General features: G+C 40.0%; 4 protein-coding genes across 8 annotated transcripts; 1 reads left to right on the top strand and 3 right to left on the bottom strand.

The window, feature by feature from the left end:
- The first annotated feature begins 3618 nt into the window (after positions 1–3618).
- TRAPPC3L (trafficking protein particle complex subunit 3L) lies at positions 3619–35185 on the top strand. The gene is made up of 5 exons (XM_040979990.1): positions 3619–3660; positions 6777–6874; positions 8850–8949; positions 31516–31701; positions 34698–35185. Exons 1-5 carry the CDS (start codon positions 3619–3621, stop codon positions 34815–34817), a joined length of 546 nt encoding a protein of 181 aa, XP_040835924.1. The 3' UTR covers positions 34818–35185.
- CALHM5 (calcium homeostasis modulator family member 5) lies at positions 24068–29259 on the bottom strand. The gene is made up of 2 exons (XM_040979988.1): positions 28701–29259; positions 24068–25067 (listed from the first exon to the last, which is right to left on the bottom strand). The coding sequence occupies exons 1-2, from the start codon at positions 29238–29240 to the stop codon at positions 24678–24680; spliced, it is 930 nt and encodes a 309-aa protein (XP_040835922.1). The 5' UTR covers positions 29241–29259; the 3' UTR covers positions 24068–24677.
- A 17597-nt stretch (positions 35186–52782) lies between the features above and the next one.
- CALHM6 (calcium homeostasis modulator family member 6) lies at positions 52783–58385 on the bottom strand. Its single transcript, XM_040979981.1, has 2 exons — positions 57776–58385; positions 52783–53271 (listed from the first exon to the last, which is right to left on the bottom strand). The coding sequence occupies exons 1-2, from the start codon at positions 58292–58294 to the stop codon at positions 52849–52851; spliced, it is 942 nt and encodes a 313-aa protein (XP_040835915.1). The 5' UTR covers positions 58295–58385; the 3' UTR covers positions 52783–52848.
- Positions 58386–74948: 16563 nt separating this feature from the next.
- DSE (dermatan sulfate epimerase) lies at positions 74949–141983 on the bottom strand. 5 transcript variants are annotated; one of them, XM_040979979.1, is made up of 6 exons: positions 141678–141983; positions 118751–119219; positions 88520–88773; positions 82784–83023; positions 80576–80783; positions 74949–77642 (listed from the first exon to the last, which is right to left on the bottom strand). In XM_040979979.1, exons 2-6 carry the CDS (start codon positions 119164–119166, stop codon positions 75881–75883), a joined length of 2880 nt encoding a protein of 959 aa, XP_040835913.1. In that variant the 5' UTR covers positions 119167–119219; positions 141678–141983; the 3' UTR covers positions 74949–75880. The 5 variants fall into 5 exon arrangements, with proteins under 5 accessions (XP_040835913.1, XP_040835911.1, XP_040835912.1 ...); XM_040979977.1 differs by having other exon boundaries at positions 141665–141767; XM_040979978.1 differs by lacking the exon at positions 141678–141983 and adding an exon at positions 126198–129314.
- Positions 141984–144179: the final 2196 nt, after the last annotated feature.

Here is a 144179-nt window from a genome sequence, read left to right as displayed (position 1 = left end):
CACACAGCTGTGTGTGTCCTCCACTCCAACAAAGGATCAGCATAGGGAATAACCCAGTTCACCATTCCCTTGGCTTGGTGACTGCAGTGTAATATTGATGAGGTTTAAAAATGCTTCTTTCTCTCAACTCTGGTACAGTCCTAACCAGCCAAAAGAACTCTTGGTGGCAGAGCAAATCTTTTTCAGTGCCTTATTTTGAAATAATTCTCCTTCTTAGTTTGCTGCCAGGGTAGCCACTATAGATCGTTTGTCTATTTACAGCAAAACCCCTGTGCCTTTATTTTGAGAAGTTCTTTTAGCTAAAAAACAAGAGGCCTGAGAAACAGAGGCCTCCCTGAGACTCTAGGAGCTGCTGAAGGGATGAGCGTCTCAGTCTGAAACTTAGCCAAGCAGCATCCCCAGTGCTGGTTGCTACAGTGTTAGTATCCGGGTTTTGTTCTGTCGAGTCTCTCCTTTCCAGGCCTGTGTCCTAGACAGAGGTTCACTCAGAAGCAATGAAACACATGTCAGTTTGGAGGAAGAGCTGCCCTTTTGTGAATACATAAACCACACCCTGTACTCTCTCTGTCGTTCTAATTGTACTATGTACAACATAGCCTTTAGAGTGTAGTGAAATCATCAACTCTAGTCTTGCCATCCCTTCACACCCCACGCAGGACTCCTGTTTTTCCCAAGCATTGCTTTCCAGAGTCCAGAAGTACCCCCAAAATGGACCCAGCGATATGCTGTCACTGCAACTTAGAAGCTTTTGTGAGTCTACCTTATGAAATATTTTGTTCTAACATAATGAGCGTGTGTTGTCCGGAATTCTTCGCAGTTCAGCATGCTTAGGCTTAGGAATTAAGTACACCACGATAATGCCAGAGCTGGTGTGAGGCCTCTTCTTGTCTGCTCAAAATTAAACACTCTTTCTTCAGAGTTACCCTTGGCAACCTTAGTAGATATATGAGAACTCTCAAGCTCTGAATGCGCAGCAACCTAAGAAAGGTGGTGATAAACAAATGGAAGATAGGGGTTTTGACCTTTTGACCAGGATGTAAGGTAGCCTGGAGGTAGCAAGAAGGTTGACCACCTGCAACCTAACTGCCTGCCAGAACATTTAGGATGAACAAGATCTTATTAATTATGTTGCTGTGTTTCTGTGATCTTCACTTTTGTTTTCTTTTTATAAGATCCTCAGCTCTTCATAATGATGAATTGGAAGAAACCCAATAAAACCAGCGTTTGGGAGGGACTCATTCACTCACTCACCTGAGAAGCATGGCAAGTCCCTTGTCCCCATCATCAATCTTAAACCTTGTATTTCTAATTCTTTCAGCTCCTGTCCTTTTCAAGCTTGTTTCTTGTAGGATTCTTGTGTGCTGGCCCATGGCAGTGTGTGAAAGAAGTAGAAACTTTTATCTGAAGTCAGAAAATTTAGCCAAATCCCTCTTGGTTGCCTACTGTCTAAATAACTTCAACGCCTTCCTTTATCTCTCCCCTTTTAGATTCCTCTCATAATATGGCAATGACGAGTGTAGTGTTTCACTGATTGCAACTGCATTTAAATGAAATACATGGAATCAAAACCATAGTGTAACCATAAGTTTGTACAAACATGAGCCATTTTTAACCTGCTGCTGGACAGATCTGCACACTTTGTAACTTAACAAAATTGATTTTCCTCAAAGCTTGTGTCACAGAACATAGGCAATAACTGAAATATCTTTTTTTTAAAGATTTATTTTATTTTTATTGGAAAGGCAGATATACAGAGAGGAGAGACAGAGAGGAAGATCTTCTGTCCGATGTTTCACTCCCCAAGTGAGCACAATGGCAGATGCTATGCCAACCCGAAGCCAGGAGCCTCTTCTGGGTCTCCCACGCGGGTGCAGGGTCCCAAAGCTTTGGGCCATCCTCAACTGCTTTCCCAGGCCACAAGCAGGGAGCTGGATGGGAAGCAGGGCTGCTGGGATTAGAACTGGCGCCCATATGGGATCCCGGGCGTGCAAGGCGAGGACCTTAACCACTGCGCCACCGTGCTAGGCCCTGAAATATCTTAAATTTGATAGACTTCCATTCAACAAATTCACCTACAGAAATAACTTACAATAGTTTTCTTTTTAGATGTTTATTTACTTTCATGCACTTGAAAAGCAGAGTGGCAGTGGAAAAGCAAGAGAAAGAGAAGAGATCCTCCATCTTCTGGCTTACTCGTTGAATGCCCACAGCAGCCAAGGGTAGACCACACTGAAGCCAGGAGCTTAGGTAGGAGGTAAGGGCCCAAGAACTCGAGTTATCCTCTGGTGCCCCCCAGGACACTATCAGGATGCTGGATTAGAAGCAGTAGCCAGGACTCGAACCAGCATTCAGGATGCAGGATATGGGCGTCCCAAGCAGTGGCTTAACCCATTGTGCCACAATAAGCACCCCTAAATTAGTTTTTACATACTGTATTACAATGTGTTTTATAGTATACATTACCTCTTTGATACTCACAATTTTTCTGTGAGGTGAGTTTATTATTACTATCTCACAGATGTGGAAATTGAGCCACAGAACAATAAAATGGCTTGCCCAAGGCCACACAGCCACTAATTGGTGGCACTGCAATTTAGCTTGAACCTTCCCAGCTCTCTTTGATTTCTTTGATTCTCGAAACTATAGCACACTCTTTTTTTTTTTTTTTTTTTTTGTAGTATTTGTGCTGCCGAAGCGACTAATTCCCTCAGGAAACCACGATCTTGAACAGAATTTAGTGCTTCTATTTCTGGATTGATTTTAAGCTTCTGCAACTTGCACTTGTCCAGAAAGAGAGATCTGTTCTGGGAACTTTAAATATCTACATTTCTGCATAAATAGAATCTTCAATACCTAACATCTCAGCAGGCGCTATTTGAAAGGAAGCTAAGGGCTTGCTGTCTCTCCCAGAGGCATCATGCATTATTAAGGAGTACAACACCCATCTTGAGAAATTCCTACAAAATATCATTCATTCTGCCTCTCTTTAATATTGCTGACTGCTGGTTATGCAAAAAACAGAAACAAAAACAAACAACAACAACAAAAAAAAACCCAGAAATGTTTACTGGATAAACCTAAGTATTATAAACATATAAGACAGGGTTTTATGTTTTGGAAAATATCTGATACCCATTGAAGTTGATCAGGTCTGAACTCAGTATTTAACGCCAATGGATTGCTGAGCCCATCACTGATTCATATAACAATCAATACAAGACTGAATAATGCTAGCATTTAGATCCATCTTGGATTGCAAAGGTTTCTGTTTGTGATTTTACAACAATGCCCTGGCATGAGAACAAAACACCACTCTTGAACTCCCTTGGGCTAAAGAATTTTTAGTGTCTCAATACTTCTGGTCTGACTTCACGGCTTTGGGATATGGCTCTTTGCTCACAAGTGAAGCGCGTATCTGATTGGTGGCAAGTTCTAGGACCACAAGACAGCTCTATTCCCATTTTTCCCCCTCTTTATTTCTACCAAGTACAAAAGCAATAGAGTGCAGAAGCAGCTCTCCTGTCTCAGAGAAGGAACCTACAACAACAAAACAAAGACTGCTACATCTCTGAGGCACAGGCGAAAAAGCTTAAGGCCATACTCCATCTGTCAAGAATTATGTCTCGCCCTCCACAGAGAAGACCGGAATACCATAAAATAGTAAGATACCTTTATAGAGAAAAATGTTTTGAATTGCAAGGGTTTCTGACTTATTTCGAAGTGATATTATAAGTAGAATTTTTCGGCGGAGCAAAAGATGTGTTTCATGGAGTCAAGCAGCTGACACCTCAGGGAACAGTATCAATGATCTCTTACATACTGTTAATAGAAAATAAGCTCAAATTAAATTTGAGGTTGACTTTTTTGGACTAATGTTATTTATAAAAGCTTCAAACTTTTGTGTCTTACAGAAAATATGAAAAGATTAACCAGTTTTTTAAAATTTCGTATTTCATGAATTAAATGAGTATAATTGTATTATGTTGAAAACCACAGAAATAGATCACCTTACTAAATATTTATAACTGCCTTTAAAAATACATGCTTTAGTCTTAAATATAAATATTCATTGTTGTAATTTTGGTAAGTGCTCATACACTCCAAATCCAAATATATTTTTTTAAACCTAATTATTGCAGATTTGATTAGGATATTTTTCTTTAATCATCTCTTATTACAGTTCCAACCTTTGAGGCGTTTCAGATGTGAAAAGTCATGGTTAAGTGTAAAGCCATGTTAATTATTTTAGCTGATGGGCATTTGGTATAATTAAGTAATTTCAGGCTTGGGCACTTAGAACTACTGTGACTAACAGGCACACCCCAATTGCAAATGCCTACAGATGCACCCTCTGGCATGTTGCTTTATTTTTCTTTAAGGATTTTAAATGTAATATATGTATTAGTTAGGTCACATTGTCCCTGAATCAATTGATATGTCAAAACATTTTTATCTTCATCTATTCAGTGTCTTCTGAAATAACTGATAGTTTCATATTTTTCACACAAGAAAATTATGGTTGCTTACTGTTATGAAAACAATGAAGATTAAATTACATTGGCCTTTTCCGGCATCCAGGTTAGGAATCTGAGATTCAGATGGACGTATAGTTTCAGACACAGTTCATGGCCATGAAAAAGAATGTGAAAATGAGGATTAATGTGCCTTACAAGTCAATTGCAAATAAAAATGTTTAAAATGAAGTAGTACCTACCAGACAGAGTGAGAGAGAGAAGCTTTTGTTTTACTTTGCCCTTAATCACAAATTGGTAAGAGTGTCACGTGAGTGCTCTTCTTTTCTCTGTCTTATCAAATTCTTTTGTTTTATTTTCAGTGGTAATAAACACATCATTATTATTATTCTCTCCCCAACTTCTCTCTGTTTTCCTACATTTCCCTCCACCCCACCATATATTTTTGCTTATTTCCTGCCAGGGAATTGGCACATAGTAGTGCCAACCTTATGTGTCGGCAGATGATTCAGTTATAATCTGTAGGTATTTCTTATGAGTGGCTTGGTTCTCAAAAGATTTAGATAAGAAAATAATTAAAATTAAAACATGGTAACTCTCAACATTTTGTGCAACAGTATTTTTTTATTCACTTTAGTTGTGTCACATCCTGCTTTCTAATAAACATATTACTAAACTCATTATTTTCCTATGTTAAAATTATATGTACTTAGTGTACTTTATACAATATTAACTAATGCATATAATGCACATGCATTTATGGCATTTTAATTTAGATTTTTCCATATAAGATATTCCAAATATGCTACATATGTATTTAGATTTTTCTCTATTCAAAATGTATTTAGTGATAAAAAAATACTCTGGCACACTGAAGAAGCATATTTGTTATCATATAAACCTATACACAAGGACAGCTTATGAATCAAATTATATATTTTATGGGAACCCTTGTTTGATTTTTTTGTCATTTTGTTCTTTTTTTTCTTTTTAAATATGAGTACATACTATAAGGCTCTATCTTCCCTCTACAGGCTAGTCTATCCAAGACATCTGGACAATTCTAACTTCTAATCCACATCTGACCTTCTGTAAAAATACAAAATTATGCAGAAAATAGAACTGTTTTCAGCAGTGGTTCTCTGTCCTATGTTCTCCCTACACCCAGTCACCTCTCTTCCAGGCAGTGCTTTCCTGTAAATACCTCAGAAATAAAAGCCATGTCACTGTGGAGGTCCAGATTCTGAGACGCCCTTCTCTAACAGTGGCTGGGTCCCTGGACTCACAGCATCCTCCCAAGCCTCGTTCATGTGTATGGGACCAAGAACATTTATTCAAGATAAGACAGTATTGTCTAGCAGAAGTTAAAGCAACATTTTAGAAACAGATTGATTGAGCTTGTGTTTCCTCTTTCTCGTATTTACAACTCATCTGTGCTAAACTCACTATAAATTGTTGGGTTTTCAACCAACACTGGTGCTGGTTTTCATTTCTAATTCACACTAAAAATGGGACCCAGTTTGGGGATTTATAACGAAACTATGAATTCTTCTTCATTCTCTAAGTAATACGAAGGGGGAAATCTTGTAAATACAGCCAGGCTTGCCCTCTTTGGAAGATCAGAGATCTATTAGGGATTGTACAGGCTCATGACAAACTTCATCCAATTATGCCTTCCAGCTGAAAGTATAAGCAGCATGTGTCAAAAGTCTTTATAAGAAAATAGGAACTTATAAATAGTATTTTAAAATCCTTTCTGGCCAATGCAATGGCTCAATTAGCCAATCCTTAGCCTAAAAAATGCTGACATGTCCTGACGTTCCATTTCACATTCAGCTCCTAGTGTGAGTCCTGGGAAAGCAGGAGAGGATGGCCCAACCCTGGGGAACTTGCACTCGCATACAGGACTAGAAGAAGCTCCTGGCTCCTGGTTTCTAGCTCAGCTCAGCTCTGGTTATTGCATCATTTGGGGACTGAACTAGCAGACTGAGGATCTTTCTCTGTCTCTACTTCTCTCTGTAAATCTACCTTTCCACCGAAATTAAGTAAAGGAATCTTTTTTTAAAAAAATCCTTCCTTCATAAAAATGTCATAAATTATGTAAGCAAATGCATAGAAAGGGATGTTTTTGTACTTATATGATTTAAGTTTGTTCTCAAAAGTAAGAATTGTTGCAATAATAAAATGATGAATAAAATTAGGCATGTTGTCTAATGCTGCTGCCAAACATTTTATTTGAAAAGAAATATAGTAGTATGTTGTTGTAACTTTGCTTGTCACATAAAATTATCTGTTTTTCTGCAGAACAAAGATCTCTTTGTCCTCACCTATGGAGCTCTGGTTGCCCAACTGTGTAAGGATTATGAGAAAGATGAAGATGTGAACAAATATTTAGACAAAATGCAAGTAGGAGTCTTTCATCCTTGTACGGTGTCTGTTGTTTGTTAATGTCATTTGCATTTTCCCACCTCTGCTGGCTTCACTGGCTCTTCTTCCACTTCAGTGACTCACATCTCAAAGCTGAACGCAATTTCTTAGAACTGCCGTTTAGCTTGATAGCACAAAGTAATAGGAAGGAATTTCATGTGCCGTGAATATGAAGTGTGAAATGTTTGCCTTTTACTTGAAATCATTTCTTGGCCAGCCATTTTCAAGCAAAGGATGAAGAAAAACTGAAATTGTAAATTGTTCTTTCAGAATATGGTGAAATATCTAGTTTGACTCTTCAGGAGTTTTTTTATTCTAACATGACTCCCTTCTCACAGAAACATAGGATAAACACTACATGGGGAAATATGTGAAGAATTACTGAGGAGGAAGACTGAGAGCAGATTACACAGGCTAAAGGAAATTTCTTTTTTCCTATAGCACTGTGTTGTTTTTGAAATTTTTTTTACCATTACTGTGCTTGCCTTCTTAAAAAAATTAAATATAAAAGTCCACTCCTTCCTGTTTAAATAAAACCCGTCTCCTTATCTTTGCTAATGAAGAGCCCTCCTACACAAATTCAATCCTTTAATTTTCTCAAAATAATTATATGATCATCAGATTACTGCCCAACAAAAATAAAATACCTGTCAATATTTTTTGAACCTCTTAATTATGGATCCTGACTTTAACAATGACTGGAAAATATGTACGACTTTGGCAGTTTGAAGAGGAAATTTCGTCTGGTTTTTAAAAGCTTTTTAGAATAGTTCATTGTGTTTCCAGCTAGAATCCTGAAAAAAACCATGAAAATCTTTTTTATGTTTTCTCTCTTATTGACTATGTTTTCTTCCCTTTCTAGGAGCTTAGTCACCTTTTTCCTTTTAGGAAAGTATTTTTGCTATTTATGTATTTGCTAGTTTATTATGTTGCATTTCATCTAAAGCGGTGAGAAGCATAAACATAAACCTTCACACTCCTTCACTTACGGCGTGGGCAGCTACTTCGTCCCCTAACTTTCTTTAGCTATGGAAGCTATTAAAGTGTCTAACAGCGTTTCTAATATTTATCCCATCTTAGTTTACTGGTGTTAAATTTACATTGTTTGTAGAATAGTAGTGGAAAACAAAGAAAATTCATTTATTTGACTTAAAAAGCCATCACTGGTTAGCTAATTGAGTGTTAGCTAATTAATGTTTTAACAAACATTAATCGAAGAGTAAGATATTGGGGGGCTGCAGATAGGATTTCTTTAGTAGTTTCTATGGAGAAGTGAGAGTAAGGCGTTGTTACACTGTCTCAGAAAAACGTTTGCAGAACTGTGCGTCAGGTACAGCTTAAACTTTTCTAATTAGTGGAGTTACTGGGTGATGCGATTGTCTTCCCCCACCTCCTATAGTTTGCGTGTTTCTGTAATGACACAAATTGACTAGACCTGACTTTTTCCCCTGTAAACAACAAAGTCCTAGCTACCGAAACCTTTGCTGTCAACAGAACAATGACTTCTCTATTCCCTTCTTCCCCTCTCTCCAAAGCCCATCCTGACAATGCCTGCACTTCCTCTGTGATAACCGTGCTCAGAGGAGAATAAGCATCAAATACCACACCTAGGGCAGACAAGTTAGCTACACTGTCATTCGGGTTTGTCCATGGCAAATGATGAGAAAGCCTATTACCCACGGGAAACACTAGGCTATGGATACCTGTCTTCTTTATTTTTAATTAGCAAAATTAGACTTAATTCAATCTCTTTTCTAGCCAAATGACTATTACGTGGATCAGATACTATTTCTCCGCTTTGGCAGTCTGCCCACTTCCAAAGGTTGTCACTTTGGGTTTAGTTTGTTACTTGTTTGTGCAAATGCTGAACCTATGGAACAATTCTTCAGTTGAGAGACTTTACTAATTAGTGAGGCATTGTTTTCAGACAGCGCTCTTCTTGATGCACAGGGGTTACGGCATTGGAACAAGGCTGATAGAAGACTTCCTGGCTCGGTCCTGTGTGGGACGATGCCACAGTTATTCAGAAATTGCTGACATAATTGCCCAGGTAAGTGCATTTTTTTTTTACTCTGACAGAATGTTTTGAAAATCTTTGATTCTTTCTGAGCTTAAGAATTTTCTACTGTGATTGGACAGGTTCCATCTGTGCGTGGCATGGGGTGCTGAGAGAGGCGGTTGTGATTGAAAAGCATTTTATTTCTGCGCGTAAAGCATTGTGAGCTGAAAGGGAAATGCTTTCAAGCATTTGAGTATCCCTAGATTTTCCTGACCACATGATGTGTTTGGAGAATGCCTCACTGTGAGGAAAATATCCTGGGGAAAGTAAACAAAAGAAGAGTATAACAAAGTAACATGTTAATGTGTGTGTTCCAAATCAATCTCTTCCTGTAGCTGTTTCCTTTGGAACGAAGGCAATAGACTTTGGCACTGCCGGAGAAGGCTATGTGGTCATTCCCACGGGAGCATGTCCCCAGGGGAAAATACAGCTCCCCATAACTGCGTCCACTCGAAGATGTTTTGACTGCCCTGATAGAGGAGAAACAACTTGGAATCATCCAGGACTAGCTCAGATTTCTTAGATGCTCAATTGGGAAACAGATCCGTAGTCAGTATTTCTTTCATCTGAAAACAACTGGTTGTTTACTCAGTGTTTTTAATTTATGGAGGAAGCATGCTCGGGTTTGAGATATTTAGGAGAACTTGGTATGTTGCCTCCAGATTCACACAGCTAACCAATGAAGTCAGCTGTGTTCTTTGTCTCTGATCTGTCATATAAACATGGCCAAACCGACTCGCATGTGAATGGTAGGATATCACTCAGTAGTGTTTTCTGGTTTTAAACGTCTTTTATTCTTTTATTGTCACAGTAACCCTCTAAAGTAGATGGATAAGAAAATGGATAGCAAAATAAGGTTATGAAAATTAAATAATAGTGTGTATGGAAAAAGAATAATCCAAATGAAAGATTTTTCTACTCATTTATTTTACTGCTTTTATTGATTCACGCCTGGTGAGTTATAAGGTTGGAATTGGAGGCAGGTGTCCTCCAATCTTAGGCAATGACTTTTATCCTAGCTCTAAGCAGGTTAAAAAAAAAAGCAAAAAAATCCTTTTAATATTTACAGAAGTTGTTTGAAAAATAAATTTTTTTACCAAACCAATTTTTTAAAAAAGATTTATTTATTTATTTGAAAAGCTGAGTTAGAGCAGGAGAGGAGAATACAGAGATAGAAGTCTTCCAACCAGTAAGGCTCACCCTCCTGAGTGATCTCAACGGCCAGGGCTGGGTCAAGCTGAAACCATGAATTGGAAGCTTCACGCAGATCTTTCACATGGGTGCCGGGGTCCTAGCACCTGAATGATCTGCTGCTTTTACCAGGACGTTAGTAAGGAGCTGGATTGGAAGCGAAGCAGCAGGGACTTGAACTGTTGCCCATATGGGATGCCAATGTTGCAAGTGTCAGCTTAACCCACTGCAATACAATAATACCAACCGCTGAAACAATTCTATAGGTAGTAATGGAAAGTGAATAGTTGAAACACGTAAATGGAAATGATTGAGTTATGTTGATTTTTCTATTTTGCAGATCCCTTGGGCCTTTTGTTGATCAGGTCCCAGTCTTCCTGTAATATAAAATACATTTTAATCATAAAAATAAAAGGAAACTGGGGTTCTCCAGTAGAAACAAAGTCAGCACAAGCAATTACTTTCACACATATTATGAGCTTCAAAATACATACTAACAAATGGTCCCCAATCATTAACCCCAGAAGAGGCTAAGGCAATGGAAGTCTCCATCAAATGTTCTTGTTATCTGGGGTCTTCAACCAGAATATCCTTAATGACTTGTTAGCTACAGGGAGATACAAAGCTGAAAGCCAAAGTAAGTAGGCCAATGTGAAGAATATGTTTATTTGGGGCCCAACGTTGGACTTGTTACTTGATAATATTCAACAAAAATTTATTTTTAACAAAAAGGACAGAAAGGGAAAAAGAGGACAGGAAGAAATGAAAAAGAAGGGAAGAGGTGACAAGAATCTTTTGTGCAGATCCCTTGGAAAGACAGGTGTTCTTCAGCCCTGGCCTGGAGGCGCTGTACTGGCAACCCTGCTCAAATAAGGCTTCTTGAGTCCTTTCTTGGGGAAGATATGCACTTTACCTTGCAATGAAAAAGAGCAACACTGCTTCTATACTCTAGATTGAAAAGATTGAAGAAGAATCCAGTGTATGAGAGATAGGAAAGACTCATATCCCAAGTGACTACATCACTCTCAGTAATGGCATCCATAAAATGGGCTAATGACGGATGCATTTTTTGCTTCACAAAGTTCTTGTAGCAGAGACATAGATAATAGGTGGAAATTACTTTGAACTTTGATGAAGAGATTTCTGTATTAAGTTTTTCAATATCATACTAAAATGCTGCAAGCAATGTTAATAAATCTTATTTCACACATACTATTTAATATCTGTAGCTGCATTTTGAGCTAATTACCACAAAGCGTAAACTTGGATATGATAAAAGCATATTTTAAAAATTGATAGAGGTGCAGGCATTTGAGGAAGAGGCTAAGCACCACTTGGGACGCCCACATCCACTTGTTAGGATGTCTGGTTTCGAGTCCAACCTCTGCTTCCCACCCAGCTTCCTGGTAATCCACAACCCATGAGACAGCAGGTGAATGGGCAAGTACTTGAGTCCCTGCCGCCCACATAGAAAACCTGGATTGAGCTCTGGCCTTTAATCTGACCCACATCAGGCTGGTAGTGTCTACAAGAGTGAACCAACAAAATGAAGATCTCTGTCTTTGGAACAAATTGAAAATAAACAAGCCCTAAAAGCTGAAGGGTTTTAAATGTTGCAAGAAGTCAACTTTAGAATGAACGTGTTATCTCATTTTGTATGTAAAATGACAGGTAGTGACTGGCAATTACTTCCATCAATGTTTGGGCCTCTGTCGCTGGATTTCTTTCAGACCACTAGATGGCAGAATTTGCACTGTAAGGTCTGTTGAAAAAGGGTTTGTCAGGGTCCTTGTGATAGCTAACCTCTCCAATGGAAAACCCAAAGTACAGAAAGCAAGGAACTTCAGGATCATAAGCGAAGTCTGAAAAGCTCCTCTCCCAAAGCTCTGGAATGCAAAGTGAAGCGAAAGTCCAGAAGGCCTGTTCCTTCCTTTGGTCTTTGGATGACTTTTACTAACTTCTATGTGAACTTACCTTTTTCGTTGTTGTTCAGTCAGCTCTTTTCAAAGGCCCATCCTTTCTTTCTTCTATGCTTCCTTCCTTCAATTCACTCATTATTTTTCCTCCTTCGTTTACAAGAGAACAAATCTATTATTATTTATTAACTTTGCAATAGTTTAAATCCTTGAAGGGTACAGTGTCACACAGGAAGGTTGCATTGGGATTTGGAATGAGCTATGCCTCTGTTTACATGAGCACGTTACCCCTTCACACATTACTCAGCTGTTGCTGGGTTTATTGTTAGCAGTCACTGTGCTATTCTTTGGTCTGAACAGGTAAGTACATCTCTCAGCTAAACAGATTTCAGTTCTGGCTCAGGCATTAACACTTTTAGCTTTAGGAAGAGCTGTGTGTTCAGTTTAATTTGGGAGACTTCACTTTACCAACAAAAACAAATGTCCTGCACCACAGACTTCCAGCAGTACTTGCTTGTAGAAGTCTTGTCCCCAAGAGGCCTCCAAGATGGCAAAAAGAGCTCTGAGGCCTTCTCTTTCTCTCTTTCCATCTCTGGACCCAGGACAAAGATTAGGAGTTATGTGGAATTCATGGAGTACAGGTGCTCGGTACTTGAGAAGGATGATGGTGGTGGTCCAGTTAAGTCCACGGTCTTCTGAGACAGTGGCCAAACACAGTGGACAGCTTCTCCGCTCTGCTCCTCTGCTATGCTTGGAGGGCAGCGCAGGACAGCAGGAGCTTCCTGGGCCTTGGCCTTCATTCTCTGTAAAACTGATACTGTGACATTTGACACCTGCCTCTGTGTGAAGAATTTACAAGCGCTAATGAGATAATGCTGCCAAAGGCCAGACCTTTTAATGAAAGCTGCTAATTACAAGCATAACATCTGTGGGTGGGTACCTAACTAAAACCCTTAATCTGTGTCAGAATGCGTCTGAAATAGGTGACATCATGGCCACTTGTAAAAGCCATTTTTGCTGAAATGCGAATGATTCAGGGCTTTTGGAAGAAGAAGGTAGAACTAGGAGACAATAGCTCTGTATAGAGAAAACAAAGGCCAAAAGAGTGTCTTTTTCATAGACTAGAAGGTATCTAGCATAAAAGTGCACATGTATCTTTTTCTCAGCTCAATGATTTCAGGAAACACAACAGAGTTTTCCTGAGAAAAAAATTGTAGTTGCCATAGATGAAAGTTTGTAATTTGTAATAGAGTTTAGCACAGCTCATCTTAGTGGCAGTAATGAAAGCTAGAGAATTAGACTTATTTACAGATGTGTATGTCTTTCCATTTATTTTAGTCACATATGTATATATATACATATCCACAAACACTTAATGACAAAACATTTTTATTAAACATATATTTATATATATGATCCGTTTAGACTAGAATTGGCTCTACATAGAAGAATTCCAGCAAATCATACCAATCATGTCCTTTCAATCAAACCAATCCTATTTTTAAAAATTGTCTGTTCAGGATTTCTATGGCCAAATCTATTTGAGAAATTCAAACACCAAGAATCTAAATTCTAGAGTCATTTTGGAATGGAGACTGCACCATGGTCATAGAATTTCAGTCTTCGATATAGACCTTTATTTGGAAATATTGATTGGACATGTAAGTATGAACATACAAATCCAATGAGTTAGACATTTTCAAAAAGATGGCTATAGCTTGAACGGCAAACCTGTGAGTGTCCAATCAGGAGACAGATCACATACTTTAATTTCAGCAAAGAAGGTGATGAAAAAAAGGAGGTAAGTAGAGAAAAAGAAGGAGGGAGAGAAGGAAGGAAGGAAGGAAGGAAGGAAGGAAGGAAGGAAGGAAGGAAAGAAGGAAGGAAGGAAAGAAACAGAGGGAGAGAAAAAGAAAGAGAATAGAGGGGGAGAGAAAAAGGGAAGAAAGAAAAATAGAAGAAAAAGAAAAGGAAGAGAAAAAGTAAAAGGGATCAGTACCCTTGTGTAGTAGGCTATGCTTCTTTCTGCATCACTAGCAGAAATGGGCACAGGTTCGAGTCCTGGCTGCCCCATTACCAATCCAGCTTCCTGCTTAAAACCTGGGAAAGCATCAGAGGATGACTCAAATTCCCGAAGCTCCTGGCTTCAACTCATCTCCAGCCATTTAGTCCATTTGGTCAAGAGCTTGGAAGGATAAGAAGAATATAAATTCATAAACATGACAGAAACTAGAGGCCAGGTCAGAGGGCAGGCAGAGTTCACGTACTGAAGTACTAGAAAATGCTCCATTCTCACCACCTTCCTATGATTGCTGCTCTCTTTAATTCCTCAACAAAAATAGGAGGTAATCAGATGTTTAAGCCCAAATACGAAAATTTTTTTTTTGCTACAACTGTTTTTCAAAGGCTAACTTACAAACCAGTGGAAAGAGCCTATTGAATTTCTTTCCTTTTTGTCTTTTTTCCCAGCATATGATATTAAAATCAGTGGGAGTCCTGGGGAAAAGGAATTAAATTCCATGGAAGTCACAGACATAACATTGCAGAGTAGGCTGGCATCACATTTAGCTGAATGTCAGGCCACTTTCCTACTTAGTAACATTTTTAAGTAGGAAAAAAGGGTGTGGAAAATAACTAAAAGAAAGACTTCTATATGGTCATGTAATTCCTAATATTTTTAAGTGTTGAATACTAAAAAGCAAATGCAACTCAAAATGTTTTGAGAATTTTAACCATTTGCATAGAAATATAAGTGGATTATTAGAACCAGAAATTTATAATCACTTAAGCTTAATTCTTCCCCAACTGAGTAGAAAAGAAGTACCTTATTTAAACACCCGTGCACTTGATATGTTACATTTTGTGGATTTGAGACTGATGAAAGAGAAACAATAGGAAATTTGCATGTGGAAATGCATGTATGAGTAGGTACAAGTTCTATGGATTTGGGAAATTGCTTAGATCAGACCTGCAAGAGCACCTTGACCACGTTGAAGACAAGGCACCTGCAGGACAATCATCCTGAAACTAATCATTACAGTGTGTAGCACTGTCTTCCCTTCGTCACAGAGAATTCCATATCTCTTAAAGCTTGATTCTCAGTAAATTCTGCAAATCCCCAAACCAACTTATCCTGTATCTGTATGAATCTTCCTCCTCTGTTCATGATCAAGTCTTCCAGGAAGACAGGTTTCACCTAGGAATTGTCCTTCCTTGGCTTGCTTATCGAGGATACTCTAGAGCAAAGTTTTAAAGTTTTCAGATATATCAGCATTGTGAAAATCTTTACTACCCTGATTTTACATTGAGGCATTCTTGGTTTTATTTCTATTGCTTACCTCATTTGGATGAAATTCATGAGAAACTGAATTTAAAATTGTAGAAAGGCAAGCATTTACCTCTGCCCTCTTAGCTGTTTTTGTTGTTTTGGCTGTACCAGAAAATTAAATTACTATAAGAGAGATAAACAGGAAAAAATGTGAAAATTGAGGGAACATAAGCTTTATGTGGCACGTGAGCCTTCCTCAGGAAATGGAAGCTCAAAGAGCTAAACACTTTCATGTTGATTTGGACAAAATATATAGTCATGGGAAAACAACTAAGTTATGCCAACGTGGTAGAAGATGGAAGTTATTGTAATAGAATCTATGCATAAATCTCTCAGCCTCAGCTTCCTGTCTTGATAGTAACACTGTTGCTTTGTTTCCAGTAATGGAGTACATCTTTCACATGAAATCACTTCCTTTTTTAAGAAACAGCATGAAGGTCAGAGTGACCTTGTACCTGCTATTTTCAAGTGCTTTTAACTCTAAATAGACACTGCATCGGAGTGACATGCTTTGCTGTGGTATGTTTCAATTTAATTTATTATTACTATTATTAGTTTTTATGTTCTTTTAAAGGTAGAGACAGGGAGACAGAGAGAAAATTTCCATCAGAGGCTTCACTTCCTAAATGCCTTCAACAGCCAGGGCTGGGCTAGAAAAAAAACAGGAATCCAGAACTCAGTTCAGGTCTCCCACCTGGGTGGCAGGGACACAAGTACCTGAGCTTTAACTCACTGCCTCCTGGAGCGCATATCAACAGGAAGCTGAAATAACTCACTGCTTCCCACAACGCGGATCAACAGGATGCTGAATTGGAAGCAGGACTCGTAGGAAGCATTCCATTGTGGGACACAGGTTTCCTAACTGATGTCTTAACCTCTGAGCCAAATGCTCTTTGCTTCAAAATAAACCTAAGTGTGTGGGCTCAAAGTGACATTACTTTAGGGAGTATTTCATTGGTGGAACCATTTGTGATGAAATTCCATGTCAGAAGATTAAAGACCAGGGAGTCAGTACTGCAGGAAACACATCAAAACAACCAAACAAATTCTGGGCTGTCCCTGTTTGAAATGATTTTATGTCTTGTTAGAAGTAAGCCTTAGTGCAGACTTGCCCTGATCTCTCAGTGACACGCCAGGCAGTGATGATCAATCCTACTGGTTCTGCAGAGTCACTAATAACTTTCCATAAATAAATACATAATTAAATAGTTTTTAAAAAACCTGATGCTCAAGGCTTATTTTTGATCAATTAAATCATTACCTCCGAGAACGATGTGCAGGCATTAGGGCTTTTAGATTGCTCCCTGAGTGATTATCATGGGTGTTCCGTGATGGTGTGATAGCAGAGGAGTGAGGTGGCAGTTCAGGACTGCTGATTTTCCTGCCTCTCATCCAGATTCTGCCAGAGTCACTTCTTCTCATTTCTCCTCTTTTAAATGTTTCTAATAGACTTAACTTCACTTGAAAAAAGAGAGAGAGAGAAAGAGAGAAGGAAGGAAGAAAAGAGAAAGAAAGAAAGAAAGAAAGAAAATAAACAAAGGCCAGAGAAGTATGATAAAGGGTGGAGCGTTTTTTAAAGCTACGTCTGTCTGAGCAGTAGTTGGGATGACTTGCTGTCTCTAGGGAAAGCAGTAGGGAGAGAAGCTGGAGTGTTCTACTGGAGGTGGAAATTGCCCAAGCATCAGCTAGTTGGGCTTAAAAGGGTGTGTTTCTTTACTTCACTTTGTGCACAGGCTCAGTGAGACCCAGGCACAGTTAGCAGACCACTAGGAATAAGCTTTCATAAATTCCAGATTACTATACCTCATGTTTCCTCCCAGGACACAAATACCAACAAAGCCCCTGGGAGGAATAATCATGTTCTGTTAGAACCATCAGCAATCATTATTAATATAGAAACACTTCTCTTCATGTTGAAATATGGGAATGGACTGCTGTTATAATTCAACTAGTCACATTTTATGGATTATGTACTCTGACAAAGGATGCATAGATTTTGAAATGCTGTTTTTACTCAATATCTGACTTTTTGCTTCACTAATTTTATACTGTTCATTGAGCTAATCCAGTGAATGTGATTAGATAAATTAATTATTTCTCCATTCTAATCTCAGCTTTCATTAAAATTTAAAATGTGTAGTGATTTTTCTCTGGCATTACTATGCTTATACATTCAAGAAATCTGAAACTTTAAAAATATAGCTTGGGTCCAGCATGTTGGTTCAATTAGCTAATCCACCTCCTACAAGCACTGGATTCCCATATAGGTGACGGTTTGTGTCTCAATCCAGCTTCCTGCTTGTTGCCTAAGAAAGTAGCAGAGGATGGCCTAAACCTTTGGGACCCTAAACCCATGTGGGAGATCTGGAATTTGCTCCTGGTTCTTGGCTTCAATTCAGCTCATCTCTGGTCATTGCAACACATGGGGAGTGAATGAAAGGATAGAAGATCTTTCTCTCTGCTCTCCCTTGTGAATCTGCCTTTCCAATAAAAATAAATATTTTTTAAAAATATGTACCTTGCTAGATGTAAAGAAATATGGACTCTAAAACTATAATAATAGAAATTAGGAGTCTGTTCTAGATCTTTTATGAACTTTGGATTATTAGACATTCCTTTCTAATCAATTGTCATTTTCATCTAAGGAAATGAAAATAAATAAAACAGGAAGTTGAGGGTTATTGAAGTGCATCCTTTAAACATAACTATTTCAAGTATCCAACAATGCATAGTGAAAAAGACAGGATTGGAAAGAATCCAGGGCCTACACCAAGGCCAGGAAACTTGTATATAGGTATCCATTCTCAGGTGCACATTAAATAGCCAGAGTAAGATTTAAGCTGACAGAGTAGAAAGAAACTTTGAGATCACTAATTAGGAAACATGCTTTCAAAAGCATTTTTTTTTTTTAAATTTCGTTTTGCAGAGACAGAGAAACAGAGAGAGAGGGAGAAATCTTCTATCAGCTGATTCATCCCCAAATGCTCACAACAGTGGGGGGCTGGGCCAGGCTGAATCCAGAACCCCAAAGCCCACACCAGCTCCCTGATCCAGCTCCTATGTGTTTGGAAATACACTGGAAGATTGTCCAAGTCCTTGGGCTCCTGCACCCATGGGAGAGACCCAAATGAAGCTCCTGGACACTGACTTAGTTCTGGTGCAGCCCCAGCTGATGTGGCCATTTGGGGCGTGAATCTCAAATGGAAGATATTAAAAAAATAAGTGGAACCAGGACTCAATCTCAGGCATGTAGATTTAGGACACAGGCATCCCAAACAGTGTGTGAGCATTATGCTGAATGCCTTCCCCAGAAAACATGAGGGAGGAACATGAGTGTTGGGGTTAAGAGTCCAGACAAATTTGGATCCAACCTTAGGTTCCATATCAGTGAGCTTCCTATCTTTTATAAACTTAAAACATTAGTACTTCTTTCCCAGTATGCCTATGAAATTTAGGTGAAACCTTAATCAGCAGTGCATGATTAGCTTAGTTTTAATTAAATTAATGCAATTCCAATGGCAACATAGCAGTGATTTAGTTTGCAAACTAAAACAGTATATTTTCTTGAAAATCATATGAAGTACAAAGGAGCACAGAGGAAAACCACATTTTCTATTTTCTTGAATTAAAGGAAAAATAACTGTTCATAATGAAAAGATACATCTTATAACAAAAAACTTTTCCTAAAGATCTAAGTGAAAACATGTATAGGATGATTTAGAGACTGTAAAAAAGGAATCCCATGAGAATATACACCGAAAAATCATATTAGTAACAGATAAAAAGTAGGGACTAGGACAGTGCTACAACAACTCAAGCCACCATCTGCAGTGCCAACATCCCATATCGGTTCTGGTTTGAGTGTTGGCTGCTCCAGGTCCAATCCAGCTCCTTGCTGGTGTGTCTGGGCAAGCAGTGAGACATGCCAAGTACTTGGGTTCCTGAATCCATGTGGGAAACCAGGAATACGATCCTGACTCCTGGCTCTAGCCTGGTTCAACCCTGGCTATTGTGACCAATGACAGAGTAAATCAGTGCATGGAAGATTCTCTCTTTTTCTCCCTCTCTTTTTCTTATTCTCTGTCTCTCTCCCCCTCTCTTTCTCATCCTCTTTACATAATTCTGACTTTCAAATTAATAATTTTTTTAAATAGCTAAAACATAAAAAAGAGGACCTTAAATATAAAGTTGTGACCCCTGTTCAGCAACACGTAGGTACTAAAGAAAATTAAACGGTCTTTGACATATACTCAAGTAGAGAAAAATGTGAAGCAGTTTGAATATGTTAGAATTGAGGGAATTGTTCTCCTGTGGACCCTCTTGTGAATGAGATTAGAGTTAGTACCAGTCAGGAGGTGATGGATGAAATGTTAGCCAGAAAACCAAAGTGTGCCCATCATTAATTTTGCTGCATAACTATTATGAAAATTCTTGAGTATAAACAAATATGAAAGAGCAACCTCATAATTTGTTGCTGCCATCCAGCTTCCAAATGGTTAATAATTTGCCAATCTTGTTTCAGCTTCTAAAACCCTTCTATCTTTTGCTAAAGTCATTTAAAGAAGGTTTTAGAATCTAGCAATTTCTGGATAGATAATAAGATATACATCTGTAAATGATAAAAAAATCTATTTAAAAACATAAATTAACATGTCATTATAACATATCAAAATTACTAAATCTCTAAAATCAGCTAATACTCATTTATATTTCCCTATACATCTCAAGGACATGATGTTACAATTCATTGTTTAAATATAACCATCTACTTGTCATCTATCTATCCATCATCTGTCTAGTCCACATGTTGACTCTAGTTAAATCTCTTGCTTTTATTCCCTCTTTCTCTCTCTTTCTTTATGTCTCTCTTTCTTTTAATATGAGCTACAAAGTGATAGAAAGGAACAGACAGAGGACTCATAAGCTGTTCACTGCCCCTAATATCCATAACAGCTCAGGCTGGACCAGTCCAAAGCCAGAACCCAGGAACTACATCCAGATCTCCCATGTGAGTGGCAGTGGCCCAATACTTGAGCCATCACCTACACCTCCCTGGAGCTGCGTCGCAGAAAGCACTGTGAGCAGAACCAGAATTTAGACCCAAACACTGCAGATATGGAAAACAGGGGTCATCACTGGCATCTTAGCTGCTGGACCCACCTCCCTCATTTTTATTTTAATACCATTGGTCTATGTAAGATTGAGTCGCCTTTAGAAAGTCCTACAATCTAGATTTATCTGGTAGTTTCCTTATTTTTAATTATCTTACTTAATGTTACTTCATTGCCTGTAAACTGGTAGCTTCAGGTTTAATATTTTAGAAGGCAAACTATTATAGGTAATACTGTGTGGTTAGCTTTACCCTGCATGACATGGCATACTGCCTGGTTGCCGTTATTAGGGACACTAATATACATAGGTGGCAGCAACTTGCACAGGCCTGACCTTACCTTGCTTTTACATAATAAATGTCATAGGGATTGCAAAGTGATTATTTTTAAATGTTCTACAAACAATAGGAGATGCAGTAGAAAAGGATGAAATAACTGTTATTAAAACAATAGCTTTTCATATAATTAGAAATCACCAAAATATATGTAATGGAAAAGGAAATCAATTACAATAGCAACAAAAAATATCTAAAATAAACTTTACAAAAAAAAAACCGCACATAAGGTAAACTTTAAAACACTATTTTCCTAAAGGCAAAAAAAAAAAGGCTCCTTTGAGAAGGTAGAAAAGTACCCTGTGTTATTGAACAGGTTGACACAACAAAACACATGTGCTTGGTTCAGTGGATTTGGGGCAGATAGCCCAAGAATCTGAACTTGCCCAGCCTGCCTTCATCACAATGGCCTGCTCTGGACTTTACAGCAGTTGTTCTCAAACTGCGATCCCTCCAACCCACAGCATCAGTATCACCAGAGAACCTGCAAGAAATACAGGTTTCTTGCCCCATCCCAGACCCACTAACACAGACACTCTGGAAGTATGGTTCAGACATCTACATTTTACCATTCCCCTGTACATACTTTGAGAACCAAAGCTCCAGTGCTTCTCAAGTTTAGTCACATAGGAATCAGCTAAGGACTCATTAAACTGCAATCTTGAGTTGACAAGTATGGGATGGGGCCACATTTCTAACAAACTCCCTTATGATGTTGATAGTCTAAAGACAACACATAGAACAAGACCGGCAGACCAATTTCCAGCTTACTCAAGACAAACCTATCCTACAACCCCCAGGACTAACTTGATCTGTGCCATCTAACATGATCTTTGCAGGCTATAGTCACAGGTGTGACCTCAGCCACGTCTGTCCAGTTCAGTGAGGGACTTGAAAAAAAGACAATGTCACAGATTTTTAGCAAAGAGAACTGTCATAGGATAACAAGTTGCTAAGTAACAGGCAAGTAAATGACTATTATGGGCTGCAAGTGTTGGGCGAAGGAGGGAACCTAGCTAGATCTAGTCCTCATTCTTTTCTCTACATGAGAAAGAAGTTAAGGATGAACAGAGAAGCAAAATTTATTAAAGACAGAGGGAAAGGGCACACTCGCAAGAGAGTTCAGACAACCTGAGGAAGAACCGCTGAACTTCACAAGTTTGGGCGCTGCTGTTTCATGCTCTCAGATGCAATAGAAAGTGATGGCTGAGCTTGATTGGATGGTCAAAAGGAGCTGGGAGGCAGGGTTTGAATGCTGCTCATTTTCGTACCCAATCTGGACATCTCAGAAGTGCCATGGCATCAGAAGCGTGAAGTGTTGCGTGTAGGGCTGCAGCACACAAGAGGAAATCTTGGAAACACCGTGCATCGGGTACATGACAGGAGTGGGTGTGCCATCCATGGTAATTGCATTATCATGAGATTATAATGACCTAAAAGTCATCATGAGAGCACAGCCTGCAGCTATATTGGTTATTCCTAGCCAGCACTGGCTCTTAAATGGCAAAACATTGACAGCTGTGTAGTCAGCAAGGAAGGGGACAGAGTTTAGGTAAACTCAAAAACCGGGTGCTGTGCTGGCAATCCTCAGTTCTTTACTAGCCCCCGGCTCCCTGATTCACCTACCTCATTAGAATGTTAGGCAGCTAAGGAAAGCCTGTAGGTAAGCAATTTAAGCATTTAAGCAATTTAAGCAATTTAAGCATTGCAAGTTTAATCAGGCACCGATTGTGTAGATTTTGTCCCACACGGACGATTTCTCCCACATCTTCAGCTGTCTTATAATTCTGATCACTTCAAGCACTAACTGAAGTGCAGACCCCAAAAAGGCTAAGGGTTCAGTCCCACAAGACTGCTCTGACTTGAGATGCAAGATCAAGTAGTAAGTTCTCAGGTTACTTGCAATTTCTGTCTGACTTGACAACAAACCCGTGATTCTTCCGGGTCCCCTTCTCCTCACAGATATGCTGTTGTCCTGGATCTACAGTGTTCTTCACTCAGTTTGTCATCATGTCTCACGGAATTAAGAAGCCAGCATCTAGCTTTCTCAAGCCAGGAGCCACAGACTGCCAGTGATATAAACTATGAGTCATGGTGCAAACACAACCCTCTTCTCAAAATACAGTTCCACTCAGTGATTTAAGGAGAATTTACATATATGCACATAGACCATTATGAGCATATTATACAGTACAAATCAATTTTCCACTGGCTAATAAACATGACACCACAAAAGAATCTCATGCTAGTAATAATTTGGACAATGTCCCAGACCTGCAGTTAGGGTCCATTTACCTTTCTATGGGCTGAATGTTGGAAATTCTAACTTTCAAGGGACAGTATTGAGGGAAAGAACTTACTCCCGAGGGCAGAGCCTCCAGGAATGGCATTGGTGCGCTGATAAGAGATGTCCATGGAGACTGATTTGCCCTCATCACCGTGTGAGGACACAGTGGGAAATCAGCAGTCTGCAAAAGGGCCCTGGAAAAATGCCCTCACTAAAACCACCCTGATCTCAGTCAGACTCCCCAGCATCCAGGACTGTGAGAAACAGACTTCCACTAAATAAAAATCACCCAGTATATGGTGTTATTACAGTAGCACAAAGGACTAATATAAATTAAATATATATTTATGCTGACAGAAGAATGGGCATGATGCCTTAGTGTACACAAAAACTTTTACAATCTCTTAAACCTAGAGGAAACAGTTGAAACTTTGGGTTGAAGAAAGTGTGTCAGTGGCCCATGAAGTGCGTTAAGCTGCTGCCTATGGCACCAGCATTCCATATGGGCATGGATTCAAACCTGACTACCCCAATTCTGATCCAGTTCCTTGCTAGTGACCTGGAAAAACAGCAGAAGATGGCCCAAGTGCTTAGGCCTCTGTACCCACTTGGATGACCAGAAATAAGCTCCCAGCTTCTGGCTTGCACCTGGCCCAATCTTGGCAATTGTGGCCATTGGGGGAGTAAATTAGTGCATGGAAGCTTTCTCTCTCTCTCTGTTTCTCTCTCTCTCGCTCGCTCTTTTCTTTTTCTCTTCCTCTATCTCTCTCTACAGCTCTGCCTTTCGAATGAATAAAATTTCAATATAGAGTAATATCTTTTCATCAACACATCATATAAAGCCAGGTCTGTCTATATTTATCTGTATGTGTGTGTAACATCTTTAAATATCTATAGACATGTATACATCCTTTATTTATTTACTTATTTATTTATTTAACTATTGTTACTGTAGAAAGTGATGCATGAAGTCAGAAGTGGCCTGAACCCACCAAATTCATGATCTAGGCCTGTTTCCAGGAACAGTTTCAGGATAGAGCATGAACACATGGGAAAAACTCAGAATTTGAAGCATGATATACTTTCATTTGTTTGTTTTTGAGTACTCAGATTTTGGGGGAATGAATTCCAAACGTTACAAATGTACATATTCGTGAAAGACAATGAGATTCAGAGGACAAGAACTTCTGCTCTCTGTGACAGGAGTCTCTGGCTCACTCACAAGCCATTGCTTCTGTCCTCACACATCATGATGAATATTTATAGAGAGCAACAGAACCTCTTGCATGTCTTTTGTAGAGACATTTAGACCTACTGTGCCCACCCACCCCCAGTGAAGAACAACTTTTTGACACCTCTTGGCATCAGTTTGAACACATCCTACACTGCACTTGAGTGTATCAAAACAGTTTCTCCATGTATTATTTTCTTGTAAAGAAACTCTAAAGGTGGGGAACCCAAGAGAAAAGGCTGTTTTTGACACAGTAGGAGGATGATTAAGTGCACATAGCACTTAACACTACGAGTCGGAGATGAGGGATGAGGGATGAGTTACAGATTTTGGGCGCTGCCCACAAGAATCATGGTTGTCTCCTCATCCCCAGAGGTAGGTTCCAATCCATCTTCCACCACCTTGTGGAGAGTGCTGTAGTGTTGCTGACTTTGGTGGAATGAATGCAGCTGTGAGGCTGCCTCCCAGGCAGCAAAAGAAGGCATGGGGAAGATCTCAGGCCGCTTGTTTTCAAAAAAGCACTTCAGGTTCCTCTCACTCAACTTGGTGGCATATTCCAGAAACGTATTTTCCAACTGTTCCTTCTCCTTTTGTGCATACGTCTTCCAAAAACTCAGCTGAAGGTGGCTTACTTTAGATCGGCAGCGAGCATAACAAGTGGTGAGCAGTGAGAAGAAAGATGCGGAACAAATCAGGCACCATCCTAGAATCTTAAAGAAATATAAAGGGCAAATAAATGCAAAGTCACTCCTAAGACGCTGAGGTGATGTCATTTGGGAAGTGAATAACTAAATTCATTCCACAGTCACTGTCACACCTCATTTGAAGTCATTTATCTTAATTTAAAAAGCATTTTTCAAACTATTCTAGTATTTCTCAAAATACTGAGGTCTTTTCTCCTATCCAATATTTCTGATGTTCAAAGAAATAACCAGAAGACAGACCAGTGGAAAAGATATTGGAAAAGAGAGAGAAAAAAAGGAGGATACATTACCCCAAAACTAGGTAAAGCAGGTTCTCAAATAATATTGTACATCAATGGAAAGAATCTGTGTAAGTGTGATCATTTAAGTAAATGACCGATTTTTTAGCCAATGTTCTTTGGCAATGATAAAGACATAAACAAGGGAATTTCAAGAAGTTTGTGGAATTGATAGCATGAAAAGAAAATGTTCAGTGCAAAGTTTTGTACCAAAATTATCTTCTCATTCAAGTTTTCATAAATATTTTTGAGGTACCCTTGCACATGGCCAGTAGCTGAACTTCCTTGAATCATTTTGTTTGCCCAGAGCAGCACCATCATTACTCACTGCCCATTGTGGCAGAGAATACAACACACTGAAGATACAGGAATCCAAAGCTCGTGAGAAAACTGGAAACTAATAGAATTGTTTCGAATTAAGAGGATTGTTTGTTCAGAATTTTGGTTATTAGAAAAACAATCTCTTCTCTGAGTTTAAATGATTCCGCTATTTTTTTTTACCTTAAAAGATTTTTCATTGTTCTGATTCTGTATTTTTTTTTTACTGGAATTGTTTTTATATTTGGACAACTAATAGATCTCTCTGAAAATGTGTTGTAGCTTTTACTTTAAGTGGTCCTTTGTATTCCTCAGCAGATGGGCCTGTTTAAAAACAGAAACAATATTCTCCAAAATGAAACAGCTGCCAAATAAAGTGTAGGTCCATTGTTATCAATGTGACTCAGATGTGGGTGTCCTGGGAAAGATTTGCAGGTTGGCACTTCTTGGGTTAAATCCCAGCATTTCCTTACCGTGACAGTTCCCTGTGCCTCAGTTTTGAAAGAGGGGTTACATACCTCAGGAACAACTTTGAGGATCCAGTGAAATGAGGCAGAACATACATGTGCATTCTGTAAGCATTACCTATTTTCACATGTACATTTATATAATGTTTTGTTGACTGAACTCATTTTTTGTACTTAAGTTTGATTGAGGAATAAATACCTTCAGGCAGAAATTCCCATATTTACCTTGTGTCATTTGTGGGGTTGTGAGTAGTACCTAAGACTTGTTTTCTTCTTCATCTTCTACCATATTAATGCACAGCTAGGTCTCCTACAGACCATTTCAGCTGAGTATCTGAACCAAGTTTAGCTGAATTTTGAACTGGCTGGTCAACTTCAGATCCTCCATTCCCTCAAGCATGATTTTAGCTTGGCCTTTCTTCACCCTCCTCTCAGTTTACACCACCCACAGTCAAACTAGAGCATGGGGGATCCTCCCACTCTAGCTGTCAATAGTGTTCATTATGTGAAAGTCTACTCTCCCAAACATTGGTGATTTGTTCATCAACTTGAAATACCTGCTAAATACGAGAAGCTGTATGCCCATTTCTGTCCATTATACCTATGAATTTTCCAACAACTCTCCAAAGTAGGTGTTATTACATGAAGAGAAATCTCGTGCTCAGCGAGGTGGAACGCAATTAGCTCTAGGTGACATATTTGATGAGTAGTAGCATCAGGATTCATACCCAAGACCGGCTCCAAGCTTGAATTCCTTCCACTACTACTTTCTACCTTCCTTAAGAATAGAGAGTCATTCAGCTGGATTTCGTGTTCCTTTGCCTCACCCAGGGAAGAATGTACTTTTTCCATTCCAATCCACATGCTCAACTGTTGGTTGGACTCCGCTGCTCCTGATTGTGAATCTCTGTGGTCAGCACCTGCTGTTGCAACAGCTAACCTTGTCCACATTCCTTGGGCATGCTCCCATAGCAATCAGCCCCAGGTCCTTTTCATTCTGCTGAAAAGTCACCTGGTCAGTGTGCTCAATCTAAACTATGCAGGATGTGCATGATTCCTTATGCCTTTGTTTACAAAAGGAAAACTCATACTCATGCAGTTGAGTGTTGGAACTGACACTGATTAAATGGAGCTTAGTGCCTGAGGCCACACTGTAAATCATAAATTCTATCATATTGTAATCAATGCCTGCCTCCTAAAAAAAAAAAAGGCAAAACAGTAAGTATTTGGGAGCCTAATGCATTTTCTCTAAGATTTTATGTGAGCTCACTTTTATAGACCATATCACAATGCATTGTTATAAAGGTAAATCCTATTGAAAGAGCATTCACTATGCATTTATTATGAAACAAATAGCATTCCTAACAAATTGTGGATCACAGATTCCTACCAGTCACAAATAGGAAGCCAGTCCTTTTCTGAGGATGGGGCAGGTTCTCTATCTGGAATGTGTTCACGTACTAGGAAGGACAACATACTACTTCCCTATCTACAGCCATAAGGAAAATAGAATAATGGCCCAAATCCTGAGCTTCTTAAACGATATAAAGACTTTTTCAGGTGAAAATTTTTCTTTTTTTTGTTACCTTTAATATATTTTTATTTTGAATTTTGAATTATGTGGTACAATTTTGTATAGGCTTGGATTCTCCCCCAAACTCCCACCCCCCGTCAAATTTTTCCCATTTGGTTACAATAGTATAGTCCTTCATAAGGAGTCATAATTCTGTCTCTTATTTAAGTGTACCCCGACATTGTTGGTACAAACAATGTCAGAGAGTCCAGCATCCCATTGTCTGCACATGTCCAAGAGTTTCATTGGGAATCCATCTTTTGTCTGGCTGCAGGGATGCATGTTCCATTATACCCCACATCTGCATATGATAGACCCCAGAACTCCATCACTATACATTACTAAGACTTTGTTTTTAGCAATACAGGAAAAAAAAAAAAAGGACTTAATCTGCCTGGATCACTTTTGACCAAATTCTATTTAAATACTTCTGGTCCCACTTTGTATGGGAAATTCTTCCCAATTTTTATGTTTTTACACAGGAATATAGGTTTGAGGAAATCATATAAGGGAATCACTACACTAATCTAGTTAACTGCCACTTTGAAAAGTATTAGACCATTGGATTCAGCTATATTTTAACAGATCAATGTATGTGGTGTTTCTCTGAGAAATCCACCTGAAAATAAATACATAATAGAAAATAGTCATTCTAAATTACAGCTCTGCTATGAGTACTTAATGTACAACTTAGTATTATGCAATATTTACGAAATCAATCAAGAAAGCTTGCATGAAAATACTTCAGTTCTTCCATATACATAACTCAGAGAGAATATCTTTTTGAAAATACAAAATACATAATCCAATCAGCAAATTTGCTGTGCAATCCAGTTTCTTAAAAGCTTTCCCCAGGATTGTCTTAATAATTCATCAAGCTCCAATTTCTATTTAGGTTCAAAATATTCTCTCTGTTCTCCTGTCAGATGCAACCCTAACTGAAAGGATGATAAAATCATTGAAGTTCATACTGGGGGAGAAAGGAAGGGCTGGCCTTTCTTACCTGAGACTGGGCTTGAAGGGACAATTTCAGTTCTTCGGTGTCCATAGGTTGCATGCTTGTTTTGCCACAAGATACTCTGTAAAGTTCTTCCCAGCACTCTTTTGGTTTGCCATTGCAAATCATTTCCAGGAGTCTCGAACTTTTCGTCCCACTCATGGCACATTCATAAAAAGTTCCATTGAGCAAAGCCACAGAGAGCCACATCACAGGAGCCACCAATGAACTGAGAGTAATCTCACCAAGGACATAGAAGAAACGGCAACTGTCACCCCTTGGAAAGATTTTCCTGGGATTCACACAGCAGCCAGTGAAGAGTTTCCATGACTTGTTGTTCAGAAAGAATCCCAGGATCAGTAGCACCCAGGCTGGAGCCAAGAGGAAAACCAGCCCGTAGGCGGTGTTCTCGGCACTGCAGGGGCACTTAAAAGCCACAAGTGAAAAGAGACGCTCGCTTCCCACAGTCAGCAGGGCCATGAAGCTATAGCCAATAACAGTTTTCTGATTAAGGAAAAATTTTAAAATGCTCTGGAAAGCATCCATGTTGGTATACGCGGAGAGGGAGAATGCTTTGCCGTTGTTATTTACACAGCCGCTGTGGCAATGGCCGAGGGTGGAGCTCTTCCTTCATTAGAAACAACAGTCCTCCTTCTCAGACTGAATTCAGCCAGCTAAAGAAACAATGTCATTCCCTAGGAATGAGTATTTCTCAATAGCGTTCAGATAATGCCTCCTACTGGTGGATACAAGACCATGAGAATGAGAGGCAAATTAAAGTGCATAGACTGAATATTATTTCCATGTGGCTTGGTTTGAAAATCAGAAAAAAAAAAAAAAAAAGAAAGAAAGGAAGAAAAAAAACTCTCACTCATACACTCATACAAATGCTACTCTAGGAATTTTCCAGCAGGAGGAAGCAACAGTAGCAGCAGGGGTTTTAGCCAGTTGACTGGAGCCTCCCTCTGAACCAGGAGTTTTCCATGGTAGCTTTTTTTCCTCTTGCTATAACTTAAGATCTAGAAAATAGATACTCATTTCTTAAACTGCCTAGGGTCAGCCACTTGAACCATCGTCTAGGATTTATGACATTTGAAACAGAGCAGTCTAAAGAGGAAATGGGTTTTGGACGGAAAAATGGGAGGAGACAAATTATCATTTCTTTCCCAGGCTTTCATAGTAACCGCCTGACTAAATCTCTGACTTCAGTCGGCAAACCACTGCCCCGCTCCGCAGGCCTGACTCCTTCCATGCTGACTCCAGTGAGACCCCGCTCATTCTAAAGCTGATTCTGTGTAAGGCTTCCACACAGCTGGGGCTTACCGCTGCCTGTGTTGGGATGAGTTTAGACCTCTCCCGAACCTCATGATACGTTTAGTGCCATGACATGATGCTACTTCCTAGACTGTTTTGTCCCACCTCAAGCCCTCACCTTGTCTACCTCGCAGATGTTTATATTCATGTACTCTGGGTCTAAACGTGTTGTCAAACACAGAATGAATGTTCATCGATTTTTTTTTTTTCCAAGAGGCTATTGGCCTCCTGATTTGAACCAGCAAACTATGCTAGACAGCAAATATGACTGAATTAGTTCATGAACATTTTAGTTCTTAAAATTGTACATAACCTAAGCAAATTGTTTCTGTTTCTCCTCTACACAGCTCTTAATTTTTAAAATTATGTTAATTAAGGCATTTAAAAGATGACAACATACCAAGCTGGTGAATTTCATTAGTAAACGTCACAGTCCAACCTCACGTGTTTTGTGAAAAAAAGAAAAAAAATCTTTTTAAAGATTTATTTTTATTGGAAAGGCAGATATACAGAGAGGAGAGACAGAGAGGAAGATCCTCCGTCCGATGATTCACTCCCCAAGTGAGCGCAACGGGCCGATGCTATGCCGATCCGAAGCCAGGAGCCTCTTCAGGGTCTCCCACGCAGGTGCAGGGTCCCAAAGCTTTGGGCCGCCCTTGACTGCTTTCCCAGGCCACAGGCAGGGAGCTGGAAGGGAAGCAGGGCCACTCGGAATAGAACCGGCGCCCATATGGGATCCCAGGCATGCAAGGCGAGGACCTTTAACCACTGCGCCATCGTGCCGGGCCCAGAAAAAAAGAAAATTTTTAAAAATGCCTTAGACTAAGACTAAGAGCAAGGAGCCATAGTATGACTTGGTTGTGTTTACTTGCTTGAATACCAGTTTATTCATTAATGAAACCTGGCAAGTAGAAGAAAATCTGCTACTTTCTCTGATTCCACCTGATAAAATGCTTTAAACTCTGTAAAAAAACATTTTCTTTTGTTTTGAGAAGTTACCTTGTCACTAGTTTTTGTGCCTCACACCACCTCCTTTTGCTCCATCTCAGACTTTCTCCCCATTTACCAAAACACTTGCCTGAGTCTAATCTGTTTGTAGCGTTCTCTTCTCTAGTCACTATCTTTCTATTGTGGATATGAGTCCCTAGCTTTCTTCTAATTCCAGATCAATGTGACAAGTGTCATGCCAATATGTTTATAACTAATAGTATAAATATCTATCCAAAATGATACCCATCTTTTTAAAGGCCTTTAAAAATACCTTAAAGCATCTTTCATAAAGTAATGCTTCTGTTGAAAACTAGTCCTTTAGGATATTTTATAAAACTATAAAAAATATAGTCAGCACATTGCAAATCTAAGTGTGAACCAGATTTTCTGACTGCAGACCTCAGGTGCTTAACCATTGTGCTACAATGCCTGTAACTCAGTATTTGGTTGCCCTATTAATATATGTACATACATGTTCTAGGTTGAGTTTCAGGATAAAATTTCTTCTCATTATTAGGTTGCTTTCAAGATGTACTTGGGAATTACACCAACTGTGACCTGTAACAGTTCAAGCAGAAATGAATTTTCCCTGATTCTGGATAAGAATCCTCTGGCGGAGTTTGTGGAAGAGCTCCCTGCTGGGCGATCTTCTCTGTGCTACTGCAATTTACTCTGTGGGATTATCAGAGGTGCCCTGGAAATGGTAAAGAACATGCTTCATTTGTTTGGTGTATTAGTTATCTAATGTTGTGTATCAAATTGTGTATCCAAATGTGGTAGGTTAAAATTAACAGTTTCAGAGGATCAGAAATCTGGGAGCACCTTGGCTGGGTGGTTGTGGTTCAGAGTCTCCCATGGCTTCACACATAGTCAAATTGTTGGCCATGACAACAGCCTATGAAGATTTCACTGAGACTGAAGAATCTAACTTCCAAGATCACTCACCAAGTCTCTGTTCCTGACTGGTGGTTGGCTCAAGACTGAATGGGGTTCCTTGCCACATAGACCTCTTTTTAGCCCCAATCATAACACAGCAGCTTGTGCTGGCCATCCTGGTGTAATGTGGGAGGGCCCTTGCCCGAGGGAGTGAATGACAGGAAGTGAGGATCACTGAGGTTAGCTTCCACACTTGAATTATTCATTGATTTAACTAGACAATTAGCATCTGGTAAGTGTCAGGTGCTGAGCATGACACGGTGCTGTCAGATTCCTTTGTCTAATGGAAAAGTCAAATGTGTAAATAAATATAATGAAAGGCTTTGAGAGGATCAGGGATGGAAACATTTCCTACAGAAACTCTGAATTGACATTTGAAGGAAAAATAGGAGTTAGCTGAAGGTCTTGGGTAAGAGAAACAGGAGAAAAGTACATTCTAGATAGAAAAACCAGCATGTCCTAAGGCACAAAAGCAATATTTCATTCAATGAAACAAGAATTTGAATTGAAGAATTTGACTGACAGGCAGATAAAAAGAGGGGTTGTCCTGAGAAAGGAGGTTTAAATTCTCTACAGGAGCATGATTAGAAAAAAGGGAAAAAAAGGCCTGTTTGAACAATAGTTTGAAGGTAGACAGACAAGATGAGGTTGTAATTTGACTAAAAGGAAAAAGATTGAGACAAAGATTCAGGCATGACTTTTAGATGTCTAAACAACGTGTAGGGAGTGTTGTATTATTAAACAAGAAAGAAAAGTGAGAAGTGCAAGAAAATTGGAAGATATAGAGTGAAAGAATTTTGATTCTGTTGTGTTTGGAATGTCTAATACATGCAAAAATAAGGCTATCCAGTAAGTATTTGTTTATTATATTTCTGAACCCAGAGATATGTGGGCTGAATAGACACTCAACCCAGCCCAAAAAATTTTTTTAAAAAGCTCTGGGAAAGTTTGCAAAACAAGAAGAAAAGAGAACCACAGAATCCTATGAAACAACAAAATATCATGAGTAGGTTAAATCAGGAATACAAGGGCAGTAAAAGTGAGTAAGTGGGAATAACTATAAGTAGGAAAGAATAAAGTGACAGAAACAGGTAGAACAGTGTGTTAAGAGAAATGGTTGGCACATCAAGAACAGTAGAGAGCTTATAACAACAACAACGATTATTATTATTTAGAGACCAAAAGCTCGGGGAAGGTTTTGATTGAAGCTAGATAAGAAAAGTGGAGAGAGAAGACAATCTCAGGTAAACTAATGAACCAGTCACAGTTTAGGAAAAGCAAATGGTAAACAAAGTCTGCTTTTCCAGAAGCTTAGCTGTTAAGATAGTTACTGCCAGATAGCAACCAAGCTCTAAGCATTTACTAACTTAGCCCAATAATGGTTCGAACACATAGTTTTTAACAATTTGTAATAATTATGAGGTATTTGAGTACCAGGTAACATAAACTATAACACAACAAAAATAATGTGTTCACGTAGATCCTCTACTCCACCATTTATTTAGTCTTATCCTGTGGTCTCCTGGGCAAGGAAGGAGAAAGGAAGAATTCTAGGAGCTAATGGACAAAGAGAGAAGCCATAAGACCAAGTCAAAGATAGGATAAAGAGATTTCGAATGTTCTTGGATAACAGTTGATTGTATATAATGACTGGCAGATTTCAGACTTCATGTACACCCAAATACTCAGGTAACTTCAACATAGTAACGTAGTGTCAATATTATTCTAGTTGATTTTCTGGTAAGGTTTGATGAAGACATAGAAAAATTTCATGGAAGGAAAAGTTGAAGATGAATTTAGCATCTGTATTTCCAGGTGAAATCCACATGTATAGGGTGATAGGCATCGGATGGTGTTTTGCACCTTGTATGTGCCAGATAATTTGGCACACTGGGAGCTGTGGTTTCAGAAATCCAGTCTGGGTTGTCAGAAATCCTTACTGAAAAAAGGGTGGGTTTGAGGGTGAAATAAAAGATTCAAATTTATTAATTATTTGTCTACTGAATTCAGTCATTTTTCACATACTCGGTTTTACTAGGCACTCTTATTTATTTATATTATTAATCCTAGTTATCTTAAATGATTCAGAATAAATCCCCTGTTGAAGGTAAGGCAGCAAAATCATGCTGCTGCTATGTGGACACATGTTAATGAATAGAGAAGAAGCCCCAAGGGTTTATTTTGGTGTCTGGGAAATGGGGAAATGCTTTTCTGAGGTGAAGTAGACCGGGGTTTTAAATATGCATGTCCATAACTTCAATCTTTACTTTTGTATTTATAATTTATTTAGTTGGATGCATCCTCAAAGCTCTCAAAGCCATAAGTGATTGCTGAATGCTTTTAGGAGAAGCGATTATATTATTGAGCCAAAGACATAATAATGATTTATGTGCATTTCAAGAGGAATCTTTCCTTGGATGTTGTGTTGGACCAAGCACATCAAGTACAGGCTAATGTTTTGGGTGGGGAATTCGTGTTCTTGAGTGGTTCAGTTCTGCACTGTGAGCAAACCTTGGTACAAGCTCCCACGTCTGGGTATCCCAACCAGTGGGGCTGCACCTTGCCTGGATCACTCTGTAGATTTGTACCACAGCACTAAGGCATGGCCAGACCATCTGTGGAGAACATGGAGGCAAGCGCTCTCCATCCACAGGACAGTACATACAGTTGTAAAAAGAGACAGAAAAATTTGAGAGTTCTCTTTAAAAAAACAAGAAGAAACTGAGTAACACAGGCCCCTTTTTAATATTTTTTCTTTCCTAGGTTCACTTGGCTGCTGATGTCACATTCTTGCAAGACAAACTGAAAGGTGACAGTGTGACAGAAATAGGAATAACATTTCTAAAAAAGTTGGATGAGAAAAAATACAGACGGAAAAAATGAAAGCAGCATGTAAAATGCCACAGGGCGACTGGCTCAGAAGTGAACATTAGCTAAATATGTTTAACCATAAAACTTTTTCATTGCTTGATAGCCTTGAAAAGCTTGTAAATCAACCAGAAGTTTCAAAGGCAAAGCATGAAGATTTAAATGTGTGTGTTTTCATTTTGCTTGTAAATTATACCTATTTAATCACATATCTGCAAGATATCATATACAAAATACTCATTGCAAGATAGCAAATATGAGTTCTACATATTACACAATTAATCCAAACAATCTATTCATTCCTTTTGCTTATGGTAAGAGAGACAAGGCAACAATTATGCTAACCGTTGGTGTATTTATCTCTTTAAGCTGGATAAAGAATTAAATGATACAGTAGCGGTCTCAATGCAGAGTTTTTAGATACTACATATTGCATTCTTTACAGAAGCACACCCACATGTAATAATTTCCATGTTTTAAAAAATTGTGGATGTGAGTTCTCTTATAACTTAGCTTAGCTTATAACATCAGTCACCTGATGCTAAACCTGATTTGTAATCACCAGTCAAGCTATTTATTTGAAGCTAATTATAAAATAATTAAAATGTATAATATAAAATAATTTTAAATGTAATTTGATTTAAATTAATTTAATTTTAGCTATATAAACAAATTCCTTTTCTCACAAAATATTGCTGATTGTCAGACCAGGATATATCTAAAAACAGAGGTAAGCCATGTACTTTTTGTAAAATTCTTAGTTATTTTTATTTTTAATGATATTTACATAATTGATTAGGGTGATTAGGGTCAAGGGCTACAGGAAGGTGGGGTGAGATCATTGTTTCCATATGCTCTTTATTCTTTCCTGTATCTGGGGGAAGGGGAAGACAAGGAGAGAAGCCACACCCAGCCTCCCAAATGCCTCTGCACCCTGGGATGGAGGACAGCCACCCAACCCCACCCCAGGGTCCCCAATGTGGGGCATGCTCTGAGGTTCCTGCTCAAGAGGTTTTGATAGTTCAGCAGTTCCAAATTACTGCCGATCTCACCACTCCAAGCACGATGAAATCTCTTCAGAATCCACTAGTTGACATAATCCACCTTAGTGTCTCCATTTGCCCAGATTTTCAGTGCCAACACACGGCTGGAGCACTTGATTGATTAGTTCTGTCCTCCATCTACTATTGTGGTACCAGGTGTCCTCTATAGGTTCCAATGGACTGTCATTTCCTCCAAGTGCACCTGGGTGTGCTGCCCACTATTCCGTCTAAGCCATCGAGGAGGCCCAGCTCTGACACAGGCACTGCTCTGTCAGACAACAGAACCTGTAATTTTCTCTATGATTGGGGCTCTGAGTCCAGCAACTCAGTTGGGGGGAATCTCCATAAAAACTTCATCTGAGGTGATCCCAGACCTTATTCTTGTGTGTGCTTGCCAATACAGGGTCTGGCACAGTCCATTGCCCCAATCAGATTATGCATATGCTGTTGGTTGCAATTGCTGGGTCACTTCTACCTCCAGTCCTCTCTTCTACACAAACCAATGGGTGTTGCAGTCCAGCCTGATCCTGCCCAGCACACACTCGACCCTCATGCAAACCAGTGGGAGCTGCAGCCTAGTTGGAGCGACCTGCAATAACCCCCACCAGGCCCGCCCCTGCCCCAGTTCCCATGCTTGCCAGTATGTACAACAGGCTGGTCCATTCTTTCCTATATCCCATTCAGCTCTCATACATGTCAATGGGCATTAACTTGTATGAGAGTGCAATATTTATTCATTTAGAATTTTTGTTCTCATTTATATCCATAAAAGTCTTCCCCCAAAATTCTTTGTGACCAGAACACTTAAATTTGAAGTGTACTTGACTGAATAAATAATCTCAACCATGTCATCAAAACACAAAAGTACTCTACAGTACAATCAAGAATTTCATGAACTCTGCAGAGAACTAGTTAGAAGTGACAGTTACAATTAATGTCACCATATCAATTAAAGTTGGTATGAGTGATATGGTAACGATGGATGTCATCTAGCACTCAAAAATCTGAGGACACAGCTTTGTTTCCAGTGGCTTCAGTTGATCTGGTTTCATGACTGATGCTGGGAAAGGCATGTTCTCTCTCTCCGTTTCTCTCCCTCTCCCACTCCCTTTCTCCCTCACTCCATTTGATCTTTCATGTAATTGGAAGTGATATGTCTCTAAAACTATTTAATGTGTTTACGGAGCATAAAGGAATACTATACTCCAAATTTGAGGACTCCAGAAGACCGTGGGAGAAATTGTTTCTTACCTACTCAACTCTGGGTCATGGAGGCAGCTGCAGCATCTATGCAAGACCCTTAAAACAACCCATGGATCAGGAGTAGAATCTGGATAAACAAGATACTTGGTATCTGTCTGCACGTTCCTCTCTCTTTTCTCTTGGGCCCGTAACAACACACTAGTTCAAAGTTACATGTTCCTCTTAAGGAGCATAATTCGATATTTTCAGAGATGCTGTGTGCTGCAACTGGTGATGGTTTAGACATGATGTTTGTTTTCTATTCCTGTTTTTCTCAACCTGGAAGAAGTCACCTGACATTCAATTGTGTAATGCTAGGTGACCTGTTTATCTTGAGATTTTGGCTTGTTGTTTCAGTATGCACTCCATTCTGAAGGATAAAAAAAAGTGAAGGATATAGAAAATGCTATTCATTAGATTATAAGGTCCAACTACATAATTTTTAAGTTTTCTGTTAGCCACACTATATAACCAAATGTAACTATTAATTTTAATAACGCATTTACATATATTACTTTTAAAATAGTATTATTTCAAAAATTTATCCATATTAAAATGACTGATGAGACCTTTAATGTTCGTTTTTATACTCAATCGTTGAACTCAGGTGTGTATTTTGTAGTTTGGGGCACAAAGATAATGTATTCAAATGACACCACTAGATCATTACTCAAATTATTTACTAAGAAGACCTGGAGAATACCTATTCATTATTTACAATCTCCAACAATCAGAAATACTTTCTCAGCATCCTGTATGCTTATTTATTGTCCTCTCAAATCTCTTTTTAATACATAACTATTAGAAATCTGAGTCTCTTTAGCAATTGGAGTGAACTTTTGTGATTAAGTGGAAAGTTTCCTCCTATCCCTGTTAACAGATGATAAAAATACAATTTTGGAAAACCAGATGTTTGAAGTAAGAGAATAATATTACAACATTTGTGATCAAAGAGACTACTTTAATCAAGATTGTCTACTGTTTTAACAAAAACCTGCTAAATGTTAACTACAACAGCAAATGGCTAGCAGATAAAATCTTTTCCATTATTAAGTCTCCTCCAAATGGGATTGTAGACTATGACTGCCAACCAAAGGAGTTCACAGCATCCTGGGAAGTAGATAGGACATAACAGCCAGTATCTTTTTACTTTAAAAGAAGGACCAAATTGCATTTAATCTGCTTAAGTGCATATTCCTTGAAAACTCTTCCTAGTTATTGCACTTCCTCATTCTGGCAAATCTTTCAGAACTAAACTAGACATGACTAGTGTTAATAATAGTGTCTATTGCAATACATTAGTAGACAGAAAAGAGATATGTCAGACATGAAAGTATTTCAAAAGACTGTGAAATATAGAATTAAAACATAAATTTGCTCTGGCATTAAATCTTTTGATATCCATGCATAAGATATTTTTCATAATATCAATTTCCTAGGAAATTTTTGAAGACCCATCGTAACTCACTGGTCAAAAATCTATGAAGGAACACCAAGTTCTCCTATCAGCCAGCTTCACCTTTAGATTGAAAACAATCTTAGCAAAATTTTATTTTTCAAGTGCTTCATTAGGAGATAAATCCAAATTGGAAAGCCTTCACGAAAAACAAAAATCAAGAAATCAGTATCTTGGGTTAATTCTGTATTCTTTCTTATACTTGAACTCCATCTTTTCCAATTATGTATTTTTTTTCCTTCTGTTTCTTTGTTTTCTGTGTTTTTTTTCTTTCAGAGGTAATGTTATCACAATACTCCTCTTTTCCTCCAAGAAATCTTTCTTTAATTCTGTACTTTCCCCTATCTTCCATTTTATGTCTTTTAACTACATTTTATGTAATGGACACTTGGTTGTTTCCTATATATTTTCCCCCTCCTCATAAAATGACATTGTTGTGCTTAGCTGCCATCTGTGTAGTTAGGTACCCCATCTACTTTAGGGAAAATCAGCTTCATTCCCAAATCTACTGCTATCACCTATATGCAGTGGCTCATTCCCAGTTTAAAACCAATTTCTTTTCAGCCATATCTAACACATTTGCCAGAAGAAAACCATTTGTTCTATCATGATCCAATCACTGCCATTTTCATTCTGTGCTTATGAAATGAGTCTTCCCCATGCCCAGCCCCCACGTATGTCTCTGTCTCAGGAAATATGCTGCTTTGATTGTTGATTGTTGTTGACAAATAGATGAATACTTGGAAGAGAAGAAAATCCTTTCGCATTGTAGAGTTGGGCTTCTGTTATTTGCATAAGCATTATAAAAATCAATGCCTTTCCTAAAACTCCCATTCCTATTAATGACAGCATAATCAAATTGGTTTCATAACAAATATGTGATGATCAGACAGTTTGCAACATTTTGGAAAATGTCAAAGAGAATAAATTATTTAATATTACATTTTCTGCATGATGTAGAAAAGACATAAACTTGAATTTAAAGATCTCTTCTCACAGAAAAGATTACAGTAGGGAGAGAATAGAGACTTGCCCATGGTGAGCAGCCATTCAGTACGTAAGACCCAAAAGGGGGAGAATCCAGAGAGAAATGACATCATTTTAAATCAGTGAAAGCTCCTAAGAGAAAAAATTACATATTTCAAGTCCTTTATTCAACTATTTCCACTGGAAATTTAAATCATGTCAGCAATCACTTGAGGATTCCAAAGCCAGAACAGTCCTTTGATTTCAGGAAATACTCAGTGAAATAAATCTCTCAGGCAAGCAGACTACATAGTCAGTGACTTGCTATTTCACCACATTTTGGGAATTACATGGATTTTGATGATTTACAAAAGGAAATTCTAATTACCAATGGCATGTTTATACCAAGCAATATAATCACCTGGAAATGCTGTTTGCTAGGATTGGTATCAATGAACACTTTCTCAAGTGCCATGCATATTTGGAATGCCATTAAATTTTCACAACAGTCTGTGGGGCATTAAGTTTATATTTGAATGACAAAGTTGGAGAGAAAAGGGAATGATTAAAAATATTTGTCAGTTCTTTAAGTGCTTTAAAATGTGGGGATGATGAGATGGCTTCCACGGATCTAATATCTGGAACTGAGTGAGTGAAGGGGTCACAGAAGTAAAGCCACTGAAGAAAAGAAGCTAATAATCTTTGGATAGTCTGAATTTGACAAGGGACAACAATGGAAGAAGAGCACAAGGAAGGCTGAAATTGTAAGTCAGAGATGTAATCACGAGAAACTGGAAGAACCAAAGCCAAATCTCAGGAGGAGTAGAGCAGTTGGAACATCAAATGCCACAGAAAAGCCAAGAAAATTTGGCCAGAACAGAATTTAAAATTAGGTTAAGAAATTACATAGAAACCTTTCCAAAGAAAATGTATACATAGCCAAGAAGTACCAGAAATAATGAGTAAAATAGCTAATAACTAAGGAAATGTAGCTAAAGGCACAACGAGAAATCACCTCACAGAGAAGTGGCTATGATCAACAAACCAGAAAGTAAGTAAGAATCATTGATGAGGATGTGGAGAAATCCAATTCTTGTAACCTGTGGGTGGAATGTAAATTGATGTATGTTTTATAATAGGCATTATAATAATTCCTCAGAAAAACTAAGCAGAGAACTATAATACAATCCAACAGTTTCACTTCTGATTATATAAATTGACAACAATGTACCTGTGTTTGTATTATTGACAATAACCAAAATGTGGAAGCAACTCATGTGTCCATGAGTGAATGAATATTCTAATAAGTCAAGTTTATACACACAGTGAAATATTATTTACCCTTAAAAGAAGGGAGAATCTGTTGTGTTCTTCAACATGGATAAATGTTAAAACACATTACAGTGTATGAAATAAGGCAGTCTCAAAAAGATAACATACTGTAGGATTCCATTAAATAAAGTGTCAGCAAATAATTGAATCCATGGAGATAGAAAGCAGAATGGAGATTGCCAGAGTTTGTGAAGGGGGATGAAAAAGGAGGAATGATTGTTCAATGAATTAAACATGGTGAACAATTCCATAGATGGATTTGATGATAGTTACTTAATAGTGTGAATGTATTGTTATTACTGAAATGTGTACTTTAAATTTGTTGAAATGAGAAGCTTCATTTTACATGCATTTTACCACAACTCAAACAATTGTAACTAATGAGTCAAGCGTCTACTATAGAAAATTGAATAAGCAAAGAAATAGGAATGATACCTAAGGGGCATTTCAATTTTGTATTATATACAGACTTTATAGAAATCCAATTGAAACACACAAAAGCATTATGAGAAATCCCAGGTCTTAATTCTGACAGGATATTTGATGATGTTAAGAAATCTTTATCATTTGCTAAACATCCTGATGTCACTGTAGGATTTTTTTTTTAAGTGTTCTTTCTTTTGAGATATGAACTTGCAGATTTACACATGAAATGGTGTGTAGTTGAGCTTGGTCATGCAGAACAGGGTGAATACAGATAAGCTGAGAGATCAGCTAATTGCTGTTGAAACTGACTCACTGGTACATTCTATTGTTTTCTTCACTTGGTTTATTCTTGGAACTTCCCTTAATAAACACTTCTTTCTAAATGTTGACAACTGTTAGATTTATGTGTATGGTGGTCCATTATAGTACTATTTCCGTGTTTGTATGATAGTCATAATATGGAGTAACAATAACAAATTCCTTCACCAGAATGATTCATCCAAATTTAAAGGTATCACCAATTTCTTTATTGTTTCTCCATTTCTTCAGTGCTCAGGATAAGTAATCTATGAAGACAAATGAAACTGTGTAACCTGCCCTCTGCCTTGCCTCGAGACCTTGCTCCTAGTGCCAGGCGATTGCTGAACTAGTTTGTCTCTTGGATAGACAATGTTATTCATATTTCTGCGTTTTACATTAACACCTGGTAAAAATCCATCTTCCAAAAATCTTTGCTGTATTCACGTTCTCCAAAAACCTTCCCTTGTCACTCTTTCCAACTCTTTAATCATCAGTTTGCATCATACCTCATCCCATCCCCATCTAATGGAACATTCAGGAAAATCAACGCCTGTATATTTCAGTAAAATTTACATACATAAATCTTTTCATAAACCCCATAACATGATAATTATTGAATGTAGTCTTTCCCTGCTCCCACTGTGCTGTGACAGTATAATACATGCCCAATAACTATTTATTAAGTCCAACTAACTTATGACAATGCAGATAAAAGAAAAGTAATAGTGAAGGACAGCTGTTCAATGATTACGATGATGTTTTACACTATAAATCAGAAAGCAGAGGAATCACCAGAATTGATTAATGTGGTCAGTACTGATTTTATTTCAACTCAAAGTGTTAAAAAATCATCAAAGAACTTACTAGTAACCCATCATAAGATTATTTTAGATCAGTTTGTAGAGCACCAAATTTTAAGTAAAGATTGATGCTATCATTGAGATTCTTTTTTTTAAGATGCTCATTTCTGGTGTTACCCTCTTGGTAACAGAGTCTCTAGATTTCTGTATCAACGCTGTCATTCTTTGCCACCAGTGAGCCATTCTGCCCAGTGCATAACTGTGAGGGCAAAATTAGTCTATCCTCCGAAGGAAAAAGTTCCAAAAAATTTGGGGACAAACTTTAAATCACCAAACACTATTTAAAATTTTTTTTTCAGAAGCATTCCTGTAAAACACTTTGGAATCATAGGATAATTTTGCTGCTTTGGCTATATTTTAACTTGCTCCCTTTCTAACCCTGCCATTAAGCACTAATTTTCTCAGGGAGGAGCAAACTTTACTGGAGGCATGCATACTCCAATAACTTCCAGATAAAAAGTGGGTAGCGAAAATGATTGCTTAACTGTGTAGAATCGGGACTGAAAACTAAGGACCAAGGATTTTACGCTTTTGATCAGTACTATGGGTGGGTGTTCATTTACTTTTTTTGAAAGGCAGAGTTAAAGAATCTTTCATGTACTGGTTCACTCCTCAAATGGATGAAGTAGGTGTGACTGGGCCAAGTAAAAGCCAGAGGCCCCAAAGTTCTTGTGAGATTCCCATGTGGAGTGTATAGGCCTTTGGCCTAGGGCCATTTTCCTGAGCTTATCCGGGTGCAATGACAGAGAACTGGATCAAAAGCAGAGCAGCAGATCTCCAACCATTGTCTATTTTGGATACCAGCATCAAAACTGTCAGCTTTGCCCGCTATGCCACAATGCCAGCCCCCAATTATGTTTTTTCTTAAGATTTATTTATTTTATTGTAAAGTCAGATATACAGAGAGGAGGAAAGGCACAGAGGAAGATCTTCCCTCTGTTGATTCACTCCCCAAGCAGCTGCAATGGCCAGAGCTGTGCCAATCCAAAGCCAGGAGCCTGGAGCCTCCTTCAGGTCTTCTATGCTGGTGCAGATTCCCAAGACTTTGTTAGGGTGTCCTCAATTGCTATCCCAGGCCACAAGCAGTGAGCCAGATAGGAAGCTGGGCTGTCGGGATACAAGCTGGTGCCCATATGGGATCCTGGAGCGTGCAAAACAAGAACTTTAGCTGCTAGGCTACTGTGCCAAGCCCCCAAACTGTGTTTTTAACTTTGCTCTAGCCCCATTCAGCAGCAACTAGTGCTGTTAATTCTGAGCATTTTGAAGATTTCATGTGCTAACACATTGCTTTTTTACACTTTCCCATTTTTGGCTTGGGTTTCAGAATCTCTGGTTTGTTAAACCAATCAGTTATCACTTTCACTGTTGCTTTTGAGCTTCTAAAAATTGTGTTGTTTCTTTCCTCCTCTCCTATTCTTCTCATTGCTTTATGCAAATAAAATAGTTTGTTTTGAGTGGACACCTGGTGCAGTGGTTAGGACACTGGTTGGCATGCCCACATGCTTTAGCAAAGTGCCTAGGTTTTAGTTCTGACTCTACTTCCCAGTTCAGTCTCCTACTAATAAGCTTCCATGGCTCCTGTAGTTGAATCCCCCTTATATGGAAGAGCCAGGTTAGTGCCTTATTCCTGGTTCCACTAGATACCAGATGTAGCTCTGGTTGCTACAGGTGTTTGGAGTGTAAAGCAATGGATGGGAAATGCCTCACTTGGTCTCAGAATTTCAGATAAAAGAAACAAATCATTGTGCTTTGAAAAGATCACTTTGGTTTATTTTATTGTGGAAGAATGTGTTCTTTCAAATCAATACTTTATTCTAAAGTAATTCTTTTTTTATTTCCAGTAATCACGTTTACTAGGCATAATTTTTAAAAAGATTTTTTGGGGCCCAGCGTGGTGTGGCCTAACAGCTAAAGTCCTCGCCTTGAACGCACCAGGATCCCATATGGGCACCGGTTCTAATCCCGGCAGCCCCACTTTCCATCTAGCTCCGTGCTTGTGGCCTGGGAAAGCAGTCAAGGAGGGCCCAAAGCTTTGGAACCCTGCACCCGTGTGGGATACATGGAAGAAGTTCCTGGATCCTGGCTTCGGATTGGCATAGCATCAGCCATTGCACTCACTTGGGGAGTGAATCACCGGATGGAAGATCTTCCTCTCTGTCTCTCCTCCTCTCTGTATATCTGACTTTCCAATAGATAAATAAATCTTTAAAAAAAAATTTTTTTAAAAAGATTTTTTAAAATTTGCATTTGTGTGTTTGCAAAGCAGAGTATTTTATTTACTGGTTCACTATGCAAATAGCCATAGTAGCTAACTTTGGGCCAGGCTGAAGCCAGAAGCCAGAGTTCCATCCGAGTTTCCCATGTGGGTGACAGGAGCATAGGCATTTGGACCATCTTCTGCTGCCTTCCCTGGCACATTAACAAGAAACGAATTATGAGGTAGAAGAGCTGTACCTGAAATCGATACTCTGATGTGGGATACCATTGTCACAAGTGGCAGCATAGCCTGATGTGTAATCCACAATACCCCAGACATTATTTTTAATAGGCAGAAATTGTTGCTATCCAAATTGGACTGAGCCTAGAGAGGAATAAATGGCTAGGTTTTGAGAAACTAAAATGACTAGCTTAAAGACACTAGCTTAAAGAGTAAGCTTGGGGGAAGCCATTGTACTGTAGAAGGTTAGGTCTCTGCCTGAAATGTTGGGATCCCATATGGGCACCAACTGGAGACCTGGTTGTCCCAGTTCTGCTCCTGGTCCCTATTAATGTACTTGGGGGAATAGCGAAGATGGACCATGTCTTTGGGCTCTTGTACCCACATGGGAGACCTAGGAGAAACTCCTGGCTCCTGGCTTTGGCCTGGCCCAGCCCTGGTGGTTGCAGACATTTAGAGAATGGGTGTGGGAGTAGGTGAATCTCTGTCTCTCTGTCTCTTTCTTTCTCTTTCTGTTTCCCCATCCCTTCTCTGCAACTCTTCTTTTAAAGCAAATTTCGGAATAAAATAAGAATAAATACAACCATACATCTGCATGGAGAATTAGGTGGCAATATCTGGAATAAATGTGCTTCTGAGCTTGGAAAGGTTGTGAAATTCTATTGGCAGGTACAGAGAACTAAATAGGAACAGTTCTGTCAGCAACAAATCTTGAGCAGTGCTGGAATTGGAGAATAAGTTTAGAGTTGTTTGGATTTTCAAGAGAAAAGACATCTGTTTTTCATTTTATGCACCATCTCTCTAAATTCTTTCAGTTTTCTCTAAATATGCCTAAACACATGATGCTTTAGTCTCCTGAAATAAACTGTGGTTTAATAAATCCCCAGTGCAATCATTCACTCACTTGGCCAATGAGACAGGTTGTCCCAAACTTGACAATGTTTCAGACCTGTGATTACTCAAATTTGTTTTTTAATTAGCATGTAACTGTTAAGAAAGATTTGTTTATTTGCTTATTTTTTATTTGAAGGGCAGAGTTACAGAGAGAGGAAGAGATACAGAGATGTTCCATCCACTGGTTCATTGTCCAAATGGTTGCACCACTGGGAGCTGGGCTGTATATAAACCAGGAGCCCAGAACGTCTTCTGGATTTCCTACATCAGTGCAAGAGCCCAAACACTTGTGCCATCCTCTACTGCCTTTAATAGGTACATGAGCAGAGAGCTGGGTCAGAAGTAGAGCACTGCTACAAGATGCAAGCAGTGCATACAGAGGTTTAAAACACCACAACACAGACCCAAACATGCGATTTAAGAAGACTGTGAGTAAGCCAAACAGTTGGTAGTCATCTGCCTATAATTATTTGTATTCTTTTGAAACTAAGCTGTGGGTGAATACTCTATGAAAAGAAAAATGAGATTATTTCTGTCATTTCCATTTTGATATTTTACCATCTACACAAAGGTATTAAATATGTAAGTGTAGTTTGTTCTTGTGCTAAATCCGATTGTAAGAAGTGGACTTCGGAAGGAAGCCATTTGGTCAAGAGGTTTTTCAGCCTAGGACTCATGATGGTATCTGGGTTTGAGTTCCAGCTCATCCTCCTGATTCCAGCTTCCTGTTGATGCACCCCCTGAAAGGTAGTGGTTGTGGCATAAGTGGTCGGGTTCCCACCTGCCTGGGAAGATCTGGGTGTTCTACCATCTTGTCCCTGTCATTGTGGTGTCTGCAGAGTAAACTGGTGGAAGAGAGCATCTCTCTCTATTTCTCACCGCAAATAATACTTAAAAAAATAAATGAGTACCATGCAAAAAATTTCAACATATAACATAATAAATCATCTGATTTATGAACACTTGGCATAAGGTTGGAATTCATATCTTTTTGAGTGCAGTGACTCAAAGACTTGGGTCATATTTCAATCCATTCCCAGTCCTAAGCATGGAGCTGGATCAGAAATGGAGCAGCCAGGACTAGAACTGGGCAGCATGTGAAATGCTGGCACTACATGAGGAGGATTAGCCTAATGAGCCATCGTACTAGCTCTTCATAATATATTCTCTGTAATATAGCATCTGGTGGCTGATTTTGCGGTTTGCACCTTGTGTCTTAAAATTTTGTGATACTTAACAGTTTTATTTTCAATAAAATAAGAATATTTTTACTTCTCTATTTTAGAGAAAAAACTGATTTTTAATTTAAAACCATTTTAATTAGTTTTTGGTTTTTGCTTGCAAGATGATTTGGGTATATTTGTTTTAATTGGTCAATTAATTATATTTGTTTTACAGAAGAAAAAGAGAACTTCTCTCCTTTGGCCTACTCTCCAAATGTCCACAGAGGCTGGAGCCGAGTCAGGAACTCTCCTCGGCTCTCCCACAGAAGTGGTAGTTACCACCCACCCAGACAATTGAGGTATCACTTCTGCATGCCAGGCTCTGTATTAATAGGAAGCTAGAGTCAGGAACTGGAGCAAGAACTCAGATTCAGGTACTCTGTTGGGATGCAGGTAAGGGGGAAAAAAATCCTCAAATCATGTTTTTAAAATTTTTCAGAAAAATCTTGCTCAAGACAGAAAAGATAGAGTTTCACTATGATGCAATAAGGTACCAAATCATATATAAAGTCATAGGAACTCAAGAAAGAACAGTTTTATACAGATGTACAGTACCATGCTGCTTAAAGATGAGACTATATTCTAGGAAATATCGTTAGAGAACTTAAAGGTTGTGTAAATACTAAAGACTATTATACAAACATAAATGGCAAAGCTTTCTACACACCTAAGGTATATGGCACACGTTCATGCTATAACTTATTGGTCCTGGGCCCATAATAATCAAAACAATATGAGATCAAAGTAAACATGAGACACATGAGGCTGATTCTGGTGTAACAGTTTACAGTAGAGTTTATTTCTTATAAATATAAGAAGTGCCCTTTAGTGATAAAGGCATAATATAGCAAATCTATAAGGCGGTAACAGTCATTTATCTTCATAATCAATTATTATGTACTGAACATAAACATACATGTTAAAGTCTTACTTTTAATTTACATATTTCAATCTTACATGATAAGCAGGAAGAGGCAGATTTTTTAAAAAAGTCTTCCCCCTGCTTGCTCACTCCTCAAGCTCACAGCAGCCAGGGAAGGCTGGGCCAAACAAGGGGTGTAGAACTCAGTGTGGGTCATCCCCAAATGTTGGGAAGAAGCCAAGTACTCAGCCATCCTGCTGTCTCCCACAAAGTGCATTTGGAGCAGGTTGGATAGGAAATGGAGAAACCAGGACTCAACTGGGCACTTGGACACGAGGTGCAGGCAACTCAACTGAGGACTTAGTCACTACACCAAACATGCAGCACTTTATTATATTTCTGTAACAACTGAAACTGCACTAAGTTTGCTTACATAAGCATCACCACAAATATGTAAGTAATGCAGTGTATTAACATTACAGCTACCATGTCACTAGATCAGCTCCAGTATAGTCTTACAGAATTACTCTTATGTATATGGTCCACTAGTGATGGAAAGGTCTCTATAAGGTGGAAAGATAGTAGCATATTTCGACACAAGCTTTAAGGAATGATCTTAGTTCCGAAACAAGGAGAATTCCCTTTAAGACCAGTGTCCAGTAACAGCTAAACTGAAGTCACTGTATTACTAACCACAAAATCATTTCAAAGTAGAACAACAACAAAAAGATTAAATAGCCATTTTCTTCAAAAGATTGTAGCTGAGGAAAGGGAGTAAGGTTTAACCTTTTAGGTCCTTACACTAACTAGCATGACAAAAATTTGACTCCATAGCCTGACAATGGGTTTTCAAGTTACACAAAAATGATGCAAATCCCATGCCAAAATTGAGAATTCCAGGGATTGCGTTGGATGTCCCAAGGTCTGACTTAGTTTGGAGTTAAGACAGTACTTTTAACATTCTTCAGATGATTTTCATAAGACTCAATGCTCCCAGTGTTTGCCTGTATTGATCTTTAGATTAAGGTTTGAGTGCTAAAGAAATTCTCAGTGTCCTGGTGACACTTCTTGCTGGAAACAGCATTCAAGTCCTGGGCCATGGGAGCATCATCATCACAGAACCCACTCTAAGGGGGAGTTCAAGTCCAGGACCATGAGAGCTTCGCGTCATGGAGCCCACAGGGAGGGAGGAGTTGGCAGGCAGAAATAGACACACTCACCTATGCTCAGCCACCATCACCCGTGTCCCTGGGATGCCTTGACCCCTGCTGAGGAGACTGAATTTCAGCATGGTGAAAATGTATAGAGAGCATTACTCATTTACTAGGCAAAAAGGATTAGCTCCGGTATCCTCAAAGTTTCCTTCAGTTTGTAACACATCAAAGATTGTTAAACTCAGGTTCAGCGCAGTAACCTAGCAGCTAAAGTCCTCACATGCCAGGATGTCATATGGGTGGTGGTTCTAGTCCTGGTGGCCCCTATTCCCATCCAGCTTGCTGCTTGTGGCCTGGGAAAGCAATCAAGGCTGGCCCAAAGCCCTGGGACCCTGCACTCACATGGGAGACCTAGAATAACCTCCAGGCTCCTGGCTACGGATCAGCACAGCCCCAGCCATTGCAGCCACTTGGGAAGTAAATCATCAGATGGAAGATCTTCCTCTCTGTCTCTCCTCCTGTCTGTTTGTCTGACTCTGCAATAAAAACAAAATAAATCTTAAAAAAAAGAGGTTGTTAAGCTCAAGTGTTAGGAATAATGATCTACAAGGAAGTTACTCATAAGAGCCCATAAAGAGGCAGAGTAAAGGGAGAAAGACCAGAGATCCTGCAAGGGGACAGTAACATTATACCTTGGGCCAGAGGCCAATGTTGGAAGTGTCTAGTCATGGAATTGTCAGTTAAACCAGGTCCAAGTTTGAAGACTCAGTTTTGAGGTATTTTGAGAAGTCACAGACTTTGTCATATGAATTAACCCACATTTATTTCACAGAGTTTGAGGTTATTAGGCTTAGATTATTTTGCCTAGAAACCCCTGGGCAAAATTACAAATGGGGGCAATGGTTGCCTGAAAAAATTCTCCTCCATCAGGAATTAAAAGACACAACAGTAGTCAAAAAGCAGTGGCTACGAAAGAACAAGTGAACTACATTTCTGGACAGTGAAACCCACAGACCCTGGGGCAAACATTCAAAAAGATTATTACTGCAACACAGAGCATGTGCAGGGAATTGGTGGCAAGAGGCCATGGAGGAAACAGAATTCTAAGATGAGCAGTCGGAGGAAGCAAGTGGTGGTAGAGAACATCTGGTAAAGGTCTGCCTGAGTCACTTTAGGGGGAAAAATCTCCAGGAGGATATTTGAGGGGAGCCCAGGAATTCAGAGAGGTCACTGTCACACAGTTGTTGAACTTCAGAATGAAAAGTGGAATATTGGAGGTCACTGAGGATGTCTGAATCTCTGATACCCACAAAGGTACACAAAGGGGCCTGTGTTACGGTGTAGCATGCTAAGCCTCCACCTGCAGCAAGGCATCCTATATTGATAATAGTTGGAGTCCTGGCTGTTCCACTTCTGATTTAACTCTGTGCTAGTGAACATGGGAAAGCAACAAAAGATGGCTCAAGAACTTGGGTCCTTGAAACTATGTAGGAGACCTGGAAGAAGTTCCTGGCTCCCTGGCTTGGGTTGGGCTGTTTCTGGCCACTATGGCCATTCAGGAATGAACCAACAGATGGAAGATGTTCTCTCTCTTTCCTCTTCTCTCTATAACTATGCCTTTCAAATGCATAGCTAAATCATCTTTAAAAAAAAAAAAAAGAATGCAAAGGGATAAGAAGGGGAAAAGCAGACCCAGAAATGAAAATAGTGAAGTAGCCACCTCAAACCACTTTGTCTAGAGAATCTCGGCTCCAGTTTCAGTTGTGCTTTTATTGGCTATCAGAGCTGGGACTAGCAATGTTCTGTTCCTGATTTGCAAGTGTGAATGATTTGTTTCAGGAACATTGGACAAACTTGCGAAAGTGGAATGGGGTAAAAGATGCAAAATCGTTTTGTTGAGTTCAAAGCCCTCTACCAAGTGAAGGCCCTTTCAAAACTTTTCTAACTACACAAGTAATTTCCTGATTCATTATCGAAAACTCCACAGATCAAAAGTACACACAGTTTCAGGAAAAAATCTTCTGTATCAATCTTACGCTTTAAAAATAATTTTAATGCAAAAAAATCTAATACAATAAACTGTTACATAAAAACATGGGGCAGCATTTAGTGAAAATTACAAAGCAGCATTTGCGATGTGATGATGTTTTGTAGACCCAGACTACATAGCCATATCTGGGAAGAATGCATTGCGAAGAAGTAAGTAGCATTGTTTTCACTTTACACAGGTCTCTACCATTGTCATTTTTCATCTTTAGCATATATATTTTTACAATATTATTAAAGACTGTGCAAAAGAAAGTGGAACCTAAATCAATAAGATAAAGATAAAAATGCTAAAGGTCTTAAGTTTAAATGGCAGACCAGAAAACAGTTCTAAAAGAGAAAAATACACAAAAGTAACCAGAAATTAAAATAAAAGAAGTGAAAATGAAAGTAGGAACAAAATGGTTCTCAAAATTTTCATTTAGAGAATAGGAAAAAAACTGATCCCGTGGTGTTTGCCATGAATTTTTTTGCTTTGTTTGACTGTCAACAATAGTCTACTCAGCAGCGCTGCTGACCAGTTCTCTCCCCTGGTCCTGTGCAAAGAAGGTGCAAGCGCAAGTTAACAGGGGAGTCTGCCATGGGAGAAAGAAAGGCTGCATGTGAGCAATGCTCAACTGTTTCATGGTTTAATGTTTTATATCCCTTTTTTCAGAATACAGAAAATAATCATAAATTTGAGAGATGGGCAGGAATGACAAATGAAAGTGTACCTGAAAAATACCAGCTTTATCAAGGGATGAAGCTTTTATCTGTAGATATCATGTCTCTCATCAAATCCTTATGTCCTTTCCATCAACAATTCTGTCATGCCCATGTACAAAATCTATCATGAACCTATTTACTGCTTCCAATTTTATCATCATTATTTCAAATTCATTCCTGCCTATTCCCTCCATGATGTCCACCTCCTTTTTCTCTGTATCATTCCTTTACCCCACGTGTGCAACATGAGCCTCCTTCAAATCATCAGATGAAGCCAAAATCTTTCACATAGCTTATAGATCCAACATGGTCTGGACCCTGCTCATTTTTCTGTTTGCCTTTTATGGCTTCAAACTCAGTTAAGATCTTTCCCACCTTAGAGTCTACATGCACAGTTCCTTTTGATTCAAATGTTCCTTAGTTCCTCAGCACATGCACAGCCGCGTACCCAGGTGGAAGCCACCTGGGGAGTAAACCAGTGCATAAAGGTCTATTTCTGTCACTACTCTTTTGTCACTCTGCCTTCCAAATGAATGATTTTAAAGTTGTTTTGGCTTTCGTGATTCAGTTTTATAATCACTGTAGAAACCCAGAATGCAATAATTACCACAGCAGGTTCAATTGGAAGTGCCATGTACCACAGTACTCACTAACACAGTATAATTGTTTAAGTTCCTCATAGTTGTTGAAAAGAAACTAAACTTGAAATTAATTAATAATCCAATTAATAAAAGCACCAATCAATTGTTCTTTCACTGTTTCATGTTGTTGTTGTTGTTGTTAAAAATCATTTCTGTTTTGTCTTTTTTTTGGGGGGGGAAGCTCTATTGAAAAAGATTATTTGCCAAGAACCCTACATAGAAACATAAGAGTTCTAGTTCCGTTTTTCTACTACGGGTAAATAATTTTTCCCCCAGGTTTCTGTTTGTTTTCGTGGTTGATTTTTTTTCCTTATTTGTTGAATAATTAATAAAATATATCAATCTCCACATTCTATTTCATATCTCTGTCTGAAAATGAAAGGGAAGAAGCAATCCCAACAATATCAAAATTTATTTTTTAGGAGGTGAGAGACAAATACAGAAGGTATTTTTCTAACACTATAAGTTGTTAGTGGTATGTATAGCTGATGCATCCACAAAGTCAAGGACAGGAATCATTGCATCACCTTCAGAAGGCGTGATGCTCTGACGCCCCTCTCCTCTATTAACAAATTTGTGCAATAAGCTATAGTACTGTTCTTTCGGATTGAACGTATATAATGATGAAATCTGCTGCCAGTCTTTAGTGCTGGGAGTGCTGCATTTCTTTGGGTGAGAACCCTCAAAAAAACATCTGACGTTCTCTTTGGCCAATGCTGTTGCATGCTCTGTGGCTTCACTTTTGAGGATCCGTTGTTCCTGCTCCAAATAGATTTTCCAAAATTTCAGCTGCAGAAAACTAACTGGAGATAGACATCGGCTGATTGATGTGAAAATCACAAAGACGCTGATGATGACTGCTATCATGATCCAGCCGAACACCTTAAGAAGACAACAAAGACAGTTTAGTCACTTTTCTTGTAAGAAATTTTTAAATCCTCAGATAAAATTTGAACTATTTATCAGTCACAAAAAGCAATGGTTCAGAGACGGTGTTGCAGCACAGCAGACTAAGCATCTATGTATCTCTCCCCCCTCTCTCTCAAAAACTCTGCCTTTACAATAAAAATTTTATTTAATTTCATTTTTTTAAGATTTATTTATTTTTATTGGAAACATAGATACATAGAGAGAGGAGGCAAGACAGAGAGGAAGATCTCCTGTCTGATGGTCATTGGTTGCAGTGGCTGGAGCTGAGGCAATCCGAAGCCAGGAGTCAGCAGCATCTTCTGGGCCTCCCACACGGGTGCAGGGTTCCAAGACTTTGGGCCATCCTTGGCTGCTTTCCCAGCCCACAAGCAGGGAGCTGGATGGGAAGCAGGACTTCCGGAATTAGAACCAGTGCCCATATGGGATCCTGGCACATTTAAGACGAGGACTTTAACTGCTGTGCTATTGTGCCAGGCCCTTTTAATTTCTTTTTTATTATATTTCTTTTTATTCATGTCATTATATGATAGAGTTTCATAGGCCCTGGGATTTTCCTTATCCCCTCCCCAATTCCCTCCTCCCTCACTGGGTTCCCTTCTATCATTACTATAGTACAGTTCTCAATACATGGTCATATGTCCATTATTGCAAGCAGAGTCCAGCATCCTATTATCAAGATATAGTAAAGAGTTTCATTGAGAGTCCATCTCAGGAAGCAGAGATACATACTGCATTGTATCCTCACATCTGGATATGATAGTCTCCATTACACATTTACTATACATCCCCTCTAATGAAAAGCCACACTACAAAATCAACAATAGAAAGAAAACCAGAAATTTACAATGCCGTGAAGTGGGATAACATGCTGCTAGATATGATAATCTCCATATCCTCATAAATGAAAAGCTTCAAAACATAATCAACAGCAGGAATGAAGAAAGAAAAGAAATTAACAACACCATGAAGTTAAATAACATGCTACTAAATGACTAATGTGTCGCTAAAAAAATGAAAATCAAGAACCTTCTTGAAGAAAATGATGTTGCTGTATGATCTATGAATCATTGAAGAATTTAATCAGAAGAAAGTGTTTTCAAGCGGTGAAACTAACAAAAAACATCAAAAGTCATGACATATAGTTTCTGCAGATCTTTGTTGATGAGATGTGTTTCCTGTAGGCAACAAATAGATGGGTTTTGTTTTTTAATCAAGTCTACTAATCTATGACATTTGATTGATCCATTTAACCTGTTTGCATTCAGGGTAATTACAAATAGTTGGTAATTTGATCTGTCATTTTTAGGGATGGGCTACTCATTGATTTAGTCTTCTGTTGTTATTTTACTGAGATGTTCCTTGCATTTACCTTTGATTTAGGTGGGTGCTAAATTTTTTCTCTGTCAAGAGAATATCTTTAACTATGATTGGTTGCCAGGTTTGTAAGAGGCATATTCTTTTAATTTTTCTTTACTGTGGAAGAATTTTATTTCATTTTCAAAAACAAAAGAAAGCTTGTCCTGGGATGACAATTTTTTGCTTTTATAACCTGGAATATGTCGTTCCATTCTCTTCTTGTCTGTAGCGTTTCCTGTGAGAGGTCTCATGTGAGTTTGGCATTTATTTTTATATTATCATTTGATTTTTTTCACATGCATTTTTAAGGGTCTTTTCCTTATGTTCAACTGAAGAGAGTTTGATGATCATGTGTCTTGGTTAAGATCGCTTTTGATGAGGCCTCTTGGGAGTTCTGTGTCCCTCCTGGATCTTGTTTCCCAGTTCTTTCTCTAGTTTAGGGAAATTTTCCCTTATTATTTCATTAAATATATTTGTAAACCCAGTTTCTCTTTCTGCACCTTCTGGGAATCCCATAACTCTTATATTTGGCCTTTTAACAGTGTCTTTCAATTCTTGAATACTTTTTTTTAAGGCTTGACCCATTTCTGCTTCCAGATTTTTGTTTCCTCTTGGTGACAGAAAATATCTTCCAATTCTGAGATTCTTTCTTCTGCCTTCTTCATTCTATTTTGGAGACTCTCCAGTATACTTTTAGTTTGCTCCACTGCATTCTTCATTTCCGATATATCAGCTTTCATTTGATTCATTTCCAGTGTGACACATTCCTTAAATTCCTCGAGTGACTGCTTTATGTGCTTCTCGTTGTTGGTAAGGAGTTTTATAACAGGTGTTTTGAATTCTGTATCCCCCATTTTCTCAATGTCTTCTTCAGTGAACTGTGAGGTTGGCAAAGGGTTTTTGCTCCTTTGCAGGGGAGTCATCAGTAACATTCATTGTGCTTCTGTCTCTTCTTTTGCTCTTGGTCATTGCACTTCTGGTTATCAGAGTCTTCTCCTTGGGGCAGGTTTCTAAGCTGTGTCATCCTCAGGTCTACAGTTTGATTTTATTTATTGTGGTTGATAGACAGCTCTTTGCTTGCAGTCACTTGTGCCACTCCCTTTAGCGAGTTCCAGGTCTGGGTTCTTATGTTAGATTTCTGCCAGGGTTTCCATAGCCCCAGCTCCTGGCTCACCAGTCTCCATCTCCTGTGATACCATGCTGAGGCTGCACCGTTGTCTGTACAATCTTTCTCCCACTTCCAGTCAGAGTAGGTCACAGAATTAGTGAAATACCTTGCAGGAACGTTTTGGCCATTAGCTCTGAGGGCCACATAAACCTATTTTGACCGTATGATGCCATAGTTGGTATTATTTTCCTGTGGGACCAGTGCAATCCGTTGAACTCAGCAAGTTCTTGCCGAGCTCCGAGCACATGTGCAGCTCTCTGCTGTACCCACCGTCTCAAAGCCCTTGCCGCACTATACAAAATGGAGCCTGATGCAACAATACTAGAGTTCTTGATCTGCTGGCAGTCAGGTCTAATGGCCACCCAGACCTGAATTGGGTGGAAACTGTAGGATGCCACATTGTTGCAGTTCACTGAGTCAGAAATGAGTTCACTTCTAGCTCAGTGCATGTGCAGTCCTGTCCATAGCCTTTGCCTCCTTAACAAAAATGGCACCCAATATAGCTCTAGGGGGAAGACTGGGTTGTAAAATTCACCCCATTCCCACACTGTTCATCTGGGACTTGCAGCTCTGTCTCTGCTCCTGGTCAAATCAAACAGACAGGCAAGACGGGCAGTTCTTTGTCTAAGTTTCACCTGAGCTCCCAATAAACATCCCTTCCCACCTTGCTGCTGGTGTAGTTCTGGCTTCCAGTGGAGTTCATATCACTGTTTGCTGAATGCTTCTGGGGTATCAGTTACTGCAATGCCACACAGTTGTTTTCACTGCTTTCCTGTGTTTATCAGTCTCCAGGTACCCCTCTGCTGGTTTTTTTTTTTTTTTTTTGTCCTCTCCTATTTCCTGGAATGTACCCTCTCTGCTTCATAGTGGCTGATATTTCTCATCTGTTTAAACATGTCCTCACCCTATTCCACCATCTTGATTCTCTTAATTTCTTTTTAAGACTTATTTTTTAATTTGCTTCAAAGCAGAGTGAAGGAGAGTGAAGAAGAGATATGCAGAAAGAATCTTTCATCTACCAGTTCACTCCCAAATGGTCACAACAGCCCAGCGTGGGACAAATCCAGGAGCTTAAACCTTCGGGGTCTCCAACATGGATGGCAGGGGATCCAAGCACTTGGGCCATTTACCCTCTCTTCCCCAGTTTATTGGCAGGCAGCTGAACTGGAAATGGAGCAGCTGGGACTGGAATAGTATTCATATGGGATGTCTGCTTGCTGGTAGAGGCTTAACCTGATATGCCACAATACAGGCTCCAAAAATAATTTTTAAAAGCTCAAACAAGAAAAGCCAACCAATCAACCAAACAAAAACACTTGGTATTTGTCTGAATCCATTAAGATTAAGATGAGTTGCAGTAAGCCCCTAACTTCATAGCACAGCCGCAATCTTAAGCAACTCTCAGGCTCAAAGAAAAACCCTTAGAACTCAGAACTTCTACAAACTCATTTGAAGGTGACTTCATTCTAAACAATGCTGAACTTTAAAAGCTCAGAAGCACTGGTATTGATGATTCCAAGGATAGGCAGACCTATATCAGTCTAACAATTTCCCCATTTCCTACTACCTGATCAAATACCTTCACTGAAACTCAGTGCATGCCCTACAAATCTAGGAAAACAATAGTTTAACACGGCAATTGTAATACCTAAGAGGACTCGGGAGCAGGTGGAGGGCCCAGCACAGACTTAGGCACAGAGTTAGGCTGTGATTCCTCGTGGCACCAAATACCACCAGGGTGCTGCTCTTCCTTTACATCTGTTTTATTTCAATGCCCACCTGTAGGCTTATGACGAGCAGGGAGTCTTTCAAATTTTTCTTAGAAACTCACTTGCAGAAAAGTCACCAATTTTCCTGTCACTGGTTCGACCACACACACATCCCTTGCTAATCCCCTCCACACCAACACTCCGCATAGTGCCCCCTACCAACCTGCGACTGAGCCTTGAGCACCTTCAGATAGCTCTGCATTTCGGAATCCTTGGTTTGGGAGCAAGGCACTTGCACAAGCTGTTCTTTGCACTCGGAGTCATTCTTGCACAGATAGAGCACCACGGCCGGGATCTCGCTGGCTGCACACTCGTAGAAGGAGCCCCCGATCAAAGCCATAGCAATCCAGGTGAGAGGAGCGACCGTGGCTCTGGCGCTGAGCTGCGTGCACAGTAAGGCACAGCTCAGCCCCGAAGTGCACCTCTTGTGGGAGAAGCAGCAGCCGGTCAGTAGTCGCCAGGTTCGGGTGCTTAATAAGTAGCCAAGGAGCAAGAGCACCAAAGCCGGCACCAGCAGGAAGACCAACCCATAGGCAAGATTCCAGTTGGCAATGCAGGGGCATTGGAACACCACAGCAGAGAAGAGGCGCTCCCCGCCGGCAGTCAGCAGCGTGATCAGGCCGTAGCCTAGTGTGCTGTGGTGCTTGGTGTACAAGTCCAGCACCGTCTTAAATTTCTCCATGGGCCTACTACCTCAGGAAGCTGTGCACAAGACTTGGTTGCTCGCCGTTCACTGTCTTATTTTTCAATGCTTTGGGTAGAGTAGGGTCTGGGACTTTCCACTCTGATAGGAAACACTTTTAGAAAAGGAAGAGAGCTCCTCCAGATATCTAAACTTTCACTTTCTCATTTCAACAAAACAAGCCACAATTACCAGTGAGACCCGAGTCTGCACCTTGAACCTTTGGCCTCTCCAGTACCCACCCTTTTTCAAAGGCACACAGTTGGTTACTTTTATCCCCAATCCCAGAATTCTGCCAGAATAGCAACCTCATTCTGATTGTAAGCCTTGTTTCCCCCATTCTGATAATGAACCAGGGAATTTAAGATTAAAAAAAAAAAAGCAGGGTCCTGAGCTTTGGCGTGGCAAACTAACCCTAGGCCTGCAGCACTAGCGTCTTGTATAGCATGCTCCACTTCCAATCCACCTCCCTGCTCATAGCTTGGGAAAGCAGCAGAGGATGGCCCCAGACCTTGAGACTCTGCATGCACACGGGGAACCCAAAAGAAGTTCCTAGCTTGCAGCTTCTGGTTCTTTTGGACAATTGGGGAGTGAATTATTGAGAGTCTTACCTCTATCCACCAGCCTGAATTTTCTCAGTACCTGCCATTGGGTCCAGCACCTTGCCATCCATAATACTACCTACATGTCAGTAGATGATTCTAGTGCTTGATTTAGTAAAAATATCTAAGCCCTCCAACTTCAGCTTTGACCTGAGAAGATGAGCGCATCACTCAGAAGTTCATCTATTAATGAATACTTTTGGGAGTCTATGATTCTTACCCCAATTTGCTTCACCTTTAAAGAAACGAGTGGAAGATTCTCATGTTAAACACTTCAGAAAGTTCAGGATTATTTACGTGTTCTGCCTGCTTGCTTTAACTGTGGCGCCTTTAACTGTGGTTTCTCAGCATTTGCTCTAGCAGCATCGTGATTGAGTTTCAGAAACCCAACTTATTTTTCAGAAAAAGCAGAAGAAATGTTGAAATGAAATGCTGAGTATGCATTGTGTATGTAAAGTTCCTTGTAATTGTCTTCCAGTCAGCTAGTTTGTAGACATGAGAACCGCGGCTATCGTGAGAACTCAGGATAATTGAATGAAGCTACTTGGAATAAAATTACTAGATTCCAGCAAAGATCAAGCCTATCTCATGAAAAAAGAGTAAAATAAAATGAGCACTTAAATATCTTGCATATCTCCCAAGTGCAAACATGTTGGATGCAAAATGAACAAATTTAGAAAACTGACACTTATAATCTACGTTTTTTTCTTACGTTTTTCTTCTATTAAAATAGATGTTAAAATGTATCTTTCATGTCAAACACTGGCTTTGAAAAAGTGGCGAGATTTTAAAAACAGCTTTATTTAGATAGATTCACAAATTATACAATTCTTCTATTTAAAGCATAAATCTAACAGTTTTTAGCATGTTCACAAAATTGTGTCATCAATTTTACAAACTTACCGTGACATAAAAAGAAACTCCATAACCATCAGCATTCATTTAGTGTTTATTTTCCTTCTCTCCTCAACCTCCCCTCCTCCACTCCCAACCAATGCAAGGCCCATCAACCACTTATCTTACTCCCTGTCTCCATACAGTCACTTATTTTGGGAATTTTTTTTTCAATTTCCTTTTTATCTAAGTGTAATTGCACATCCTTTAGCAAAACATCCTTTTCCTGTGGTCTATTGTCACAAACGCATAACAGCAGTTTAGAAAGGAAAGGGATGCTTTTAAAGTTTCACTATTGTCTTCCCACGGGAGGAGTAGCAATGTGAAGTTGATATCAGAAAGCACTGGCAGTGAGAGTCTAGGGAAAACTATGATGCCTTCCTTTCTGGAAACACAGCATCTTTGTGACTGCCAGAGAACCAGGCTGGAGGACCACCACTGCCCTATAGGACAAACTCACTCCCAGCACCTCTCAGCACTGCTTCAGGCTGGCTTTTGGCACTTCGTATGCTGCTCCTTCCAGAAGTCATTCCCTCCTCTTTAGGAAGTCTTTGCTGAGTTGACACAGATGGATCAGATCTTGCTCTGTACATTCTTCTCCCAGGCTACGTCTGCATCTTGGGAAGGCTTGTGAAACTGATAACATTTGTCCCTTCCTGTTTCTTATTCCTGTTTGTTATAGCAGTGGGTTTATGAGATCCAGCCTCTTGTCTTCATGCACTGTCCCCAGGCTAGCTACTCTGCGACTCACTCACTCCACTCTTGAGATGCCAGTTTTGTTTCACCTGCTCTAGAACAATGATCCTTCCTTGCTCCAACATCTCTGCACATAAATTTACCTCTGCCTATGATAATCTAAGAGTTTTTCTCACCCTTTAAATTTCAGCTCAGTGGTCACATCCTCAGACAGACCTTCCATATTAGGCAGGTTGAGCTTTCTTATACTGAAACAACCTCAAATCTAGGTGGTTTCATATTATACATTATTTCTTATTTACAAAATATGTTCCAGTGAACCTGTTGTCCATGCTATGTGGCTTCCTACTCTGGGATAGCAAAGTGTTTGTTGATTTTCAGGACTCCACCCTCTGGAGGTTCTTCCGGTATCTCCCTTGGCCACATAGTAATGGGCACATATCCTGTTTGGGGACTGAGTATTTTCCCAAGTTTATGACCTCCTCGGGTACTGCGGGAAGACCACAGGCCACTGGAGCTCAAGATTTCTTTAACTATGAATCTCTCCCCAAACACACTAAGACTGTTATCTATTTGATTCTGGGAAATTATGTCTGCCAATACCTGCTGCTCTTTTCAAGGGATATTCTCTCTTCCACTACATTTTTAAAAGGTTTATTTTGCTGGGCCTGGTGCAATGGTTCAGTAATTAAATCCTCACCTTGCATCCACCGGGATCACATATGGGTGCAGGTATATGTCCCAGCTGCTCCACTTCCCATCCAACTCCCTGCTTGTGGCCTAGGAAAGCAGTAGAAGTTGGCCTGCAGCCTTGGGACCTGCACCCATGTGGGAGACCCAGAGGAGGCTCTGGTCTCCCAGCTTGGATTGGCCAGGCTCTGGCTGTTGTGGCTGTTGCGGAGTAAATGAGCAGACAGATCTTTCTATCTCCCCCTCCCTCTGTAAACCTGCCTTTCCAACGAAAATAAATCAATAAATCTGAAAAACAGAGTTACACAGAAAGAGGTCTTCCACTCACTGGTTCACTCCCCAAATGGCTGTAAATGAGTGGGGCTGGGACAGGCCACAATCAAAAACCAGGGGCTTCTTTCACATCTCCCTCATGGGTTGAAGGGCCCAAGTACTTGGACCATCTTTTGCTGTTTTTGTGGCACATTAGCAGGGAGCTAGATTGGAAGTGGAACTGTCAGGTCTTGAACTAGAATCCATATGGGATATTGGCACTGCAGGCAGCAGTTTAACTTGCCACAACATCTCCACCATCCACTACACACTTTTGCTTCCTGGTCCTTTACCTGTCATCTACCTATCATGAGTCACCTCTGTCCCCACGGCCATATCTTTGAAGCTTTCTTGCATTTATAGTTTCTCTGAGTCTATAGGAGTCTATGATTTTCCTGTGTAAAAATCACACTTTTAAATTTATCTTTTCTCCAAGTGTTCATACAAATCAATACTTTAATTGCACCTGTCCTAATAGTCCTTGATCGTTAGAGAGGAATTATCAATACTTATAAGGGACATGCCTCCTTTTAAATATGTTTGTTTATTTAAATAGTAGTATGGCAGAAAGACAGGGAGAAACTTTCCATGCACTGATTCATCTTCCAAATGCCTCCAACAGCCAGAGCTAAACAAGGCCAGAGCCAGGAGCTAGGATTTCCATGCAGGTTTCCTACATGGGTGGCAGGACTCAAATATTTGAGCCATCATCCCCTTCTTCCCCAGGTATGTCAACCAGGAGCTGGATCAGAAGCAAAGTAGTTGAGATTGTAATATGGTATGTTGACATTGCAAGTGTTAGCCTAGCCCGCTGTGCCACAATACACTCTTGAGAATTAACTTTTTTTTTTAAAAAAAAGGTTTACTTATTTTTATTGGAACGCCAGATACACAGAGAGGAGGAGAGACAAAGAGGAAGATCTTCCATCCAATGGTTCATTCCCCAAGTGGCCGCAATGGCTGGAGCTGAACCAATCTGAAGCCAGGAGCGAGGAACTTCTTCCAGGTCTCTCACACAGGTGCAGGGTCCCAAAGCTTTGGGCCGTCCTCGACTGCTTTCCCGGGCCACAGACAGGGAGCTGGATGAGAAGTGGTGCTGCTGGGATTAGAACCAGCAACCACATAGGATCCTGGTACGTTGAAGGTGAGGACCTTAACCGTTACACTATTGTGCCGGGCCTGAGAATTAACTTTTAATTTGATCTTTCTATAGGTTTATTTTAATGGACCGTGTCTTTTGGATCTTTCTCTCCTACTCTCTACATGTTTGGAGTCTAGGATCTGTCAGGACTTCCAATTTTGCAAGATCCCAATTTTCAAAATTGATTTCTTTTCATTTTTTTTTATGAAGAACCAATTAGTTGTTTTCTCAATGTTGCAGGGTGCGAGCGAGATCACACCACACATGTCTAAGGTTTTATTAATGAATCTTTATTAACCAAGTTTGGCGATAACAGAACATACTAAGATAGCAGATCACAAGTCCAATCAAAGCAGTATGCAGGGACCAGGCTAACAGAACATACCAAATTAACAGATCACAAATCCAATCAAAGCAATATACAGGGACCATGCTCAGGGGATTACCTGTCCTGGATCAACCAAAAGTCAAGGTGCCAGAGTAACAGAAACACCTGACCAGAAAGAGCAAGCGTGAACCCTCCCCCCCACCCCACCCGCTTCATGGGCCTTTTAAAGGGGCTTGTAAGGGGCGTGGTTACACAACAATGCAAAACCATCCCCTCTCAATTGATAGGTATTGGCTCCTGCCCACCTGTGATTCACCCAAGTTTTGTGGGTTAAGGAGTTAATTGGCACTCATTGGGATGGGCAGGAACAGGAACTGGGTTTGTAGCTAAAAAGACTAACTGGACTCATCTGCATTCAACATCCCAGCCGAATTAGGACTGGGACCGGGGTGGGGGGGTGGGGTAGGAAGAGTATACAAGGAGCGGTGAAGGAGCAATCACTGGCTGCACTCCGTAACATTCCCCACTTCTCCTGACACCTGAGTCAAATCATTGACTCAGTCATGTGTAACAGTCAAAACCACTCCATAGCAAGCAGCATACACCAGAAACATTGTTTTCTCCTAGCTTTACTTTTTAGTAAATAATCTTTTTGAGTTCATGAAGAAGCAAATTTTACTAACCATCACACAATAAGAATTGTCATCCTTGGTCACCACGTACCAGTTTCCATGCTGTCCATCAGTGGACTTGGCTAAGCCTGTTCTACATACCTTAGATATTTATTGAAGAGGCACCCTGCTTCAAAATGCTTCAACTACTACTTCCTGGGCAGAACTAGCCACAAGATTCCACCTAACTGAAACAGAAATTGAACTCAGTGATCTCCTGTCCCTAAAAACAAAGAAAAGGGGGCAGAAAATCTTCACCACCTCTGCCCTGATCAGTTTTTCAAAGCAGAAACGACTCTTTCATTTTTTTTCATCTTTTACAATTTTATTTCCTTATTACATATAGCAGTTTTGCACTCTTTTACTAAGCATTCCATATATGTTTTTTTCAACTCTCCAGCTAGACTGGAATATCCATGAATCCCAGCATTGTGGCTGATTTGACTGAACTGCTTTTTGGGTGACATGGGTTTTAGCACAGTGCCTGAGACATTGTAGGTGTTCAGGACATATTTGTGGAAATAACAAGAGGGTTGATGAATGGATGAGTGAAAGACAGATTTTCTTGTTGGTTACTGCAAGATCTGCATCCTCCCTATTTCATTCTGCTCAGAACATGAACACTTCACTTAAGATGGTGCTGTCTGAGCACACTACACAGTTCAGAACATCTGGAATTGCCAGCCTTGCAACAGCAGACAATAGCCTGTTTCAAGAGCAGGACAATCCAAGAAGACAGCTCCAGGGGCAGGATCCAGGTGCAAAGGGCCACCCCATCACCCACTCCACCCACTTTCATCCACCTCACCAGGCTCCAGGGCAGGGGGCGTGCACCTGCAGGGCCAGACAGAGCAAGGGCTCTCCCACAACTTCCTTCTCACAGTGCAGCTGCTTCTGTTGTTAACTATGCCCTCCCCACACCTCCCCTTCCTCCTCAGATCTCACCATGCCCACAAATATAACTGAATTACTGAAAGGGAGGGCGTTTTCTTTGCTTCAGCTGTAGAAGGTAACCAAGTGTTTTGATCTTTTAGTTTCCTTGAAGAGGTTTCCCTTCCTTTCTTGTAAGCAACGAACCAAGCCTGAAAGATGTTATCCACAGCTAGACCCATGTGACTTTGCTGTGGCACTTTATCTGACCGGCTCTGGAAGAGTCAGACACCTACAGAATTTATCTGTTGAGCTAGTTCAAGTTTGGATACTGATGAAACTCTCCTGGCTCTTCTATCTCTGTGACTACTCATAAAAGCCTCCTTCTCACTCTGCCCATCCGAACCATTCATGCAGATACTCATAACAGTTCAGGTTTCTCCTCATGCCTGAATAACCTCTTGGTTCTACCATGATGAGTTCTGCCACTAGAGCAATCTAGTTGATCTGTCTGGACCTCAGTTCGTTCATGTGTAACATCAAAATAATAATAATAATATTATTACTTTCCCCGTGGGGTTGTTGTGAAAATTCAGTGAATTGACACTTGTAACACTTTATAGTGCCTGGCACATCGTAAAAGCCTAAGCAGTAGTGGCAGTTGTATCACCCTGCCCTGTGATTTGGACAATAAGCTGGATGCTAATATATCTAAATCTTTGTCTTCAGTCCCTCTCTTTCCAAGTAATATAGGGGCATTTCTGATTGCCTGAACCCAAAACAAAATTGATTTTCCATGAAAACTTATTTCTCCCCCAGGATTTTTTTTAATGCCACCTAAGGTTATTAGTCATTCAGTTTAGAAAACTCAGTGTCACTGGTTGGTGAAACTGCAGCTTTTTTTGCGCAGCTTCAGTCTGCTGCAGACTGGCCTTCAGTTTGGATCTCTTCTTTCCATTCCCTCTGGACATGAACTTGGCCTTTATTACCTCTTCCCACTGCTAGGATGCAGACATTGCTCTGAATTTTGTTATGGTACTGAATTGTTATGAACCTGAAATGTCTTGATAAAAATTCCTTTAGAGAAATTAGTCCCAAATTATCCAGACGCTTTTATAACACGTAAACAGTCTTGGTAGTATTCTTCATAATAGCTGGTTAAAAACAGTAGTAGCAAAACATAATAAACATGAGACATGGTAAAACTAACATAAGAACAGGTAAGCAAAAAAAGCAAAGAAATATCTGAGTAGGGGGAAGATAAAACGGGATATTCAAACAAAAAGAAATATAAAATTAAAAATATTGCCACAGTCACAAACATCAGAGAGTTTCTTTTAATTCTTTTTCTGATGTAAGCTCAAGTCAGAGTAGTAGGTCTCCTTCTTTGCTTTCTTGCCATTTAAAAATAAATAACAATGCAATAGTTTTTAATGTGCCTATTGCAACATTCTTTTCCAAGGTTCTGTCTCTTGTAAAAATAAAGGGAAAGTATGGTGACAACATTGGAACAGCTTTTCAAAAGGGGTTTGGCATTTGGAGTAGCAGTTAGGATGCCACTTGGGACACCTGTAACTTATATCAAGCGGCTGGGTTTCAGACCTGGCTCTGTTTCCACTCTCAGCCTCGGGTCAGTGTTCACTCTGAAAGCAGCAGGTAGTGACTCAAATACTTGGCTCTCTACCACATGCAGAGAAAATTCGGATTGAGTTTTGGGTTCTTGGCTTCAACCTAACCCAGCCTGGGCTGTTTTGCACATTTGGGGAGTGAATAGAACCTCACTCTTTTCTCTGGTCTTAAACAAAAAGAGAGAAAGAAAAATCGTTTTATGCAGGGACATTTGGAAAACTCTCAATAGAGATGACTTAAGCATGACTCCAGCTGTTGCCCAGGAATGTGACCTGTGGTTCCCAATTGAGCACAGGCATCTAGGACAGATGATTGTGTTCAGAGACTCAAGAGGATATTAATAGGTGTTGTTTCATGGACACTTTCTGGTAAGTATATACATTCTTCTCTTTGTCTTCTGAGTCACAAAGCCCCTGCAATATAGCACCTGTTCTTTCTCAGTCTCAATAGAAGTTCCTTACAAAGGAGCTTTCACTACTTTGTATTGCTCACCCATTTGAGCTCCCACATTCCCTTCCTTCTTTGGGAATATTAATTCAGACCTATTTGAACTTGACTCTCTAGAATTGCAATTCCTAGTGTCCCAAATAAAGATCCTTTTACTTCTGTGGTTTTGGAGCTTGGGTTGACTGACAGTCTTCCACTAAGCTGGGGGCTCCCAGAGACCCATTTCTCTTTGATTATCGTGCCTCTTAGTAATCAGTTACTCTCTTGCATAAGGTAACACTGCATGTTAATCTACTTACACAGATGTCTTGAGCAGTTTTATACAAACTTTATGAGAACTAAAATGGGATAGTATAAAGAGTCCAAAAAACAGTATTGGGTATTTCATACCTAAATTTTATGAAAGATTTGTTTTTAAAAAGTGATGACTAGAGGGCGCTAACTCACTGTTTTATAATAGACAATTCATATTGTAATAATACGGAAGAAAACCGTAGCTGGGGGGAGAGGGAAAAGGAGTGTGTGTGGGGGGGGCAATCCCTGTGCCTATGGAACCATATAATGAAAAATAATAATAAATAATACTAAGCTACTCATCATTTAGGATGATAACAAAGATTTGCTTATCTAAAAAGAAACCAAAAAGTCAGATATTAGGAAATCAGACAATTTAAATAATTCATGAGCCAGAATGATGTCTGATAGTCTTCAATCAGTTATTTTAGTCCCTGTTCATATATATTCTCCAAAAATAGGGTTGCTGGAATAAGCAGGGGGAAAAATATAAGTAAGCAGTGCTGGTTTTGGTGACTTCCTAACTTGTCCTAAGCTAAAGAAAGGCCAACAGTGTGTTTTCTCAACTGTAAAATGGCAAACATATTCAGGGCTCTTTGTAACTTTAAGATTCTATAACACATAATCCTACTTTATTAAAGAAAAGAAACACAGAATCTTTAAAATAGACCAAGAAGGGCCCGGCGCGGTGGCGCAAGTGGTTAAAGGTCCTCGCCTTGCACGCCCGGGATCCCATATGGGCGCCGGTTCTAATCCCGGCAGCCCCGCTTCCCTTCCAGCTCCCTGCCTGTGGCCTGGGAAAGCAGTCGAGGACGGCCCAAAGGCTTTGGAAACCTGCACCCACGTGGGAGACCCGGAAGAGGCTCCTGGCTTCGGATCGGCATAGTATCGGCCCGTTGCGCTCACTTGGGGAGTGAATCATCGGATGGAAGATCTTCCTCTCTGTCTCTCCTCTCTGTATATCCGCCTTTCCAATGAAAAAATAATAAAAATAAATCTTTAAAAAAAAAAATAAAAAAAAAAATAAAATAGACCAAGAAGTAATGAGATAAAATCAAAGGCTTTTAAAAAAAAAGTTAAAAAATAAAGCAGAAAAATTGAGGCAATATCAAACAGAACTACAGTTCACTTTTGCCTCCCATATAATGTTTAGTTTTAAAAAGAAATTTGGGATTGGTACAATGGTATAGTGGGTTAAGCCTCTGCCAATTGTGCTAGTATCCCACATTGGTGCCAATTCAAGTCCTGGATGCTCCACTTCTGACCCAGCTCTCTGTTGATGGCCGGAGGAAACAGCAGAAGATGGCCCAACTGCCCAGGCTCTTCGAAAGGGAGACCTAGAAGAAGCTCCTGGCTTTGTACTGGCACACATTGTGGCCATTTAGGGTGTGAACCAGTCCAGTGGATGGAAGGTCTCTCTCTTCTTTATAACTCTGCCATTTAAATAAATAAAACAATGTGAGTGATAGTAACTAACAGTCTGAAAAACGACTGGATTGTGAAATATTTTCTCATTTTTCTGTGTTACCACATTGTACCTTAATACATATGCCATCAAATCTTATTCTTCTGACAGGAATAGTGGTTAAAGGAATTTGTATTCTCTAAAGTGTAAGTCAGCCAATCAGAAGCACTGTAGTTTTACAACAACCTCATTCATTTCAACCACCAAAAAAAAAAAAACCCATAAACATTTATAACTGATGGGAAAGTTCAGGGAGCAATACTAAATTAAGAAATAGAGAGGAATCAATTAGTAAATAATTTGTTTTTTAGTTTATGATGTTCAAAGTGACTCACAGTTTTGGTGTAAGATGGAGTCAAAATAAAAAGCAGAAGTCTGATTTTGCACTAATGGTATAGTTGATATTCCCTGTTAGCTATGCCGTAGAATCCTAAATTATGACAAGCAGTTGCGATCATTTCTAAGTGGATACATGTCCTTTGTCCTATCTTTAACAAAATAACTTAATTTACCAAAATAAAAATGTTTGCTTGTTCTTTTGAGCTTCACAAAACCAAAGGTAAAACTTACATTGAGCATTTGATAATTTTGATACAACTATGCTCATAATAATTTAAATAATGATGAAGTATTGTAAGCCCTATAAATAACTAAAATCCAACTATTACAACAATTTCATTTTTCAGCTTTATGAAACAGTCTTACTTGAGCTGTTTGTCTTTTCTTTCTTTTAGATTTATTTATTTTTATCGTAAAGGCAGATTTACAGAGAGGAGATACAGACAGAAAGATCTTCTGTCCTCTGGTTCACTCCCCAATTAGCTGAACAGCCAAAGCTGAGCCAATCCAAAGCCAGGAGCCAGGAGCTTTTTCCAGGTGCAGGTTCCAAGGCCTTGGGCCATCCTCTGCTGTTTTCCCGGGCCACAAGCAGGGAGCTGGATACAAGTGGAGCAACTGGGACATGAACTGGGGGCACTATGGAGTCCTGGCACATACAAGGTGAGGATTTAGCCACTAGGCTATTGTGCCAGGCCCTGGGCTGTTTATCTTAGATCATACTTGTCAATCTCTTTAAGCCAGCTTCCTAAATTCTAAGATGGAACTGTGGTTGATATCTTCCTTACAGTGTATAGATGTGCACAAAGTTGCTTAGACCCTACTGGGTTTCAGCAAGTTGGTTATTATTTTCATTGCTATCCAATCTGCATCAACATAGTAATGACATAAACATGGACTGGGTAGTGTTGTTTTTTTTTTTTTTTTTTTTTTTTTTTTTTACTAATTCTACCACATTTTATCAGGCAAGCATACCATATGTGTGGGTTCTATATATAGCATTTAAAAAAAAACAAACTTACTTAATAAAATTTTCAAATATTGCTTTAATTCCCTACTTATTCCTTTGGAATCCAAACTCTTTAAAAAAAAAAAACCCACATCTTTTCAGTAGTGAATTCACAAAGGTCTCCTCATAACCTATAAGGCTCTTAAAATTCACCAGGCTACACAGAAACTCCATTTAAAAGTAGAGAAAACATGCAGTACATATTTGAGATACTCCCCTTGCCAGAGTTGTTTTCAGGAAGTCCGGTGTGCTTCGAGGTGCTATGGTATGATTTCACGTGTGCAGGTGTGGTCAAGAAACCAGCTGAATAACCAATACTTCCAACCACATTGCCCGCCCACACCCCCCACACCCACACCACATTGTCCCGTGTTCTCTAGGGAGCCTGTTATGCTGCTGTGGTTATGCTTTTCGGATTGCACATCATGAACTCAAAGACATTCTCACGAGCAACTGCTGAAGCTTAGCAACAGTCTGTTGATTGCTGCTGGTTTACAACATCCCACACAAATGGTGTGTTATTTTAAGTTGTGCTTTGGCATCTCAGCTCTCTATCCCACTTGGGACCACCCGTGATATACAGCAGCTGCTCACGTTCCTGGTTAACATCTGTCTTTCACACACACCCTGTCTTAGAGACTGAATTTGAGAGCCTCACATACTTTCAAGATGACAAAATTAAACCATCTCCAGGATCTACCTGAGGCACCCCTCAGTGCCAAGGTTCACGGCTCTGTGGGAGGCAAGTGATGTTAAACCCTTATGAGAGATAGAGCTCTTACTTCACTTAGGTTGGTATATCAAAGTATCATAATATAGGTGATGTAAATAAACAACCAAGATTTCTTTTTTACAGCTGAGAAGGAAAGCATATGCAAGATTGAGGCATCAGCAAGTCCAATGTCTGGCAGGACCAATTTTCTAATTCAATGATGGGGACATCTGTTCACTGTAACTTCACATGGCAGAAAGGTCAAGAGACCTCTCTGGCATCTATTTTATTAGGGCACTGATCTTATTCATGAGGACTCTATCATCGTGTTCAAACCACCTTCCAAGTGCCCGTCTCCTAGCAGCACCACATCAGGGATTAGGTTTCAACATACAGACTGCTTTTCATTGGAAAGGCGGATATACAGAGAGGAGAGACAGAGAGGAAGATCTTCCGTCCGATGATTCACTCCCCAAGTGAGCGCAACGGGCCGATACTATGCCGATCCGAAGCCAGGAGCCTCTTCCGGGTCTCCCACGTGGGTGCAGGTTCCCAAAGCTTTGGGCCGTCCTCGACTGCCTTCCCAGGCCACAGGCAGGGAGCTGGAAGGGAAGCGGGGCTGCCGGGATTAGAACCGGCGCCCATATGGGATCCCGGGCGTGCAAGGGGAGGACCTTTAACCACTTGCGCCACCGTGCCGGGCCCCAGACTGCTTTTCAAGTTGAAGGGCAGAAGAGGAAGAGAAGAGAGAGAAACCTTCTGCCTACTGCTACTCCACCAATGATATTTCATCTTTGATAATCTTTTAAAATAGTCTTATCTTCCCTTCTTTAGTCTTCTTCATATAAGAAATACAGGTCTTTAAATACCTACAACTCCTTGAAGAATTCTCCTTAGAATTTTATAATAAATAGCATGGATCCAGTCTACCATAAGAAAAACAAAATTCTCAGCAGGATGGAATGAATATGAGCTAGGAAATCAAGATTATCTGCATGAGAAGGTCATTAATGCAAAATTTTTGAATTAGAGGTCCCTGATATCAGACACAAATAATGATAAGTAGTAAATACGGAGTAATAAGAACTAATTAAAATTGATGTTTTCTTTACACACACAAAAAAAAATCTTCTAGTATCCTGTTATTTCCATCTCTTTGGAAAAGTGCCTAAACCATTAAAAAAGCTTTTTGTTCAGAAAATAATTCCTCAATAATTGCTCAAAACACTTCTTATTGCTTAATCTGGAATGATGGGTTTACTGGAATGTTTTTAGAAGCTCTTAACTCAAGAAATTCTACCTTAAACCAAAACCTCAGGAATCCATTCCAAAGCATCGGCACTTGCACTGGGACTCACCAAGGAAATCATATTGAGTCCATCCATGACAAAGACTTCCCAGTAATTAGTTTGCAGATATATGCAAAAAAGAGCACTATCCTGATTTGGAAGTTATTAAAACTGAGTTAATCAAAATGTTCTTACAGCCAGTACTACTTCTTTAGAAAATTCAACGGAGATGAAGACAGAATTCCACCTTCTTGACAGGTCTAGCTTCCCAGTCTCTTTCCACCGTTTTCCTCACACAGCTACACCACAGGTACCCAGATCTAGGTGGAGTCCCTAAACCAGACAAGCTGAAAATAGAAATGACAGGGAATTCTGAAAAATGTGAAGTTTAAGGGACAGCTGGGATGACTAAGAGCGAGCCATGGCAGGAGACCACCCTTCTATAATACATAAATTATTATGATCTTTTTGTTTAGTATATATAATGTATACAAAATATACATTTGTTTGGCTGCATATTTTGCTTGTTTGATGGACCTAATATATTTTCTCTTCAGACTTAAAAAGCTAATTATCTTCTACTTAGATTACAGGAATAGCTTCCTGATCTCTTCCCATGGTCCGCAGTGGATGACGACTTCAGAAAAAAGTCTTTCAGAGGCTCTCCATTGTGTGTGGTGATTTCCACTCAGAGTGAACCCGCCCTACAGTGTGTGTGGAGCATGAGGACCTATCAGAGCCACTTTAAGGAACTTTACAAACGCTCACATATACATGGAGGTATGTGACATCATTTCTTTCTCATCCTATGAATGTTGGTCAGTGATCAGTGTATACTGTATCACCCATTTATGCTGAGGAATATTTACATACAAAATTTTAGTCATATATAAAGTAATAAATAAGTTATGAATTCATATAAATTTGTTTCATTAATAGAAATAAATATTTTAAATATTTATGTTATATATGAGGAGTTCTCACTGCAGACCAAAGTCCATATTTCCAATATGCCCTGTACAGTCCAGGGAGCAGAAAATCCTGCCTGCTATCCTACCTAGTCTATTATCTTAAGCCACTCCTGAGCACACGCCTTGTGGGCCAACCTGAGTGAATTCCTGAACCAGACTTCCTTTACATATGTCTATTTCTTCATATGATGCTGCTTCCTCTGAGTGCATTTTTCCACTTGGATGTGGAAGTGTGTGAAATATTTTGCTAAAGCACATTTTCTGGAAGCCTTAGAACATGTGGTCTCTGGGGGTTAAGCCACTGTTTGGCACACTTAGTATCCCATGCCAGATGACATATTAGTTGAAGTCCCAGCTGTTCTGCTTCCACTCCAGCTTCTTGATAATGCATCTGGGAAACTAGTAGAAGATGGTCCACTACTTGGGTCCCTGGCAGCCCAGTGGCATGGATCTCAGATTTGCCTGACCGAGCCTAGTTTTTACAAACATTTGAGAGGTGAACCTGCAGACGGAACATCTCTCTGCCTCTTTCTGTGTTACTCGGCCTTTCAAATAGACAAACGGATTTATCTGAAAAGCCCAGTAAGACAGAGGAAGAGAGAGTGAGGATGAGAGTGAGACAGAGCTACCTTCCATCCACTGATTCACTCTTAAAACATCAGCAACAGCCAAGGCTGGGCCAAGCCAAAGCCATCAGCTTCTTCCAGGTCTTCCACTGGGCACAAGGTCCAAGGACTTGGGAACATCTCTGCAACTTTCTCAGGTGCATTAACAGGGGGCTTAATTGGAAGTGTAGCAGCTGAGATTAGGCACCCATGTGGGATGCTGTCATCTCAGGCAGCAGCTAATCCTGTTTGCCACAACGTGGACCCCATATAACAATGATCCTCAAAGAGGTTCTCTCATCCACCCCTACCGCTCCCTAACCACAAACAAGGGAGTATGACACTTCCACTGTACACAGAAGGCCTATTTATTGATGAGTCTCAAATGCTCATTAGGGCTACGACCAAAATTCTGCCAACCATCCAATCATGTCATTCAATAAGCTGGAATCAGATCTTTCATAGTAAGCATTATTGAAACAGATTCTGTAATCAATTATTTAACTCCAAGGAAGATTTTTACATCGCTTGGCTTTCTTGAAGACAGAGTTCCTTAGTTTTTCCTAGGTTCATTATTAGAAAGGTGGTAAACACACAGTCTTAAGTAACTGTCTAAAAGATATACAATTACCATATACTTTAAAATTACCTTAAAAACAAGCTAATGTGTTAGAATGGATCTCATCATGGTGACAAATGCATCACTAGCCACAACCTAAAGAAAACAAAAAAGATTTAGTACTTGCTTGAACTTTTCATCTCTTAGAAAGAAATGCCTGAATTTTATATCTGTGATCAGGTTTGTTGGATGGCCTCAGAGAGTAATTTTTTCTTCTTTAAAATTTTCCTTTAAAATTTGCTTTTGATCATTTCAGACAATTCATCCTATTGAATGAGAAACAGGAGAAGAGAGGAATGTCGAATGGGGTTAAGTAAACGGAGAATCTGTCACATAAAGCAAGCCTAAATCCCAGTAAGAGCATCCATGCAGGACAAACGGAAGCATTATTCTTCTGAAAACATTATTCTTTTAAACAGTGTGTAATGACATCCTCCCAAGAGACTTCCCATGACAGAGAAAAAAATGCAACCTCAGAAGTCATGTTCTAGATCCAAAGTAAAACGAGTGAAGCACAGCTAAATGTCAAGCTGGTGCTTTTCTTCTGTGAAAATGTTCCAAATTATAACTGCAGAGGTGCTCATTAATGTTTTCCGAGCTGTTTATGTATTGTGTATCTTTATGAACAAAAAGACAAAATGAAAGGTTACTATTCTTACTTTAGCTCTACAAATCAATGAATGTATCCTTAGTGCAAAATTCAAACAAAACGTATTTTCTATTTTCAAGGGAGAAATATATCAGACCCCAATGCTGAATGTAAGATAAACTATTCTTAATTTCTTTTTATCACTTTATTATTCTCAATTATAAACCGTGGATTATGTTTCTGAAGCTCTACATTTTAAAAAAACTTCGTTACTGCTTAAACACCAGGAATAGGCTTTTGTTTTGAATGCATAAAATATGCTTAAACGGCAAACAGGAAAATAAACTGAGAAATTACTTTTTCGAGTCAAATACTATTTTATACTTTTAGTGGATACATGGTCAATAAAAGCTCTCAAGAGAGTTCAGAAAATTTTAATATATATTGACTACAATAACAGACAGAAGAAAGACACTAGAGAGAAGTCTCAGTTACGATGTTTATTTAGCAAAATAAACTTGAAAATTTTCTATTAAAAAACGTAAGGATTATATTCAAATTTCAGATTCCCCATTTTCTTTGGTATTACAGTCAACGTTCAGCATATAAAATATTCCGTTTCAAAAAGTTTAGTCATGACGTCTACAACAGTTTTTCATATAAGGAAATTACTATAAAATATTAAGTTATCTGAAATTCTCTTATTTATTAAAAAGTCAATGAATGAATGTATAAAAGAAATCAATTATATGCTTACAAAGACCAACACCATCAAGGAAATATTCATTCAGAGTAATATGTTTTCTACTGAAAATCTACCTCAAGTCTTTAACAAACTGTTGCATCATTTTGACTATGTTATCTGAACTGTCTTCCAGATCCTGTAATAACTGACTCTGTCATTCGACCAAGGATCTGCTTTTCCAAGGAAGTGGACATCAGGACTTAACAACTTCCTTTTCAAGCTGACTACACCATTTTTAAAAGTCTGTATTCTTTACATGTTCATGTTCTACAATCTTCTCCCTAACTCAGTATCTGGAAACTGCTGATAGCATTAAATTATTATTAATAGACTCCAATCATATTTCTCTTTTTTCTCCAAAGGAAAAATTTACTATGAAAAGTACTTTTTGTTTCTTCTAAGAGTAATATTTTATGGACTATGGTATCAGTGTAGTCAAACACTTCTAGAACCAGCATGGAACAACCCAGCTACTCTCCTGATTCTCTGATATAAAGTCTCCAACTCCGATTATTCCACTTCCCTGCTTTCTTGTGCAAAAATATTTTCCCTTAATTTGTTAAAGTGAAAATGAAAAAAAATCAATAACAAGCTAAGGGGATGTTTTTTTTTCTTTTCTTTTGTATGGTCTCCCCTAATCACAAAATGATCTAACCATTCAGCATTTCAGTGCTAACACTGTGACTGGGAACAGGATGAGTACAACCACAATAAAATACAGCTATCTAGTAGAAGGACTGCATAAAGACATCTTTGGCCATGTAGGCTCTGAGCCCTCTGGAAATAAGTCAGTTGCATTGCCAACATGACAAAGAAAATAGCAATGTTCAGAATCAGAAAGAGTCTGGTATAGGAAGCTGATAGGGATGGGGCTCTGCTGTGAGCGGTTGTTCCCATCCGTGCCTGTACAAAGCCACCTTTCATCAAATCCCCATTTTTATGTTTCTCGTAAGTTACATCTGCAAAATCTAAAAGGTCTTTCATTTCTTCATCTTCATCTATGGGTAGCTCTTTCTGTGCCAAAATCTGAGCCTTCTGTCGTATCTTCTTCTCATTCACTTCGATCTGTGCAAAAATGTCAGGGACAGCATCCACAAACTTATAGCGTTTGCCTGCCCTTCGGTTTTTCCTTGACTTGCTTTGCCTCTGCTGCTGTTGCTGAGATATGGCAAAAATCCTGTCAATGGCCTCTTCAGTCTGTCTCTTGTCTGAAAATCTCAGCAGGCGCTCCGCGGTCTTTCTAAAGCTGGCTGTATTTCGGACGCGGGACAGGATCTGCTTCTCCAGCAGCTGGAACACTGGCTTAAAATGCTGTAGGTTCTGTTCCACAATAGCAGCGTAGTCCTTCACCTCAGGGACACTGGTGCTCTTGATGGCTGAACTGCGGTCAAACAGAATTTTCTGGTGATCTGCAATGACTTGTGCGAAGGCAGACTGTCCTGAGGGCTCACCCATCCACAGGTAGGTTGTGTAGGCATGTTCGCTGGTGGCTATGAACACATCCAGCTGCTGGGAGCTGCTGTGGATGCTGAAGCTCTGAACATCTACAGAGGGTCCTATGAAGAGGTATGCTGCCCTGGTGACAGGACTTCGGAGGTGCATGGTGACATTCACATAGTTTGTCCCATTGTAAGGATAGCCCCGGGGGTACGTCACCGAGGCAAATGTGGCCTTCTCACTGTAGCCAGTGTCATCCATCCAGTACATTTTGTAAAGACCATCTCGCTGTCTGATGAAAGCCCCATGGACCCCATCGACCTCCGTCTCCTCAAAAGGAACATCCACATTGTGGAAAAAACTTGCTGCTGTCTGCAGGGCGCTGTCCTCTCCCAGGTGTATCTCGTCCACGAGGAGGAGAAGCTGTGGGTGGAGGAGGATGAGGTTCCTTTGAATGTTCTTCAGATTGAGCTGGGGATTGTAGGCTCCCACGCCTTCTCCTCGGATGAAAACCACCCCGCTTTTCTCCACTGCAGCAACCACTCTCCCCTGACAGCTGGCTGCCAAATCATGCTTGTATTTAGACCACTTTGACGAGCAATCTTCTGTGACCTGACCCTCCCAGGGAGAAAAGCAGCTCTTTGACACAGCTGGGGAAAACATCAAGACATTGTTGAAGAAGGTGTACTTGGGCCCATAGAGAGCCTCAGTAATAAAAGGCACACCATTGGGAGCAAAAGTAAATGAGTTTTGATCAGGATGTTCATGTCCTGCATTAAAATTTCTCCATCCTTTGATCCAGTCTTTGTATTTGTTTCCGTGAACGATGTCATATATTGCACGTCCCCCAAGTTTTCCTGACTTGAAGGAAAGGAAAGACCTATTGATTTCTGCTGGTAGTGCACTGCCATACGTCACAACGCCCCAGTCTTCAAAATAATGCAAGGTAGGGGTGCCAAAATCGGAAGGAGGAACTGATTTCAGGTTGGCATCATACCTGAAAGAATTAATGTTTAAATCTTAGGTGGTTTTCTGGTACAAGAAATAACACTCCACAGCCGTGATGCTAAAGAAATGCAAAAACACCACCCAGAGCACTGCCATGTAGATTGCATTAGGGACACTTCTTAAAGCACCACACCAGCATGCACCACTGATGACAGAGAGGGGAAACGATCGTGACAATCTGTGACCTTTGAGACCACTTTGTGCAATGTTTTTGTGGCCTAGATCTGGACATAGGCCAAGCTGGGCCAGGCTTTAGCATCCTCTGGCATTAACAAGAACCAGTACAGGGTGAGGGTTGCACCTGGCTAGGCTTGGCTGCACCACCCACATCAAGAACTGAGACTGCCGGTGGGCCAGGCCAGGCTTGGTCAAAGATCCTGCCAGCAAACACAAGGCTAGGAACTGGTCTTGAAGAGGAACTCTGGGGATTCCCCTGCTGGGCTTCAGTTCCCACTAACGAATGCAAGAACTAGGCCTGTGAGCAGATGAGGCCGGACAGTGTGGGTTGTATCTGAGAGTGGGTGAACCTGTACTGGGTTCCAGCACCTGGTGATGCTTGTGAGAACCAGCCTGTGGGCCAGGCTAGACCACAGTACCTGCTGGGTCACATGACAGCCAGGCTGGGCTAGGCCACAGTACCACCAGTGAGTACCAGGACTAAGAGTTGGCCGTGTCCAATCTGGGTGGTAGCTTCCAATGGCACAGCTGAGATCTACTGCAAAAGTGGGCCTGGAAGGTGAACTTGGGGAATACCCTTGCTAGGCACAGATCCTGCTGGTGAGCATGAAAGTGGTACATATGCGAGTTGGGTCTGGGGCGGGACCAGTTAGGGTCCGTCTACAGCACACACTGTCATGAGTGAGAGTCACGACAGGGCACAGGCCAGGCTGGGTTGAACTGCAACACCTGTCAGTTCACATGAGGGCTGAGAGTGGGCCAGGCGGAGCTACACTGTTGCACCTGCCAGCAAACACTGGGACCAGGCCAGGTTGGGCTGAGCCAGACTGTAGCACCTGCTGGCAAATGTCAAGACTGAGGGTGTGTCATCTAAGACTGGACTTCAGCACTTACTGGCATACAAGATCCAGGGCTGGCCTTGTATAGAAACTTCAGGGACTCCGTTGCTGAACTACTGCTTGTAAGCATGAGAGCATGGAGCAGCTCTGTGGAGCAGTCCTTGGGTGAGCCAGGCTGGGCCAGGCTGCTGTACCTGCTGGTGTGCGGAAAAGCAGAATGGATGTGGGCTGAGGGAGCTGAGCCACAGCACCAGTTGGCAAGTTCTGGGCCTGGATGTGGGTCATGTTAGGCTGCACCATATTACCCCCTGGCAGGAACAAGATCCAGGGCTGGGAACATGCTTAGCAGGGGATCTGTGAGCTAGGCTGAACTGCTAGGCTATACCTATTGTTGGTGAGCATAAGAACCAGGGCTGCGGTAGGCCAGGCTGAACAATGCAACAGCACCTGTCAGGCTTGGCCTGGGGTCAGGGTGTGATGACCAAAGCTGCAGTGCCTATGGGTGCGAACCAGAGCTGGATGGGATGTATGCTGGGTTGGAGTGAGTAAGCTGTACCAACCAAACAAACAAAAAACAACACTGGGAGTGGGCCTGGTAGAAGTTATTAAATGTCACCTTCAGTAGGTTGCAGTACCTGCTGGTATGTATGAGGACCAGGTCTGTGGCAGGCTGGCTGGGCTAGGCTATTGCACCTGTCAGTTCATGCAGGATGTGGGTCTGAGACAAAACTAACCAGACAGCTGCATCCATCAGTACATGCATTGTCCTGTGCAGGTAACAGACTGCATCTGACTCTGCACTGACTGGGAATGTAAAAGTCTGAGGTCATCCCAGTCGAGGTTTCTTGGGGGACTGCTTAACTAGACTGCTGGACACAGATCCTTGCCACAGGGAAAATTACAGGATGTGTAGTCCAACCTTGAAGGACATGTGTTGGGAATAGGCCTCCTCAGCTGCTGATGCCTGAGCAGTGGACAGCATGTCCAAATGCACAAGGGAGACATAACAGTCATATCAACTAGGCCAGGAGGGGATATCAACAGCCTTGTCAGAGGATGAAGAGCAGGTAGAACAATTCTGGCCAAGCTTTGCAACATGTTGCTGGGTCAGGGGATGTACTAGGTGGACTTTGTCAACCTGTAGGCCTTGGAAAGATTTTCTCAGGCCTGAAACAACGAAACTGACAATGTCTCGGGGCATCATCAAAGGACTATCCCTATTGACAGCAAGGAGCAGCCCTCTCTCTTTCTTCTTCTGTGGGCAGAGAAGGAAAAAAAAAAAAACACTGACCTATGTGTCCCATTCACCATCCTCCATTCCTGACCTGCCCACCCTAATCAGTGGCCCACATGGGCATGCATCCTTCTCAACTATGTAAACAATATTAAAAAGGAAAAAAAAATATTTTAAGGTCCCAGCGTGGTAGCCTAGTGGCTAAAATCCTTGCCTTGCATGCACCAGGATCTCATATGGGTGCCAGTTCTAATCCGACATCTCTGCTTCTCATCCAGCTCCCTGCTTGTTGCCTGGGAAAGCAGTCCAGGATTGCCCAAAGCCTTGGGACCCTGTACCCAGGAGAGCTGGAACAGGTCCTGAGCTCCTGGATTCAAATCAGCTTAGCTCTGGTCGTTGCGGCCGCTTTGGGAGAAAATCAGCGGACAGAGGATCTTCCTCTCTGTCTTTTCTCCTCTCTGTATAACTGACTTTCCAAAAAAAATAAATACATCTTTAAAAAATGTTTTTAAAAGTTTCAAAGACTATGGTACAAATAGACTTGAGGTGGTATGTACTTAAGTGGGAAGGAGAAGGGGTTTGAGAAGTGATTTACGTTAGTTTATCTTTTTAAATGAAAAAAACCAGGGCACAGTTAACAGTATTCCTGGAAGCTGGCCCAACACGTCTTACCAGAGAAATTCCGTGTGTAGCGTGCACCAGCGCTGGCCTTTGGATGGGGTGCCAGGCCCTTCCACCACGCGATTCTTTCTGATTTGATCAGCCAGCCAGTTGCCACTGCCATTACGCATGACAAATTTATCCAGGAACACTAATTGGCTTTCTGGACCATAAAACCAATTGTAATTTGAGTCTGCAATAGCCACTGTCCTTTGAAACCCTGGGGAAGGAAGATGGAAAGGATTAAGGTAAGTTTAAAATTGCATAGTCCTATCAAGGTCTAAACAATGCTTTCCTTTTATAGATAAGAAATTTCAAATTATTTATTTATTTAAGAGGGAAAGAGATGCAACACGCAGGGTAGCCCTCCTCTATCCTCTGGTTCACTTCCTCAAAGCCTGAAATAGCGAGAGCCAGGCCAGGCCAAAGCCAAGAGCCAGGAGCTCAACAGAGTTCCCCCACGTGGGTGGCAGGGGCCTGCACTACGCAGCAACAGGGAGTTAGAATCTATACAAGAGCCAGGACTCAAACATAGGCACTTCAACACGGACATCCCAAACTGCAGCTTGACCCTAAACGATCCTCAAAGCTAGCTGCAAATGAGAATCAGCTAAATGTTTGGGGGAAGAAAACAAAACATGATGTCTTCCTTCTATTCCAAATCAACTATGTTTGTTATGTGTAAAGCTGTAATGGTTATATGGCACTTGCTATTGGTAACAGTACTGCTATGTCTATTAATTGTATACATCTCACCCACCTTCCTCATTTCTCAGTATGTATGATATACACAAGCATATTTATTTTCAGGCATGGTATAAGCTTCTGTGTACAGTGAGTTCCTAAACTTGGAATGAGCACTAGCTCTCTCATATCTCAACCTGAATTCTAGGCCAAGATAAAAATATTAGCTGTTGCATTTTGTGTTCCAACAAAGTTGAAGTTAGACTTTACATAAAGTTCAGGGCAAAAACTGAAAAGGGAAAATTTAAGGGAAAATTGGAAGAAATCTTAATTTCCAGGGAAAGTTTTGATATTATGTGCTGGGGGAAGTTAAAAGAAAAAAATTGCAAGTATCATAATATCAGGGCATCATTATTAGAAACGTAGGTAAGACTGGATATGCTCCGGTTGTTTTTGAAAAAGAAGGGCACAAAACTTTCGGCTGAATTAGAATAGCCATTACTAGTATACCAACAGACAGGGGATAAACACGGAGATGTAGCTGAGATTGACATAGGCTAAACACAGAATCTCTTCTCAAATGTCACCATAACCATATATGCATAAGCTAATGTTTTTGCTCCCCTATAGCTTAGTAAATTCTCTTCAAAGTAAATTTTACTTATTTTAAAATGTGCTACTACACAAATCACATTTCAAATCTGTGAGTTCTCTCAATGTAGAAGGATTGAATTTATCTTTGAATTTCTTACCTGGCTGTGGATAATAAAGGCTTTCTGGATTTCTAAACACAAACATGCTGGGAACAATACAGTGGTGTGGTATGCTAAGTTGCCACTTGAGACAGCAGCAGCCCATCTCAAAGGGCTCTCTGTTGTGCTTCTGTGAGAGCTTCCCGCTGACGTGCCTGTACTTGGGGCTCTATAACCCATGTAGAAGAGGCAGTGCAGCTCCTGGGTGCTGACTTTGGCTTGGCTCAGTCCCAGCTTTTGTAGCACCTGGGGAATTAACCAGAAGACTAAAGACCTCTGTCTGTCTCTCCACCTTTCAATAAGTAAATGAATACATAAAATACTTAAATTAAAAAGAATTCCTTAATCAATACTATAAATATCACAGGATTGACTTCTTTTCCTACTCTAGCTTATTTCTTTTCTTTAAAGAAAAAAAAGATTTTATTTTTTATTTTATTGGGAATTCAGAGAGGAGGAGAGACAGAACTGAAGGTCTTCTGTTTGCTGATTCACTCCCCAAATGGCTGCAATGGGCAGAGCTGAGCTGATCCAAAGGCAGGAGCCTCCTCTGGGTCTCCCATGTGCTTGCAGGGTCCCAACGCTTTTCCAGGTCACAAGCAGTGAGCTGGATGGGAAGTGAGGCCGCTGGGATTAGAACTGGTTCCTATATGGGATCCCAGCACATGCAAAGCAAGGACTTCAGCCACTAGGCTACCATGCCTGGCCCTCTAGCTAACTTCATAATCAGAAGACAGACATTACAATAGTTGAATATTTTCCCACTGCTCACTTTTCGCTATACCTGGTAAGATGGTTCTATACATAAAAGCAAAGTGTTGCTTAAGCCATGGATGGCCAAAGTGGTTGATATCAAAGTGCCTCTGAACAAGAAACATATATTGAAAGAGTGATCTAGTGGTGTAGCTGCCATATGCAACTCCTTCATAGAGAGAGCCGTCTGTCACCTCTCGCAGTAAAACCAGAGATTTTTCCATGATGGTCAGAACTTGTTTGGTCCATAAGTAGGCTTCTTGAAGATACCCTGAAGGATGAAAACATGTAAAAGCAATGACTAAAAAAGGCCAGAACAAGGCATAGGCAAAAATACAACGAGTAAAACTCTCTGAACAGTTGCATTACAAATTGTATTTTGCAAAACTCACCTATCAATATTATAAATAACATCTTGTTAAATAGGTGTTTGATATGCCTATGATATAAAATTAAGAAGTTCCTGAACATAGGTCATTTATTGATTAAATGTAAATTAAACCTGTATTTGTTATTTTTCAATATTTAATAAACTAAAGCTACAATCATTTATAAGATCACAAGCTGCAGATTATTATTAGTCTGCAAGAAAATATTTTCTTTTCTTTTAGATGATATTAACATAGTTGATCAGAGTGGGATGGATCAAGACCCCTTAACCTCCCTCCCCACAAAACAGGAAGGAAAAGTAGTAAATTTGAAAACAAAGAAAATATTTTCGTACTCGGATCCTATTTTTCCAAAACTACAGTGCTTGAAAAACCTTTTTTTGACTTTATAATGTTGCAAAATTTTACATCATTACTTCACAGGTTTCACAAATAAGACACAAGTAGTATAAATGCTAAATGGACACTCTTCAGCTGCATGATCATTAGAAGACAACCGGTCATTCTCTATGTGCTTTGCTTTCCACGCAATCTGGAAAGGCAGCATAGCAGACTCAGAAACCTTCCAAATGGGAACCTCATGGTGATGAAACTCAATTAAGAGTCCTGAATCTGTCAAAAGTATTTACATTATTTTGTCCACATAGTTGTTCAGCCTAGCAAATGTTTCAACTTCCCTACTCAAAATTAAAAGTCTAAAGTGTTTTACAAAATCTTTTTGACTTACTAAATTTCTAGAATTCCTTTGTTTAGGTAACAATAACAACCTTTCATATTTCTATTAAAATAATTTACACAGCACTGAACAGAATCCTACTTAATCCCTTCAATAACTCAATTACGCATTCTTACCCCCAAATTACAGAAAAGCTTGATTGTTCCAGACTCTGCCAAATGACTAAAATGAACAGAAATTTGATCTCTAGGTCTTTAGGTTCAAGGTTTGGGTTTTCTATTTGTCCCTTTTTAAAATAAACAATCGAGTATAAAAATAAATCACTAACTCCTAATGTGGATGGAGCCTTACTGCTTCACTGTCATCCATGTGTTTATCCTCATTGCTGCTTAGTGCAGCACTGCCTAGTAAATGTGCTTGGAGCCGGGTACCCAGAGACCCAAGGAGCAACAGCTCGGGATCTGTGCTTAGTCACAGGCTAAGTACTGGCTCCCATCTCATGGGGCAGCACCGTTCTCGGGCATGGCTGGGCAAAAGTGATGTTTAAACTGTTCCCCGGCTATTTCTGCCACTCCGTTGCATACCTGACACACTGGATGATTTTGTTCACATTTTGTATCATTCAAGTTTAAAATTCTAGTCATCTTCATCTTTTCTCTGTCGGTGTTCTCCACTTCCATCAAGACACCAACGTGATAAATGCCCCAAATCAGGCCAATGCTCCCTGTATATATACCTGCTTTTCCTTATTTGTTCTCTCTTTCTCAGGAGATCATGAGCAATGTCTGCAAAAATGCTCTGCAAACTGCAGGCCTCTGTCAATATGCAGCGATGTTTACCAAAATACTTTGTGCATTGCAAACCTTTATCCATGTGAAGCTTGATATTTTGCTAACTGAAGTTATGACCTCTTATCTAAATTATTATCCATTGTTTAAAGTTCCATGAACCTTCCCAAACTCATGTAAACAACACTCTTCTCTTGAATTTCAGTGTAACATACTCATTTGATATTCAATCATAAATCACTTCAAGACACCTTTCATGTCAATCTCTGACTCCATTACAGATTAATCATTCCTAATGCAAAAGCTCTGGTGTACAAAAATATTCCAGATTCTGGAACATTGCAGAGTTTTGGATTTTAGATTAGGCTTGCTTCACCAGTGAAATTTAAACAAACACCTTAAAACCTGTAAAACTGAAAACTGAAATATATCTAATTTCAGGCATTCAGATAAGGGAAACAACTTGTATAGCTACTGTGTAATGATTTAAACTCTTTCCAACTAATTTTAAACGCTGTCCATGTGATCTTAGTGGTTCCTGAACATCAAGTGTGGAGTTGGAGAGAAGAGGGAAAAACACAAATTCTCCTACTTTTAAAATTTTTGTGTCTAATGAAAGTTATCACGGAAGCCCAAGTTACATTGCTCAGCATGCACAAGGATAGCATGACAAAAATGAAATTACTGAAGTAATTCAGGCAAAGCTATCTCCTGAAGTTCAAGTGAGGTTAATGAGACAGCCACAATCTAAGACTATTAACTAAGATGTGTGGGATTATAGATTTCGGTCTCTTTCTTTCCAATATTCTTATCAATGTGCTTATTTTTTATATAGAGGCTGCAGAAAGGTATATATTAGGGCCAACAAAACTTCCATTAAGAATTAAATGTGCAGGGCCCGGCACGGTGGCGCAAGTGGTTAAAGGTCCTCGCCTTGCACGCCCGGGATCCCATATGGGCGCCGGTTCTAATCCTGGCAGCCCCGCTTCCCTTCCAGCTCCCTGCCTGTGGCCCAGGAAAGCAGTCGAGGACGGCCCAAAGCTTTGGGACCCTACACCTGTGTGGGAGACCCAGAAGAGGCTCCTGGCTTCGGATCGGCATAGTATCGGCCGTTGCGCTCACTTGGGAAGTGAGTCATCACATGGAAGATCTTCCTCTCTGTCTCTCCTCTCTGTATATCCGCCTTTCCAATGAAAAAATAATAAAAATAAATCTTAAAAAAAAAAAGAATTAAATGTGCAGAAAACGTGCATTAAAAAAGAATCATATATTCTGATCAAATCCAAATCAGTATTTTTGGTGCTTGTTTATTATGTAGGACATAATAATTCCAACAATGAATAAAGAAACAAACTCTATTCTAGTCCTTAAAGAACTATAAAAATAAAACAAATTCTAAACTAAAATCTTTTGTCCCAGCTTGAGATTTGGCTCACTTATGATATCTTTTCTTGAACATTGGGTTTATAAAGGTTAATAATGAGCTAATAATGGGTTCCCATTTTATTTCCATTTTTACTCTGCACTTAATTCTAAAATGTTTTAAAAATATGTATTTTTATTTGAAATAAAGAGTTACAGAAAGAATGAGAGACAGAGATCTTCGATTCGCTTCTTCATTCCCTCAAATGGCGACAACAGTGAGAACTGGGCCGATCTGAGCTTTTTCCAGGTCTCCCAAGTGGATACAGGAGCCCAAGAATTTGAGCCGTCTTCTGTTGCTTTCTTAGGCCATTAGCAAGAGATGGATTGGAAGTGGAGCAGCCAGAAGCTTAGCCTACTACACCTGGCCATGTCTTGGAGAACAGAGTATGAGGGGAATCATGATGAAAATTCACTCTCCACATTAATCTTTCCTTAAATTATTATAAATTCAATTTCTATTCTGAGGCAGTAAAAAAAGAAAAAGATACTGAACTTTGAAGCTGGCCATATTTTTTGTAAAGGGTGTCCACAAAGTACACAGAAATTGCACACCATGAAAAAAATTGTGCAAAGATTTCCATTTGTTTTTATCAAAATTATCTTTCAATTCTATTTTCCATAAACTTTTTGCATTACCAACAGCTGATGTCTAAACTAAAATATGGAAAAGGACTAGCATATGTCCTATGATGAATTGAAGTGTTTCTCCTCCTCTAAGACTCAATTAAAAGTAATGAGGAGGGGAAAGCTGCTGCTGAGACATAGCTGGTGAAGTCATTCTCCATGGTGCTGGCATCCCATATAGGTGCCGGTTCGAGACTCAGCTGATCCATTTCCAACCCAGCTCCCTGTGAACAAGCCAGGGAGAGCAGTGGAAGACGGCCTGAGTCCTTTCATATCTGCATCCATGTGAGAGACCAAGAAGCTTCTGACTCCTGACTTCAGACCAGCCCAGCTCTGGCCATTAAGGCCATATAGGGATGAATCTGTGGATAGAAGACGTGTGTGTGTGTGTGTGTGTGTGTGTGTGTGTGTGTGTGTGTGTATAACTGCTTTTCAAATAGCTGGGCCCAGTATGATAGCCTAATGGCTAAACCCTTGCCTTGTCCACCAGGATCCCATGTAGGTGTCAGTTTGTACCCCAGCTGCTCCACTTCCCACTGAACTCCCTGCCTGTGGCCTGGGAAAGCTGTAGAGGATAGCCCAAAGCCTTGGGACCCTGCATCCAGGTGGAAGACCCAGAAGAAGCTATTGGATCTTAGCTTCAGATCAGCTCAGCTCTGGCCGTTGTGACCACTTGGTAAGTGAATCAGTGGACTGAAGATCTTTCTCTGTCTCTCCTTCACTCTTTAAATCTGACTTTACAATAAAAAAATGAAATAAACCCTTCAAAAAATAAGTTGATGGCATAAACGATAAAATTTGCATAAACGATGATGCTGGACAGTCTACATACCGCTGTTTTACGTTAGTTTTCATGAGGAATGCAATCAAGAGCTAAACTCCTTTAGATTTACATAACAGTCTAATATTTCACTATGATCTTAGAGTTTTGTTCAATACATCTTACTAAGTTACTTACAGATTTCCACATGCATTGTAATTAAGTCAGGAGTGCAAGAAGAAAAAAAATGCAACACTGGTAATTATGCAATATGTTAAAGAAAAGTAGCTATATATTCTACACTTTCATTTCAGTTTTGGTATAAATGATCCAAATTGCTTAAGTCTTTAAGAAAAAAAAAGGACTTCTAATATGATTCATATCTGTGTGCTAAGAATATTCACTTTAAGAAGCAAACTACCGAGCCTGGCGCATAGTGTCATGGTTAAGGTCCTCGCCTTGAACGCGCCGGGATCCCATATGGCGCCAGTTCTAATCCCGGTAGCTCCAGTTCCCATCCAGCTCCCTCTTGGTGGCCTGGGTGGCCTGGGAAAGCAGTCAAGTACAGCCCGGAGCACTGGGACCCTGCACCCATGTGAGAGACCTGGAAAGAAGTTCCTGGCTCCTGGCTTCAGATCAGCGCATTGCCGGCTGTTGCAGCCACTTAGAGAGTGAATCATCAGATGGAGGATCTTCCTCTCTGTCTCTCCTCCTCTCTGTACATCTACCTTTCCAATAATAATAAATAAATCTTAAGAAAAAAGCAGCAAACTACCTGTTTAGCTTTTAAAAACTCAGTTTGTTTCAGTTTGGCTCAATTCATTTTCAGAATTCTCTGGGAAAATAAGTATTCGTCATTGACTCCACGCTAAGAGGATATGGCCTACGACAAAGGCTGTAATCTGCAGGCTAAAAGAACTAGTAGAAACGAGGTAGATGTTCCTAAACTAACAAAGAGAAGCCGTAGATATTGCCTCATTCACGGGCTGTCCGAAGGTCCAGATATAAACATGAACCTAAGAACAGTTGTCAAAATGCTTCATTTACAGCATGGTGACTCTGACACAAGCCAGCTCAGGCAGCTCCCTGCTGTACTCACACGCACCTTGATTCATGAGAACTAAGCTTCCTGTGAGCAAAGCCATGCAGTTGGTGGGCTGATGGTTATGCAGGTACTGAAATCCCCACCCTCTTCTGTAGGACGTTTCATACATATATCCCGAAGCATTGGCAATCACTTCAAGAAACTTCTCCTTTTGTGTCTTGCTTAGATAGCTGTACAAGAAGTCATAAGCGGTGGCAAAACCAACCAGTGAGTGAGCAAGGGGGACTTCATCCCAAGGGGCGTCTTTCACCAACCTGCAAAGAAGAAGAAACCATGTAAGTGAGTGTGCCAAGGCCCGTAGCTTTCGTCACCTTTCTTAAGTCTCTATTTCTCAGAACACAATGGAAGTTTAATGATGCAGAACTCACTTCCCTCCACATTAGACATAAAGTATGTCTTGGGCACAGCATTAACACTTTCATTTTTCAGGTTTTTGGCAGTACCAGAAGTTTTGCTTTTGAAAATTGATTCATTTTTGAGTTTTATTTATTTACTTGTCAGGCAGAGTTACGGGAAGATGGAGATCTTCCATCTCCTGGTTCATTCCCCAGACATCCACCTGGCAGAAGCCAGGAGCCCAGAACTCCAATTTAGGTCTTGCATTTGGGCCTCTGCAAAAAGCTGGGTATGATTCTGGAGCAGCAGGACTTCAAGCAAGGCTGACATGGGATCTCAACATCTCAAATTGCAGTTTAATGTGCAGTGCCACAACACCACCTGCGCTCTTCATTGTTGACAAAAAGTGGCAGAACAAACTCAAAAGAGATCGAAAACACTGTACCTGTAATGGCAGAACAGGAATTATCTAGAAATATCAATCGACAAGCGCTCATTCATCCACTCTACAGGAGAGCCTCAATCCATTACGGCTTACTAGTAGAGCTTATTTCCTACAGCTGATCAGTACAGGAAAGAACTATATAGCCAACAAAGCAGAGAGTGCTAAAAGGCTGATGTAAATGAGTGGGAGTTGATTTTAACTCCAGATAAGATTCTTCAGCTATTTTAAAAGCATGTAACCTACCTTAAACAGGAAATAGGATCTTTCATAATCACAAATCTAAGGAACTATCTAGAAAACCCATCTTAGCTGTTCAGGATATCTTTGAGTAATCTCTCAGACAAGGAAACAAATGAAGATTGTGACAAACCTGTGGGAGGTGGAAGAAACCCCTCAGATATGAATTAAGCTAAAGCTTAATATTTCTATGCCGTTAATCCCTTCCAACAACCCTAGTGAAGACAGCCTTTCCGGAAAGGTTGTAAAATCCATAGGACATCATACATATGGATATAAGAATATCTATCATTTTGAAACAATCTATATCTAAAAAGACTTATATACATTTTATTAAAACATTGAATAATATTTAATAGCAGAAACAGTAGTTATCGGTTATAAGTTGATGAGCGTAAATTCTAAGATGTCTATACAAACTGTAATATGACAGGAAAATCCTGTGATAGCTATCTGCAATAACGTTACCAAGTTATTCCAATTCTCTTACAGCTGGTTATCTCCATTCATACGTTAGATTTCAGTTAGTAACAATTATCATGCAGTATTTTCCGCAAGCCCACAAACCTCAGGGTAAGAATATCTTAAAATGCTCTGAAGACTTATCTCTTCTAGAATGTGTATTATTAAAAAAGTGGTCCTGATGAGGCATTCCCTGGTTACACTGTCAGATTTACACACACACACACACACACACACACACACACACACACAATTTTATTCCCTTCCTTGTTTTTCTGTACCTTTAATAAATACATGTAAATATGTATATGTGCACACATGAGTATGTGTGTGCCCCTCACTGGAATTTAAGTCTAACACGGATAGTTTTCCTGTCCTAGTAATTATTGGATTTCCAATCCTAGCAAACCATGTGGAACATAGTAGACTCCCCAAAATTGGAAAGAGAAGACCTAGAGGGACAAACGTATAAATCAAGGCCTTGTGCAATAGCTTGATTGGCTAATCCTCCCCCTTCAAGCACTGGGATCCCATATGGGCACTGGTTCATGTCCCAACTGCTCCACTTCTGATCCAGCTCCTTGCTTGTGACCTGGGAAAGCTGTGGAGGACGGCCGAAAGCCTTGGGACCCTGCATTCCTGTGGCAGACTAGAAGAAGCTCCTAGCTCCTGGCTTCAGATCAGCTCAGCCCTGGCCTTTGTGGCTGCTTGGGGAATGAACCAGCAGATGGAAGATTTTTCTCTCTGCCTCTCCTTTCTGTAAATCTGCCTTTCCAGCAAAATAAATAAGTCTTAAAAAACAAAAAACAAAAAAGATTTGTTAATTCTTATTGGAAAGGCAGATTTACAGAGAGAAGAGACAGAGAGAAAAGAGATCTATCCACTGTTTTTACACCTCAAGTGACCGCAATGGCCAGAGCTGACTCCATCTGAAGCCAGGAGCTTCCTCCGGGTCTCCCATGTGGGTGCAGGGTCGTAAGGCCTTGCACCGTCCTCCACCACTTTCCCAGGTCACAAGCAGGGAGGTGGAAGAGACGTGGAAGCAGCTGGGACAGGAACTGGGGTGCATGTGGGATCCAGATGTGTACAAGGTAAGGAGGTTAGCCACTAGGCTACTGTGCTGGGCCCAAAATAAATAAATCTTAAAACAACAAAAACTATAAATCAAGCCACAATGTTCAGAAAGATTGCATGATCATCACGAAATGAGGAATTTGGAGATGCTCCTTTGTTTTTAGTAAAAACATCAGTGTCTGGCTAGCTATATAGGTATTAGTGTTTAGCTGGATGCTAAAAAAGACTATGTTCCTTAACTATTGGTTTACAAACCCGCCTTGCTCTAGGCGGCCACTGTACCAATAAGCACACTATATGCTACAAACAATGAGGATATGAATAATTTAACTATCTCTAAGTGGGTAAAAAAGACACTCATAATGTACGCCAAGGAGTTGGGAACACACTGCTTACTGGGGCATGGTCACCGGTGAGCAACAGACGTCAAGTCACTACTTTAACAGGCAGTGCTATCCTGACACGTAATGAAGCATCTACTAAGGATACCTGGTCCTAAAGCAACTAACATCAAGGGACTGCCAGCACACCCTGGCCAACCTGACTCACCAATGCGCTTATGTATAAAAACAGAATATTTGATGTTTAGGATGGATGAAATATTATAATGCAAATTTGTGAAAAAAAATTTCCAAGCCCTCAAAATATCTTTTGCTTATTTCAAGCGGTTTTCGGTTTGACAGAACACTACCTTACCAATAAAAAAAAAAGTTCATGCTCCCTTCAGGTTCATCCCTATATCTTTATGAAAGCTGACCATAAAGAGCAGCAGGATTTCTGAACAGTTATCTAAAGTGCTTACAAATAGAGTCTGACTCAGACGTAGATACAAGTACAGTAAAGGAAAGGATCATATATTGCAGCCATGAAAACCAAAGGGAATTATCTCGAGCTCCTGATCAGCAGGGTAATCCCACCTTACTGAATGCGATCCTGACCAGTGGTTACCTAGCTCTTTCTAACAGCAGGTAGAGCAGGAGTAGTGTATGCTCACAAAAAATACATATATTAGCAGATGAGTTTTGTTTTGACATAAAACGTACCTAGATATACACAGGTCCAGCCTTTTGAAGATGAGCCAAAACTTGTTCTTCAAATATGTGTTCATGGATGAAGTTTCCAGCAAAGAACACAGAATACATCATCACAATTTCCAGCTTTAGTTTCATTCCAATATAAGAAGAAATCACAGACACAGAATCCCTCCATATTTCTGCAAGTTCTTCTCTAATCTTTAATAAATCTCGCCATACTATATCATTATAGTAGGTTTTATACAGTAAGTAATTTCACAGCATTTAATTTGGTTTTAGAAACACTTTCTTCTTTTCAAACTCACTTCACCTATTTACATAACATCATTAAAACTGAGTAATTACGGGTATTACTGCAAATGGCCTCCATTGGTTTGAGAACAAATATGTATATAGCATGACTGATACTTGCTAAAAACACAATCCTCCTGCTGGGAGCAGAATTCAGTGTACACAGTAGAGGGTAGCCCAACACACTTAAAGTTCAGTGTCCTATGAATAGTCACCAATTACCAAAGAAAGAGCAGGTCAGTGAAGAGGAGTTGAATTTTTTTACAGTATCCCTTCTATGTAAGAGATACTTTCTACCCTCATGGCAGCTGTTCTCAAAGTAAAGTTCATGGACCCTTGGAGGGGTCTTAGACTCTTTTGGGGGAATCCATGGGTAAGAAAAATTATTTAATACTCACTTAAGTAGATTATGTGTTAATATTTGCACTAATGGTGCAAAGGTACTAGTAGGTAAAAAATGCTGGTGCTTTAAAAGAATCCAGGCTAGGGCACTAGACTGCTACAGGGATTCTGGATGATTTTTGCATTGCCATCCAGATTTTAAAAAAAAAAATGTTTCAGTTAAGTATTTTTTTGACAAAGTCATAAAAAAAAAAGATTAGGTTTATCAAACATCAACCACCAACTGTTTCGATGCATATCTTTTAAAAATTTTGTTTGGTTAAAGGGGAGGTACATAAGAAGTGCAAAATATGTGAGTGTTCCAAAGAAAAGCAATCGGTTATGAGTTAAGAGCAGATCTAGGTGCTTTTGTGTAGGTGTAAACATAATTTTTACATGACAATGATCAACTGACTGCTAATTAGAGTTATTTGGATTTGAGTATTGAAGAAGAGGCTTTCCCAAAATAAACAAGGAAACCTGCCAATTCAAGAAAAGCTGGAAGATTTTCTTGCCAATAACAAACTTGCAGCTTTCAAGTGGGAGCAGGAATTCTGGGAAAGCTGTGTCCACTACTGTAAACTTAAGGGCTTCTGATGGTACTGGCACCATAGCATAGTGGCTAAATCCTTCCCTTGCACCATGTGGGTGCAAGGATCCCATATAGTTGGTGGCCTGGCTGCTTCACTTCCCATCCAGCTCCCTGCTTGTGGCCCAGGAAAGCAGTCAAGGACTGCCCAAAGCCTTGGGACCCTGCACCCACATGGGAGACCCAGAAGAGGCTCCTGTCTCTTGGCTTCAGATCAGCTCAACTCTGGTTGTTGCGGCCACTTGGGGAATAAATCAGCAACCAGAAGATCTTTTTGTCTGTTCTCTCTGTAAATCTGACTTTCCAATAAAACCAAATAAATCTTTAGAGGAAAAAAAAAAGATTTCTGATGAAATGAGAACATCAATAAGCATGATTTTAATATTGTACAATCAAATACGTTAATATTGTACAACTACATAAGTTAACATTGAGAAGAAGGCAATAAATCTGTGAACGAATATGTAAAGCTACCGAGACCTGCTATTACAAAATCACGGAGCGATAAAAGAGCTACTCTAAGTGCAAAATGTACAAATGATTTTATGTGAAAGAACTTGAAGAGCTCATTAGCATGGTTTCAGATTCCATCCTGCAACTAACTTTTATGGAGCCATCAGTAAATTTTTAGTACAGAATCAAGGGAAACTATCCATTATTATATTAAACATTATTAATATACTCCTTTGTCAATCATGTATCTGTGTGAAGCTGTAACTTCTTGAGATATTCAACCCAAAATGACACATGGCAACTCACTGAATGCTGAGGCAGATACTGGAGATTAGTAAAACCATAAAACATCTCCCTTCTAGGTACTTTTTGTTTCTTAAATGTTTCCTAAAAATATATTGTCTTAATGTGAAATGAGCTGATTATTTTGAAATATTATAAACATGAATTACTATTTTAAAACTTCAGTTTTAATTTTTAATGATAAATTTGGAAAGGTACAGGCAAAACACAGCTCCTTAATGTTCTCATTAATTTTTAAGAGTATAAAAAGGGTTCTGAATCCAAAATGTGTGAAAATTGTGAATTAAAATGCTTCAAATGGTGAAATTTATGTGAAATAGAAGGGATGAACACATAAACAAGCTACTGATTTCTGGATTGGAGGGCTGTATGCTGGTGGGAGGTCACAGGACTTACCAGGATTGGTACAATTCCCATAAATTGACCTGTAACTTCATATGTATGGTATTACTTTAAAACTTCACAGCTTGCATGATTAAATAGCCAGTAAAAATAGGTCTAATAATAATGCTATTTGGTTTTAATTATTTTACGTCTAAGTAAAAATGATTAAACAATTCCATTTTTTAAATGTTTCAAGTTTTTTAAAAATTTTTCTCTTAAGATTTATTTATTTTTTATTGCAAAGTCAGATACAGAGGGGAGCAGAGACAGAGAGGAAGATCTTCCACCCATTGATTCACTCCCCAAGCGGCCACAACAGCTGGAGCTGAGCCAATCTGAAGCCAGGAGTCAGAAGTTTCTTCCAGGTCTGCCACGTGGGTGAAGGGTCCCCATGCTCTGAGAACGTGCTCGACTGCTTTCCCAGGCCACAGACAGGGAGCAGGGTGGGAGGTGGGGCTGCTGGGATTAGAACCGGTGCTGATATAGGATCCTGGCATGTACAAGGGAAGGACTTTTGCCACTAGGCTATCACACTAGACCCAAAATGTCTCGAATGGTTTTAATAGAGACAGCTGACAGAAAATAACAACATGTAAAAAGAAGGTTTGGTGTCAAGGTATACTGAATAGCACTGCTGAAATTTTTAGACAGTTGTCAGCTCAGGTTGCTAGAACAAAGCACTATAGACCAGTCTGCTAAAGCAACATGAAATATCTTCTCACAGTCTGGGAGCCGGATGTCCGAGGGCCGTAGCAAAGCTAGATTGTCTTAAGAGCGCTCTGCCTGGCTTGTAGAACCATCATGTGTGTGCTTGCCAGGCCTCTCTTAGATGCCTGGGGAAGGGGAAGAGAGGGGATTGAGAGGAACCATGTGAACAGGCAGAGAGTGAACCAATGTGAACTGTTAATACATACATCATAAATACCAGAAAATAGTGAATAATCATTTATAGTATTATAAAGGGGATAATGAGTTATCAGTAATTTCTAGCACTTTTCATACTTTAACAAATTTATTCCAGGGGTCATGCTGTGACTCAGTAGGTTACGTTGCAGGCTGTAACAATGGCATCCAATATGAGAACTAGTTTGAGTCCCGGCTACTTGACTTCTGACCCAGCTCCTTACCAGTGCATTCAGGAAAGCATTGGGAGAGTGCCTCAGGGCTTGATTCTCTGACCCAATGAACCTAAGATCTGAATAAGCAAATCTTTAAAAATAAAGCAACAGAAGTCAGTATTTTATTCCAGACTTTTTCATGTGTAGCAATGTTTTAAAGTTCATGGTATAATCTACCATACAGGCGAATATACTTATGTTTAAGAGCATGTTAAAATGAGGGCCTGTGGCTGATGTAAGAGATGGGTGAGATGGAGGAGGGGGAGTTAGCCTAGCAGCTACAAAACCCAACTCACATATCAGAACACCTGGTTTAAGGACCCAGCTTCTGACCCCAGCTTCCACATGAATCAGACTCAGGTAGGTAGCAATGATGGCTCAAGTAATTGGGATTCTCTCACCCCAATGGGAAACCCAGAATGCAGTGGAAACCTAGGTCCCAGCTCCCATCTTCAGCTTGGTCTAGCTCCAGCCATGGTGAGTATCTGGGGATTGAATCAATTGATTAGAGGTGTGTGTGTGTGTGTGTGTGTGTGTGTGTGTGTGTGTGTGTGTGTGTGTGTAGGTATCTACATGCCTTGCTTGGTCTGTCTGCCTTCCAGATAAAAAAAACAAGGAACCTCTTGGTGAAAACATTTAATTAAAGCAGCAGAACTCAGTTAAAATAATTCATCATCTTTTCCTCATTTTTAGAATCATACAATAGTTTTATGAATCTATCAAACATTTACGTGCTAAATTCAGAAAGCACAAGATACCTATTTTAAACGAATTTAGGCAGTGGATAATAATGGAATGACACATTTAAGGGAAAATGAATTCAGCTTAAATTCAGAACAAAGGTAAACTCTTTAGAAACTCAACAGAATGGGGTTGTACCAATTTCATGGGCAACTCCACTGCACCTGTGTCCACTATACATATGGCACAGTGTGTGCTCGATCGCACCACCAAAATAGGCCAAAACAGGGTCAATTCTATTTTTTAATTTTAAACATAAATTAGCCCATTCATTCTGAAAGTCTCTTGAAGACAGTAAACCAACAGAAACTCATTCAACTTTCAGTCAAATGCCCTTGTGTGTTTGGAACTAACTTCCCATAAGTTGGGAGTCATGTATTAACACTCTTAAAAGCATTACTAATAACGAAGTCATGATTCACCTTTTCCCCCTCCCTGTTTTAAATGTCAAAATTAACCATAATGTCAATAACATGCTACATTTATAAGTAATTCCTACAAAACTTAGCCAAAAAGACATAGATTTCTAACGTGTGTGGGCTTGCCTAAGAGGGACATTGGGCCTCGAGACAGAGTTTTTCCAAGAGCAAAGTAGGCCTGGAATAAGGAGACATTTGCTCTGCAAAGCTTGGTGCATGTGGTCAAAATTTCAAGGTCATTGGTAACCAAACTCTGCTTGGTGTGCTTAGAATATGAGATATTCTGAGTTTGATTGGGTGGCTAAGAGCTGGCACTGGTGTTGTCAAACAACTATTGTCAAGAGGAAAGGGAGAAGTTATACTGTGCATGTAAATTCAGCACAAACTATGTGCCAAACCCTTCACATACTTCATTTCATATCTTTGCTCCACACATCAGTATCAGAGTCTCATTTTACAAACTGGGGAAACAGCACACAGATTGCAAGGAGGTTGCTCAGAATCACAGGGTAAGTTAAATGGTGAAGCCAAGAACAGAATACAGGACTATTTGAATTTAGAATTCTTTTTATTGCTTCCTGGTGAGTGGAAACATTGTGGTTTCAAAGAAAGTCACCAAATTTGCTAAACAACCCAATCAGAACAAAGGGCATAGGGGACCTACCGAGAGATAAACAGGAAAGCATCTATGCTGGAATAAAGCACAACTGCTAAATCCAGTCATTTTCATGACAAGAAGACAGAAAAAAGTCAGGAGATGTGAGTGAAAGGGCAGGGAGTGTAACAAGAGGTACCCTGGCTGCGTTCACACAGTGGCTTAGGCCTCACCAATGGCATATGTCACACCAACCACACCGAATTCCCAAAAAAAAGAGTCCTCACGGACCTCCGACGAACCTGCTCCAGTTGGTGCAGGGGGTGGGGGCTCGGGCCTGCATATTCAGACCCACCTGCCCCTTCAGCTGGTACCAGAGATTCTTTCCTCAGCCACCCAGCCAGGCTCCTCTGTGCTTCCCAAACAAGCCTCAATCTTAGCTTTAAAAAGACATGAACTAGGCCCGGCGTGGTGGCCTAGTGGCTAAAGTCCTCGTCTTTGAATGTGCCAGGATTCCATATGGACACCGGTTCTAATCCCAGAAGCCCTGCTTCCCATCCAGATCCCTGCTTGTGGCCTGGAAAAGCCAGAGGACAGCCCAAAACTCGGGACCCTGCACCCACGTGGGAGACCCAGAAGAGGATCTGGGCTCCTGGCTTTGGATTGGCACAGCTCTGGCCATTGTGGCTGCTTGGGGAATGAATCATTGGAGGGAAGATCTTCCTCTCTGTCTCTCCTCCTATCTGCAAATCTGCCTTTCCAATAAAAATAACTCAATCTTAAGAAAAAAAAAAAGGCATGAATTTCCCGCCATTAACAAAGCTTGCAACAACTCAAGACCACATCCTTAAGTTGACTCAGAAAGTGCCAGCCTAAAACCTCAAGGCTGCCAGCAAAACAAAAAACAAAACGGTGCTGTTTATTCTATACAACACTTGAGGACAGAGTGTCTGTCTCTCAGTCTGTGGGAAGACAGACTCCTTCCCCTGCTAATTACAAGCTAGCAGGCACAGGCTGCCTAACCACATATATGTTGTCTAAACTGTAGAAATTTTCACTTTCCTATCTCAACTAAACCCTGCTTGCCCCACTCCACGTTCCTTCATTCTTTTTTAAAAATGTTCACTTCACCTCTGTGCAAGCTGAAGTTTCAACCCATGTATGCAGCATTCTTTACTGAGATTGTTATCAATACATAAAATATATCCTTACCAGCACCAGCTTTGTTCCCTTCAGCATTTGCCAGGGCTAGAGTGCACAAAAATGATCAATGAGCTTTCTTTTTCCAGTATCCATGTTGAGAACAAAACTGTTTCCCTGTTTGGGAACAACTGATGAAAACTTGGATTGACTAATAAAACAATTTCAGGGGAAAACATTGTTATTCTCAATTGTAAAAGGTCATGACATTCCACAGACTACCCATGCTCATTAAATCACTGGATTTAACAGAATAGAATGCTAACAATTTCACTTTAGAGCAATAAATGAAATATCCAAAATATAAACTTCTGAAACAAAAGTTTAAGACAGCTATGCTCCCACTCACACAGAATATTAAGAAGCAGAAAATGAAAACAATCGACTGTACTTAAATGGAGGGTATTCTACATACCTTATGAATAAAATTATTTCAATGTCAAATAAATCAGGTGAATGTGAATAAAATGTAGAACAAAAAATCTGATACATAGGAAAAGGCATTGCCACATCATTATTCCAATGTTTAATTCACTGACACAAAGTCCTAGTGTCCAAATATCTAAGTTTGCTACCCAAGGATAATGTATTTAAATGGGTTCCAACAGCATTTATAATTCTAACCCCTTCTGGTTTTTTAATATTTGCTCTTTTAGTCTTAATCCGTTTAAATCTGGGACTAGCATCCAACTTGAAAAAGCAAAAGGGTGAAACAAAGCAAGTAAAATTATTGAAACTTATAACAAGACCTTCTGTTTTAGTAGAATGGAAGAGCTCAAAGGGCTCCAGGTAAAAACAGGCACATTGTTCACACAAGCATAATCAAATGACTTCTGCCTACTTAAGGAAGTGATTTAATATTTTATGTTTGACATGCTTTAAATGTGTGAAGTATGTTTTTGGTGTCAACACTTCAGTCAATGATTAAGCAATCACCTAAAAATCATATGAGAAACAAAGCCTAGAAACTATCAGTTTGAGTGGAAAAAAAAATATTAAACACATAGGAATACCCAGAATGAAGAGGGCTAATTAGACCTGCATAGGAAAAAAAAAAGCTATATATGTTACCTCTGACACTGGCTAATCTCTTAATTATATCAAGTATTGATCTTTTAAAAAACAACGCAAATTTTACAACATACAACATCAAAAATGCACCACTCATTTTGATCATCACATGACACAGGATGGGTAAGAAGTCTATGATCAAGAGCAAAGATGTGAACATTCTTTTTTTTTTTAAAGATTTATTTTATTTTTATTGGAAAGGTGGATATACAGAGAGGAGAGACAGAGAGGAAGATCTTCCGTCTGAGTGCAACAGGCTATGCCGGTCCGAAGCCAGGAGACTCTTCCCATGCGGGTGCAGGGTCCCAAAGTCTTGGGCCGTCCTCGACTGCTTTCCTGGGCCACAGGCAGGGAGCTGGATAGGAAGCGGGGCCGCTGGGATTAGAACCGGCGCCCATATGGGATCCCGGGCGTGCAAGGCGAGGACCTTAACCACTGCGCCACTGGCCACCGCGCCGGGACCAAGATGTGAACATTCTGACACTAGAAGTTCTAGCAACAACTCCATCCTGCTACCTTCCCTGGCAATTTTGCAGATGTGATTAACGATCTTAGAATGGGTAATCATTGCAGATTACTCAGGTGGGCCCAATGAAATAACATGGGTCCTTAAAATCAAAGAACTGTGATTACAGAGGAATCATCCAAGAGATGCATCACTGCTGGCTATGAAGATGTAAAAGAGGCAGAGAGAGAAGAAATGTGATCCACAGAGGCTGGAAAAAGGCCAGAAAAACATGAAGTAGGCTGCCTATGATGTGGGCACCCCACCCTGCAGTGCTTGTTCAAGCCTGGGATGCTCTGCTTCGGATCCAGCTCCCCAACAATGTACCTGTGAAGAAAGCAGATAAGGGCCCAGCATGCACCCCAAATGGGAAATCCAGATAGGGCTCCTGGATTCAACCTGGCACAGCCCTGATGACTGCAACCATTTTGGGAATGAACCACTGTATAAAAAATGTCTCATTCTTTCTCACTCATTCTCTCCCTTTAAAATAAATAAATATTTTAATGGGATTTTGTTCTAAAGCCTCCAGACATGAATATAACCCTGCTAACACCTCAATTTCAGTTCAGGAAGATCAGCTTAACTGTTACAGAACTATCATATAAATCTGTGTTGTGTTACATAGTAAATTTGGTAAACAGTTACTGTGACAACAGGAAAGGAACATAAAACTTACTCTCATGAATGAAGGTCAAAGATTGTCAGAGACTTAAGACAATCCCAAATAAGACAAGATGATTAATGCAGCTTGAGAGAAATGATATCATGCAAGTAGAAGAAAACTTCAAGACAAACAAAAAAAAAAAAAGACCTTCAAGTGAAAGGAAAGGCAAAATATCAGGAAGGTAGGCTCAGTCAAAGGGTTGAGAGAAAGTTAAAGAAATCTTCGGAAAACAAAAAATGAGACAATGAAACAAACAGAAGGAAGACAAGAATACTGGACCTATGGGACCAGTACTGTGGCATAGAGAATAAAGCCACCACCTGCGGTGCCCCCATTCCATATTGATACCAGTTAGAGTTCCAGCAGCCTAACTACTCATCCAACTCCCTGCCCATGTGCCTGGAAAAGCAGGGAGGGATGGCCCAAGTTCGTGGGTTCCTACGATTACATGTGAAACCCAGGAGAAGCTCCTGGCTCCCGGTTTCAGACCAGCAAAACTCCAGCCTTTGCAGTCATTTGGGGAGTGAAGCAGTAGATGAAAAGCCTCTCTCTCATGTTCCTGCAATTCTCTCTTTTAAGTAAATAAATGAATCCTTCAAAACAAAACAAAACAAAACAGACTATTAAACTAAGAGTTTAAACAAGAAAAGAACCAAAAACAAAGAAAAAGAAATCAATACGCTAAGAAAATTTCAGTCCTCAGAAACAGAAGAACAGTAAACTTTCTTTAGGACTCGGAAGAGGAGCTTTCTCTGGTCCTTACTTAGTTCCAAATTTGGATCCCTAGCCTCTTCTGCAATCACCATCAGGGTCATGCCGGAGCCCCCATCACCCCCCCAAAAAAATAGATCAGATAGACAGAGACCAATATGGAAAGCTTAGAACCAGACAGGAAATGGTCAGCTTGGACTCACATATACCTTACTAGGTAGGACACAAAGAATAGTTACTCCTCACTGGGGTATTGAAGATTTCTCTGCTCACCCCTCCTAAAACTGTTCTGTGCCTCAATTGTTAACATATGCCTTGTTAGAGTTATAAGCCGGTTTGGACTAGCCTAAAATCTGCCAAGTTCAGCAAAATTATGCTTCAAAACTATAAACTGCTAAATATAAAAATGAAAATAGACACGAGACAGCTGAATAGTACCCTATAACCATTTTAAGGTATATAGCAGCCAGTCATGTATAAACTAAAATTGAAATGTCAATGAAGTAGTCACAGGATGTGGTTAAGAACTTGCATTTTCTAACATATTGGTCACTCAATACCATGTCAATTAACTCCATAATGTTGTTAATTGTTGTTGATGTTCTGTTGTGGCTTTTCATTGAAGGGGATGATATTCTGCCAGCTCCACTTTCAGACCAGAGATGGTCTCCCCAAGAAACTGTTAAATTTATCTGGATAATAAGATGCTGGACCCTATGCATGTTACAAGCTTGCAATGAAGGAATCATGACTGGATATGAACTGTTCTACTGCAACAATGTGGAGGAATGCATCATGGGGGAAGAGATTGGGGAGGGGTTGGGGGAATCCCAGAGCCTATGAAACTAGGTCATAAAATAAAATTTAAAAATAAAAAGAATTAAAAAGCATTCAGCTGCCATAATTAAGGAATCCATTATGCATAATACTGGAATAACAACAGCCCCATCTCAAACCAAGACACTTCATTCTGTAATTTCATTACATTCGTAACATAGAAAACATGCCTCAACATGGAAGAAAAAGTTTTTTTTCACTGAGAGCAACAGTAGTCAGAGAGGGATCAGACATTCCAATAGCAACACCAGAAGCTAGAACACCATGGAACAATGCCACCCAACCTCAGAGAAACAATTTCCAGACAGGAATTCCATTCCCAACTAAGCTACCATTTAAACAAGAGGGCAGAATAAACATGCATAGTCATCAAAGTTCCCAAAATTTATCTCTCATGAACCCTCTCTCTGGAAACCAATGAATTCCTCCAGCAAGATTAGCATGTGCATTAACAGGAGACAACAGGGCTCAGGGAATCCAACGCAAGAGAGGAGACAGCAAACGAAGGGCAGCAGTGGGAGCACACGAGCCACCAGAGCACAGCGAGTCAAACGGCTGTGGCGGTCACCTCCGAAGAACGGACCTGAAAAAGATTTATATCACTGAGTGACAGCATAACTGACAGTCAGTGATACATATATAGAAGATCAAAACAAATAAACAAAAACTCATTAATCTTAGAGAAAACAGAAAGTTGAACTTAAAAAGTCAAAGAAAAGCACTTGAAAATGTTCATGAAAATGGAATGAAAAAATGTTCATTTGAGTATCAAAAACACTTCTAAATCTATGCCTAGCTCCGCCATTATATGCTTTTCCCATGAACTTTTTAAACATCTAGAAGAGGATCTTTTAAAAAAATTTCACCAGAACTAGTATCTCTTGATTCCATTTCCCATGAAACTCTTCAAGTAACCTCCTACGATGATTCAACTGTAAACAGCTTCTGCCTTGTTAAATTGTATAAAAATGTAATACTCATCATAACAAAATTACAACATATTTATTTTAAAAATCTATGTTATGACTAAAATTACAACACATCTACACAAAAAAAAAAACACATACAGCTGTGAGCCAATGAGTGTCCAGGTGTTCTTGCCTCAGCAGAAGCTGAGAGAGCAAGCAAGGGATACTCTGTCCCTTGGAGTACCCAGCAGAAACCAAACCTGGGGACACCATGATTTCAGGCATCCAGCCCTCAGAACTGTGAGCAAATACATCTCTATGTTTAAGTCATCTGGTCCCAGAGAGTCTGTTACAATAACCAATGCATCACACAGAGACCCTGAAGAACTGGGTCTCTGAACCCTTTCTTCAGCTCTTGAATATTATTACTTTCCTGTTTAAAGAATAATTCCCTCACATCCAGACAACCCAGCATGCAAAAAAATGGGCCAAGAATTGTCCAATGTAGACAGCTTTAAAATTTGAGAGACACTTCCACAATGAAAAACTATGGTCACAGCGCAAAATCTTGGGGCTTTTCTGGTAAGAAAATATCAAAACTTAAGGGAAGCAGGCCTGAAAGTGCAAGTCTACAAGGCATGATATTTACCATTGTCTTAGGGAATCTCTTCAGCAATGTTAATAGTTACTCAACATCCCCACTTTTTATACTTTTTATACTTTTATACTATGTAAAGGTTTTGCAGCAGTGGTGTATACTAGCATACCCATATAATGTAGAGGCCTGCATAAAACAGGGAATGAGCTGTGGTTGATTTTATTCTGGGCACCAATAAGAGATAATGTGCTGCAGACTTTATTCCACTCAGCCTTGGAAACCTGAATTATAATCATTAATCACAGACTTGCCCTACTTCTTAATGAAAAAAATGCTTCCCAATATATTTTGGGAACAAGTATTCTCCATTCTACAATTATACAATAAAGAGGCCACCCCACCAGAAATGTGTGTTAGAAGAGAGTGATATTAAGGGATCCTCCAAGGAAGAATTGTGCATTTATCAGAATATCAAACAAAGTTTTCAAACTATAACTAGATTATGAAATGTGTACAATGGGTTGTGACCAGCATACTTATAACAGGATAGAATGGAATGGAATGAAATACAGTTGAGTGTAATGCATGCCTTAACTATATGGGCTGTTTCATTACATTTGAATTTAAATGTTTCTACATATGTATCCATGGGTTTTAAATCAACAGATTCGATCAAGTATGGATGGAAAATATTAGGAAAAAACTCATATCTATATTGAACATAGATATTTTTCTTGTCATTATTTCCTAAAAATACATTATAAAAACTATCTTCATAGCATCTGCATCATATCAGGTACTGTAATTAGTCTAGAAAGGATTAATCCAGTAAGAAAGAATTTGTGTAGGTTCTATGCAAATATGAGGCCATTTTATTTAAGTTTTTAAGATTTATTTTTATTTCTATATGAAAGGCAGAGTTTCAGAGAGAAGAAGAGACAGAGAGAGAGAAAGGTCTGCCATCCACTGGTTTACTCTCCAAATGGCCACAATCACCCGAGATGAGCTGATCTGAAGCCAGAAGCCAGGAGCTTCCTCTGGGTCTTCCACACAATTGCAGAGCCCCAAGGCTTTGGACCATCCTCCACTGCTTCCCCCAGACCATAAGGAGAGAGCGAGTCTAGAAGCAGAGTAGCCAGAACATGAACCAGCACCCATAGAGGATGCTGGCACCACAGGCAGAGGCTCAGCCTCTTATGCCACTATGCAGGCCCCTAGGCTATTTTTTGTAAGGGTTTTGAGAAACCACAGAATTTGGTATCCAAGAAGAAGAGATATGCCTTGGAACCAACTTTCTTGGGATACCAAGAGACTATACAAGTATCTGTCAAGTAAAAGTTCTGTGTACATCAGATTATGGTGAAAACAACATCTCTGGGTACAGATCACAGTCAGCAAAGGCTTGAATGCACCCTCTTATAGGGTGAAGGTGACAGCAAACAAGCTCCCTATCAGATGCATCCTACAGGCAGGACTGGCAGCCTGGGTCCTGGGCATGCTGACGTGGAAATTCCTGGGTCCCAGGCACTTTCATCCTACACAGGATCTGGAACTATTTTTAAGAAAGCCACTGTGAGATTATCAGTAGCAGCCCAGGAAAGCAAAGAAATTCAGAATGCCAAAAGCAGAGAGTAAAAGGTGCTGTCTGATGGAAGCAGATGTGAAGCCTCTCAATGAACCCAGACAATCCAGGAAAGAAAAAAATTATCCCCGTACAGAAAAACAGCTAGAAAAATATCCCTCACCCCACAGGACAACTTTGTCTTTGAAGTCACTGATATTCAAAGGAGACAACCAAACGGTGCCAGTGACGGCACCCTGTACCAATAATATTTATTTTACTGCACACCCTGAGGAGACAATTTCCAAGAGTATGTTTTAAAGACTAATTTGGCAAAAGATTGAGCAAAAGTTACTTGTGAGCTTTTCCTTGTGAATCCTAAAAAATGTTGTAGGATGTATTATCTTACTGTGTAAATTAAATTTAGATTATGAGTCACGCTTGTGAACAGTCTTTAATATGCTCTTGGCATTCAATAACTTCACAGGTTATAGATCCTGTGTTGTCTGTCATAGTAAACACAGAAGTGGGGAGCAGGCAGGTGGCACAGCTGTTAGAGGTTACCACTTGGGATGCTTGCACTCTTCATCAGAGTACCTGGTCCAAATCCAAACTCCATTTACAACTCAGCTTCCTGCTACTGCACATACTGGAAGGTAGCAGATCATTTAAGTACTTAAACTAAAGTACCTAAGTACCCTGCTATACAAGTTGTTGATCTAAACGGCATACTGAGATCCTGCCTCCAGACTGGCTTAGCCCTAGCTGTTGTGGGCGTCTGTGGAGAAAAGCAGAAGATAAAAAATCTCTGTGTTTCTGTATTTCAAATAAAATTTTCACAAATAGGAATTTCAGGGTCCAGCACGGTAGGCTAGCAGCTAAAATCCTCACATTGTAGCGCCAGGATCCCATATGGGAGCTGGTTCATATCCCAGCATCCCTCCCTGCTTCCCATCCAGCTCCCTGCCTGTGGCCTGGGCAAGCAGCTGAGGATGGCTCAGAGCCTAGGGACCCTGCACCTGAGAGGGAGACCTGAAAGAGGCTCCTGGCTCCAGATAGGCTCAGCTCCAGCTGTTGCGACCACTTGGGAAATGAATCAACAGATGGAAGATCTTCTCTGTCTCTCCTCCTCTCTGTATATCTAACTTTCCAATAAAAAGTAAAATAAATCTTAAAAAAAAAAAGAATTTTAAAAAACCCAGAAAATAAAAGTTGACCGCAAATGCTGAATGTAAACACCACAACTCTCTCTTCTCTGTCCAAGTAACACTTGGTAATACAAAACCAGTGAGCAGAGTCATACTGGACTCAGTTACTCTTCAATATCTTTCCCATGTCAACAGGTTCTCCAATGAAGGTAAAGTAATCAACTTTATATGGGTTTTTAAAAATCACGGCCAAGGATTTAGGATGGGAAGATGCTGCAGTTCTATAAGATTTTAGACATGTGTAGATCTATTTATTCCAACCTCTTCCTTTCTCTAGGTTTCCTTGTAACAGTGAAATCACTGTAAGTGAATCAGCAGCATCGATGAAAACTTGCTCACTGCTGAACGGCTGCCAGCCCAAGCCATTCTCCGTCTTCCAGAATCTCCTTTTCCTTCTCGGCAGCAGAAAGCAGTGGCGCGATTCACTGAGGCAGCTGCTCTGCTCCTGGAGCGCTGCCTGCGCCATGTGTCGCTTTGGCTGCTGCTCCGGAAATTGATCCTAGGACATGCACATGCAGCAATGCTCTATTAGCACCTTGATTTTCATGCTCCCAGCTGTTACCCATGCGCTCATGGTGGCAGGACTACTTTAACTCAATATAACCCTCTTCAAATTTTCTTCGTATGTTTTTCTTTTTAAGGGTTTATTTATTTATGTGAGAGGAAGAGTGACAGTGACAGCCAACAAGATATTAGATCCATTAATTCTCTCCCCAATGATCATAACAGACAGGGCAAAGCCAGGAGTCATCCAGGTCTTCTATGTGACAGCAGGCATTCAAGTATTTGAACCATCATCCACTGCTTTCCCAGCTTCATTAGCAGGAAACTGGACTGGAATAGGAGCAGCCAGGGCTCAAATCAGCACTCTAAACCTACGCCAGCATCACACAGCAGTTAAACCCACTGAGTGACAACACTAGCCCATTCTACATTTTCTATCATCAACAGAAATGATGAAGACAAGCTGGCTTTAAAAAGCTCACGGAAAGATAGTTTTTCACACATGTTAAGTCACCACTTGAGATGCTCACATCCCAAATGAGAATCCCATGGTTTGGGTTCCGATTCAGTCCTGATACAGCTTCCTGTTAACGCACACGCTGAGCGGCAGCAAGTACTTACGTCTCCACCACCTAAGCAGCACATCTGAATTGAGTTGCAGGCTCCCTCTTTTGGCCTAGTCCAGCTTCAGCTTTTCCAGGAATTTGCAGAGTAAACCAGCACATGTAAGATCTCTGGACCTTTGTTTTTTTTGTTCTCTCTATCTCTTTGTCTCTTACCACAACAAAATCATTATTTCAATAAATGCTCATGGAAAAAAATTGTGCATGGATTTTAAAAAATTGTGCAAAAACAATCTTATCTTAAATCCACCTTCCAGCAATATAGTATAACTCCAAGAGCTCTAATCTCACCAAGAGTACTCACTGTCGCTTGGACATCCCATCAAGGCAGTCCTTAATCCCCTTTGGTTCTCAGATAACAAGCCCGTGGTTTATCCCTGGCAACTACTACTACTATTCCAGTCCAGACTTTCATTGAAGAAACCCAAAAGGCCCAACTTGTCTTCCTAGTTTGAGCTCTGTAACCTTCCCAGATGTAACCAGATTCTTCTTAAGACACAAATCTGTCACCTGAGACACCAGCAGCCAGTTTGTCTCCTAATAAGAGAAAAGCCACTCCTGTACCTTGGGAGTGATTAAAACCACACTGCAGGTAAAATGCCCGCATCCCATACCAGAGTGCCAAGGCTTGCGCCTCGCTCCACTCAATCCCAACTTCCTACTAAGGCATACCCTTAAAACCAGCAGGTAATGACTCAAGAGAGTGGGGTTCCACCTGAGAGATGTGGATTGAACTCTGGCTGTTGGCCTTGGCTGGTCCAGGTATGCAGGTATTCTATGCAGGTATTTGGGAAGTGAAACAATAGATGCGAGCTATCTCTCCCTTTCTTTCCTTTTCTGTGTTTCTCCACACCCCCCCCCCCAAAAAAATTAATTCACTACTTGAAAAACTAAATAGGATCAGGCCTCAGTACCCAGCTGTCAGTTTGCAGGAAAAAAACCAATGGCTGCGTTATGCACTCAATCACAACCCTGAGTACAGAATTACAAACATCTACACTGTTCTGGAGGTCACAAATCCAGATTCTTCATAGATAAAGTATGAAGAGAACAAATTATGTGAACAAAATTGAAGATAGATAATAAATATGTCAACTTTTAAAAACTGAACAAGACTAAACTGCATTGCCAAGCATGGACACTCAGATGAACCAAAAAGAAACTGAGGACATGAAGATTCTAGAAGTCAGAGTAGTCTGTGCAGAGGGAGGGAGCTGTGGTTGGGAATGGCCAGTGGAGAGACTTGGAGGGTGACTGGCAAAGTTTTCTCGTTCTTGACCTGTGTTGTCATCACCAGGGGATTTGCTTTAAAATACTTTAATAAGTTACACATTTGTTTTCTTTCTGTTCTTTTACTTGACAACACATCCACACAGGCACATACAAATCTGATCATGCCACTGCCAGCTAAACACTTCAACAGCTTCATAGTCCTTGGAAGGAAATGTGTTAACTCCTTCCTGTGGTGGACTAGGTTGGCAATATACACCTCTCTACTCAAAGCCTCAAAGCTGCTGGTTTCCTCCCCACATTAAACTTACAGTTCCCCAAAAGCACTTGGGTCTTCAGGTCTTTGCACACCAGTTACTTCCCCTTGCAACAGTCAAACACAGCTCCCTCCCCAGTAGTTGGCTTTTTCCTTTTTCTTTAAATATTTTATCTACATACTGAAAAGCAGAGTTATAGAAAGAATCTTCCATCCTCTGGTTCATGCCCTAAATGGATACATCTGATGCTGCTGGTTCAAGCTAAAGCTAGGCACCGGAAACTTTGAGTTTGCCACACGGATAGCTAGGGCCCTGGCCCTTGGGTCATCTACTGCTGCTTTCCCAGGAGCTCCGGTAGGGAGCTGGATGAGAAGAGGAGCGGCTGGGACTCAAACCAGTGCTTATATGGAATGCCGGCATCACAAGCAGCAGCTCAGCCAGCAGCACAGCACCTGCCCCAGCTGATTCTTTTTTGCCTTTCAGGCCCCAGCAGGAAAGCCTTCCTCGATCCTCCAATGTTGAGTAAAATACCCTGTGTCTTCCCAACACCTGCTGTGCTCTCCAGTCACAGCACGTACCCTCTGCTTTACTATTATCTATGAGTTTGGATCATTTACAGACCATGAACTACTGGTAAGACAGATGCATAACTTGTCCTTAAATTTATGTATCCTCAATGCCTAGAATGGAATAAGTACATAATCTACTTCAGTGAAATGAGTATGTGCATATATTTATTAATAAATGAAAAATGCCTTATAAGCAGGCAAAATATAAGCAAAGCATGAAACACCTCATGCCAGCACTGCCTCATTAACCACTTAATTCTGCTAAGCAATACTATGAGAGAAATACCATATTTCTCTCATTTTACACATGAGGAAACTGTACCATGTGGATAACAGAGCTTGTAAATAGATAAGTGGATTAATACACATTCTGGATCCATAGTTCTTGCTCTGAATTTCAGTAAGGCATTCCTTCCCACTCCTCCTTGACACTACTACCACTTGTTTCAAAGACTGAAGCAGGGGGCTCCAGAGCGAACAGAATCAAACTCTAGGGTGGTTGTCTCACAGATAGCATATGAAGACATCACATACAAGTAAGATGGTAGATGCCAAAACTCTAGGGATCTGGTGGAGGAAACACCAGGTGCAGAAAGATTACCCCAAAGGGCAGGTAAAGGAGGACTCTGGTGAGGCATACACCAAGAGATCAAATCCTGACTCTTCCCCTTTTGGCCTCCATTAAGCCCAAAGACACAGTGTGTCTGTGGCTGCAGCAGGCAGACAGAAGGGCAGCTCCTCAGAGTAAAAGCAATGCCAAATAATTGTGAGCACTGGTAGTACACAGGGCACCAAATCAAATCCAGTCGCATACAGACACATCCAAGAATTCTGCTCTCTATAAGCTTAGATTTGATCAAAAATGATTCATTCATACAACCTAAGATATTATTTGTGGCAGGCATTCAGTATGCACAGAGAAGCTTTGAAACAACAGAATCACAAAACTCTGAGTGAATAAAGACTTGAAACCCTGCAAGCTCTGAATAAAACGGTAGTTACTAGCCAATCCTTTTCACCTCCTGCAGACATTTTTTTTCCTGAAGCATCTATGTAGAATCAAATAAATAAAAACAAATCCCTTAAAAATTTTCAAAAATTCAAGAGTCAACTAAACAGACTGCACAAAACTGTATACATTGCAGCCTTCACAAAATACCTTAAAGCTAGTATCTGGAGGCTATTATAACTACTTCATGCTCTTTTACATTTGAAATAGGTACAGAAGCGTTTGCAGTTTCAGTTAGTAGAAGCATCAGCATTTAGGCGAGTGGAGTCCAGCTGCACTCTAAGGATGCTCAGTGATGTGCACACCCCCCTGACTTTGCTCCTCCCTCAACTCCTCTTCACATGCTTCCTCCTGCCACAGGTCACCTGACCTTCATCCCTGCCCCATGACACTGGCGACAAACTGCTTATTAAACGGCTTCCAAGAACGCAATTCCAAATGGCCAAATTTCTAGCACACGTGTTCCAGTACATTTTAAAGACTCTGATTATTATAAAAAGACTTGCAGTCGTAAGTCATTTTACTCTTCTACAATTCAAGGATCTTAAGCTGGGTAAAAGGAGATGCTGTTCTTGTGGCCTCAGAATTAAAGGAATGAAGAAAAAAAAAAGAGAGAGAGGCAGAGAGAGAGAGTGAGGGGGGAGGGGTAAGAGAAAGGAAAAGCATGAATGGGAAATGACCAAGGGAAGGGGGGCTGGGCTTTCAGAAAGCACAGCATTTGTTTCCGTGAGTCAACTTTAATGGATTCCAGGTGCATTCTGGGCACAGCCTCCCAGCCTGCACCACTGTAAGGTCGTGCAGAGATGTGGCTCCACATTCTCAGGCACAGCGACATCACCCACCACTTCCCAACCCCCTACTTGGATCTTCAGCCTTCACTTGCAATTTAAAAAAGCAAGAAGCCTTCGAAACAGCTGCAGGGAACTGCATTTTGGAGCAGTCCTCCTGCCGCCAGCCGGTGGGGAAAAATTAGGCACACTACACAGCAAGAGGATTGGAGGGGCTCGCTTCAATATGCCAGAGGTGCTCCTTTTTTGCTGCTCCTATTTATTTAATTATTTTACTTTATTTTGCAAACACACCCTCAGTTGTCATCATCCACAGTCTGCAATCCACAGGCAAAGATTTCATACTAAGTCTTGTGAGAAAAAAAATAATACGCAATTACATCTCTGTCCAAAAGTTCAACTTTTCTTTGTTTCCCTCACCAGTTCTCCTGATTTCCTGTAGCTAGCTGGCTCCCATACAACAATGAAGTAATTTCTTTCCTCTGTGATTTATTTTCTGATGATAAGTAAGCAAAAGGACTACAAAGAAAGGGAGAAAAGGGTGATTCAAAACAAATATTTCTTCAAAACATGACTCTGGAGTGGCAGAGCAGTAAAGCAGAGTACTCTGCATCAAGAAACTTAAAAAGAAAAAAGTTGCCTGTACATGCTATTTCTGTAGAGCAGTAACAAACTTTTCAGTGAAACTGTGTGCCAGGCATCTAATACCCACAGCTTGACATGCATTATCTCATTTAATCCTTGGAATAACTTGGCATGAGAAGAATCATCCACATTTTACAAATGAAGAAAAGTCATTTACAGAGGTTAAGAAGGCTGCCAAAGGACACGTGGCTAATAAAATGGTAGGGCCCAGATGCCAGCAAAATGTGTCCCCAGATAACACTGTTAAACTAGCAAGGGATGGTGGCTGGGAGATGTAATTTAAGACAAAAGCCTGAGAAGCATGTTGCTCAGAAACACACATCAGACAATTCCATGCTGTCACCTAGGGCATGAACCAAAAAAATCCTCTTACAATCCTGTTTTAAATTTCTTTTGAATGTGTTCATCTCCCCGGTTACTAAGTGGAATATGGTGACTTTTACTGCATCATTCTTAAGTGATTCAGGATCTGTCAACTGTTTCAATAATTGTTATTTTTTCTTTTGTTTGTTTTAGTTCTAGAAGATCACTATAAGAACTTAATCTAATGTCAAGTTCATAACAACCTAATTACCAAGGACTTTGTTGAGATAAATGATATATAAGGGAGTTGCCTGATTGAAATACAGTCACTTCTAGATTAGGTTGGTTTGGTGGCTGGGACACAATAAAACACCCACGTGCTATATTAGGATCCTTGGTTCCATACCCGGCTCCACTCCTGACTTCAGCTTCCTGCTAATGCACTTTGGAAGACTGTGGTTACAATCATGTAATTGGATTTCTGATATCCACATGGGCGATCAGGTTTGATTTTCTAGCTCCTGCCCAAGAGTACCACGCCACTCACCTCTGTGGAGAGCAGGGTGCTGAAGCTGCTCCGGGATTGATAGGGACCATTGCAAGATGGTGGATGGCCCAGGGCCAGGAAGCGGAGTTGGTCTCACCAGCAGGTAAACAGGAAGTCACAGTGATAGGCTAATGCCCCCCACCCCTGCCAGATAGTGCCCACGGGGAGAAGTGATTGGTGGAGAATGATATAAAAGTAGCTGGTAAAAGCTAGGACGACGGACAGATAGACGGACGATGATGAGAAGACAGGACGACAACGGAAGAAGGACGGATGACAGAGGACTGGGGGACAACGAGGAGAAAGGCTGGGGAAAGAACCACTGACGAAACAGGAAGAACGGGGCAGCAGAGCGGGGAAGAACAGTTTAGATCCTTGGGTGGAAAAGTTAAGGCGTACAGGGAGGAAAAGCAGCAAAGAGGGATACAGACAGAAGCAGTAAAAGCAGTACAGACAGACGGGGACAAAATGGAGAAATGCAGCAGAAAGTATGGGAAGAAGAACGAGAAGATGGATGGCGGAATTAGGGCTAGAGAAGCAGCAGAGGAAAGCTTAGACTAACTGGGACAGGAGAGCAGAGATAAGGATTTAAATGCAGACACTTTTGGCAGTGAGAGGTCCGGTTGCCAGCTTTTCCCGGACCCTCAAGAGCGAGCCTCGTCATTTTAGTGTCGCCACTGCTAGGCACCGACGATACACCACACAGACACCACAAGGATCTTTATGAGCGGGTTGTGAGAATTATTCATAAAAAATCCAGGAGAGGGGCTGGCGTTATGGCAAAACGGATTAAGCCATCACCTACAGTGCTGGCAACCAAGTGCATGACAGTTGGAATCCCAGTCGCTGCACTTCCCATCCTGATAATGCATCTAAGAGTGCATCCCTCATCTGATAACGTGTCTGAGAATGCAGTGGAAGATGGATCAAGTCTCTGGGTCCCTCTAACTATATGGGAGACGTGGAAGAAGCTCCTGCTTCAACCTGGCCCAGTGCTGGCTGTTGCTGCCATTTGGGGAGGGAACCAGCAAATGGACAGCTCTCTTTCCCCTTTGTCATTCTGTTTCTCTCTATCTCTCCTTCTCTCTCTCTCACTTTCTCTCTCCCCTCTTTGTCATTCATTTTTCTGTCTGTATGTGTCTCTCTCTAATTCTGCCTTTCAAATAATAAAATAAAAAGATTTTTTAAAGATCCAAGAAAAACTCTTTCTGATAATTGGGCTGAAAGTAGCAGTTCTACAGAGTAACTGGTCTTGTAAATTCACGAGGATAGTAAACTCCCAAACTGACTAATCAATCCTACTTTCACTGAGCCACTTGCAGCCAGCCAGTGATGTGTAGATACATTTTAGCAAAGGTCTCATTCTTCATCCAGTAAACATTCCCAGTCATTCCCCCTTTTTTTTCTTGTTGTCAGCTATTCCTGATTTCAATCTCGTATTTAATGTTTCTTTCATCTTTCTCAGATAAAGTACAGTAGAAATAGTACAAGCAGGTAAATAAAAATATGAGGATATTTCAAAAAGTTTGTAGAAAGACAATAAAATATAATATGTAGTTTCTATAAAATGTGTGAAGGGCCCTTCATATAACATACATATTATGAAAATTTTAGGAAAAAAGATCTGTCAATTCCCCCACTCCCCCAAGCATTCTAAGAATCAGGTTTTTTTGAAAATACCGTTATACCCTTAACATTTCTACTAAGCACTGGGGTATTCCCTACATAGAAATCAAGACTTTGGAAGAAAAAAAAAATTCAATGGAGGATTGTTAGTTTTTTGGAATCCAACTGTCTCTGTTTTTAGTTTTTCAGGTCGTAAATGCAGAAAGCATTTATTTATCAATGAGGATAGTCCCATGTGCCAACTGGCATACACAGAACTACTGCAGTGACCATGTGGGATGTTACATAAAACAATTCTCTTTAAGCACAATAAGCTGTGTTATCAATTGTTACCAGCCCTAGATTCATGGTGTTGATTCACTAATCCTTCTAAAAGTGGCTGTATATTAAGTTCTAATCAAGTTGCTGTATACAACAGAGCCAACTATAACTGACTCTGTTAGGTTAAAATGATATGTTTCAAAGTTCAACTCTTAGAAAAAACAAAAATATGCTACTCTGAGTACCAGTGTGGGTGCATTAGAAGAAAGAAAAAGGACAAAGGAGAGAGCTTCTGCAAGAGGAGGTGGGCCCCTCTGAAAGGCAGATGACAGCAGATAGCTGCTTCATTTTCTGTGGTGCCCGAAGACACAAACAATTGCAATGCTTCCTGTTAGGTTTTAATTACCACCATCATCAGAACCAATCTATTCAGGTTTCCTTTCTACTATGTAGTATCCTACATGGCCTAGATAGACACCATTAAATGTTCAAAGTTTCCATTTAACTATTCTTCCACAAATGCCAAAGACTCAAATGATTCAGCAAATGTGAACTTTAAAGCTCTTTATTTACTAAACACTCAAATGAAATGACCCTCATTAATAAATCTGTATGCATGTACACTCATATGTACTTTTGTTTACCAGGCAAAAGACACTTTCCTCCAAGTCTTGCTCATTGGTGTTACCTTAAGACTCTTGTATACATAAAGAAAGGACCCAGGGGAGCCTTGCTGGAGTTTTGATGAAAACAAAGCCAAAAGGAAACTTTCACAAGTTAAACAGATGCTCTAGATTTAAGACCAGTTAAACAAAGATCAGTAAAATTTGCAAACAAATATTGTTTCCTTAGAGCCCAGCAACGTCAACTTACAAACCAGAGTCTAAGTACTGAGGAAGATAGCTGTGGCAGTCACGTCATGATTGTTACTCTCAGTATTATCGAAGGCTCATGATATAAAAGCAATTGTACTAAATACTTTATACTGATTAAATCAAATAATTCTCCTTATAACCCCATAATGGTGCTCCAATATTATTAGCACATATACATCAATCCTCAGAAAAATTAAGGAAGTAAATCTGAAGTAACAGACTTTAAGGACTAAGGAGACCTGGAAATCCAATGCAGCAGCAACTTCAGAGTTGCCTTTCCACCACACTAGAGTGCAGTACAATATTAATGTTTAAGTGATGAGTAAGAATTACATGTTTGCTGATTATTTATCTTGGTTAGAAAAAAAAAGAACAGAATTAATGCAATCCAGGGCTGGTGCAGTGCATAGCTCTCTTATCCTATGCCTGCAGTACCAGCATCCTATATAGGCATCAGTTCATGTCTCTGGTGCTTCACTTCCAAACCAAGCCTCTGCTTATAGCCTAGGAAAAGGTAGAGAAGGACAGCCCCTGCGCCCACAGGGATGACCCAGAAGAAGCCCCTGGCTCTTGGCTTTCCACCAGCTCAGGTCTGGCTGTTGCAGTCATGTGAGTAGATGGACTAGTGGAAGGAAGAACTCTCTTGTGTGTCTCCTTCTCTCTTTTAAATAAAATTAAATAAATCTTAAAAAAAACAATTATTGAAATCTTTACTCAATTACTCTCACCTTCAATTCTGAGCAGAGGAAATAGCTCCAGTTTAGGTTTCATAAAGCCAATGTCCACACCAGCTGCCCTGAACACTACAGAATTACCAGGCTATTTCTTCAGCTTTGAATCCCTAGGTTACAGGATCATACACAAGCAAATGCCCAATAAGCATTTGTTGGCTGATTGAATGAGCAAGTGAGTAATCAAAATGTAAACACTGGTTTACAAGAATGAAAATACTCTTCAAGGCAAATGGCAGGTATACTCACTCTGATTAAAGGCCATAATGTTAATAATATCTCTTTCGTAAATAAAGGTCAACTTTTCTTTCTGAAATCAAACATATGCAAACAATGTCCTAAAAGTACGACAACACTCAAGATGTACTTCTCTGTAAACAGTGAGGACATATAATTTAAACAGAGTAAGAGAACTGTAAGAACATTTGATCAAGTTGTCAAAATTGATCTTGTAGAAATCTAAGTTTACAAGCCTAGGAACTGAATACAGTCATATTCACAAAGTAAATTTTCATCAGAGGCCCACATGAGTCTGTAACTCCCTCATCTTTGTAATAAATATTTTAATATATAAATATATATATAAGTAAATCTTCAGTAAATTTATTTTAATAGCATACCCTTAAAAAAAGTACCCACAAGATCACTTCTGGAACTAAACATTAGATGTAATAAAGTCTCAATTTCTAAGTCTCAGCTATCCAGCTCTATTGCACAGAACTACTAAGTCATACACTGGTTTTTGAGTTTTTGCATGGAATAGAGTTAGACATAATTTCACCAAAACTACCGTGATCCTAATCCTTTAGAAAATTCCTAGACAGCACCCATAGTTAGTAAATCTGAACTTGTAGGAACTAGGAGAAAACAAATTTTTTGAAGTAGGATTAAAAAAATAATGTATCATTATCATTTTAACCTATTAACACAAAGGTCAAGCTAGTTATGGTAATACTTGATAAAATAATCATGTACTCCTGCTATCAGATGAGTTTTCACATCTTTCACTTGCTTTCTTGGTGTCAGAAAGAGAGGAAGATCAGTTAGTATGAATCAAAGTCAGAAACTGCTACACACAATATATATGGATAAGCTTTGAAATAAACAAAAAAGGGTTTTTTTTTTTTAACCTAAAGTATTGCAAGTTTCAAAATTACTTTACACTTTAAAACAAGACTACAATAAAAGCTAATACAGATTTAATGACAACACTTTCACAGTCTTTCATATTAAGATATTCCAGAAATTTATCAGGAAGTTTGTAAACTACCTTCCTTACCTCTGTGACATATAAGATGCAATTCATCACAGCATTAAATGCATTCAATGACACTTCTAATCATTTAAAAACGAGCTTTCCCCGTCCATAACTATAAGCTTGCATACTTTCAAGAGCATTTCATACCACTTGCGTATTTTTCTAGTGCAACTGAACGTGAATGCTTATTAATACACAGTTTAAATAAAAAATACTGGCTGAATCCTTACAGAAATAAATTCGCCCCTTGTCTTCTGGGAAGTAAATAAAAATACTTATTCTAAACAAAATAAAATTAAAGCAAATATAGAGTGAAAAGACACGAAGTGTGTTCTTAAATCATGAACTTAAAGCAAATTATTACACACTTAGAATTTCTCACATTACACAGATATAGCTTCTGGTTATTTCATAGGATATTACTTATAAGTGAACAGTTGATTCCATCACATTGACTTTTAGCTCCTTATTGTCATAAAATAAATCTTAATTGGCTGAAAATTATTGCTGACAAAAAGTTTTCAATCTAACAGGTGGTGACAATGTTCAACAACAAGAAAGAATCCTCAACAATTAGGATAATGATTGAAGCTATTTACCCAATTCAGCAAATTATCCCCCCAACTTCATTTAAATATTTTCTTTAGATTGCATTTAAATATTTTCTTTCTAACTAAGTAGGGAAAGTACTAGGTATTTTCAAACCAAGAGCTATTCATCAGGGATTGGCTACACACATAATGCATAACCTCTCCATCATATAAAATAGTATGTAGAAATCTAGCCTCAGGAATTTCATCTGCACATGGATTCATTTCTTGAATTCGCACCATAAATGCACATTTAACACAGTAAGAAGAAAAAGACAAAAATCTACCAACTAGGCTGCGCTGCCATCCTCTCCATGTAGTCCTTGGCCATGTCTCGGGCTTCGACGTTCTCAGGATAGAGCACACAGTACATCGCCAAAGCACCCAAGTTGTTTCCATAAATTTCATTCCAGCGAGCACTGTATTCCTTGGGATCCCAGGGAGGCAGGTACTCCAGTGGGCTGGACAGCATAGTGTGCACAGCCTCCGTGATTCGGGCTGCAATGTGCTCATGCGTGCTGGCTGCCTTCAGTTGCAGCTGCACCACCTCTGACCTGGAGAAGTACAACATGGGATGACTGTCGTAATTGGCATTGGTGAAGGGAATCATGACTTCTGGGTTCTCGTCAGTAACATAGGCTGACACAAAGCCAAGCAAATATATGAAAAACACACTGGGAGCCCCCCGTGTGTGAGTCCTCATCGTGGCATCAGATCTCCAAATCTCCAAGGCAGCCAAACCATCTTCGAAATATCCTACATGAGATGAAGGAAGAAAAACACACGTCAGCCAAAGGTCCATCATGTCAACGGAAATATATGCTAGATAGGACCTCACAATCCAGGGAAAGTACTAGCATTGAGAAAGAAAGTCTATACATGTCAATTTTGAAAACACACAAAAAGATTTAAGCTAGGAAGAAACTTATTTAAAATTTCCAAGATCTGATTCTGTAGAAAGAAATATAACATATCAGAATTGTATTTGTTAAGGAAGATAGAACCCAAGACACTGGAAAACAAAAAAAAAAAATATGTACAAGCAGGGAAGAAAAAGAATCCTTGGAATTTTTCTCACATAATACGCAAAAAGTTCAGGTTTTATATAGATAGATATAATATTATTATTATATATTATAATATATATATATTTAGACATTAACAAATAAACCACAATAACCAAAGGCTTGTGGTGAATCTGGGAATCTTGGTAGACATTAACAAAAAAAACCAGAAATCCTGTATTTCTTAATCCAGCTTCCTGCACTGTAATTTCTCTTTTCTTCCTACATTTTCCATTCTGAACCAAGGGTTCAAGACATCTGTGAGAATGTAAACAGATAAAGTATTATGAATAAGGCTAACTATCCTTCTTCTGGGGGAAGATAGTAGAGACAGGGCAGACAAATGCAGGGTAAACATCTGCCAAGCATGTCCGCTCATGAGGCTGATGTCAGCCAGCATGCAGAGGAGACCCAACACAGGGCTTCTGGCACTGGAAACTGACATGCCCTCCATCAGAAAGTAAAATCCCAGAAAGTGAAGGCTCAACTTACAGCTGTGCATTTTCCCCTTAACTATTTGAAACTACTGTCTACGTTTTCATTTTGCATGTGGGATTTCAGTGTCATTCAGTAAGTCGGAAATTTAAAACTCGGCTCACATATTTTCTTAACTACTTGACTTTCTTAAAAGCCCTTTTCTTCAGTGTTAGATTTGTGCACCGGTTAAAAGAACATTGTTCAAATGTAAACACACACGCACATGAAAAAAGAGAGAGAACAGGGGGGAAAAAAAACAAAAAAACCTCTCAGCCTGGTCCATGTCCCACATCTGGGATAAAGCAGGCACAAAATCCCCCAGAGGAAAGTCAGGGAATTCTTAAAATTCTTAAGAGGGGAAAGGTTATAGAAAGCAGACCAGAAAAAGACAGTTTTATGTAAATAATGAACAGTGGTTTTCAATTATTAAAGGGAGAAACCGATGGTGAAAAATCAACCTCCCAAGCTGAACACAAACTATTTTTCCAAGGAAAAAAAATGCCTCATAACTTTCAAAAGAGAGAAGACTAAGAACTTTCTACAGACTGAATACCAATCCACATCTCCAGGAGAGAAGAAAAGATGGCATTGCTTGTAGATGATACCCTCTTTTGCAAATGAGATTGAGATCATAGAGTGTATATGTGAAGTTCAAAGGTAGTGGTTTCATAAAACCTTTCAGATTTATTCCAGAAACAGAATTTGTTCTGAATAAAAAGTCAATACAGCCATGCTAATTAAAACACATAAAATAGAAATAACTCTTGGACTCAGCCTGTATTATGTCTAGCACCCAAAGCTTCAAGACGACTGGTTGGATCCGTCAAGGTCAAAGACCCAGCCAAAAGAAACAGTCTTCTGAGGTTATGCCTGAGTAGGGGTGTGGTCTCTGGCAATACAGAGACAGGGCCGAGTCTGAAGTAATGCTCAGACCCCTTAGGAGTTTTCCTCTTTCCTTTCAGAGAGCAATATGGCTAACAATTAAATAACAATCAAAAGCCTCAGACTGGATGTTGTTAATGATGCAATCAATGTGCCAGGGGTGTTAGGCATACAGGGTAATTAGAGACTTCCCCTTTAGTTGACCCCCAATGAATGCAAATGAAAATCTTCCCTCAACCATTGGCCCTTGAATGTGTGAGAGTTTAAGCTATAGATGCATAAGGGGAGTGGCTTGGACTACCAGGGTATGAGTAAAAGATATGTGGAGACCAAAAAAAACCCAAAATGTTTCCATCTCAAATTCTGTGCAAACAATCCCTAAATGTAAAAGCTTAAGGTTGATATTATTTTATTTTTCCTCTTTTACGCACACCACCCCCCTTTCCAGGCCTAGAGCCACTGAAATAGCCACCAAGACAAGCTGCTGCTCCAGGGCCCTTCATGTTGCAGGCCTACATCTAACATGACACAACTCACCCATGATCCCAGCCATTCTTCCACCTTGCTTCCAGTTACACAAGCTGCCTAAGCACATTTAAACAGGAAGAGCTGATCTTGAAGCACAGAGCCTCTTTAGGGTATTGTTTTGGGAATGATGCCATCTCTATCGCTTCTCGGCCTTTTGGCTAAGATCAAGTGGGAATGATGCCATCTCAATGTGCCAGCTGTTAAAGGTTCCCCAGTTAGTTCAAATTCATGCGAGAGCGTCAAAGCAGCAAAGTTGTGAATTTCAGCATGTTGATTCCTATGAGAACACCAAATGGGCCAACACAGAACCCACATAAATTCTGCAAAATGATCACTTCAAAGCTGGCATAAAAAGACAGAACCCTGACATTTGCCTCAGTACCCGCTCAGTGTCTTCAGCCCCTAATCTTTCTGACTTTGAAGTCCTTTGTTAACTTCCCAGGGTTCATTTCTCCAGTCTGACACTGCTGTGCCACACAGAAGGTGGGAACCCTGGCTTCCTACGTACATCACGGAACTTACGTACTAAATCTGGCACACAAAAGGAAGCTCAGAGACATGGGCTGCACTGAACTGAACCCTGCAGCTTAGGGTAAATCTCATCACCAAAATAAACAAGGGAAACTTGCTTTTCCTTATTTGAAGCCAAGGCGATTTTCAAATCACCTAGAAATTTTTTCTTTATTTTTTTGCTGGAACATAGATAGAAGAAAACATTCATTCTGTTACTTAGAAAAGGAAGGAAGGAGATAAATTAAACTTAATTAAAACTGAACATAAAGCTGCTTTCGGTTCATTACCTAAGAGGAGATATAATACCTATCCGTTCATTTTGAATGCCTAGAAAATTCAACACACACACACACACACACACACAAATTTCAAGTTTTTAAATTTCTCCTTTGACCCTCCACCCAAGCATTCTGCTCATTTTAGAAAGAGAAAAGCTAAATTAAATGAAAGAAGTATTATTCATGTTTCCTGCAAAGGGACCATAAATGCACTAGTTTCCTGCCAATTTTATATTCACATTTCAATGTGCATTAATTAGGAAAACTATTACCTCAAACCTGGGATTTCACCAGATATACAAATCTGGTTCAAAACATATTCAAATTTAAAAGTAACAAAAGGCGCTGGTGTTATGGCATAGCACATTAAGCTACCTCCAGCAGCGTCAGTATCCCAAATGGTACTGTTTTGTGTCCCAGCTGTTCTACTTCAAGGCCAGCTCCCTGCTCACATGCCAGGAAAGCAGTAGAAGATGGTCTAAATGCTTGAATCCCTGCACCCATGCAGGAGACCTGAAAGAAACTTCTGGGCTCTTGGCTTTGGCTTGTCCTTAACTCTGGCCTTTGCAATCATTTAGGGATCCAATCAAAAACCTCTCTCTTTCCATGTGCATTATATCTCTCCCTTCCTCTGTGTAACTCTAACTTTTAAAAAATTTTAAAAAATTAAATCAATGATAAAAAGTAGATGAATACAGCAAAAATACAGCTGAAGTAGTACCTGAGTAACTATGATTTGCGAGATGTTGACAATGATTAATGGAACAATGGGTGCTAACAGCTGACGAATTTGCCAGACAGATCAAATTCAATCTTTTTACAATGGAACAAATGGGCATGCACATCTGTGAACACACACATACACACTTTTCTTTTCTTTGTAGCTTGGAGAAATAAATCTGAGCTTTAGATGTGTGTAAATCATCTTTCAAACTACTTACTCCAAGTTCACTGAGTGTAGCATAATAGAGTACTGCCACCTCCTTGAAATCTTAAAATTGCACTTGGCCAGCTCAATATGGCAAAATCATCAGCTACACCAAACAGCCCATTAGATACACAGTTTATCCTTAATTCATTTGTCAGGATGTTTTTGAATGACAACTGATCCTTGCTCTCCTGAAATTCTACCTCCACTCTGTCTTACCCTACACAAATTAGATAGTAATATATTCCTAAATTTCTTACTTAACCAATTGATACAGCACAGTCATAGAGTAATGACCTATGTCTACAAGAAAACTCAGGTGGCAATTTGATGAGGTTTCTGTCTCTATGGCCATCATATATCTACAGCAGCTAAGTCTGGCTTTACACTTAGGACAAGTCAGCTGAATTATAACTACCTTAAGTAGATATTCAAAAACCAACATTAAGACTCAATCACTTTTATTTAATCCTGATTGTGATAATGCACTGTAGGTATTATGATTGCTGACAGAGAGAAACTCTGTTATGCCCTAAACATTATTCATGTATTTGATCATTTACTTTCATGAGGTTAACATGGCAAAATAGTATTGCTTTTCACAACAGCTAATGAATTTCAGAGGCAGAACAAGAACCTTAATCTCCTACATTCAAAGACAAGGTTCGTTCCTGTAACTATACCAATCATTCAAAGCATGCAACAACAGAGTAGGTTCCATTTTTGTCACTTTACACAAAGCAAGCACAGAAGGAACTGAACACTAAGCTAGTACATCAAGTTTCAAAAAAGACGTGGGTTTTCAAATGATCCGGGACTGTTTATAGAATGAGACACATGGTAGTACAAAAATTCTTTCAATTCCATAGCCTTTCAAAAATATAGAGGGGAGAAATCACCCTGTTAAAGTAAAGCATGTCCCAAATGAAGATTGATTAAAAACTCTCTTATAATATGAGCCAAATCTTGGGAGCACAACATAATGATTAACAGTACGGCATGTGGAGGTGGGTGAACACAAGCCTCAATCCCAGCTCTGTCATTGCTGGGTTGATTAACTGGCCTCCACTCTCAAAGCCTCTATTCTCTCATAAAATGTTGCCCACCTCATAGGGTGGCTAAACATACATGATGCACTTAGCATAGAATCTGACATGATTTAAGAGCTCAATGACTATTTGTTTTTAGTAAAAGGAAAGTAGTTTCATACATGTAAGATTATATTAACATTTCATAAATTATTTTATGTGCAAGTAATGAAATATTTATACTTTATAGGTGAGAGAGAGAGAAAGAGAGAAGAAAATCCATGAGAACCAGAGATTCTGCCTAAGGCAAGGCCATGCTGCTTATTGGAGATTGGGCTGAAATGCTAATGCAATTCTCATGACATTTCCGTCCATCATTCATGAGGAGCCCATCATTCACTGGAGAGGATAACAAGTTACTCCTGACATTGTTGAAGAATTTTGTGGGGTTTTGCTCCAAACCAAAGGATAACAGATTATTTTATATGAGCTTAATTACTTCCCCAGCTAGTAATTTCTGACCTACCAAAGGTGACTATTTCTTACTGTATTGTCCTTAAAAAGTCACAAGGACAACAAGGCTGGGAACCACAATCTCATGCTAGGAACCTGTTTCTTAGCAATGTGTCCATATTATAGAAGGGGGTCCATGAAGCCACCACTGTCAGAGATGATGAGTTAGCCTCAGTTCAGGATCTGGTCTTGGCTGCATCACTGTATTCAGTGCAGCAGCTGATCACTCCAGAAAAGGAGATTCCAGCTATTACTGACCAAATCTTCTGCACCTCCCTTAGACATAAACCCTAAGTCAGCATCTCCATCTGTGTATATGCAACTAACAAGCAGACTGGAAATAGTTTCTGGAAATTGACACAGAAAGTGGAATTACTAGATAACTTCGTGGTGAACAAGAAATGAATCAGCAAAGAGACCAGGAAGGGACTAGACTTAACTCAACCAGTCAGAATGGCTGCCAACATGGCAGCTCAAAGGAAGCTGTGTTGCTAGCATTTGTTGTAGATATCCTCAGGGTATCATGAAAGACTGATTTTTTTACATTGTCATCATATCAAGAAAAGAAGAATAAAATGTAAATCCCCTGTATCTCTTTGCCATCATTCCCATCAAACTCAGCCCAACAGCAACAGCTCCAGTTTACCCAACCAACATAATGACCAAGTAGTCAGTGACATGATCAGGATAGTTAAACTCCTCCCTGGCTAGGATGATATGCTCCAATGCTTGACAAACTCTGTCACGTCAGACAACTGGATGTCTGGACACTGCACTCTCTTCCCTAGAAAAGTGCAGACACTGCAGGAGTCAGGCCTTGCCACTATTCCTTGTTCATGCTTCCAATGAAATCCAAGTACCCTTCCTCTTTAGGTCACTGGCAAAACTTTTAGTAAACCCTTATGGAATGAAAGCATTAACAGATCCTAGCTGCAAATTTCCTGCTCTGACTTAATTTCCAAAGTGTTTGCAGACCTCTTGTTGTGGTAGATGTACCACTCTATCAGGTAGTTTAACTCATAAACTGTATGTATTCTAAAAATTATTACTTTTCTATTTGAATTTTACTGAATGCATAGTTATAAAGAACTTTTCTTCAATATAAAAACATTCTTATAGGACCTTGATAATTTTTTGTAGTCAATTAGATCTAACCTTATTCTTAAATATGTGAAATCATAACACATATGGCCTTCTTACTATATAATCATTCTCTAAAATTATACTCCCTGATGTGTATAGCCTTCAGACCTAGGCAAAACAAAAACAAAAACAAAAGGGGGGAGCAGGGAATCTTGTAAGCCAAGAATGAGTTCTTAATCAAAGTTACAACTACTGAGCCTTTATTATTTCCTTATTAAAGGATAAAATGAAAAAAAGCTCTTTAAAAAGTCATTTCCAAAAATCCACAACATAAAATGATAGCATAGAGAGTCCTCAAGAATTTACACACCACCGGGGAGTAATTACAACCCTGATCCACACAGAAAAACCACTTTGTGGATAATAATGATGTTCACTACCTTCAGACACAACATTAGAGAAACTTCAGCTTCAGTTTTTAAGTTCCGCTCTGTTTCATCAAAGACGCTCCAACCATTGGCCCTGGGAGGTTTCTATGAAAATCCCACATCGTCTCAGGATATAATCTGAAGCTTATGTTGCTTCTACACCAGCAGTGACAACTCTTCACAGGAGAATCATTCATGTAGGGTATGTTTTAAGCAGCCACAAATAGCTTCTGATACCAAGTCGGCAGACTCCATCCCTTTCACCAGAGACCGCCTGAATGAATCATTGAGTGGCAATTAAAATGAATGGGTAACTTAGGAGCCGAAGTTTGCCCTCACCGTCACTGCAAACAGAAAGCAAGGCAGAGGTGAAGGCGTAACAAAACCACCAACGAGACCCCTGAGAATTCTCTCTCGCCTACAAAAAGGCTAAAGAGAAAGTGAAATGGTCATCCCAACAAATTGTCAAATTTTTATTCTAGTATTATTTTTGCATTAACAACGTTGAGTATAATTCAAGTACATATTTTAACATACAGGCATTTATGTATGTCTTGTTTTCTCTTGCATTGCTATTCAGAATTAAAGCATTAAATCTGTATTTATGTGTGATATAAGAATTTCTGGTAAAAAACTAATTATTCTATGTACTGAGTAGCTATTAAACTCACGAATTATGCTAGGCCCGAGGATACAATGTAAACAAGAAAAAATTATCCCCTGCCCTAAATCAGTATTTAAGAAATTGGTATTTCTGAAGTTTTTCAAAATTGCAGTAGTTTTATAGCTGTGCCTGACAATAAAGACAAGGCATTTCTCCTTCAACCAAAGCAATTTGTTTATCCTACCAAACCCCCAACCCAAAATAACTACAGTCTCTTTTTTTCCCCCCAAATTTCATGAAATCATAAACAATCAAAGACTTTCTAGAAGGGTCTGAAGGATCAACTATCCCTTCCTCAGCAACAGCTTTAACCAGAAAACAGAATGTTGTAGCATTGCTGGCTTTAAAAAATAATAAGACATGGGGGGGTCAGAGGAAAATGAATAAAAATGATGAATTCAACAGCAAAATTGCAACTTTACATAGTCTTAAACAGCTCTGAAACCGAACCATGAAACTCTCATGAAAACCAAAGTAAAACGTCTCTCCCTGACTGTAGCTTCATGAATAGGACACTAATGAAATGGCTTAGATGCCAGTGTGGGGAATCCCAATGGCTTGATTCACCACTGTTCAACTTAGGACAAGCTAACTACATAAATCTATTTCTCCACTTAAGATGAAGATTTAAAATGCTACTTGTCTAAAACACCGGTTGGAGAGTAAACAAAATTAAATCTTTAAAGCACTTAGCACCTTAGGGTAAGTGTTTTCTTAAAATGTTAGTTATTATTCTCCTCCAAACATGATTAGTGGTTGTGGACAGCTGCTGAAAACAGACATCTGGGTTTGAACTTGTTGCCACTATATCCTGAACCACATTCCTGTCTCATACCAAAAGTGGACAATAGTACCTTTCTCCGAGAGTTTCTGTGACAATGACATTAGCTGAAAACTCGAAGATTAAAGGGTAATCTGGAGGAAAAAAAATGTTCGGTAAATTCCTGCAGCTTTTCTCTTCTCAACAAGAATGCCAAGTCAGTTCAACAGAGGAAATGTCACATGATCCCAGCAGGAAGCATTCACAAAACTATCTATAAGAGATGCTATTTATAAAACAGGCATGTTTATTTACAACCTTACAGTCTCTCCAACAGCCCCTAAAAATCACATATCTTAAACAACATAAAATACTCAATCTCAAGACGTCACTCCAACTATAATTTATAACTTCAAGGATACATATTCCAAATAATTGAACACTTCTAAGAAAAAAGTCTTCACATACAATTCCTTCATCAACCAAGTTTATATACATAGATAAAGCTTACCAATATGCCATACAAAAAGGCCTCAAACATTCATGGAAAATGGAATTCAGAGAAAGGTCTATTTTGGTATCCCCCAAAAGCAGAAAGCCATATACTCATATATGTGCTTACACAGTCCCAAATTTAAAGATATCAGTCCTTTCAACATAATCTAAAAAGTTACTTCTGCACTTAAATACAATGTTTAAAAATCTGATATTTAATCTAAAAGTTTTGCATTTTAACAAATGACAATGCATAATAATTTTCATTTGGCTGCATATCTCTAACTTGTGAATGACATTACAACATTTAATTCAATATCAACAACTTTCCCTCCATTGGATTCTGGAAAAATGTCTTCTTTTCTTAACATTCTATTGTAAACTTTGCACATCAACTTGATTAGATCTCTGGGTGCGCAGGTATTTTTACACACATTATATCTCACTGTATCTGCAGTGTTCACCTACACTGTGAGAAAGTTTCATCCAGTTCACCGAGAACCAGAATAGAACAAAAAAAAAAAAAGCAGAAGGGAGAATTTCTCTTTGTTTGACTGGTTGAACTGGGACATGGGTCTTCTGTCCTCTTCTTGGAACATACACCACCAGCATCTGGTTCTCAGGCCTTCAGATTCAGGCTGGAACCACATCTACAAATGACAGGTGATGGAATTTCTTTTCCTTCATACTTGCATGAACCAATTCCCATAAAGGAGCTTTTTCTAGACAGATACAGATAACAATGGTTGCTTCTCTGGAGAATCTTGGTTACTATACTAATAGAAGCCCTCAGGCCAAGGCCTTTTGCAAAGTCCTTGGAGAAAACCTCTCCCGGTGCTCATTTTCCAGAATCAAGGAACTCTCTTCCCTGACACTTTGAGGATGTAATTTTAGGGAAATCATATACTCTTGTATCTCCTAATACATATCTGGCAAACTCTTGTTAGGCTTCTTTGTCAAATAGTTCTTTCTACTATTATTAATAGTTATTGTACACAGCATCATCCTATTTAACCTCCCAAACTATCTTGTAAGGTAGTTTGGTTAAATAGATGAGGCAAGTGAGAGTTAGAATTTTTTTCAACCTCTATTCAAAATACAAGATCAATAGTCTTTCCAGTACTGTTTTCCTACATCTCAGGGGGTTTGATATTTCTGTTTTTATTCTCATTCATTCAAAAAAAAGTATATTTCCCTTATTAATTTTCTCACTGACTCATAGGTCACACAATAGCATCATTTACTTCAGGAAGATATTTGATTTTCATTTCTTCAGCAACACATCAGTCATTTAGTGACATCTCATTTAACTTCATGGCATTGCAAATTTTCCATTTTTCTCTCTGTTGTTGATTTTGTTTCAAGGCTTTTAATTTAAGGGCATGTACAGTAACTGTGTAATAGAGACTATCACATACAGATGTGAAGATACAATGCAGTGTGCATCTCTACTTCCAATTCAAAGATGGACTCCCAATGAAAATACTGAATATATCTTGACAACCGGATGCTGGATTCTCTACCCTTGTCCATGCCTACAATGTCAGGATACACTTAAATAGCACAATGATAGCTTGTGACTGATTGTGAAAGACATTGTAAGGACGTGGGAGAAATCAGTGGGCAGCAGTGGGTATTTGGAGAAGGGGAAAGGAAATCCTAAAGCCTGTGGAACTGTATCACTGAATAATAAAATAAATTTTTTAAAAAGTAACCAGCACACTTAATAACTGGTTCAGTTTGTCTTAACTCCAGGTCTGTATGATGTCAGAGCCAAGAGTCTACTCACTGTGCTTTACTGCCTCCCTTGCCCGAGGCTTTGCACAGTGCATGGTTCCACAGCCATCTGACCATGCATCTCCTATACTCGCTCTACCTCCTTCCTTACAGCTTGCTGCCAAGGTATTCATCTTACATCTAAAACTAAGTTCATCTTCCAACTTCTTCCTTTCATCCCTATATTTTCTCATACTGATTATTTGAAAATCATTTCCAGTTCCTATTTTTTTACATATTCAATTTCCTCAACAGAAGACATCCTTTTTCCCTTCCCTAAGTAGTTAATTTTTTTTGCAGTTTTTTAAACTGACATCTGAGACTTTTATCTCAGGAGTCAACATATGTTACCAGACCAACTTTCCCCTTTGTGGTCTCTTTCCTGAATCCAATCAATAACACATACACTTGTAGGCCAGTTCCTGTCCCTCTGGCTCCATATTTGCAAACTTCAAATGAGGAATCGTGACATCGTGCAAGGATGTTCAAGTAAAGCACCATAAAGTATGTGTAACATCTCTCATGTAATCTACATGGACTCATCCATTTGTGAATTTGCTAAACTGTTCTTGAAACTATGTATACTTGGGGTGAACCCTTTCATTATCTCTTGCAGGATCAGGTCCTAAAAACTCACTCTTTTATAACAGCTCAAAGAAGCATTAGCTTCAGAGGTCAAAGCCTATCATGGTTCATGTTAAAGGATGAGCTCAGCAAGCCCAAGTTGCTCCAAACCCTAGACATTCCCAAGACAGACTGATCTTCAGAACTGCTCTTTGAACAACAATCTTGGAGTCTTGGAGTATTCTTCTTGATAGCTATTTTTTATGCCTGGAGACCTGGTTCTAGTGGTACCTATCTGATCAGCTAATAATGGAACTTACAATGAACACTTATCCTGGCTCTAGGGAGATAAGCGTTTAAGTTAAGGCAGGTAGTCAGATGTTGTGGGCCTTCATGACTGAACTCCAATAGAAGCTGGCCACTCCATACACACACCACCACATGATGTCAGGAGTGACACTCCACATAGAGAAGACAGCTAGAAACTCAAGCTGGGTTATTCCACAATTCAGCCCCATGTTCTGCTTCTGATGCAGCTCTCTGCTAATGTGCCTAGGAAAGCAGTGGAACATGACCCAAGTACTCCTGGCTTCTGCCTTTTGGCTTGGCCAAACCCTAGCTATTGTAGTTATCTGTGGAGTGAACCAGTGGATGGAAGACCTCTCTGTCTCTCTCTTCTCTCTCTGAAACTTTGCCTCTCAAATAAATGAATACACAAATCTTTTTTTTAAAGGATCCTGAATGTCTTGTGACAACAACAATCCATTAGAATGAAAATGTATGTCACTCTCCATCAAAACGTTTTTTTATTAAACCTCTGGGGGTTTTTTTGTTTGTTTGTTTATCAATTTATGTGACAGTAAGACAGTGTTACACTCACTAGTTCACTTCCCAAAGCCTACAACAACCAAGGCTAGGTCAGGAAAAAGTCAGGAGCAGGAAATTCAGTCTGTATCTCCCGTGCGAGAAGCAGGGATGCAGCGACTTAGCTCATCATCTGCTGCCTGCCAGGGTATACATTAGCAGAAAGCTGTAATCAGGAGCAAAGCTGGGGCTTGAACCAGGAACACTATGATAAGACATAGGCACTAAAACATGCAGTTTAATCCCGAGGCTAAGCACTTGTTCCAGTGCTTGCTATTTTCCTCTGATTTATACACAGGAAAAAGATTCTGCTAAAAAAAAAAAAATTCCTATGAAGCAAAGGACAGAATAAAAAATACTAGATGCCCACATGATTTAAAACCTCAGAAATTGTTCAAAAAAATACAGAAATGGTCAGCAAAACTTAAAGGAAGCTCATGGGAGAGTAATTTACTGGCGTTAAATCTATAATTGCACTTATCTGACTAAAATGTAAATTGTATACACTGGGTGAATACAACAAAGTAATTTTAACATTACACATGAAGCTCTTTTTCATTTCTTATATTCAAGCAATCCTCAAAGTTTTTCAGTATTCATGTACTCACTGGTGGCAGAACTTACTTTCTTTTACTACCCTTTAAATGCTCAAATATTCTTAAATATATTTTTGATTTTCATTTCTGCCTTATGGATCACCATTTTTCAGCATCAAAATTCCTAGGTACTTTCCAAACTTCTTCCTATGAATCATAATAAAACTTAGAATACCACAGACCTGGTTTGTAAAGTAATGCTACACAGATATAATTACTCCAAAAATTCAAGAATTGCCTTTTTAGACCTCCCATCTCAGTTACTGGCAACCAATTCCTCCAGTAATTTGGGTACAAATTCCTCTTCTTTCCCCACTTCCCATCTTTCTCCCTTTGCAAACCATATGCAAATTCTATTGTTTCTACCCCCAAATACATCCAGAATCAGACAGTTTCACCGCCACAATTATACCCTAAGCCAGGCTATGTCTTGCCTCTACTAGCTTTCAGCCTAGTTCATCCATATTCACTCTTACTCTCAATGGTCAATCCCAACATAAAAGTCAAAGGAACCTTTTGCAATCATAGTTCAGATAATTTCACTATTCTTTTTTAAACTCTCCAACAGCTTCCCATCTCAATCAAAGCACTGAAAATAGCTCTCAAGGCAGTGCCAGCACAGCTCCAGCTGTCATAGCCGTTTGGGGATTAGATGGAAGACCTCTTTGTCTCTTCTCTCTCTCTATGAAAATCTATCTTTCAAATAAAAATAAGTAAATCTTTCAAAAGGTAAAGTCACTTTCTCATTGACAGGTGGTCAGCAACAGCCATTTGATTTATATTAGATCCTTACATAGCCCATTCACCACCATCCCCCAACTCCCTTCCAGGTGTTCTTTTATTGTTCATGGCACCTAGAACCTTCCAAAATATTACACAGTTTACTTGGTTGCTTGGTTGTTTTGTGTTCCTGGCTTCTCAAAGTCAGTTTCAGGAGAGTCTTTGCTACCTGTTGGTTCCTCATTTCCAAGAACTACTTAACATTTAATAAAAAATCAAAAAGTATCTGATGATATTTCAAGATGTAAGCCTTTAAGTAATCAAAGATAAAAATATATATAACTACACAGCTACATAACTACAAAAGCAGCAGCAGTACAAATTCTGTATACCAAGACAAGCTATTTGGAAATAAAAACATACCTACAATGCTTGAATCTTCAGGGTTACAAAGGGAAATGATGAGCTTATTGAGACCTCTAGTCATAGTGCCTTCCCAAGCTTCCCTGAGGTACAAGACTCTCCATAGTCCATCCTGGGCTGCCAGGTGGCTTGCTTTACACCCAAGGCTCACACATTGTTACTAACAGGCCAAGGACACCTCTATCTGCAGTACAAAGATGGTTTTCTCAAGTCTTCTCAGGATCCTTTTCTAAATGCCACCTCCAAATGTTCAGCCCTTCTATATGTAATTAGATATCTCACCATTCTGCCTTGAAACCACATAGGACTCCCTTTCCACTGGATGATGGTTTAGTGCTAAGACTTTTATTAATCTTGTTCTAATGTAAAACTTAAAGTGATTTCCTTTATGTTTCCAGTTCTAACCATATTTCCAAGGATTATTATTATTTAATGATTCAAATATAATGGATTTATTGATGTTAGCATTTGCAAATTTAGATACATAAAAACATATTGCTAGCTTTCCTCTCATTTAGAAATTTTATTTTTAATATTGCTTACATACTTGCACACCCATGTAGGTTTCTGATTAGGGTGGGAAAGTTTGAGGTATGGAGGATGATGTGTGGGTCAAATGTTTCTTTTTTTTTCTCCTGTGTCTGCAGGAGGGGAAAGAGAGGGGCATTCCTTGCTTTTAACTACTTTGGGCCCCAAAGATGGGAGACAGTCATTTGATGATGACTTAGAAACCCTAGCATGGAAAAGAGAGTTCTGAGGGTATTCGGAGTGGTTTTGATAATTCTGAGAAGTCATCAGCTTAATTGCTCCAGGGTTGAGAAAATCTTTCCAAGGTCTGCTGGCTGACAAAGTCCTTATCAGTTCATCCCCAGATCCAGAACATGTTGCATTGCTTGGCCAGGAAAATTGGCCAATCTATTCCACTTTTTATCTTCCAATGAGGCCACTGGCATTCCCTGCTGGCCTTGATTTGGCTGAGGATTCCCCGCCCTGTTACTCTCCAAGATCTCTTCCTTCCTGAAATCCTAAGACATGCATTTGTCTCTGTTCAGCATTTAACTGTCCTCGTGACATTTCATGCTCAGTTTTCACCAGACTATAGCTCCTCAGGGCTAAATAACCTGACTCATTTATTTTGCAGTCCTCCCCTGTTCTCTCCACCCCTAACACAGTTTACTCGGCTTTGACAACTAATTTCTGGACCCAGCTTGTTGGCTCAGTAGCTAAATCCTCACCTGGCAAGCACTAAGATCCTATATGGCCACCAGTTCACATTCTGATGCTCCAGTTTCCATTCAGCTCCCTGAGCAGTTGAGGACAACTCAAAGCCTTGGGTCCCAATACTCACATGACACCCAGAAGAAGCTCCTGGCTCCTGTCTTCGGTTTGGCTCAGCTCCAGCCATTTCAGCCACTTGTAGAGTGAACCAGAGGACAGAAGATCTTTCTATATCTGTCTCATTCTCTCTGTAAATCTGCCTTTCCAATAAAAATAATACTTAAAAATATAAACAATACATTTCTTCATGTATGATACCCAGTTTACAGCACTGTGTTATGGCAATCCTAGCAAATGAATACAGTTCTTCATCATTTTTAAAGTAGACTTTGTAATTGTTATCAAATATTCACAAGTAAGTGAGTTTTTAGGAAGACAAAAATAAACTAAGTACTTCCCATAGAATATTAATTCATGTATTGCTTATCTGAGAAATATTTGCTAAACAATGAGATCCTTTCTGTATTTCTTTAAAAAAAAAAAAAGAATATGTTATTTGCCAAACAGGCAGAAAGACAGAGAAAGCTCCCATTGGTTGAATCATTCCTTAAATGCCCAGAAGCCAGAACTGAAGGAGGTTCTCCGTGTGGGTGGAAGATGCAACTCCTTGGGCCATCTCCTGCTGCTTTCCATGCTTGCCAATAATAGAAACTGGAACTAGAAGCAGAGACGGGTATCAAACTCGCACCCTGACATAAGATGTGGGGTCCCATTTTAGGAAAAATGCTCGATCCCCTTTCAACAGTTCTGTAACTGAAGTATAACATTCTTTCATTTGACTCTGCGGGTCCAAAACTGTTTTGGGTTTTTTTTTCTTTTTTTCTTTTATTATATTTTTGACAATCTTTGCATAATTGATTAGGGTAATAAAACTGTTATAAAAAGGTACACTTCAAAGCACTCACTCTCTGACATAGATTCTCTTTTTTGATTTACCTTTCCTAAAACTTGGAATCACTGAACCAATTTTAGCAGTTTATCAGAAAGAAAAACAAGGTGTACAAACACAAAGCAGGATTTGGGATTTGGGAATCTAACCACCCTAACATTTGGATTTGGGAATCTAACCACCCTAACATTTCTGTTCCATTCAACTTTTTTAGGTCAATTTGGTAACATAAAAACTGCCAAATACCTTCCCCCAAGAAAAAGGTATTAGAAGCATTCTAACAATCTAAAGTTTGCAAGATGAAGTTTAATGAATCTAGGGAAATTGAACTTTCAAAGATCCCAGAGTAGACACTCAAATATTTGTTAATTTTCACTTTATACAGAACAACCTTATGTAAGTCACACTAAGTCTAAATTTTTTCCTGTGAAAATGACAGGACCATAACAAAACAACTGGATTATAGAACGAAAATGACCAGAATAATGCTTGTTTCTTTAAGGGGAAAAAAAAAAGGTTTTCTAATTTCACATTAGTGTTGAAAAAGAGAGAAAAAGCAACAGATCACTGCTTATTTTGCTACCTTTTTGCCTAATTTGAATCAACAGGCTCTAACATAAAAAAGATTTAAGGTAAAAAATAAGAGGGGGCGCCAGCATGATAGCCTAGTGACTGAATCCTTGCCTTGCATGCATTGGTTCATTTTCCATCTGTTGCACGTCCCATCCAGCTCCCTGCTTGCAGCCTGGGAAAGCAATAAAGGATGGGACCCTGTACCCACATGGGAGCTTCAGGAAAAAGCTTCTGGCTTAGGATCAGCACAGCTCCAGCTACAGCAACCACTTGGGGAGTGAACCCACAGACAGAAGCTCTCTCTCTCTGCCTTTATTTTTGTACATCTGCCTTTCCAATAAAAATAAATAAATCTTTTAAAAAAAAAGAATAAAAAGGAAAAGCAGTAGAACAACCTCACAGCTAATGGGAACCACAGACATAGTACACAAGATGATGCTGCAGGCTTTCAGTACCTCCATGAATTCGTTTCCTATGAGAAGGGAAACTGAAAAACATTTCAAAATTACTTTGAAGCTTCAGGCTGTAAAACTACTTTGAAACACTTAATCCCATCTCTCCGTGATACTGACTTTCGTACTCTAAATTTTTCTGCGTTAAATCTGTTTTTTAAATCATTAAAACCGAAGTATTGCCTCACTTACTATTGCCCTAAACTCGTGGAATCAATTCTCTTGAAGATTATCTTCCTAAACAAAATGGAACAAAGTTCACATTCAGTTTCTAAACCTACCACCATCATTGTCATTTTTGCTTATCATTATTGCCAACCATACAAGAAGCTTACTGAGTACATGAGAGCTGTTTCCAGGTTCTTTCTGATTTGGGCAACCTAACCACATGACTGATGGACACCCCATACATACACTAATGTGATTACTCAGATATTTTTCCTCCTTCTGCCAATCTGATTGTACCACAGAAAATGGGGCAAAGAAAGGTAAAGACCTAAAAGTCCAAATGAAATACCACAATGTGATTACAAGATTATTTTTTACAGACTTTCTAAAATAATAAAGCATGTGGATACAACAGATCTATGGTAGAACAGATATCACAATGTTTAATTATTTAATTATGGCAATCGCATATTATATCACATGACAAATATACATTAGTCATATCGCCATGTTATGCATACTGAATATACATAATTTTAGTCATTGAATGTTTATAAGAACATTCAAAACTATGGAGAAAAATTGAGAGATATAAAATTCAGCCTGAACTTGTAGAGTTATAGTAACTGTGACCTGTGTACTGTGATCAACAGTTAACCCATCAGTGACTACTTTGTAATAAAAATGTTAGGTAGAGATGCTAAAACAACTTATATTTAAAACACTGCAATGGATCATTTCTTCCATATATGTGTAATTAAGTAATTCTTGATTTCCAGGATCTTCAAAATCACATGAGTAGAAGCCAGAAATTGAAATCCCAGAGGACAAATTCTTAGCATCTCTTTAAGACTATCATTTAAACCTTTCTAAATAGAAAAAAAGCTCAAAAGTGTCCTTCAGAAATCATAAAAGCATTCAGAAAAACTTCCCTGTCTTTAGTATAAATCCCTCTTGATGCTTGCTTTAAGTAGATTCCCTTTCTTTTTATTCAGAGAAGATGGAAAACAGCTGTTCAACATTCCCTTTCAGGCTGCTTTTCCCTTCTTGCCAGGTCCACCCCAGCTTGGGAGAACTGTAAACACTGCAGGTGATTCCAAAATCCAACTGAATCCTGCCTGATTATCCATGGGCCTGTGAGCCCCACCCTATTCATACCTCCCAGAATGGTATCATTAAACTGCAGATGCCCCAACAGAAGGTTTTTTCCCTCCAGAATTTGTGAATTCCTAGAAATTCATTGCCTATAGCCTGCCCTCAGCTATTTATAAACACCAGAAATTGCTCAGCCTCAAGAAAAGCTCACAGTCAGCACTGCCTAGAAGGTAGACTGTGGTTCCTGGGGCTGAAGTTACCACTTCTGTTTTGCTCTACATGACAGGATATGGAGTGGCCCAGGGCATGACGTATTTTCAACTAGTGGTTTTTTATCATGATGATAAAAGCAACTTAAAAACACAAGGACAGGGGCCAGTGTTATGGTGTAGCACATTAATGCCTGCAATGCTTCTGCACTTCTGGTCCAGCTCCCTGCCAACGGACTAGGGAAAGCAGCAGAAGATGGCCCAAGTGTTTGGGACCTGGCACCCAGCTGGGAGACCAAGATGAAGCTCCAGGCTCCTAGCTCCCGCCTGGATCAGCCCTGGCCATTGTGCCCATCTGGGAAGTAAACCAGAGGAAGAAAGAGCTCTCTCTCACCCTCTCTGGAATCCTGATTTTCAAGTAAATAATGAAATTTTTAAAAAACCAAAGTCTTTTCAATACTTCAGTCTAAAAGAGTACTCTATAAACAAGATGTCCATTTCCAGTCACGTATTTGTTTAAATAAGTAATTTATATTGGACATAATATAATCATGACATAATCTGCAGATAATTACTTTTTTCCAACAATGTTTACACAAGCAACACGAATATTGCTACATTCTACTTCAGAAATTTCTGACAAATGTCCTCAGTTTTCTTGCATTAGCCATTTGCCAGCAACAGTAAGGTCAGTATTTGTGTATTTCAACAATAAAAATATTATAGACCCATAAGCTTGGTGAGTCCATTTCCTTTACAAATTCCTTTTAAGAGTTATGAAATGCTGACTCAACCTTGTTGTGGTATAACTTCTGTACATATCAAATGTCTACTGCTTAGTGGCTAAGAGCGTTATACATGAGAAAAATGCAAACGTCAGGACTAATTAACAGACACAACTTTGCCACTCAACGGTATCTGTGTTTACACTGAATATCTCAAATGCAAAGATTTAGAGGACAGCTTTTTAAACTGACTGTGGACCTAGTCAATTTCTACTAAAAGAACATAAGCACACACTAGGATTTTGTATCATAATTTGGATATCTGTAATACTAACTGGAAAGAACAAAGGCACTGCTAGTTCTATTCATTTTACTCAAAAAGGTGGGGATTTGTGACATGCAGACACATACATTCAGTTGCAAATCCATTCTGATCCTATGGAGGACAAAGCAGAGAAACACAAATAACGCACAATGGATATGCCATATGGGCATAACAAAAATCTACCTGCATACATATCTCTGTTTGAACAACACTCCATGTACTTCATGATTTTCATTATTCTAAAACATAAATTGCCAAAGTAAATCATGCTAACTACCAGGATTTGTGTTTACAGATTCAAAATGTTTTTGGAAAATGGAATAAAAAGACATACATGCTTCTTTCACTGTAATTCACTTAAAGAGCTTCAGAAACTTTGTCAAATAAAAAATAAGAATTTTTGAATCAAAATAAACTTTATTTCATTTTTTCCAAACAAGTATCTTCATATGACTAATGAAGCAAATTCAGAATTAGTTACCAATATATCTGGTGACAACACTAAGATCCTGTTTATACAATGTTCAAAGAAAAGGAAAACAAATTCAGACAAAAAAAATTGATAACCTTATCTGCATGTTAAGCTTAATTTTGCTATTCTGAATTAAGGACCGAACAACTTTTCCATTTAAGAAATAAACAGATGGCCTCAACAAGCAGTCCCTTTCTTTGTGATTTCTAACAGGCTCTCTGAACATTTTTTTTCCCTGCAGCTTTCCACTCTTCTACTCATCTGAAAGAGCTGGAATTCACAACCTCAACAGGCTGGAGCCTGCCTAAGCACAGCAAGGGTACATAAAGCAGTCAGGTGAGAGACCCAAAGCCAGCCCGGGAGAGCTGAGGAGGCACCCTGGGGCTCTGCAGGAATTAGACCTGGCCCCACAACGGAATTCTCAAGGCAAAGATGCAGAGCGGTGGAAGAGGAAGGGGCTGCAAAAAGCAGGCCAGTGAATAGCAAGTGACAGAAGTCTGGGAAGCAGTAAGCATTCTAGGGAGCTGACAAAATCATGGAGAGGGGAATAGTAAAGGAATAGTAAGTAGATGCTCAGGAAAATTCCAGAGTCTTTACTAATAGGAATTTGGTGTCACAAAGGAAAAAGAATCCAATGTGAAACTTAAAATAATTTCATGCATATCTTTTGTTTCACTGCTTCATGATTTATTTGAAAGGCAGAGTTATAAAGAGGGAGACAGAGAAGGAGATCTTAACATCCATTGATTTACTCCCCAAACGGCCACAAAGGTCAGGGCTGTGCCAAGCTGAAGCCAGGAGCCTGGAGCTTCCTCCATGTCTCCCAAGTGGGTACAGGTGCCCAAGTAGCTGGGCCATCCTCCCTTGCTTTCCTAAGCTCAGCAACAGGGAGCTGGGTCAGAATTGGGGCATCCAGGACTCAAACCAGCACTCCAACAGCCTCTACCAAGCAGTGCCAGGATCAAAACCCAGGAGCTCCATCACTGCCAAGGCCCATACCATACCTGTTCAAATTTCCTTCTTCATCAAAGTACAGTTCCTTTTTGCTTTTGGTTTTTTAAGAATTCCCTTTTCTATAGGGATCTTACTACAATTTTCTTGAATGCCAAGAGGTATTCTTGTAGGCCACTGTTTTTATTTAACTAAAACTTGATGAAACTGATACTTAACGTCATACCTAAATCAACAAAAAATAACTCCACAGTGCAATCTCAGGAGCCTCATGTTTGTGCAAATTTTCAAGAGTTAAGCTGGAAGTAAACAGCATGGCCCTGCACTTTTTGCTAAACCCACACAGAAGGATCACTAGATGACAGAGCATCAAATGCAGTCTTCCCGACATTTTTGCGAAGAAATTTTACCTACACTCCTGACAGAATAGCTTACATCCGTAGAGCAACCTTAAAACAAAAAAAAGCAATGCATGAAACTGATAATCCTATACTTTATTTCTTCCTTGCAAAAGGATTTTGTAATCCCATTTACCAGCAGAGTTTGAAGAGTTTATAAAGCATGAGATATGAATATTTCATTTAATCGAAGAAAGTTATTAAGGACTCATTCAAAATATTAAGAGGAATCTCTGAAAGGGTAAAATTCTACAATGTGAGAAATACCGAAAAACGAGCGGGAAGATGTATTCTCAAGTTAAATGCAACATTAACCGTACCATGGCTAGTAAAAAGTAATAATAATTCAAGAACTTTTTTTGCAAGAAGATTCCCTAGAAACTAAACATGTGATTTCCTGATATTAAGAATTTCAGGTAAATAAGTTTTTCGAATGCTTTTAAGCCATGGACTCTGATTCAATCTTAACGCCAACTGGCCTCAGGCAGCTTGAATGAGAAATGAAAAAGTTCTCAGGTGACACACTTCGTTCCGATTGCAACCACGACAGAGCTTCAGCCCATGTGGCATCGCTTACAAGGCTTCCCAGTCTATGAGTCAAGACCCTCGCGCAACTCGTCCCAACTCAGCTGCCCGAGGGTTCACCCAGAGCGAAGGAATCCAGCCGTCGGGGAGGGAAGGAGGAAAACCTAAATCCCCCTGGCCGTAGGAGAAATTGCACAAGGGCCAAGCAGACTACGCGTACCGTAAGCGATCTCTGGGCTCTTCCCGTGCGCCAGGCTCCGCAGCGGCGTCTCACTGCCGGGAAGGAACTAAAAGCCGTCCCGGAGGCTGCTCCACCACCAGGAAAACCCACGATTCGAGCTTCACGCTTCAGGCGCCCTCCCCGCGCCCAGCCTAACCAGGCCGGGGCGCCCATCCCGCGGCTCTCGGCGTCCTGACGAAGACGTGGCTCTCCGCGTTCCGCCCGCGCCAGGCTAGCCTCCCAGGCGACCTGCCCGGCGTCCCAGGCGACGCGCCCAAGACCCGGGACCAAAGTTGCGCCGCGCGCCCCTGGCCACCTCACGTGCCCCTTGACTTACCTCTCCCAGCCGCGGCTCCGTCCTCTCAGGCGTCGCCTCCCAAAACTCGGCCCAGACTCTAGAGGTCGGTCCCGGCCCCGCTCACTCCCGGGCGTCAGGGCCCCAGGCACCCTCGGAACAGAGAGAGCCCTCAGCGCGCCCGCCGCACCATGGGTGCCAGTGGGCGCTGCGCCCCGAGACGCGCCGCTGCAGCTTCGGGCTGCGCTCCTGCGGGCCCAGCCGGCGCGAGCGGGTGGGGTGTGGGCTCCAGGGGCGGAGGGCGGGACTCGGCGGGCGCTGGGGCTCGGCCGCAGGGAGGCGGAAACCGCAACGTCACTGAGCCCGGGGAGGAGGAAACGGGGACCCCCTTCTCAGGCCGAGCCCCGACCTCCTCCCTGGGCCGCTTTTTACACCACCCTTCTCTCTAGGGTCTCCCCACTCTCCACTGCCACTTGGTCGGGACCCCCCCCCCCCTCGCACCCCTGCTCTGCCAGGCCCTTTTGGTTCTAATTTGCTCAGGCTTCTCCGAATCCATCCGCTTGGAGCTCCGCTCTGAATCACAACCAAAAGAAGAGATAACTTTTGGAGGCCCACGGGGAGGAGCGATGCTTCCCTTACGGCGCTGAAATTGGAAAACTAGAAGGATCACACAGGATGTGCCCATTCCCCCTCCATCCTTGGCAAAATAGTTACTCCCCCTTTCCTTCAGCCCCGGGTTTTACTCTAGGAGAAGCAGGGTGGGACCTACTAGGAAGTTACTGGCTGTACCGAGAAAATTCTCTAAATCCAAAAGCATTGAACTCCGCAGAGCGCCAAGATTTTTATCGTAACAGTCAAAGGGTCTGGAGAAAAGCGTTTGATGTATGCAGCTCACAAGAGATTTCATTTACCTTATCTTGAGCTCTCCCTCATCCCCCAAGGAGAAGCCACCCCCCCCCGTTAAAACCAGCCAATGCACACAAGCTGAGCAGGGTTCAACTGGGCTCCCAGAAGGTGTCAGATAGGAGTCCGGCACCCTCAGGAGTCCTGCCATTATCTCGGGAGCTTATTTACTTCCCGGGTGTCTGCGTGTTAGTAACCTACCGGACAGGCTGTGCAGCCATAGTGGCTTGTAGTGCTGCTTGCCTGTTCATCAGAACGGGAGAACCCTTCCTGGAACCAGGGTTTGCTTTGGGGTGTGAAGGGTAGCCACAAGGCAAGGGTCCACAAGGCAAGCAGAGGAGCTTATATCTGGACACATCAGAAAAAAAAAATTGAGGATGTCTACTTTTATGCTTCTACTTTTCGGAAATTACACTTATAAAAGAGATGGTTCATAAAGAGGTCATGAGGAAATGATATTGCTAAGTTGTTTCTAGTGTTCATTCAGATTAAACCACGGATTGGCATAAAACTGGTTGATATTTGTAGATATGCCTTGCAGATGAAAGAAAAGGCTCTGAGACTTAGAACTGGATTCAATCGGCTTTAAATTTGTTTTTTGCAGTTGACTGTTGCGGCCTTGGACAAGAAATTCAATTGAAGTTTACTCACCTGCTGTATTGAGATATGCTGCCATTGCACAATTATGAAGATAATTCAATAAAAACAATACTTACTATTTATACTTTATTGCATGCCAGGCATTGTGCTGGAATTTGCATGCATGAATCCAAATGTTAGAGAGGAAAAACTGTGAAAGCACCAAGTTGTAGCATGCAGTCCATTAGTATGAGTTTCCATTTATTATTTTCAATCTGGAAGAGACTTCAGAAAAAAACAACTGATTTCATTTAACTTCCAAACACATAGTCTTCTGGTTCAAGGATTCTCCAGTTGAATGCCTTAGAATCAACAGGGGAGTTTTCATAAATTTTTTAATGGGGAGTCCCCACATCAGGTCAATAAATTAGGATTTCTTGGGTTAGGATCTAAGCACCATCCTCAGCATTTTTCTCTTTTCAGGTGGTCACACTGTACAATCAGAACTGAGAAATCTTCAAAGGAGGCAGCACTCACTGCCATTTGCTCCCCATTCACCCTCCAAGCTGCCTTTCATTGACCTGGAAATTTGCCTCTGTCTCCCATCACAGTAGGTGTCAACAGATCTGTGGGTGTGTCCTCTGGAGTCTACCAGATACATCCAGCCTTGATGCAATAGGAAATTGCTTCAGTTTGCCAGAGTACATATCACCTCCATCAGCTTTCCTGACCTAGTCCGAAGGCTCTTGGGAGGTGATTTATGTTGCCAGGGTTACCTTCAAACCTGACCTTGGGTTTTCATCCAAATAACAAAATAGAAAGAAGATGAATGGCATTGTTCCAATGAATGAATTTCCTTAAGTAAACTGGGGGGGGGGGGGGGGGGGGGCTTTTCCAGCAGCAAAATCACAATGACTCATATGCTACCATGTACTAAAACCCTGAAGTATTACAGTTATTTCTGTAACTGCTCTGTGGCATGTGTTCCAATGTAGTCTGTTGTCACAGAACATAAGATTATTGAATTTTATTCTGTTTAATTAGGCTTCTTTCATTTTAATTTGTCAGGAAAAGT

This window comes from Ochotona curzoniae, unplaced genomic scaffold (genome assembly GCF_017591425.1).
Source record: "Ochotona curzoniae isolate NIBS_2020 unplaced genomic scaffold, NIBS_Ocur_1.0 contig_3368, whole genome shotgun sequence".
NCBI classification, from domain to species: domain Eukaryota; kingdom Metazoa; phylum Chordata; class Mammalia; order Lagomorpha; family Ochotonidae; genus Ochotona; species Ochotona curzoniae.
Note: the sequence above shows the minus strand (reverse complement) of the source record. Positions and strands in the feature narration are given on the sequence as shown.

What these genes read in the sequence shown, in the direction of transcription:
- DSE (XM_040979976.1), bottom strand. Translation starts at nt 119,268, where the DNA reads ATGATGGACCTTTGGCTGACGTGTGTTTTTCTTCCTTCATCTCATGTA. An exon ending in ATGGCAGCGCAGCCTAGTTG is followed by an intron (nt 88,774 to 118,750) that starts GTAGATTTTTGT and finishes TCTTCTTTGCAG; the next exon opens with GTTGGTGAAAGACGCCCCTT. An exon ending in CTTAGTTCTCATGAATCAAG is followed by an intron (nt 83,024 to 88,519) that starts GTGCGTGTGAGT and finishes TTCATCCTTCAG; the next exon opens with GGTATCTTCAAGAAGCCTAC.
- CALHM5 (XM_040979988.1), bottom strand. Translation starts at nt 29,240, where the DNA reads ATGGATGCTTTCCAGAGCATTTTAAAATTTTTCCTTAATCAGAAAACT. An exon ending in CCCTTCAAGCCCAGTCTCAG is followed by an intron (nt 25,068 to 28,700) that starts GTAAGAAAGGCC and finishes TATTTCTTTAAG; the next exon opens with ATTCTAGGATGGTGCCTGAT.
- TRAPPC3L (XM_040979990.1), top strand. Translation starts at nt 3,619, where the DNA reads ATGTCTCGCCCTCCACAGAGAAGACCGGAATACCATAAAATA. An exon ending in GACCGGAATACCATAAAATA is followed by an intron (nt 3,661 to 6,776) that starts GTAAGATACCTT and finishes GTTTTTCTGCAG; the next exon opens with AACAAAGATCTCTTTGTCCT. An exon ending in AACAAATATTTAGACAAAAT is followed by an intron (nt 6,875 to 8,849) that starts GCAAGTAGGAGT and finishes CTTGATGCACAG; the next exon opens with GGGTTACGGCATTGGAACAA.
- CALHM6 (XM_040979981.1), bottom strand. Translation starts at nt 58,294, where the DNA reads ATGGAGAAATTTAAGACGGTGCTGGACTTGTACACCAAGCACCACAGC. An exon ending in TGCTCAAGGCTCAGTCGCAG is followed by an intron (nt 53,272 to 57,775) that starts GTTGGTAGGGGG and finishes TGTCTTCTTAAG; the next exon opens with GTGTTCGGCTGGATCATGAT.